Source organism: Anomaloglossus baeobatrachus, chromosome 9 (genome assembly GCF_048569485.1).
Source record: "Anomaloglossus baeobatrachus isolate aAnoBae1 chromosome 9, aAnoBae1.hap1, whole genome shotgun sequence".
Lineage (NCBI taxonomy): Eukaryota > Metazoa > Chordata > Amphibia > Anura > Aromobatidae > Anomaloglossus > Anomaloglossus baeobatrachus.
Window position 1 is genome coordinate 93,844,492 of NC_134361.1, and position 144,179 is coordinate 93,988,670.

A 144,179-nucleotide genomic window follows, 5' to 3' on the forward strand; every position below is an offset into this window, starting at 1 on the left:
CAGGAGTCTTTCCTCTGTTCCCTGCCGGCACTAATTGTCAGTGACACACGCGCGCTCTGACGTTGTCAGTACTGCGCTGCGTGTGTCATTTCAAAAGTTCCCGCCGGGCAGGAGAAGGAGCAGCACAGCAGACGGAATAATTCATCTTCCAGGACCTGCGATGATGTCACGCCCATGTGACTGTGTGGGAGGAGACACAGGATGCCGGGGAGAAAGCAAGACATGCTGAATGCTGAAGGAGATGTGGACACATGATGACTGGTAATGAGAAAAGAGGGGACATGAGGGGGAGGGGGGCTGCAGGGTGAGGGGCATATGAGGGCTGCAGACTGACAGAAGGATGTGAAGGGGTGCACAGTGTTTGAGAGGGGTAAGTTGGTGTACAGGCAGGGTGAGATATGTGGGCATGGTGTGTGACATATGGGGGTGTAGTGTGTGTGATATGGGGGTGTAGGCTAGTGGTGTAGTATATGGGGGTATAGTGATGTAGTATATTACAGGTGTGCTATATGGAGGTGTAGTATATTACAGGTGTGCTCTATGGAGGTGTAGTATATTACAGGTGTGCTATATGGAGGTGTAGTATATTACAGGTGTACTATATGGAGGTGTAGTATATTACAGGTGTGCTATATGGAGATGTAGTATATTACAGGTGTGCTATATGGAGGTGTAGTATATTACAGGTGTACTATATGGAGGTGTAGTATATTACAGATGTGCTATATGGAGGTGTAGTATATTACAGGTGTGCTATATGGAGGTGTAGTATATTACAGGTGTACTATATGGAGGTGTAGTATATTACAGGTGTGCTATATGGAGGTGTAGTATATTACAGATGTGCTATATGGAGGTGTATATTACAGGTGTGCTATATGGAGGTGTAGTATATTACAGATGTGCTATATGGAGGTGTAGTATATTACAGGTGTGCTATATGGAGGTGTAGTATATTACAGGTGTGCTATATGGAGGTGTAGTATATTACAGGTGTGCTATATGGAGGTGTAGTATATTACAGGTGTGCTATATGGAGGTGTAGTATATTACAGGTGTGCTATATGGAGGTGTAGTATATTACAGGTGTGCTATATGGAGGTGTAGTATATTACAGGTGTGCTATATGGAGGTGTAGTATATTACAGGAGTACTATATGGAGGTGTAGTATATTACAGGTGTACTATATGGGAGTGTAGTATATTACAGGTGTACTATATGGAGGTGTAGTATATTACAGGTGTACTATATGGGAGTGTAGTATATTACAGGTGTACTATATAGAGGTGTAGTATATTACAGGTGTGCTATATGGAGGTGTAGTATATTACAGGTGTGCTATATAGGGGTGTAGTATATTACAGGTGTGCTATATGGAGGTGTAGTATATTACAGGTGTACTATATGGAGGTGTAGTATATTACAGGTGTACTATATAGAGGTGTAGTATATTACAGGTGTGCTATATAGGGGTGTAGTGATGTAGTATATTACAGGTGTGCTATATGGAGGTGTAGTATATTACAGGTGTGCTATATGGAGGTGTAGTATATTACAGGTGTGCTATATGGAGGTGTAGTATATTACAGGTGCTATATGGAGGTGTAGTATATTACAGGTGTACTATATGGAGGTGTAGTATATTACAGGTGTGCTATATGGAGGTGTAGTATATTACAGGTGTGCTATATGGAGGTGTAGTATATTACAGGTGTACTATATGGAGGTGTAGTATATTACAGGTGTACTATATGGGAGTGTAGTATATTACAGGTGTACTATATAGAGGTGTAGTATATTACAGGTGTGCTATATGGAGGTGTAGTATATTACAGGTGTGCTATATAGGGGTGTAGTATATTACAGGTGTGCTATATGGAGGTGTAGTATATTACAGGTGTGCTATATGGAGGTGTAGTATATTACAGGTGTGCTATATGGAGGTGTAGTATATTACAGGTGTGCTATATGGAGGTGTAGTATATTACAGGTGTGCTATATGGAGGTGTAGTATATTACAGGTGTGCTATATGGAGGTGTAGTATATTACAGGTGCTATATGGAGGTGTAGTATATTACATGTGCTATATGGAGGTGTAGTATATTACAGGTGTGCTATATGGAGGTGTAGTATATTACAGGTGTGCTATATAGGGGTGTAGTGATGTAGTATATTACAGGTGTGCTATATGGAGGTGTAGTATATTACAGGTGTGCTATATGGAGGTGTAGTATATTACAGGTGCTATATGGAGGTGTAGTATATTACAGGTGCTATATGGAGGTGTAGTATATTACATGTGCTATATGGAGGTGTAGTATATTACAGGTGTACTATATGGGGGTGTACTATATTACAGGTGTAGTATATGGGGTGTAGTGATGTAGTATATTACAGGTGTGCTATATGGAGGTGTAGTATATTACAGGAGTGCTATATGGAGGTGTAGTATATTACAGGTGTGCTATATGGAGGTGTAGTATATTACAGGTGTGCTATATGGAGGTGTAGTATATTACAGGTGTGCTATATGGAGGTGTAGTATATTACAGGAGTGCTATATGGAGGTGTAGTATATTACAGGTGTGCTATATGGAGGTGTAGTATATTACAGGTGTGCTATATGGAGGTGTAGTATATTACAGGAGTGCTATATGGAGGTGTAGTATATTACAGGTGCTATATGGAGGTGTAGTATATTACAGGTGCTATATGGAGGTGTAGTATATTACAGGTGCTATATGGAGGTGTAGTATATTACAGGTGCTATATGGAGGTGTAGTATATTACAGGTGTACTATATGGAGTTGTAGTATATTACAGGTGTGCTATATGGAGGTGTATATTACAGGTGTACTATATGGGGGTGTACTATATTACAGGTGTAGTATATGGGGTGTAGTGATGTAGTATATTACAGGTGTGCTATATGGAGGTGTAGTATATTACAGGTGTACTATATGGAGGTGTAGTATATTACAGGTGTACTATATGGAGGTGTAGTATATTACAGGTGTGCTATATGGAGGTGTATATTACAGGTGTACTATATGGGGGTGTACTATATTGCAGGTGTAGTATATGGGGTGTAGTGATGTAGTATATTACAGGTGTGCTATATGGAGGTGTAGTATATTACAGGTGTACTATATGGAGGTGTAGTATATTACAGGTGTACTATATGGAGGTGTAGTATATTACAGGTGTACTATATGGAGGTGTAGTATATTACAGGTGTGCTATATAGTGGTGTAGTGATGTAGTATATTACAGGTGTGCTATATGGAGGTGTACTACATTACAGGTGTATATAGGGGTGTAGTGATGTAGTATATTACAGGTGTACTATATGGAGCTGTAGTATATTACAGGTGTGCTATATAGTGGTGTAGTGATGTAGTATATTACAGGTGTGCTATATGGAGGTGTACTATATTACAGGTGTAGTATATGGGGTGTAATGATGTAGTATATTGGAGGTGTATTATATAGTGGTGTAGTATAATACAGGTGTATATGGGGGTGTAGTATATTACAGGTATATGGAGGGAGTGTAGTATAATACAGGTGTAGTATATGAGGGTGTAGTGGTGTAGTATATTACAGGTGTAGTATATGGAGGGGGTGTAGTGATGTAGTATATTGGGTAGAATTGAGGTAATTATATTAGTCCGGCCCTCTAAATCAATCCCAATTTCTCATGCGGCCCCATGGGAAAATTAATTGCCCACCCCTGTCCTAGAAGCAGTTCACAAGCCAGCAGGAATTAACTCCTGCTGGTCTGATTACCAGTGAACATAAAACAGCCAACGCCTGACTCTGGCTGAACAACTAAAGGACATAAGGTTGCTTGTCAGACTCTGAAGTGTGCACAGAGTCCGACGCCGCCATGACACCTAGTGAGTGTAGAGCAGAACATCGCATGATACAATATCATCAGAATCTTTTGCTCGAGTTTCCAAAAAATTATGAAAGTGGACTGTAGAAGATTGGAAATGGGTGATTTAGAGTGATGAGAGGAATGTCAATAGAATAGGCCCTAATGGGTGCAAATGGGTCTGGCAGAAAGAAAGGAAAAAGGGGCTAACGGATCAAGAAATTAAAGGAACTGTCAAGTTCGAGAAGGAAGTCTGATGATATTGAGCTGTTTACAGCCAAAGGCATTGGATACTTAACCAGGATAGATGGTGGTCTTAATGCTGAGCTATAAGTGAGTATCCTACAAGACGAGTTACTTCGTACACTCAAGTACTATGGGTATAAATGTGACGACACAGTGTTCCAGCATGGCAGCGACCCAAACCATACATCGATATTGGTGAAAAAATTATTCAATAGCAATGAAGTAGAGGTGCTGCATCGGCCCCCACTGTCCCCAGACTTCAAACCAATTGAACACTTGTGTGTAGAGGTGAAGAAAAAGCTGTATACTTACCCAAGTGAGTTGACCAGTATGCATCAACATTGGGAACGTATACAAGAGACCTGGGATCAGATTTGGGTCGAGATCTGCTTGCATCTGATCTAGAGCATCCCAGAAGGATTCAGGCAGTGTTGAAAGCCAAAAGTGGATTTACAAAATACTATAAAAATAATAAAAATGAAAAGTTAGATTTTTAGGAGCAAAACGGTAAGAATGCAGTGATATGACAAGAATCTGCATAACTAATCATATGCTACATATTTGCAAGTCAAATTTATCTATGAGATATTATAGATGATTGTTTATAAAATGAACGTAGTCTCACACTAAAAGCTGTAGCTCCCAAACATGGGAGAAGAGCCTTGGTAAGAGAGATAAAGAAGAACCCCAAGATCACTGTGGCTGAGCTCCAGAGACGCAGGAGGGAGATGGGGGAAAATTCCACAAAGTCAACTATCACTGCAGATCTCCACCATTTGGGCCTTTATGGCAGAGTGGTCTGACAGAAGCCTTTAAGACACATGAAAGCCCACATAGAGTTTGCAAAAAAAAAACCACACAAAGGACTCTCAGACTATGAGAAATAAGATTCTCTGGTCTGATGAGACGAAGATAGAACTTTTTGGTGATAATTCTAAGCGGTATGTGTGGAGAAAACTAGGCACTGCTCATCACCTGCCCAATACAATCCCAACAGTGAAACATGGTGGTGATGGCATCATGGTATGGGGGTGTTTTTCAGCTGCAGGTACAGCACGACTGGTTGCAATTGAAGGAAAGATGAATGTGGCCAAGTACAGAGATATCCTGGAAGAAAACCTCTTCCTTAATGCTCTGGACCTCAGACTTGGCTGAAGGTTCACCTTCCAACAAGATAATGACCACACAGTTAAAATAACAAAGGAGTGGCTACAAAACAACTCTGTGACCATTCTTGACTGGCCCAGCCAGAGCCCTGACCTAAACCCAATTGAGCATCTCTGGAGAGACCTGAAAATGGCGTCCACCAACGTTCACCATCCAACCTGACGGAACTGGAGAGGATCTGCAAGGAAGAATTGCAGAGGATCCCCAAATCCAGGTGTGAAAAACATGTTGCATAATTCCCAAGAAGACTCATGGCTGTACTAGCTCAAAAGGAGGGGGCTTCTACTCAATACTGAGGAAGGGGTCTGAATACTTATGACCATGTGATATTTCAGTTTTTCTTGTTTAATAAATTTGCAAAAATGTCTATATTTATGGTCTTTTCTGTGAAGATGGGGTGCAGAGTGTACATTAATGAGAACAAAAAAATTAACTTTTTTGAATTTACCAAATGGCTGCAATGAAACAGTGAAAAATTTAAAGAGGTCTGAATACTTTCCGTACCCACTGTATCTCTCACTTCGTCTAAATGTGTCACTCTGTCTATCGCTCTTTCTATATGTCTGTCTATATGTCTGTCGCTCTGTTTGTCACTCTGTCTATATGTGTCGCCCTATCTATATGTCTGTCACTCTTTCTAAATGTCTGTCGCTTTCTATGTCTGTCGCTCTGTCAATATGTGTCACTCTGTCGCTCTTTCTATATGTGGGTCTATATGTCTGTCACTCTGTCTATCACTTTGTCTACTGTATATCTATGTCGCTCTTTCTATATGTCTGTCACTCTGTCGATCTGTCTATATGTCTGTTGCTCTGTCAATATGTCTGACACTAAGGGGCACTTTGCACACAACGACATCGCAAGCCTATGCTTGCGATGCCGAGCACGATAGTCCCTGCCCCCGTCGCAGCAGCGATATCTTGTGATTGCTGGCGTAGCGAACATTATCGCTACAGCAGCTTCACATGGACTCACCTGCCTTGCGACGTCGATCTGGGCGGCGACCCGCCTCCTTATTAAGGGGGCGGGTCGTGCGGTATCATAGCGACGTCACACGGCAGGCAGCCAATAGAAGCGGAGGGGCGGAGATGAGCGGGACGTAAACATCCCGCCCACCTCTGTCATTCCGCATAGCCGGCGTGAGCTGCAGGACGCAGGTAGGAGATGTTCCTCGCTCCTGCGGCTTCACACACAGCGATGTGTGCTGCCGCAGGAACGAGGAACAACATCGTACCTGGCGCAGTCGCGTAATTATGGAACTCCCAGACACTACACCGATGATACGATTACGACGATTTTGCGCTCGTTAATCGTATCATTAGGATTTACACACTACGATGTCGCGTTCGACGCCGGAAGTGCGTCACTTTCGACATGACCCCTCCGACATCGCACCTGCGATGCCGCAATGTGCAAAGTGCCCCTAAGGCACTGTCTATAGCTCTATCAATATGTCTCTCTATCTATTTCTTTAGATCCAACAGAAAAAAAGAGACTCGCTTCTCCAATGATTCATGTAAAAATCCTTTATTGTTATATGAATTCAAAGGGATAAACATATTAACACCATTTAAAAAGAAAAAATAGGACAAAGTGTAGGATGCAAAAAAATACACCCACGGCACAATATAAAACTATTGTCTGAATCAAACCACCACATTGGTTGTAAATATGAGATGTAAGGTATACAGACATAGAATATACAGTTAGGTCCAGAAATATTTGGACAGTGACACAATTTTCGCGAGTTGGGCTCTGCATGCCACCACATTGGATTTGAAATGAAACCTCTACAACAGAATTCAAGTGCAGATTGTAACGTTTAATTTGAAGGTTTGAACAAAAATATCTGATAGAAATTGTAGGAATTGTACACATTTCTTTACAAACACTCCACATTTTAGGAGGTCAAAAGTAATTGGACAAATAAACCAAACCCAAACAAAATATTTTTATTTTCAATATTTTGTTGCGAATCCTTTGGAGGCAATCACTGCCTTAAGTCTGGAACCCATGGACATCACCAAATGCTGGGTTTCCTCCTTCTTAATGCTTTGCCAGGCCTTTACAGCCGCAGCCTTCAGGTCTTGCTTGTTTGTGGGTCTTTCCGTCTTAAGTCTGGATTTGAGCAAGTGAAATGCATGCTCAATTGGGTTAAGATCTGGTGATTGACTTGGCCATTGCAGAATGTTCCACTTTTTTGCACTCATGAACTCCTGGGTAGCTTTGGCTGTATGCTTGGGGTCATTGTTCATCTGTACTATGAAGCGCCGTCCGATCAACTTTGCGGCATTTGGCTGAATCTGGGCTGAAAGTATATCCCGGTACACTTCAGAATTCATCCGGCTACTCTTGTCTGCTGTTATGTCATCAATAAACACAAGTGACCCAGTGCCATTGAAAGCCATGCATGCCCATGCCATCACGTTGCCTCCACCATGTTTTACAGAGGATGTGGTGTGCCTTGGATCATGTGCCGCTCCCTTTCTTCTCCAAACTTTTTTCTTCCCATCATTCTGGTACAGGTTGATCTTTGTCTCATCTGTCCATAGAATACTTTTCCAGAACTGAGCTGGCTTCATGAGGTGTTTTTCAGCAAATTTAACTCTGGCCTGTCTATTTTTGGAATTGATGAATAGTTTGCATCTAGATGTGAACCCTTTGTATTTACTTTCATGGAGTCTTCTCTTTACTGTTGACTTAGAGACAGATACACCTACTTCACTGAGAGTGTTCTGGACTTCAGTTGATGTTGTGAACGGGTTCTTCTTCACCAAAGAAAGTATGCGGTGATCATCCACCACTGTTGTCATCCGTGGACGCCCAGGCCTTTTTGAGTTCCCAAGCTCACCAGTCAATTCCTTTTTTCTCAGAATGTACCCGACTGTTGATTTTGCTACTCCAAGCATGTCTGCTATCTCTCTGATGGATTTTTTCTTTTTTTTCAGCCTCAGGATGTTCTGCTTCACCTCAATTGAGAGTTCCTTAGACTGCATGTTGTCTGGTCACAGCAACAGCTTCCAAATGCAAAACCACACACCTGTAATCAACCCCAGACCTTTTAACTACTTCATTGATTACAGGTTAACGAGGGAGACGCCTTCAGAGTTAATTGCAGCCCTTAGAGTCCCTTGTCCAATTACCTTTGGTCCCTTGAAAAAGAGGAGGCTATGCATTACAGAGCTATCATTCCTAAACCCTTTCTCCGATTTGGATGTGAAAACTCTCATATTGCAGCTGGGAGTGTGCACTTTCAGCCCATATTATATATATAATTGTATTTCTGAACATGTTTTTGTAAACAGCTAAAATAACAAAACTTGTGTCACTGTCCAAATATTTCTGGACCTAACTGTAATTAACATTTAAAGGGAACCTGTCAGGTCCAATATGCACCCAGAACCATAAGCAGTATTTCTAAAGATCTTTTATAATATGCTAATGAGCACGAGGACTAGTCCCCTGGGCGTTAGTTCCCCGGCTAGTCGGCTCCATTAGAATGTTAGTACGCCCCTGTGGGAGTGCTAACATGCTAATGAATGAGCAGCGTCAGAGGATGATCTCAGTCAACTCTCTACCGTCATCGCCCATCGCTGCCAGACACTGGATTTCGTCTCAGAGCGCATGATCCAGGACTTCCGGTTATGCGCACTACATGAGTTTGAAGCCATGACGCATACACCCGGCTTCATAGCGCGCATGACCGAAACTCCAGGGTCATGCGCACTGAGCCGAAATCCAGTGTCGGGCAGTGATGGCGGTGGAGAGGTGAGTGAGATTATCATCTGACGCTGCACATTCATTAGCATGTTAGCACGAACACAGGGGTGTACAAACATGCTAATGGGGGTGACTATGAAGGGAAGCAATGCCCTTGGGACTACTCCCCTCGCTCTTTAGCATACGATAAAAGATCTTTAGAAATACTTTTCTAAAGATCCCTTTATCTATGCTAGTGTATACAGGGACGGTTAGGTAAGGAATAGCAATATGCACCCAGAACTGTACGTGGTTCTGGGAGCATATTGGATCTGACATGTTCCCTTTTGTTGGTATATGCAGATGAGGACTTCTTTGTATGTGTGAAGGAGGACTTTATGCTGATCTAACAGTAGATGGCGATGTTGTGTAAAGTTTCCTTACTCACTGTATTATAAAAAGTCTCTTGTTTTCTTCCTGGTTTTCGCTTTCTCTTCCTGATGCAATGCTGTATAACTGTGCATATCATTACCTCATGTTCTAAGAAGTAAAGAGCTTGTTATCCCATGTAATCTGCTCTGTGAACTTTGTTCTACACCTGTGAAGCTAGAAGCTGTGCAACACCATTAAATAATAGATGTTAGTGTAGGTATCTCAGGTCATGATCCGGCGCCTCCTCTCTTCTTGTGATCACCTCCTCCTTCTTGCTTCCTGTGGATGACGTGTTCTACATCATCCACACAGTGTCCTCCATCGCACTCCTGCACAGGCGCACTTCTCTTCCCTGCCAAGGACAGAGCTAAGTATTATAGTGGGTATGCGCAAGGAAAGGCCAAAGAATGAATGTGCATGCGCTCTACAGTACTTTGCTCTGCCCTTGGTAGGTAAGAAAAGTGCACCTGTGCAGGAGCGCAATGGAGGACACTGTGTGGATTAAGTAGGACACGTCATCCATACAGAGCAGGAGGAGGATGGTGATTACAAGTAGAGAGGAGAAGACAGATCAAGACCTGAGCTGCTCATCAGACTGCCCCATAGATGAGCTATTTTTTGTGCCTTGCAGAGCAGATTGGGAACCTATATAAAGTATTCTAGAATATGTATATAAGAGCCCACTGGTGGTGGCCACAAGTTATAAGGGAAAAACCTGGTGATAAGTTCTCTTTAAGGCTGAGGCCACATGGGGATTAGTGCGAGTCCCCGCATGACACTCGGCTCACGCTCGCAGCACAACAGGAGCCGAATGTCATGCGAGTGTCATGCGACTGTGGTCCGATCATGCAATCAGACCAAAGCTGCGGAGAGGAGGGCCGGTGCTGAGGAGTGGACGGATTTATCTCCCTATCTCCTCCGTTGCTGGCTGATGCAAGAATCGTACTGCTCTTGCGTTACACCGGTGTAAAACGAGAGCAATACGATGTTTCTCTCGACCCATAGACTTGTATGGGTGCGAATGGAACAGGATCGCTTTACACCCGCAGCATGCTGCGACTGTTTTCTTGGTCCGATTAGGGCTGAGAAAACAATCGCTCATGGGAGCGGGCCCATAGAGTAATATAGGTCCGAGTGGAATGCATGTTTTTATCGCAGTCCACTCTCTCCGTATTACTCACCGTGTGTGCTGACCCTAAAATACTTAGTGGTTGCTGTCTTCTGCCATTTCTAGCGCTGCTCCCATCCTCTCCTACATCATGTGATTGCAGTTGTGGCAAGCCGGCTCTCACAGTATTGTGGTGAGGACCAGAAGTCACTTCTCAATGTAAGTCTATAAAGCGGGCTTTACACGCTACGATATATCAAACGATATGTCGTCAGGGTCACGTCGTAAGTGACGCACATCCGGCATCGTTTGACATATCGTAGCGTGTGACAGCTACGAGCGACTGTGAACGAGCAAAAATACTCACATTATCGTTGCTCGTTGACACGTCGCTCATTTTCAAATAATCGAACGTCTGGTTGTTCATTGTTCCTGAGGCAGCACACATCGCTCCGTGTGACACCCCGGGAACGATGAACTGCAGCTTACCTGCGTCCCGCCGGCAATGCGGAAGGAAGGAGGTGGGCGGGATGTTTACGTCCCGCTCATCTCCGCTCCTCCGCTTCTATTAGGCGGCCGCTGTGTGACGTCGCTGTGACGCCGAACGTCCCACCCCTTCAAGAAGTGGATGTTCGCATCCCACAGCAAGGTCATTCGGGAGGTAAGCACGTGTGATGGGGGTTACAGCATTGTGCGACATGAGCAAGAAATTGCCCGTGCCGCACAAACGATGGGGGCGGGTGCGATCGTACATGCGAACGCACGATTAATCGACACGTGGAAGGTACTCCTTAGGCTATGTGCCCACGGGAGAATGTAGCTGCGGATTTTTCGGTATCAAAATCCGCAGCTGTCCCCCGGAATCCGCACCTTAGCATAGGTGCGGATTTGACGCGGATTTGACGCGGATTTCGTTGCGGATTTTGATGCGGATTTTGATGCGGATTTTGTCCATTGTACTCTAAGGCTATGTGTCCACGGCAGAATGTACCTGCGGATTTTTCTGCATGAAAATCCGCGACTTTTGCCTCAAATCCGCACCTTTTTTTTGCCGCGGATTTGCCGCGGATTTTGATGCAGATTTTATTTTTTTTTTTTCCCCATTCTATACCCAAAATCCGCACCAAAATCCGCAACAATAATTGACATGCTGCAGATTTTTCCGGATCAAAATCCGCGGCAAATCCGCCGCGGAAAAATCCGCAGCATGGACACAGCATTTCCAAAATGCCATTGAAATGGCTTGGAAGTGCCGCTGCTGCAGATTTTCGGAAAATCCGCGGCAAATCCGCGGCAAAATCCGCGCAAAATCCACAGCGTGGGCACATAGCCTTAGACTCTGACTAAGGCTATGTGCCCACGCTGCGGAAAATGCGCGGATTTTGCCGCGGATTTCTTACAAAGTATTTCTCTACGTTGGGGTCCCTAGCTTGTGTGTGTGAACTCCACTCTATGTCTGAACTGGGTGCAAAAAACCTAAATTTCACATTTCATTCTTACAAATAGCTATTGAATTTTTCATGTCAGTATTCACACAGCAGTTTCTGCTATTCCATGTATTCCCCTTCCATAGTCACTGGTGTGCATACCTTATCTCCCCATAGTGATGTTTTTTAGGTTTTTTGCACCCAGTTCAGACATAGAATGGAGTTCCAAACGTTATTCCTTAATGTTAGTAGTTTTTCGTTTGTGAACCCTCCCCATACACACCTATTGCCAATCCACATTATACGCATATATAGCCTGGGTCTCAGCGTCCCATACACGGTAAGTTTTTTAACTGCATGAGAGGACACACACAAGCTAGGTACCCCAACGTAGAGAAATACTTTGGCGTAGTGTTGGGGCTCTATTGCATTGATCAATTCAGTAGCTAAATTTCTCTTTATTCATATATTCATGGCAGTAATGCAGGTTCCATTTTTCACATTTCATTCTTACAAATAGCTATTGAATTTTTCATGTCAGTATTCACACAGCAGTTTCTGCTATTCCATGTATTCCCCTTCCATAGTCACTGGTGTGCATACCTTATCTCCCCATAGTGATGTTTTTTAGGTTTTTTGCACCCAGTTCAGACATAGAGTGGAGTTCCAAACGTTATTCCTTAATGCAGGAACGACAAACAACATCGTACCTGCGGTCGACTTGACATTATGAAAATGATCGACGCTACTCAGATCACCGATTTTCGACGCTTTTGCAATCGTTTATCGGCGCATCTAGCATTTACACGCTGCGATGTCGCTACCGGCGCCGGATGTGCGTCACTAACGACGTGACCCCGACAATATTCTGGATGCGATGTCGCAGTGTGTAAAGTACCCATAAAGGGCCTGTTACACGCAGTGATTTATCGTGCGATCGCATGAGTGATCGCACACGCCCCCATCGTTTGTGTATTACAGGCAATTAGTGGCGCACAAAGTCGGTAACCCCCGTCACACGTACTTACCTCCCGAACGACCTCGCTGTGGGCGGCGAACATCCACTTCCTGAAGGGGGAGGGACGTTCGGCGTCACAGCGACGTCACACAGCGGCCAGCCAATAGAAGCGGAGGGGCGGTGATGAGCGGGACGTAACATCCCGCCCACCTGCTTACTTCAGCATCGCTGGCGGGATGCAGGTAAGCTGCAGTTGATCGTTCCCGGGGTGTCACATGGAGCGACATGTGCTGCCTCGGAAACAATGAAGAACCGGCGCGCAGAAGGACGATCGATTATTTGAAAACGAGCGGCGTGTCAACGAGCAACGATAAGGTGAGTATTTTTGCTCGTTCACAGTCGCTCGTAGCTGCCACACGCTACGATATGTCAAAACGATGCTGGATGTGCGTCACTAACGACATGACCCCGACGACATATCGTTAGATATATCGTAGCGTGTAACGGGCCCTTTTCACTACTGCACCGTGACCGCTGGGCCCTGAACCTACTGTGTATATAGCTGTTATCAGTCATTGTGATCCTGTCTGTGTGGATACTGAGACTGCTGAAAAGATTTCTTCGCAGAACATGAAGTGTGAAGAAAAGTGGAATATGGAAAATGACATTTCAGATTTTTTAAAATATTTTTAAAAACTGCATTTTCCATAAAACTTAATTTCAGTAGTCTTCCTCTGATGACAAGTTTCCTTATAAATCACATTCAGATCTTTTTGTCCATTTCTTTTCTAGCTATTAAAAAAAAAAAAAAAAAAACAGCAGCAATTTACAAGGTCAGTAGTCGGTCGGCCGATAATTGAATACGAGCTCTTTCTCGTCCCCTATATCGGGGCTCCTGTATGTGCCATGTGTCTTCTGTCGGTGTGATGCCCCACACCGAGCCCCGCACACCGCCGGCCGGCAGACTGCGGGAGACACTTCCACCTCCCCTCCATAGGTGGCGCTGCGCTTCAGGTTTCGCAGGCCCGGCCGCCCGCCGTTGCTAGGAGACGTGGAGCGGGCGGTGTGTGGGCAGCTGCAGGCAGCGCTGGGGAGCTGGTGCCGCGGGCTCGGGCTGAGGTGGAGGAGGGACGGCGGGAGCTGCAGGGCCCGGACCTGGATGAAGGCCGCTCCCGGCGTGTGCCCACCGCTCCAGGGCTTGGCTGAGGCCTGTCCGCGCCGTGCTGTGCTGCTGGAGGACTACACCGGAGGATACGGCGCCCTCATGTACAGCAGCCTGGCGCCCCGCACTGCCCTCCGCCATCCGGCTACATCGGGGATGAGGAGCAGCGCAGACGGGCCGTGGTGAGTGTCATGGGCCCCTGCGACCCTCCCACAGGCAGTGCCCCCTGTGCCAGTGTGTGACGGGAACGCCCCCACCCCGCTCTGCGGATGGGGCACCCTGGTATTTACTGCCCCAAACATGTCTGTTACCAGCTACTAGTGTTATTACATGGCAGCCTGTGCCAGGAGGAGCTCACTGTGCCAGGAGGAGCTCACTGTGCCAGGAGGAGCTCACTGTGCCAGGAGGAGCTCACTGTGCCAGCAGAGCGGTCCGCAGAGGCCACTCACCTGAACTCTACAGTCAGTGGTGCCCCCATAGCTTACCTGTCTCCCCATATATCCCTCCCCCATATCTCTCCCTATATTATTCCCCCCCCATCGCTCTTCATGTATCAGCCCTGACCGCTAGGATAAGTCACATGGTGAAATCGGTGCCCGGCTGCTCTCATCACATCAGTATAACGTCAGGCCCAGCCCAGCGGGTTGTTCCCGAGTCAGGGGCTGCTCCCGAGTCTGGCGGTCCTCCGCGTCAGGGGCTGCTCCCGAGTCTGGCGGTCCTCCGCGTCAGGGGCTGCTCCCGAGTCTGGCGGTCCTCCGCGTCAGGGGCTGCTCCCGAGTCTGGCGGTCCTCCGCGTCAGGTGCTGCTCCCGAGTCTGGCGGTCCTCCGCGTCAGGGGCTGCTCCCGAGTCTGGCGGTCCTCCGCGTCAGGGGCTGCTCCCGAGTCTGGCGGTCCTCCGCGTCAGGGGCTGCTCCCGAGTCTGGCGGTCCTCCGCGTCAGGGGCTGCTCCCGAGTCTGGCGGTCCTCCGCGTCAGGGGCTGCTCCCGAGTCTGGCGGTCCTCCGCGTCAGGTGCTGCTCCCGAGTCTGGCGGTCCTCCGCGTCAGGTGCTGCTCCCGAGTCTGGCGGTCCTCCGCGTCAGGGGCTGCTCCCGAGTCTGGCGGTCCTCCGCGTCAGGGGCTGCTCCCGAGTCTGGCGGTCCTCCGCGTCAGGGGCTGCTCCCGAGTCTGGCGGTCCTCCGCGTCAGTTAGTCCTCCAAGTGTCCATGTATAGGTGTCCAGCATGTGACCCACACCAAGCAATGATGGCAGTAGTGTGGCACCTTAACTGGCACATGCCGGCCACTAGTTCACGCACACACTGGCACATCTCTCCTGCCAGATCAGAGCGGATATAAGTGTTTCCCGTTTTGTGTTGCAATATTTATGGTGATTTTAGTTTTAGCTTTTTTTTTTTTTTTTTTTTTTTTTTTTTTAAAAGTTTAGGTACCCGATAACTCAGGTGATTGCCAGTGATCGGATTTGAGCCCCTATGCAATGCTGTAACATCCTTGGTATCAAGTCACTGTAACAAAACACTCTAAAATGTACAACTTTTATTAAGATACATTAAAATATCCAATAGACATAACATGTAACAATTACAGACAGAAGACATAATAAATTGAGGGTAGCATCCATATGATATAATGACAGATATGATGCATGTAAAAGAAGAATCCAATATTATCTGTCTGCTGATCTATTAGCCATAGTATATAGGAGTCAATCAGTCCCAAGCCTGATGTCCAACCAATCAAAATGTAGTGATGCTCAGATCTATATCACTATATCGGAGACTAGAGGGAAGTGAGACGTCCATCATTGCTGCTTCTGCCAGATGTGGCCCATTAGCAAATCCCTATAGACTGGTGCTGGTATCTCCACTGTGTTGGTAGGAGACCTCTTTGAAATGTAGGTGTCTATAAGTGACTGGAAGGGTGATCCCATTATCTTATTGTGGTGCCTACCCAATCTGTAGGAGCGGAGAAATGGAAATGAGTGCCATCTGGCCCTGCTGGAATCCTTCTTTTCAAGAATGGCAGACGATATCGTAGCAGATGTCTGCTGCAGCTAATCGGTAAGATCAGCCGTTCTCCAGTCCTGTTGTGACCGTGCGCGCTCGAGATCTGAAGAAGCAAGGGCGCATGCGCCGCCCTCTCAGGCACAAGGCTGGGTAATTGCGGGCTTCAGAACCATGGTGCCGGAGATAAGCGCTATGCGCAGGCGCCAACTCTGACGCCATGTTACTGAATAGAAAAATTTGCATAGAGCCAGAGAGAGGGAGGAACAGACAGCGGGTGGGGGGTGGAGGCGTTAATCCATGTGCATAACCCTCCCGTACATTATCAGCAGAGGTGCAACTGTCAGTTAAAAAGATGATGAATTTTTAAACTTTACAAACTTGGATTTCAAAGACTACACATCCGAGCTGCCCACTAATGGTATGTACACAATGTGCCTGATAGTGCCAGCACTGCACTGGCTGCACCTTATATACCAAAATACTGATGTTCGGTTCCCTTTAATATCAGTGTTTATCCGGCCGTAATGTCCCTCATAACTGAACACTAATAGTCTGTATATGTGTATGCTTGGTTAATAGTAACTATAAATGACCCTGAAGAACCTCTATACAGTGAGGAGAAACGTGTTGGGCAGTCTGATATAATAGGTTTCTAAGGGATATTTTTGCCCTGTATGAAACCAACTGGGTATCTGCTATATTAATATTCTGAAATGATATTGGTGCTGGGGCATGAAGCTGAGCTAGGGTGTTGCATCCAGATAGTAGATATCTGGCATTTATATATATATTTCTTATTCTTTGATTCATACTGATATGACTATAACTTGGTGACGTGAATTTAACCAGCATTATATTTTAGGTCAGTATTACCTTTTGAGATTGACTATGTGAGCTATGATTAGTGATATAGATCTGACCATCACTCTATTTTAATTGGATTGACATCACGTTTGGACTGATCGACTCCTCTATACGATGACCAATAGAACAGCAGACAGATAATACTGGATTCTTCTTTTTCACGCATCATATCTGTGATTATATCATATGGATCCTGCCCCCAATTTATTATATCTTTATGTCTGTATTGCTATGTCCTTTTGTGCACTGGATTGTTACAGGTTATGTCTATTGGATATTTTAATGTATCTTAATAGAAGTTGTAAATTTTAGAGTGGTTTTTTTACGGTGAAAGGATTCTTTTTGACACACTTGATATATATATTTTTTTCGGTGACCTAACATCCTTGTTATAATAATATTTTCAGTTGTAAGCAAAATGCAGGGATCTGGGAGCCACTGGGTGGGGGACACTATGCACCATAACATTGCATAGTGAGGACGCCAGCTCCTGCATATTCACTTAATTTCATAGAATAAGGCTAGTTCACTTGCGTTGGACGGCTTCCATAGCATTGCGTTGTGTGACGGATGCATCGGATGCGTTGCATATAGTGGCACAACGCAATGCTACGGATCGTACAAAATAACGGAAAGCGTTATTTATTTATTTTTTTTCTTCTTTACAGTACCGGCAGCCGACTATTGTGAACGATCAGCTGATCCCTCTTAATAGCCGGCGGCCGAGCGCTCTCACGTGCCGGTGGCCGAGCGCTCAGCTGAGTGCCCTGACATGCCGACGGCCGAGCACTCAGCTGAGTGCCCTGACGTGCCGACGGCCGAGCGCTCAGCTGAGTCCCCCGACATGCCGGCGGCCGAGTGCTGAGCTGAGTGCCCTGACATGCCGGCGGCCGAGCGCTCAGCTGAACGTTCGGCCACCGAGAAATAAAATAAAGTTTGTGATTTAAAAAAAAAAAAAAGAGAGAGCATGCGCAGTGAAAAATAAAGGTTTCCGCTGCTCAAAAAAACGTTACATGCAGCGTTCCATCCGCCCGGCGCAGCGTCAAAATAACGATGCTGCGTCGTCCAGCGGATGCAACGCTGACACTTGCGTTACAGTGCATTGTCCATACAAGTCTATGGAGAATAGCGCAGTGCGTTAACGGACTGCGCTATTCTCCATAGTGACGGACTGCGCTGAATGCAAGTGTGAAAGTAGCCTAAGGCCTCATTCAGACGTCACTTCTTTTCACAGAGGAGAAAAATGGAACAAGTATCAGTGGATTTTATCAGTTTGGTCCGATTTTCTTCAGTTGCTTTTGTATGTGGGGGGAAAAGTTTCTCCACCTTCTCAGGCTATGAGCACACAGTGCATTTTTATCATGTGTTTAGTGCAGTTTGTGCCAGCAAAGTCTATGAGAATTCTGAAGTTTTGATTTTTTTTTCTTTGCAGATTTGTAGCAGAAAATAAACTGCAGCATGTCAATTTCTTCAACTTTCTTGCCAGGGGTTTTCCACCCCAAATGCATTAAAAATGCAGCGTTTTTCCTGCCAGGAGATGCAGATTTAGGTGCAGAAAGTTCTTCAAATACTCATCGTGTGCACATAGCCCTACAGATCATGAAAATCTGCTCTCGGATGGCATCTAAGTGCTGCATGTTTTTTTCTTTTTTTTTCTATGACTCATTCGCCTTCTTTACCAATTTTGATCCAACACTTGGATTAATATTGAGCATCTCCACAATTTTGCACCAATCGCTCTGTGGACGGAAAGTCATGAACATGTGAACAGCCCTGTTCATTATTCTAGGTACAAATCTGATCAATCAAAAGCATGGAGCACTCATACACATTAAAGGGAATCCGTCACCAGGTTTTTCCCTTAGGGTACGCTCACACGAGCGTATAACTCGCATGAGTATCGGACCGCATCACTCGGTGTGGCCGCACACTCTCCGGACAGGAGCATGTCAGCCGCATAGAAATACATGCAGCTGAGCCGCTCCTGTCAGCAGAGAAGCTAGGCGCGCCGGGTGATGCGGTCCGATACTCATGCGAGTTATACGCTCGTGTGAGCGTACCCTTAGGCCGCTTTCCCATTGCATTTTTACCTACATTCACTGGTCTCATCAGGGCATCCATCCGAACCCCCCCTCCCCCACCCCGCAAAACGTGTTTTGCGACGCATACACCGACGGGACAATTGACTATAATGGAGCAGACGAGTCAGCGTGTGCTCTGTCTTGCACTATTTTTGGGCATATACGTTTTCTGCAGGCGGACACCCAGACGTAGTAGACTACATTTGGGTGTCCGCCTGCAGAAAATGTATATGCCTGAAAATGGCGCAAGATTGAGCATATGCTGACTCTGTCTGCTCCATTATAGTCAGTGGCCCGTTGGCGTATGCGTCCAAAACACGTTTTGCGGGGCGAAGTGAGGTTCAGACGGATGTCCCGACCGGACCAGTGAACATAGGTAAAATGGCAATGTGAAAGCGGCCCTATAATCTGTAGGCAGCACCAGTCAGCCCTTATATACAGCATTCTAGAATACTGTATATAAGAGCCCAGGCTGCTCTGTATAACTTAAAAAACCTCTTTACTGCAGGGAGGTCCAGTACAATGGGCGTCACTGCTCTCGGTCCAGCACTTCCTCCATCTTGTGTGATTGCTGTCCTTCTACTCAGCCCCGTATGGATGATGCACTATGAAGCCGGGTGTACGCGTCTCGGATTCAGAGAGAGTACACATGACCGGAAGTGTGACGGACTTCTGACCACACGCACACTTAGCCTAAAGCCAGAGTCATCAGCGGTGCAACAGACACAGGTACGCGTGACCGCTAATGACGCTGGACATTGAATAGCATGTTAGCAAGCTCCTGTGGGCGTACTAAGAAGGCGGAATGAGTGCAGAAACTAACACCCTTGGGACTAGTTCCTGCGCTCATTAGCATATTAAAAAGGTTCTTTAGAAATAAGTGTTCTGCAGATATCTTTATCTATGCTGCTAGATGCTGGGACAGTTAGGTCCTGTGCGCACGCTGCGTATTTACCGCGGAATTGCTGCAGAAAATGTGTCTAACATTGCTGCAGTCATTCCCCAGCAAATCCTATGGGTTTAAAAAAATGCTGTGCGCACACTGTTTTTTTTTTTTTTTTTTTTCTACCCTCGGAATTAATGAGCATGTCACTTCTTTTCCGCAGGTACCTGCGGTTTTTGCCACAGATAATGTTAAAAAAATGCGGGGACCAACTTGTGGAAAATCCGTGAAAAATCGCGTCAAAAACGTGGGTGCGGGATTCATTCCGAGGGTCCGACTTTTTCTTAAGAAAAAGTCACTTTCTAGTGCGCACATAGCCTTAGGCAGGCATTAGCAATATGTACCCAGAACTGCTTTTGGTTCTGGGTGCATATTGCACCTGACAGGTTCCCTTTAAGGCCACGTTCACACGTTGAGTATTTGGTGAGGTGTTTACCTAATTTTTTGTAGCCAAAACCAGGAGAGGAACAATCGGAGGAAAAGTATAATAGAAACACTGCACCACTTCTGTATTATTCACCCACTCCTGGTTTTGACTTACAAATACAGAGGTAAAACCTCACCAAATACTCCACGTGTGCAAGTGGCCTTATACAGATGCCCCGTGATGCCTTCCTCTTGTTTATACTACACCTGTCCCTTAAGACGTCACCTGATGATTACTCCTCACCATTTGCATTTCTCTGCTGAGTGTCCGTCCTCTGTAGAATAGTGGCTTATCTTGGTTCTCGGCTCTCTCTGCTGAGTGTCCGTCCTCTGTAGAATAGTGGCTTATCTTGGTTCTCGGCTCTTTCTCTGCTGAGTGTCCGTCCTCTGTAGAATAGTGGCTTATCTTGGTTCTCGGCTCTCTCTGCTGAGTGTCCGTCCTCTGTAGAATAGTGGCTTATCTTGGTTCTCGGTTCTTTCTCTGCTGAGTGTCCGTCCTCTGTAGAATAGTGGCTTATCTTGGTTCTCGGCTTTCTCTGCTGAGTGTCCGTCCTCTGTAGAATAGTGGCTTATCTTGGTTCTCTGCTCTTTCTCTGCTGAGTGTCCGTCCTCTGTAGAATAGTGGCTTATCTTGGTTCTCGGCTCTTTCTCTGCTGAGTGTCCGTCCTCTGTAGAATAGTGGCTTATCTTGGTTCTCGGCTCTTTCTCTGCTGAGTGTCCGTCCTCTGTAGAATAGTGGCTTATCTTGGTTCTCGGCTCTTTCTCTGCTGAGTGTCCGTCCTCTGTAGAATAGTGGCTTATCTTGGTTCTCGGCTCTTTCTCTGCTGAGTGTCCGTCCTCTGTAGAATAGTGGCTTATCTTGGTTCTCGGCTCTTTCTCTGCTGAGTGTCCATCCTCTGTAGAATAGTGGCTTATCTTGGTTCTCGGCTCTTTCTCTGCTGAGTGTCCGTCCTCTGTAGAATAGTTTCTTATCTTGGTTCTCTGCTCTTTCTCTGCTGAGTGTCCGTCCTCTGTAGAATAGTGGCTTATCTTGGTTCTCGGCTCTTTCTCTGCTGAGTGTCCGTCCTCTGTAGAATAGTGGCTTATCTTGGGTCTCGGCTCTTTCTCTGCTGAGTGTCCGTCCTCTGTAGAATAGTGGCTTATCTTGGGTCTCGGCTCTTTCTCTGCTGAGTGTCCGTCCTCTGTAGAATAGTGGCTTATCTTGGTTCTCTGCTCTTTCTCTGCTGAGTGTCCGTCCTCTGTAGAATAGTGGCTTATCTTGGTTCTCGGCTCTCTCTGCTGAGTGTCCGTCCTCTGTAGAATAGTGGCTTATCTTGGTTCTCGGCTCTCTCTGCTGAGTGTCCGTCCTCTGTAGAATAGTGGCTTATCTTGGTTCTCGGCTCTTTCTCTGCTGAGTGTCCGTCCTCTGTAGAATAGTGGCTTATCTTGGTTCTCGGCTCTCTCTGCTGAGTGTCCGTCCTCTGTAGAATAGTGGCTTATCTTGGGTCTCGGCTCTTTCTCTGCTGAGTGTCCGTACTCTGTAGAATAGTGGCTTATCTTGGTTCTCGGCTCTCTCTGCTGAGTGTTCGTCCTCTGTAGAATAGTGGCTTATCTTGGTTCTCGGCTCTTTCTCTGCTGAGTGTCCGTCCTCTGTAGAATAGTGGCTTATCTTGGTTCTCGGCTCTCTCTGCTGAGTGTCCGTCCTCTGTAGAATAGTGGCTTATCTTGGTTCTCGGCTCTCTCTGCTGAGTGTCCGTCCTCTGTAGAATAGTGGCTTATCTTGGTTCTCGGCTCTTTCTCTGCTGAGTGTCCGTCCTCTGTAGAATAGTGGCTTATCTTGGTTCTCGGCTCTTTCTCTGCTGAGTGTCCGTCCTCTGTAGAATAGTGGCTTATCTTGGTTCTCGGCTCTCTCTGCTGAGTGTCCGTCCTCTGTAGAATAGTGGCTTATCTTGGGTCTCGGCTCTTTCTCTGCTGAGTGTCCGTACTCTGTAGAATAGTGGCTTATCTTGGTTCTCGGCTCTCTCTGCTGAGTGTCCGTCCTCTGTAGAATAGTGGCTTATCTTGGTTCTCGGCTCTCTCTGCTGAGTGTCCGTCCTCTGTAGAATAGTGGCTTATCTTGGTTCTCGGCTCTTTCTCTGCTGAGTGTCCGTCCTCTGTAGAATAGTGGCTTATCTTGGTTCTCGGCTCTCTCTGCTGAGTGTCCGTCCTCTGTAGAATAGTGGCTTATCTTGGTTCTCGGCTCTCTCTGCTGAGTGTCCGTCTTCTGTAGAATAGTGGCTTATCTTGGTTCTCGGCTCTTTCTCTGCTGAGTGTCTGTCCTCTGTAGAACAGTGGCTTATCTTGGTTCTCGGCTCTCTCTGCTGAGTGTCCGTCCTCTGTAGAATAGTGGCTTATCTTGGTTCTCGGCTCTCTCTGCTGAGTGTCCGTCCTCTGTAGAATAGTGGCTTATCTTGGTTCTCGGCTCTTTCTCTGCTGAGTGTCCGTCCTCTGTAGAACAGTGGCTTATCTTGGGTCTCGGCTCTCTCTGCTGAGTGTCCGTCCTCTGTAGAATAGTGGCTTATCTTGGTTCTCGGCTCTTTCTCTGCTGAGTGTCCGTCCTCTGTAGAATAGTGGCTTATCTTGGTTCTCGGCTCTCTCTGCTGAGTGTCCGTCCTCTGTAGAATAGTGGCTTATCTTGGTTCTCTGCTCTTTCTCTGCTGAGTGTCCGTCCTCTGTAGAATAGTGGCTTATCTTGGTTCTCGGCTCTCTCTGCTGAGTGTCCGTCCTCTGTAGAATAGTGGCTTATCTTGGTTCTCTGCTCAGAGCCATTGACGCCCCTTGTCTTCATTGCTATCCTGTGCTTTTCTCCATTTCTTTACCGCTTCGCCTCTGCTCATGTGACTAATGTTTCTCCTGTGTCCTTGTGGCAGTTCTCTAGCATTAATACTGTGAATACCAGGTTCATCTGACGCACGCCATTTTTCCATCCCCAGTGCTGTGGTTGCTTGTGTTCATGGTAATAGCCAGATGTGTTTCACTGTATTTGGTCACAGGGCAGCTACCTTAGACTAACAACCCCTAAATATGTCCCTAATGAAGTCCAACGTTTTTTATAGAGGCAGAGTCCACAAGATTCACAGTACGTCATCTAAAAACTGCATCCTATGTGAATATAGGGCGCTCTTTGGATTCTGCAGATGATTAGATCTCTAGATGGATTCTCCATCCCTGTGACACTATGCTCTTTAGGGTGGATTTACTTTAGGCCCGTTTCACACGTCAGTGAAAAACACTGACGTTTTTCACTGGCGTGTAAAACACGCACATGTCCCTCCGTGTGCCGTGAATCACGGCACATGTGGGTTGTCTAAGTGCAATCCAGGCTCCGTTCTCCGTGGTCCGTGATTGCACTTAGAGATTAACTCACCTGTGCGCGCTCCCGCTCTCCATGGTGCTGATCGCTCCCGCGGTGCAGCTTCCGGCCGGCGCTGACCCCCGCAGCAGCTGCTTCCGGGTCGGCTGTGTCGTGCATCATGAATATGCGCGACAGTAATGAGCCGGCTCAGAAGCAGCAGGGAGAACGGGCTGCAGAGGACATCGCTGCACGCCGGGTGAGTTAAAATGATTTTTATTTTAAAAGCACGTTTTTTTCTGGCACGTGTCTCACGGATCACACCACTGCGTGGTCCGTGGAATATCAGTGATGCCAGAAAAAAATGGACATGTCTCCGTGCGGCAATCACGGACACGCGGGTACGCCGCACGGAGACACGTGCAGTGAAAAATCACTGACGTGTGAGCAGACCCATTCATTATAATGGGTCTGCGTATGTCAGTGATTCTGGTACGTTTAAAAAAAAGTACAAACGTCCCAGAATCACTGACGTGTGAAACAGGCCTTAAGGTGTAAACCACACATAATTTATCGCAGTGGCTCATATTTGGAGCTTCTTTAGACCCATCTAACTGAGCACCACATTCTGACTAGCTTACATTTTACACTAACGTTTTGTGCACATTGGAGCATATTAAGACACACCTCCCTTACAGATAGACCACTCCCCCACATTGAATCGTAGATGGTGTTTTAATCACGTAATAAATAGGACTAAAACTAAAAATGTCAATTTGCACCAAAATGTGTTTTGCTTTTGAGGTGCACTTGCACTAATAAATCTGCCCCAATGTGCGCTGAAAAATAAAGCCTTATCTATAGCAGGAAGAAAACATCCCTCAATGGTTTTTGTTGTTACACTGTCTAAATGCATTAACTTTGTTGGTGTGCACAAGTCCACTACATCTTGCTTCCTGCCTCAGTTGCATGTGTATATATAGCAAATAATAATGATGTATGACAGAGCACACCGTGATCTTGTGTATACATCACATAGGAGACGCTGAGTCTGCTATAGGCATCGCATAGGAGACACTGAATCTGCTGTATGAATCACATAGGAAACGCTGAGTCTGCATCATATAGGAGACACTGCTGCGTCTGCTGTTTGCATCACATAGGAGACACTGTTGCGTCTGCTGTATGCATCACATAGGAGACACTGTTGCGTCTGCTGTATGCATCACATAGGAGACACTGTTGCGTCTGCTGTATGCATCACATAGGAGACACTGCTGCGTCTGCTGTATGCATCACATAAGAGACACTGCTGCGTCTGCTGTATGCATCGCATAGGAGACACTGCTGCGTCTGCTGTTTGCATCGCATAGGAGACACTGCTGCGTCTGCTGTTTGCATCGCATAGGAGACATTGCTGCGTCTGCTGTTTGCATCGCATAGGAGACACTGCTGCGTCTGCTGTTTGCATCGCATAGGAGACACTGCTGAGTCTGCTGTTTGCATCGCATAGGAGACACTGCTGCGTCTGCTGTTTGCATCGCATAGGAGACACTGCTGAGTCTGCTGTATGCATCACATAGACACTGCTGCGTCTGCTGTTTGCATCACATAGGAGACACTGCTGAGTCTGCTGTATGCATCACAGTGATTCTGCTGTATACATCAGAAGATACACTGTAATATTGTATACATCAAAGATGATACACAGACACTGCTGTATACATCACAGAGGAGGATACACTGAGTCTGCTGTATATACATCACAGAGGGTACACGGACTGCAGTCTACATCCCAGAGCATACACGGAGTCTACTGTATACATTACAGAGGATACACGGTGAGACTGCTGTATACACTAGGAGACAGAAGCTATATGTCACTGATCTATCACATGCTGCCATTATAGATGTGCTATTTGATGAGACTTTGGCATCATAGCTAATTAGGAGAACATTTTCAGAAGGGAAGACGGACTCAAGATGGCAACCCAGACATGGCACTTGAGCTAACGCAGATAAACACAAGAACCTCTACCCGCACCTCCACTGCCTGTGTGCCCATCTTGCTCTTACACATAATAGAAGCATGTGTGCACTGGAGACTGAATCATAGTCACGCTCATTGCATATGTTACCCAATTGTGCGAAGTCACAGATTCTTGTCCTCTTACAACTTATGTGGGTGGTAGGAAGAGGAGGAAGCAGACAGAAAGAGAAAGCGGAGATAAGCTGCACAGACTTGAGACCCAGGATGAGACGATTAACTCATTAATTCCTTGAAGGTCAAGCTGCTTTGGAGAAAATGGTCCTAAAGATGACCAGCAACTTTATTGTTCTGAGTTATTACAAGCTGCAAATTTATTGCTCTCAATTGGAGAAATTAAATATTTTCAAGGGGTGAACTGACATAAAAAAATATATATTAGGTGGCAAGGTTTCACAGCGACTTGGGTCTCTCTTTTATCAGGCATGGTATAATAAAGTAGCCAAGGTGACACACGTTATTTAGTCAGTGTCATTCTCATATTTCTAAGGCTACATTCACACTTCCGTTGTTTTGCATCAGTCACAATCTGTCGCCTTGATGAATCCGTTTTTTCCCCATAGACTTGTATTAACAACTGATGGCCATGCGTTGCATCCGCTATGCGACGGATCAGTCGTGGAATGACTGACCGTCGGGCGGTATGAACCCACAATGTAAAGTTTTTTGGAGCGGCAAAAAATGCACTCCGCAGGATTCCGTCACAATCCGTCAAGAGCTATAATGGCTATCTATGGTGCTGGATTCCGCCGTAATCTGTCACACGACGGAATCCAGTGCTGGATTCTGTCATGCTCTACTGAGCATGCACAGCATGTTTGGCACATCCATTGGGCTGTGCCAAACACAAACGGATCACGACGGATCCGTCGTAAAATGGAAGCACAACGGATGTAACGAACGCGACGGATCAGTTTTTTTCCACAGGATTCCTGAGAACGGAATCCTGTGAAATAACACATCTGTTATGTCAGTTGACATCTCAAAAACGATGGATCCGACGGATTTAAAACAACGGAAGTGTGAATGTAGCCTAATACTTGCTTTCTACCCTGGAGCTAAGTACTGGAAGTGACTTTCAGAGTGTGGGGATGCTGGTGTACTTACATTTCCAAGATGCCTTAGGCCATGTGCACACGTAGCGTTCAGTAACTTGCAGAAATGAACGCATCCTCTGGCAGAATTTGTCATTGTCAAATTTGGTTTTGACCACATAAACACAGGAAATACGCAAGTGTTTTGGCCGCGTTTTACATGCATTTTCAGTGCTTAAATTGAAATGTGTTTTCATTACAAATACACAACTAAATAAAGTTTGAACATTCAAACATGAAAAAAATGGAAAAAAAAAATAAACTTGAAATCAAACACTATAATGATATTTTACCGAAAATGATTAATGATATTTAATAATTATGTTCAAAATAAAGTAATAGTATTGTTTAACTCATTTTTTAAAGTCGTAATAGATGTGAGGGCAAATGGAAACCTCTTGACCTCACTATAATGCCAAAATGATGCTTTGATTTTGTCAAAAAAGCATGCAAAACGCTAGAAATTTCTTTTAGGATGCGTTTTGATAATTCTCATTGACTCTAATGTTAACAAAACGCTACCAAAATGGCAAAAACAATTGACATGTTGCTGCTTCGAACGCAGAGATTTTGCCACCAAAAACGGTGCATTTATAAAAGCATCATGTGCACAAGAAATCCCTATTTTCCATAGACTTTGTCTGGAATTCAAAACACATGTAATTTAGCATTAAAACGCTGCAGCTCAAAACGCTGCGGAAACGCATGAAAAAATGCAACGCGCGCACACAGCCTTAGGGTACGTTCCTAAGATCCGTGTCAGCAGCGTTTTGGATGCAGCCTATTTTTGACCAGTACAAGCACAGCGGATGAGATTTATAGAAATCTCCTGCCCACTGTGCTTGTTTTCTATGCAGAGTAAACTGACATGCGGCGCGGTTTCCCATGCTGCAGCATGACAATTTATTCTTGCAGAAACACTAGTGTTATCAGTGGAAGAAAACGGACGCTGGCTGCTCCCTCGGGGAAAACTTGCATTCCACCAGAGAAATGACACTGCATCTACAGCGCAGGAATTCCTGATCATGGGAATGTATCCTTAAAGGCTATGTCCAACAATAAAATTTCACCTTCGGGCAGAAAAATGCAGCTTATGCCAGAAAACGCAACAAAAAAACGTGTTTTTGCCACTTTTTTTTTTTTAGTGAAATCAGTAACTGTAAGGACTAAAAAACTCAGGAGAAAAACGCACAAAGAATTGACATGCAGTTGTTTTTGTCACAAAAAGTGCAGATAAAATAAAAAGCAACGTGTGCACAGCAAATCTGATTTGTCATAGACTTTGCTGGAGAAGGAAAGACATGCAGTGTTTTATACAATCTGCACCAAAAAAGGCAAAAACCACAGTGTGTGCATGGGGCCTAAGGCTATGTGCGCACGTCGCGTAAAAACATGCAGTTACGCTGCGCTTTGTAGCGCAGCGTAACTGCATGCGTCCTGCGTCCCCTGCACAGTCTATGGAGACTGTGCAGGGGCCGTGCGCACGTGGCGTTTAAGAGCGCAGCGCTTCGGCTACTGGCGAAGCGCTGCGCAAAAAGAAGTGACATGTCACTTCTTTCCTGCGCTTTGCCGGCAGCTCCTGCTCTGTCTATGGCAGGAGCTGCAGGCAGAGCGCATGGAATCGGCGCTCACTACGGACATTTCTGCAGCGATCTAAAGCGCACATGTGCTCTTCAGATCGCTGCAGAAATTTCTGCAGGGCTTGTACGCAACGTGCGCACATAGCCTAACACTGATGCTGAAAGAGGCCGAGTCAATTATCACCTAGCTGCTTGGAAAATTGGACAAATAGTGGAGGATAGTGATGAGCGATCACTACCCTACTCGGGTGCTTCATACCGCTAAGGAGCAGTCTGACGCTCTGACAGGCTCGACTCGTCTACAGAGTATATGGAACTCAATGGGGAACCAAGCATTTTTGTGCGTTTTTAGCGGGCAAAAATGCAGCGTCAAAAAAAGCATAAAAACGCGCAAAAAACACACCGGTAAAAACGCATGCGTTTTTGGCTGCGTTTTCCCAATGCATTGCATGGGGGGAAAACGCAGAAAAACGCAGGAAAGAATTGACATGTCGGGGTTGTTTTTTTAAGCTAAAAAACGCAGCTTAAAAAAAAATTGTGTGCGGACAGCAAAAATGAAAACTCATAGACTTTGCTGGGGAAGCAATATCATGCAGTTTTGAGCCCAAAAACGCATCCGAAAAACGCACTGTGCGCACATAGCCTTATACAGTGGTGTGAGGGAGCCCTTAAGGGGTCTGGAAAAGGGTGCATGGCTAAGACCCTGTGCGTCTTAGAAAATGGATTTGTCTTAAGAAAATTCCGGACCCTCTGAAAGATTACCGCACCTACTGTAAAAAAAAATGCAGCAAACCGCATGCGGTTTTCCCCCTGGTTGTTCACTGCGGTTTTTGACCATTATCTATGGCAAAAACTGCAGGTACCTGCGGAAAAGAAGTGACGTGCAATTCCTTTTGCTGCAGAAAACATGCAGCAAACCTGTTGGTGAAGAAAACTGCAGTGTGCGCACAGCATTATTTTTTTTTTGCCATAGGTTTTGCTGGGGAATGACTGCAGTAAGGTTCTGAACATTTTATGCAGCAAAACCACAATAAAAACCGCAGCGTGCGTACAGGGCCTAAGGGTTCTGTAAAATGCAACTATTTTGCCAAAGATGTGCTCCGGTTTTTTGGTTGAAAGAGTGATCTAAAACAAGCCAACTAAGGCTGCTTTCACACATCCAGCTGTAGCAGTGCGGCACAATCCGGCGCTCTGCTGAAAAAACGAAACCGTTTTGTTTTTTTTGTTGCCGGTTTTGTTTTTTCCAGCATTGACTTGCATTGGCGCCGCATTGTGCCGCATGCGGCTTGCGTTCCGTCCAGTTTTTGCCGCATGCGGCAGATTTAGTCCGGTTTGGTCGCTGCGGCCCATTTTTCAATGCATGCCTATGGACGCCGGATGCGGCAAAAACCGCATCCGGCCGCCGCATGCGGTTTCTTCCACTGCGCATGCTCAGTAGCGTGCCGCAACCGGAAAAAGACGGACGGGCCGCATGGAAAAACGTATGCAAAGGATGCGGTGTTTTCGCCACATCCGTTGCATAGGTTTCACAGCCGGATTGAGCCGCAGTGCTCAAACCGGTTGTGTGAAAGTAGCCTTAGGCTGCTTTCACGCTACGTTTTAAACATGCGTCATGAACGTTTTTTTTTAACGCAAAAACGGATCCAGTGCAAATGCGTTTTCATTTCAATGCATTTGCAATGGACTCGCGTCAACATGCGTTTGCGTGCGTTATAGTGAGGATCCAGCGACTTGCAGTTTTTTAACTTTTTTCAAAAACGCTACTTGTAGCGTTTTTGAGCTGCATCCAAATACTGTTTTTCACTGGATTTTGACTATACTGCACACAAATGCATGTGAACGCTGGCATGCTGATAGACAGGATCCTACTTGCTCTACTGAGCATGCCCAAAAACCAGCCTGGCGTGACCCTCCTCTCTCTCTCCCCCGCCTGAGAGCGGCGGACGCTCGTAACCAAGGTAAATATCAGGTAACCAAGCAAAGTGCTTTACTTAGTTACCCGATGTTTACCTTGGTTACGTGTGCAGGGAGCAGGCAGCCTGGCTCCTAGCAGCTACGGACGCTCGTAACCAAGGTAAATATCGGGTATCCAAGCAAAGCATTTCGCTTAGTTACCCGATGTTTACCTTGGTTACCAGCGTCTGCAGCTGTCAGATGCCGACTCCCAGTCTATCACATTCAGTTCCCCTCACTCCCGATCACATGACTTCAATGCCCGCCCATAAACCTCAAGTGACAGGATCCTGCAAAATAACACATGCGTTTTTCTTTGTAAAAACAGGATCCACTTTTACAGCAAAAAACGTTCATGACGCACGTTAAAAAAACGTAGTGTGAAAGCAGCCTAATAGGTGGTGTAAATTTACACTAGACAGTCTGAAAGCTGCGCAAGACTTATCCTGCAACATGAGTCACTGTGATTAAGGTGGTATTTTGCCACTGAATATTCCCCATCCCCCATGTAAACAGGTGACGTGCTGCTGATAACACTATTATTGTATGTTCACAAAACCATCATCAGCCGTGTACAAGGCACAAAACCACCACCTTTTACTTGTGCTATTACATCGGCAGATCTTCATAGGATTAGTAAATCTGCCCCAATCTGTGGACAGGCGTGGCACTGTCTTTTTGACAAATAAAAAAAAAAGCAAGATATATTTCCATAAGACTTTTTTGACAACTTTTTTTACATGCTTTACCTGTAAATACCGTGTGCCTAAAATCACATTGCAAAACTAGAGTGGCTACATTTTATTTGATTCATTTTTTAACTACAGCATTGACCGCGCAATCAAAAGGTATGCCCTGGTTAAGGGCTATGAGACCCCTGTGTATCACACATGGGCTGTCCCAGTAAGCTATAGGGCAGCTTTTTGGCAAATTACGCTGCTGAAATATATTTAAAAAAAAAAAGTTTGGCCGACTGCATACTAACAATTAGGCTAGGGCTATGTGGTGACTTTGCCCGAACACTATTGTAGAATAAGTGGCCAGACGCAGTGCACACTAATCCTGGGGCCTCCTTCACACATCCATGTCTCCGGTACGTGTGACGTCCGTTTTCACACGTGCGTGTTTTCCCATGTGTGGAGCATACGTGTGTTCGGGTGTTCCACACGTAGACATGTCCGTTTTTCTCCAGCAGCACGGGTGTCACACGGACCGCACGAATGTGCTCCGTGTGACATGTACCGGAAAAAACACACGTGTCTGTGAAATAAAATGATTTTCTCTACTCACCTGTCTCTACCGCTGATGTCTCCAGCACTGCTGACACTTGCTTCTGACCCCCGCTCATTATACTCATCGCATATGCAAGCACAGAGGACCGGAAGCAGCAGCAGCGGGGAGTCGGTAGGGCCGGAGACCGCAGAGCGGAAGACATCAGCACCACGGACAGCAACACTAGGGAAAGGTGAGCAGAAAGTTCCTGTTCTCTGTGTGTTATCATGGATAGCACACAGTGAGCACACGTGTGCCAAAATCACGGCACACGGAGGGCCATACGCACCTTTTACACGTCCATGCAAAATGTGTGTGGTTTTCACGGATGTGTGATAGAGACCTAAGTCTGCATTCACACGATGCGCTTTTGGTGAGGTTTTGATGTTGCAGAATTTCTGCCTTTTTTATGTAAATTAGGATACTTGCATTTTTGTCTGCGTTATTTAAACATGCGTTATCGTGTTTTGATGCTGTGGTTTTTGTCTTTTTTGGTATGTCATGCTTTAAATAAAGCTCCTTTGTTTTGATACTTTTTGGTATTTGGCTTAGAGAAATCTCTGATATACTTATGTGCAGATTACATGTAATTTTGATGCATTTCCACAGAGAAAATGCACTAAAAATGCATATGCGTTTTATACCTGTAGATTTTTCGCATCTAATACAAGTCCATGAGGAAAATCTGCACATAAGGGTACGCTCACACTAGCGTGAAAAACGGACAAGTGCAATGCGAGAAAATCTCATATTGCACTCTGACCAATACTAGTCAATGAGAGAGAACAGTTGGTCAGTTTTTCACATGCTGTGATTTTCTGCTACAGCCATATCCCTCGCACCCATTCAAGTGAATGGGTGCGAGAGATACATTGGACTGCACTCGGTTGTTATCCCAGTGCAGTGCGATATACACACAGGCTGACAATGGAGAAGATGGGATTAACCCCTCCCTCTCCTCCGCAGTGCTCTCCCTCCGCTTCACAGCTGTGACCTGATTGCAGGATCGGGTCACAGTCGCATGACACTCGGCTCACACTTGCAGCAGAGCCTGAGCCGGGGGTCATTAGCATATTGCATCCTATGCTCTCGCATCGGATGCCATACATTAGTGTGAGTCCAGCCTAAAGCTCGGCATACCCACAACATATTGACATGTTACAGATTTGACACCTGCAGGTCAGTCTACGCTGAGGAAACGCATTGGGAAGTAGATTTCTATAAATCCCAAACACTTAAGACTATGTTCACACTGCGTTTTTGCTGCGCTTTTTTCTTTGCAGCAAAACCTGATCTCTTGGCACTTAAAAAAAAAAACTACGTTTTTGAAGGGTTTTTTTTGTATCATTTGTCTACTATTGTGAATTGTCATTCACCAAAAATAACGCAAAAATGCAGCTGGGTTTTTAACTCTCGTTGCTTTCAATGGGCAAAAAAGCAGTAAAGACGCTAAAAGAATTGACATGCTGATTCTTTCAAAAACAACAGTTTGCCTTTTCAGTAAAGGCTGCTTTACACACAACGATATCATTAGCGATGTGACACGCCCAGATCGTAGTTACTATTTGCCGAGATCGCTCATAGGTCGTTTTGTAGCGGTCACACGTACACATCTCACAAACAACGCTACATCATTCAGCGATATATTGTTTGACCAAGGCGGTCGTGTGGATGTTGTTCGTCGTTGGCAGGGTGTCAAACGTTCCAATATGTCTGCTGCGTTCCAAACGACAAACAATATTTTGAAACTGAACGACGTCTCAACGATTTTCACCCTATTTGCGATCATTCGGAGTCGCACTTAGGTGTCACATGCAACGACGTCGCTAACGATGCTGGATGTGCGTCACGAAAACCGTGACCCCGATGACATATCGTCAGATAAATCATAGCGTGTAAAACGGCCTTTAGGCTGAGGCCACACAGGAATTAATGCGAGTGGTTGCATGACACTCAGCTCACACTCGCAGCACAGCGGGAACTGAGTGTCATGCAAGTGTGTTCTGATCGTGCGATCAGACCACAGCTGCGGAGGGGAGGGATTTATCTCTTCTGTTGCCGGCTGATGCGAGAATCGCACTGCTACGTGTGACTCCGCAGGAGCGACGAACATCTCCTTACCTCTATCCACCGGCAATGAGGAAGGAAGAAGGTGGGCGGCATGTTCTGGCCGCTCATCTCCGCCCCTCCTCTATTGGACGGCTGCCTTGTGACATCACTGTGACGCCGCACGAACCGCCCCCTTACAAAGGAGGCAGTTCGCCGGCCAGAGCAACGTCGCAGGGAAGGTAAGTCCGTGTGACAAGTGTTAGCGATGTTGTGCGCCACAGGCAGCGATTTGCCGGTGACTCACAACCGACGGGGGAGGGTATGCTCACTAGCGATATCGATACCGAAATCGCAGCGTGTAAAGTGCCCTTAAGGGGCAAAAAAAAAGTAAGTGTGTGCATGAGATTTCTGGAATCTCGTAGATTTTGCTGGTATGAAAAAAACAGCTTTTTATTAGCATGTACTTTCATAAAAGCAATAAAAAAATGCAAAAACACCCTGTGTCAATATAGCCTAAGACACTGCATTTTTGCTGCAGTGAAAATACTCAGAGTCAATGTGGCAATGTAACCTTACATGTCTTGTTAGTTGATTCAAACTTACTCTATTTTTATTTGTTTCTTTATCATTTTCGACATAGATTTTGCTACGGATATGTATTACTAAGTTTTCTTTCATTAGTGAGTACTTTGATGATTGACTTTTTATGTATTTATGTTTTCTTTAGCCCTCAGTGGTGGGGAGGGGGAAGCTTTTGGCAAATTGTCACTGGATTATAAAAGCAGTATGTACAGTGCCTTGAAAAAGTATTCATACCCGTAAATGTTTCTACATTTCTTTCATGTTATACCCACAAACATAAATGTATTTTATTTGGATTTTATGTAATTTACCAACACAAAATCGGAGGTTTTGTAAAAGAAATGGTACATGGATTTCTAATGGTTTTAAGAATATAAATCTGAGAATTCTGATGTGCGTTTCTATTCAGCCCCCCTGAGTCAATACTTTGTAGGACCACCTTTTGCTGCAGTTACTGCTCCTAGTCTTTTGGGGGATGTCTCTACCAGTTTTGCACATCTAGAGGATATAATTTTTGTTTATTCTTCTTTGCCCAATATCTCTAGCTCAGTGAGATTGGATGGAGATGTCTGTAAACGGCAATTTTCAAGTCTTGCCTCAGATTCTCAATGGGATTTAGGTCTGGACTGTGACTCAGGGGCTGAATATAAATGCATGTGACAATCTGCAGATTTTTATTTTTAAATTAGAAAACCATGTATCATTTCCTTGATACTTTGGGTTGGCATATCACATAAAATCCCAATAAAATTATATTTGTTTGTGGGGGTAACGGGAGAAAAGGTGGCAAAGTTCATGAGGTGTGAGTACTTTCACAGGTCACTGTATCTGATAGAGGATAACCTTAGCATTGTATATTGTTTCCTCACTTGTCACAACAAGATCAGCGGTCAGTTCTGTAGGTGCTTTATCTGTATTTGCATCTGAACCTTTTCTATGTGTTGGGGTCAGCCGAGAGAAAAAATGGGGCACTTGTGCCAATACACAGTGCGATCCATGTAATGTATTTATAATGCAGGGGCTCCCATGCACTTTTTTTTTTTTCTTTTGTAGCTCGTCTGCCAAATCCACATCCGCAAATTCCATCTTGGGAGATTACCTAAAATAGCATTTACTTCTTTGGTGAGAGGTGGAAATGTGCTGCTCAGCAGTGAAAGGGTGTAAACCTTTGAAAAACTCATTTTAGATTTTACATATGAACATAAGAAAGCGAAAATCTCTGTAGTAATTGTGTTTGCAGTCCCCGGTCTGCGTGGTAATGGCGCCTGTTGGCCTGGACATGACTATGGACTGTCTATTTTCCTAACCTTACATTATTGCTGGGTATTTTGTGTTGTTGAAGAAGAGCAGCAAATAGATCCGCAGCACCCCACACACACAGAAATCTCCCAGCATGCAGATAATAGCGTGAGTCATCCCTATGCCGCTCCTTACTACCTGACAGATGACTCATTTCTGCACTGGAGCTCAGGTGGCCGCGTTTTCTGGCACAGTGGATATTTTACATGTGTTACCTCCGATGTATAGTGCATGGGTGTGACTCCTCCCTAAGCACGTGTTCTTTGTTATAAGATGCCGTAAATTCACCTAGCCCTTCGTTCTTAGTGACCGTCCTTTTTAAAAATATAATGTGACAGTAAGTTTACTCCAAATGCTGATTGTTGTTCAGTGTTGTTCTTTTTGTTGTTCTAAGAAAATGTCTCTCAAGCCAAATAAGCCAGATAGGGTGTAACTTGCCTAAAATATAGGGGGAGTAGATATTTTCTATCAATAGTCTGATGGCTGATTCAAGGAGGAATAGAAAAATGGAGAGTTCAGATTCCCAGCTATTACTCTGCCGTCAGTGAAGATGCTCATTGTGCTGTGATTGAACGACAATGCACTAGTCTGTACCATCTGTATCTAAAGGCCACTTTACACGTTGCGATATCGGTACCGATATCGCTAGCGTGGGTACCCGCCCCCATCGGTTGTGCGACACAGGCAAATCGCTGCCCGTGGCGCACAACATCGCCCGGACCCGTCACACTACTTACCTGCCCGGCGACGTCGCTGTGACTGGCGAACCGCCTCCTTTCTATGGGGGCGATCCGTGCGGCGTCACAGCGACGTCACTAAGTGGCCGCCCAATCAAAGCGGAGGGGCGGAGATGAGCGGGACGTAACATCCCGCCCACCTCCTTCCTTCCGCATTGCGGGCGGCGGCAGGTAAGGTGAGGTTCCTCGTTCCTGTGGTGTCACACGGAGCGATGTGTGCTGCCGCAGGAACGACGAACTACATCGTACACACTGCAGCAGCGATATTTGAGAAGGAACCCCCATGTCATCGATGAGCGATTTTGAACGTTTTTGCGACGATTCAAAATCACTCATAGGTGTCACACGCAACGACATCGCTAACGCGGCCGGATGTGCGTCACAAATTCCGTGACCCCAACAACTTCGCATTAGCGATGTCATAGCATGTAAAGCGGCCTTAAGCCATGGAAGTTACAAGATTTAGGGCTCATTTACTCCTCAATTTTTCACATACAAGTCCGATCGGATTTTTGTTTTTGTGAATAGAACTCATTACTGTGATAGTCTATGGAGCTGTTCACATGTCCAATGCAAAATCCCGGACACATGTCCGATATTGATCCAAGTGCCGGATTAAAAATGTGCTGTACATTGTTTACTGATAGATAGGATAAAAGGTTTTGGGGTTTTTTGTTTTTTTTTTAATAGTGAAAGAAAACTGATGAAAATCATCCTTCTCCTACGTGAAAAAACTGATGTGTGCATGAGACCTTAGGCTGGGATCACACAACCGTATTTTCTCCAAATGAGAAAACTGGGCCGATAATGCTGATCAGAGTGGGGTCCATTTTTCTCAGAAGTAGAGAAGACTTAAAAAAACCCAAAAACTATGCTGTCAGTATGTGAACATTGCACCACACTCAATGTCATCCAAGTGCAGTACAATTTTTTTCACTGACCCTTAGAGGCACTTTGCACACTACAACATCGCAGGTGCGATGTCGGTGGGGTCATGTTGAAAGTGACGCACTTCCGGCGTCGCTCTCGACATCGTAGTGTGTAAATCCTAGATGATGCGATTAACGAGCGCAAAATCGCCGTAATCGTATCATCGGTGTAGTGTCGGGGAATTCCATAATTACGCTGCTGCGACGGTACGATGTTGTTCCTCGCTCCTGCGGCAGCACACATCGCTGTGTGTGAAGCCGTTGGAGCAAGGAACATCACCTTACCTGCTAACCGCAGCTCATGCCGACTATGCTGAAAGAAGAAGGTGGGCGGGATGTTTAAGTCCCACTCTGCTCCGCCCCTTCGCTGCTATTTGCCGCCTGCCGTGTGACGTCGCAGTGCCGCCGCACGAGACCCGCCCCCTTAATAAGGAGGCGGTTCGCCGGCCAGAGCGACGTCGCAGGGCAGGTGAGTGCATGTGAAGCTGCCGTAGCGATAATGTTCACTACGGCAGCTATCACAATGATATCGCAGCTGCGACGGGGGCGGGGACTATCGCACTCGGCATCGGCTTGCGATGTCGTAGTCTGCAAAGTGCCCCTTAGACTTGAACTGCAAAGTGTGGTACGATTTGCAGAGCTTTTTTCATTTTTTTTGTCCTCCATACCACTCTGTCCAAGGAAAAAAATCCGACACATGCACTTCCTCATTGAATAACACTGATCCGAGTATGATCTAGTGTTTTGTAGAATAGTACGCAGACCCAAAATATAATCCTTTGCATGATCCCTCTCAATGAGTCAGAAAAATTAGTTTTGTGACGCTGCTTTCAGCCACATGGGCAATGCCACAACAGGGACTAGTCCTGGTCTGCTCATTGTTGGCATATCCATCAGGTCTGGCACATGTTCACGTGCCAGACAGACATCCATTAAGGCTCAGTTGGCGTGCCAGTCTCCACAAATTGGAGGGAGTGCTGTGCAGTTGTTTTCAACATAATTTGTATAAGTTAATTAGGTAAAAATTAATTAGACAAAATTTTCGGGCCTCCTTGAGACTCCGCCCAATAATATCTCTCACACTGCCTGCCCCTATGTATAATATCCCCCCACACACTGCCCCTCTGTATAATCCCTCTCTCGCACTGCTCCTATGTATAATATCCCCATCATACAGTTCCATATTCTTACTAAAAAGTGTATATATATATATATATTATATCTATCTTCCCTTCTCAGCAACATGAGGAGCAGTGAGAAAAGAGAACTGATATGTGGGGAAACTAATAATTTTTATTATGTTTTGTGGTTCATGCTTCCTTCACATGCATGACAGCCTCTAGGTTGCGCCTACCATATGGCTACCTACTGTAAGAGCATTTCATTGTTTCCTCAAGGTAGTCTGTCCAGTATATACACTTTTTTTTTTCTCTAAATCCAAATATTCCTAATCGTTCGTCTGACCTGGCAGATTCTATTTGTATGCCCAGCTGTACAGTAGGTACGGAAAGTATTCAGACCCCTTTACATTTTTCACTCTTTCATTGCAGCCATTTGGTAAATTCAAAAAAGTTATTTTTTTCTCATTAATGTACACTCTGCACCCCATCTTGACAGAAAAAAAACAAATGTAGAACATTTTGCAAATTTATTAAACAAGAAGAACTGAAATATCACATGGTCCTAAGTATTCAGATCCTTTGCTGAGACACTCATATGTAAGTGACATGCTGTCCATTTCCTTGTGATCCTCCTTGAGATGGTTCTACTCCTTCATTGGAGTCCAGCTGTGTTTAATTAAACTGATAGGACTTGATTTGGAAAGGCGCACACCTGTCTATATAAGACCTCACAGTGCATTTCAGACCAAATGAAAATCATGAGGTCAAAGGAACTGCCCAAGGAGCTCAGAGACAGAATTGTGGCAAGGCACAGATCTTGCCAAGGTTACAAAAGAATTTCTGCAGTACTCAAGGTCCCAGAAGCACAGTGGCCTCCATAATCTTTAAATGGAAGAAATGTGAGACCACCAGAACTCTTGAATTTCCCAAATGGCTGCAATGAAACAAAGAGTGAAAAATTTAAAGGGGTCTGAATACTTTCCATACCCACTGTAAATTTAGAGTATTTAACCTTCAGTTAGTACCACCAAAATACTTACACTGTTAGTCACATGGTGTCGCTGTGACACGTGTAGTTGACGCCATGTCTCGCGATGCACTGAGGAGCAAGAAGCACTTAGCTGGGAAGATACCAAACCAGACAGTTACCTACCTTTCATAATTATGAAAATATGACTAAAACAAATTTGCTTGGGGTCTAATGGACCCCAACTAATTAAAGGTTAATGAGGATTAAATTGTTGATATCAGGGGCAGACGTCTCATTAGTACAACCTCTGCAGCTGGGGACCCAAGAGGTAAGGGGGGCAACTTCCACCTCCAAAAAGCAACTTCTTTCACGGACATGTAAAGGGATCATTTAGGATTTGCTACTGGACTGCAAAGGACCATGTACTGTTCTTGCCCTCGTCTGTCTGTGGTCACCCTTGGTGGATAAATATTAGGAAATCTGAAGTAAGGGCAAAAATGTGTTTTATTTAACAGCCTTCAACTTGATCTCGAGCCAAGGCAACTTGATGGATGAAGGATCTGTAGGAAGGTCAATCTTGTGCAACCTAGATAGGTCCACCAGGGTCTTCTCCGCTGTTATCTTGATAGTATCAAGCCATCGTGTTGCTGGTTTTCCTCTTTGCCTTGTTGAACTTAATCTACTGGAAGTCTTGTCTTCTCTATTGCCATGATGATCCTAATGTGACAGGAGGGGTTCAGATAATCATTATACAGGGTGAACCAAAAGTAAGTGGACAGACCTTGATTCATTAGAAGTTCGAGATACTTATCACTTGTGACTGACTGTTCCATCAAAAAAGTTGGTCCTAAAACCCCAGAACTTGAATTACCGCCCCAAATAGTGACACTGCCGGGCTGGTTAAGTTGTTGCTCTAATGCTGAATGCATGTTCTCACAATTCTGCCTGTTAATATGACCGGATAATTTGAAAGAAATTTCATCCATACGCATTGTCATTTCATTCAGCATGATGCCAATAAATTGCACCCTCCTGGCTGGGTCATCCTCCAATAAGCCATGAATTAAAACAACCCCTCACACAAACCCTATTCCACCTACTTTTGGTTCACTTTGTATATTAGGGAACTCTAATAAATGAAATTCCCAAATGTATAAGAGAGGGTTCAGCTAAGGTATTTTTCCTATGATTGCCCCCAGAATGTATTGTATACCCTTAGGGGTACTTTGCACGTTGCGACATCGCTACTGCGATATCGCCGGGGTCATATCGAAAGTGACGCACATCTGGCGCCGGTAACGACGTTGCAACGTGTAAAGCCTAGAAGCGCCGATAAACGATCGCAAAAGCGTCATAAATCGGTGATCTGTGTAGTGTCGGTCATTTTCATATCGCTGCAGCGACAGGTACGATGTTGTTCCTCGTTCCTGCGGCAGCACATATCGCTGTGTATGAAGCCGCAGGCGCGAGGAACTTCTCCTTACCTGCCTCCACTGGCTATGCGGAAGGAAGGAGGTGGACGGGATGTTTACTTCCCACTCATCTCCGCCCCCTCCGCTTCTATTGGCCTCCTGCCATGTGACGTCGCTGTGATGCTGCACGACCCGCCCCCTTAGGAAGGAGGCGGGTCGCAGGGCAGGTAAGTACGTGTGAAGCTGCTGTAGCGATAATGTTCGCTACGGCAGCTATCACAAGATATCGCATGTGCGACGGGGGCGGGGACTATCACGCTTGGCATCGCTATCATCGGCTAGCGATGTATGTAGCAGCGTGCAAAGTGCCCCTTAGATTACAACAGCAACCGAATAAGGCCTCAGACATCAGGATATTTTCTTATAAGCAAAAAATGTACCAATTCATTCCAGGTTTTTTACATCAGCGTTTCATCAGGTTTTCTCATATGCAAGGCTGAAGGCTTCTAAAAGGGAAGGTGTCGTCAAAAAAAAAATAAATAAATCAATACCTGAAAAAATGTGAAGTATTAATGTTTTATTGTTTTGTTTAAATATTATTTGTTTTTAATTGAGAAAAATAAAAAAAATAATTTAAAGTTTGATATTTTCCACTCTTAAGCACTAGGGGGAGCAGCTGCTGAAATCCGACTGTAGAACTAGCTCACATTACAGCTGCAGTAAAAGTGGGCAGAATTTGTTTGCATGTGTGTGATGTCACAGCTCCCCCTCCTGTTCTGGGGGTTTCCAAAAGGATAAGGGAAGATGACGTTTAGGATCACTGCAGAGCCATTTTGTTGGAGCCTGCAAAGTGATCCTGATATGTCTAAAGTGTCACCAAGGACGATTGGCTAGTGCTCCACTGTATACTCTGCCCCACTGTATACTCTGCCCCCATATTCCTGTGCCCTTATATACTGTGCCCCAATATTCTTGTGCCCCATATACTATGCCCCAATATTCCTGTGACCCCATATACTTTGCGCTGATATTCCTGTGATCCCATATACTGTGCCCCACTGTATTCTGCCCCCATATACTGTGCTTTGAGCGCTGAGAGGAGGAACTTCTGAGACACCAGGCTGGCAAGGGTAGCTGCCGGCCAGGATCGGAGGTCTGAGGTGACATGCGGCGAGAAGGGGGAATCTGCAGCCTGAGCCCGGCACTGCACTACAGATGTCACGCGGCTATCACCGCACCCAGCCGCAAGCACTCACCTCAGACCTATAGCCCCGGCAGCCTGTCCTGTCAGCCTAGTGTCTGTTCCTCCCATCAGGGATCACAGCACATGCGAGTGAGGAGCTGCTAGGAGCCCGAGATGAGCACACGCGCGGGGGGGGAGCGGCTCACAGCAAGGGGCTCTCAGTGTTAGAGAATAAGGTTGGAGTCTGACTATCACACCCAATGCACTGGGACCTGCCATACGTTAGGTAACTGTCATTACTCCAAAATGGCGCCCCCAGTGTTTCAGTAAAAATAGAATGAAATAAAAACTAAACAGTGAATTTAACTTTGTATTAAAAATAATTGATTCTATAATCACTATTATTATTACAAAAATTAAAAAAAGCGACCCCCTACCTTTACACTTCTGTGGTTTTCACAGGTTGGAACAGCTCCATGTTCTATCTCTAGGGTCGTTCACATGTCTGGTTTTTTTGTGGACAGTGTGTGCAAAAAAGTCGCAAAGAAATGTCTTTTTTTTTATTCATGTTACTCATGGGCACGTGATAATCACTGTCAGCTCATCGAAGGTGTCCATGTGTTGTCCGTGGTTAACATTACAACAGGTAACAGTAGCTTTGCAACTTATTTATTTTTCCATATGTGAAAATCGCTCTTAGTAAAAGCTAAAACAGTGACGAAAAAATATTTTTTGCCTATATACAAAAAAAAAATTCACTGATGTCTGAATGAGGCTTTTCTAAACTTAATAGGGTGTGGCCGTGAGAAAAAGGATAAACGCCTTGTTTTTATCCTTCTAATTGCATTTTTTGGTAGGTGAGACGACAACAAAACCCTCTGCAGTTTTGGCGTTTCAAATTGTTTTCTCTTTAGGTTGTTTACCGTATGGGTTAATCCCATATATTGATAACCAGACTTTTACTGACACGGCAATGCCAAACATGTTTATCTTTTTCCCTTTATCTTAAAAACTTAGTGATTTGAAGTTTTCTATTTGAAAAATATTAATATTTTTTTTTTGTCCTCTTAGACTATGTTCACACGTTGCATTTCTGCCTTTTTCAGTACCAGCAAAATCTGAGATTTCAGAAATCTCACGCACACAAATGTTTTTTGTTTTTTTCCTGACTGAGTTGGAAAACTGCTGCTTATTTGATAACTGCAGCATGTGAAGCCTTTCAGCGTTTTTGCAGTGGTTTTTTTAGCATAGAAAGCACTGAGAAAATGAAAAAAAAAACAAAAAACGCTACATCCTTGCATCTTTGCTGCTTTTTTTTTTTTATGAAACTAACTTTATTAAACATGTACTGTAGATAAATAACACACATCTGCAGCAAAAATACGTTTTTGTGAGTTGCTGTTTTATTTCAAGAGAGCAGATTTTGCCTGCAGAGAAAAAGCCAACTAAAAGCAACATGTGATCATAGCCTTAGGGGACTCTTAGGGGTGCTTTACACGCTGCGACATCGCTGACGATATATCGTCGGGGTCACGTCGTTAGTGACGCACATCCGGCGCCGGTAGCAACATCGCAGCGTGTGACACAAATGAGCAACAATCAACGAGCGCAAAAACGTGCAAAATCGTTGCTCGTTGACACGTCGTTCATTTCCATATCATCGGTGCTGCTGCAGGTACAATGTTGTTTGTCGTTCCTGCGGCAGCATCGCTGTGTGTGACGCCTCTGGAACGACAAACATCTCCTTGGAGGTGGGTGGCATGTTCTGGCTGCTCATCCTTGCTCCTCCTTTTCTATTGGGCGGCGGCTCAGTGACGCTGCTGTGATGTTGCTGTGACGCTGAACGAACCGCCCCCTTAGAAAGGAGGCGGTTCGCCGGTCACAGCGACGTCGCAGAGCAGGTATGTGCGTGTGACACTGCTGTAGCGATAATGTTCGCTACGGCAGCGATCACCACATATCGGCCGTATAACGGGGGCGGGTGCTATCGCGCTCGGCATCGCTAGCAAATGCTAGCGATGTCGCAGCGTGTAAAGTACCCCTAACTTGCAATCATTTGATCACTTATACTACGGTATATAGTACTATGCCACACTTCAGTCTGCAACTGAGCTTCGTAGGAGTACCAAGATGGCAGCCAAGGGGGCCCTCAGCAGTCTGCCATGGTAATCTATTGGTCCTTGTGATTGCATTTCAGAGGCCTGAAGTGAGCCAAAGCATGGCAGCAGTAGTGCACATACCATTGGAATGCCACTTTCACAGATTTACAGCATTAACTAAGTGGTTAATGGCAGCATCCTGTGGATTGCAATGGATGTGCTGTTTTGCAGCTGAAACAGTAGGTTACTGGCAAGATAAAGCGACTATACAGGGGAACAGTAAAATGCCCACAGCTGCTATGGTAAAAATATGCAGCATAACTAGTTAATGTGAACAAAGCCTAAACGTAAACCCCTGCCTTTCACTAGGTCTCTGTTGTGGTGCGTTTTGTCTAAAGAAAATGATCGTGGCCTGGAAATGTAAATATTCCTAGACATTTGTTTTTGCTTGTTATGTATTATGAAAGGACCCTTTGACATATGATTAATATTTGATATTTTACTTTTCTCACTGACCATGACCTAGGACTACATTCTTTGCTTTCTATGAAGAATTTAGTATACATGTTGTGTGATTGCAGTCATTTCTACCAGGTAAAACAAGTGATCCGATGACACCAGGAATGTGATCGCTGTAATGATGAGTAATAACCACAAGGTTGTGCTTCAGGATCACTCCTCTGTAGGGCCGCGCTCCGACGAGGAAATCACAGTAGCCGTCTCTTAGCAGTGAGCGCCTATACAGTATACACAGTATATGTGATAGGTGGCATGCCTCTATTTCCATCATTTGCGGAAACGACAACCTTTTCTCCAGATCAGAGCATCATAATAATAAGTAATGATTTTATGTACAGTGCTCTACATAAATGAGTACACCCCCTTTTGAAAAGGAAGATTTTAATTAATATCTCACTGAACACAAGAACAATTTACAAAATGTTGAGAAGACGGAGTTTCATGGAACATTTTTTTTTTTAACCCATAAAATAAAAGTAAGGTTAATAATACAGCTTTTATTACAAAATCTTCAGTTTTACTCAATTTGGTTGACTGAAAAATGAGTACACCCCACACCCAAAAATACTACATCTGGTATTTTGTATGACCGCCATGATTTTAAAGGACACCAATTCTTATAGGAAAGGAATGAATATGTTGGTGACATTGATACATCTATCTATCTAACGTTTTTTTTTTTAGTTTTTTTTTATTCCTCAAGAATGAGCTCGCTTACGACCTGGATGTTGGATGGAGAGTGTATGACAACTTGTCTTTTCAGTAATCCCCATAGGTGTTCAATTGTGTTCAGAGCAGGAGACACAGCCACTGAATCACTTTCACCCTGTTACTCATAATTGCAACAGTGGCCTAGATGTGTGTTTAGGAGAGGCCTCCTTCGTGGATAACACCCATACATGCTATTCCTCTGCAGTGTATACCATACTGTGCCACGGGAAACACTCACCCCCATTTGGCTTTCTACTTTACCTAACTGCAGTGAACTTGCATGTTGATTTTCCTCGAGACTCTCATCAGAAGATGCTCTCATTTAGTTAAATTTCGTGGTCGGCCTTTACACCTCTTAGGCATGGTTATAAATCCATCTTTGTTACATTTTTGCATCACTTTTGCTCCATATTCTGATTGACAAGTAAAGCTTTGCTGATCTTCTTGTAGATCTATCCTTTCTTGTATATTATATATATATATATATATATATATATATATATATATTTTATACACACACAGTACAGACCAAAAGTTTGGACACACCTTCTCATTCAAAGAGTTTCCTTTATTTTCATGACTGAGAATAGATTCACATTGAAGGCATCAAAACTATGAATTAACACTTGTGGAATGAAATACTTAACAAAAAAGTGTGAAACAACTGAAAATATGTCTTATATTCTAGGTTCTTCAAAGTAGCCACCTTTTGCTTTGATTACTGCTTTGCACACTCTTGGCATTCTCTTGATGAGCTTCAAGAGGTAGACACCGGAAATGGTCTTCCAACAGTCTTGAAGGAGTTCCCAGAGATGCGTAGCCCTAGTTGCCCCTTTTGCCTTCACTCTGCGGTCCAGCTCACCCGAAACCATCTCTATTGGGTTCAGATCTGGTGACTGTGGAGGCCAGGTCATCTGGCGTAGCACCCCATCACTCTCCTTCTTAGGCCGGGGCTACACGGGGCACTAGTGCGATGCTCGCATGACACTTTGCTCACGCTGGCAGCACAGCAGGAGCCGAGTGTCATGCTAGTATCCCTGCGTCTGAGGTATGACTGTGAGAGCGGACCTCAGCTCCGGGGGGCGGGCCGGCACTGAGGAGGGGAGGGAGGGATTTCTCGCCCTCTCTCCTCCGTAGCCGGCTATTGCGATTCTCGCACTGCATTCGCGGTACACCGGTGTACCACGAGTGCAGTGCGATTTTTCTCTCTCCCCATTCACTTGAATGGGTGCGAGAGAAAAGAGTCTCGCATTACAATTGCAGCATGCTGCGATTGTTTTCCCCGTCCGATTTAGGGCTGAGAAAATAATCGCTCATGTGCGCTGACACACAGGCTAGAATTGGTCTGAGTGGAATGTGATGTTTTATCACACTCCACTCACACCGATTTTCTCGCCGTGTGGCTTAGGCCTTAGTCAAATAGCCCTTACACAGCCTGGAGGTGTGTTTGGGGTCATTGTCCTGTTGAAAAATAAATGATGGTCCAACTAAACGCAAACCGGATGGAATAGCACGCAGCTGCAAGATGCTGTGGTAGCCATGCTGGTTCACTATGCCTTCAATTTTGAATAAATCCCCAACAGTTTCACCAGGAAAGCACCTCCACACCGTCACACCTCCTCCTCCATGCTTCACGGTGGGAGCCAGGCATGTAGAGTCCATCCGTTCACCTTTTCTGCGTCGCACAAAGACACGGTGGTTGGATCCAAAGATCTCAAATTTGTACTCATCAGACCAAAGCACAGATTTTCACTGGTCTAATGTCTATTCCTTGGATTCTTTAGCCCAAACAAGTCTCTTCTGCTTGTTGCCTGTCCTTAGCAGTGGTTTCCTAGCAGCTATTTTACCATAAAGGCCTGCTGCACAAAGTCTCCTCTTAACAGTTGTTTTAGAGATGTGTCTGCTGCTAGAACTCTGTGTGGCATTGACCTGGTCTCTAATCTGAGCTGCTGTTAACCTGCGATTTCTGAGGCTGGTGACCCGGATAAACTTATCCTCCGCAGCAGAGGTGACTCTTGGTCTTCCTTTCCTGGGGCGGTCCTCATGTGAGCCAGTTTCTTTGTAGCGTTTGGTTTTTGCCACTGCACTTGGGGACACTTTCAAAGTTTTCCCAATTTTTCGGACTGACTGACCTTCATTTCCTTAAGTAATGATGGCCACTCGTTTGTCTTTACTTAGCTGCTTTTTTCTTGCCATAATACAAATTCTAACAGTCTATTCAGTAGGACTATCAGCTGTGTATCCACCAGACTTCTGCACAACCCAACTGATGGTCCGAACCCCATTTATAAGGCAAGAAATCCCACTTATTAAACCTGACAGGGCACACCTGTGAAGTGAAAACCATTTCCGGTGACTACCTCTTGAAGCTCATCAAGAGAATGCCAAGAGTGTGCAAAGCAGTAATCAAAGCAAAAGGTGGCTACTTTGAAGAACCTAGAATATAAGACATAGTTTCTGTTGTTTCACACTTTTTTGTTAAGTATTTCATTCCACATGTGTTAATTCATAGTTTTGATGCCTTCAATGTGAATCTACAATTTTCAGAGTCGTGAAAATAAAGAAAACTTTTTGAATGAGAAGGTGTGTGAGGCGATCTGTAGCTCAGTAACCTGAGGTTGTCATGGGACTACCTAGGGTTACCATGGCAGCGATCGGGTCCCTGTAATCGCATTTCAGGGAACCGATCGCCAGGGAGAGGTAAGCAATTCCTCTCCCTATCTCCTGAATGCTACGATTACAATTAATCGCAGCATTTAGGTGGTCAAACTGCCAGGAGCAGCACAAGCACCGTTACTTGCCGTGAGTGCCGGGTCTCAGCTGTAAAATCAGCCCGAGACCTGGCAGTGATGACAGGGGTACTGCACAGGAATACCCACGATTGCCATAATCTTAAAAACTCAGCAAAAAAGGCAATAAAAACATGTTTTTTCTGCTGCATTTTTGCTGCCAACATATGCAGTTTTGTGTGCATAAAGTCTGCACACAAATCTGCTCCGTGGGCACATACCCATAATCCTCGCCACATGTCAAGTTCTGCGCTGTAATACCCTACTGTAATATTCTGCGCATCTTCTGCCTGCTCATTGGACATAAAACCTGCTTGTTTACATACCCTAAGGCCCCTTTCAATTAACAGTTTTTTGCCAACATTCACAATCCGTCGAATTTTGGAAAAAAAACGGATCCGGTGACCGATGCCGCTGAATCCAATTTTTCTCATCGACTTGTATTAGCAACAAATGGCCTCACGTTTCATCTGTCGTTTCAACAGAGCCATCGAAAAATGTTTGTCCATCGGACGGAGGCGACTGCCAAAGTAACGTTTTTTTTGTGTACGTCTAAAAAATGGACAGCGACAAGTCCGTGGTTTGGTAGAATGGAAGCCTATGGGCGCAGGATCCATAGGCATCCGTCATATGACGGAATTTGGTGACGGATTCCGTTTTTTTTTTAAAGTGAGCATGCTCCAATTATTATTTAGCCTCCAGCTAGTCGGATCCGTCTGTTTAGCCACAATCTGCGATGGATCCGTTCAGAAAACGGATTGTGACTGATGGCAAAAAACTGATGTGTGAAAGGGACCTAACACATAAACACTATTGGGCACACAAAGGTTCTGTGTATCTGTGACTACAGGGTGTTATGTTACCACAGTTTCACTGTAGCTCTTGCAGAAATTATACTCTAAATATTCAATGCCTTCACGTTTCTGCTCTTAACAGCCAATATTCTAATGTAAGATGCTGTGCTCAATTACATTATGTCAATAACGCCGACAAAATTTACATATTGGGAAAAAAAATAGGATAGAGCAAGAAAATCCTTTACAGACTATATTGATCCCATCAATTATTAACCACAAATTCCTTGAGAGTTGTCAACACATTTAAATGTGCACAATTTATTGCCAAGTCTTGAAGAATCGGATTACGTCCCTACACTGGAGCTCAATAGTCATGCTGTATGGATCCGTGTTCATTCTAATCCATGGCCAAGAACATGAAAACACTTCACTGGTTTAGCAGCCTGTAAATTATAGCCGCAAACCAAGGCCAGAGGACAGGGATTACCAGTGTATTATTTTCCTTTTAAGATTCATTGGACATAAAGAGGTCAGTAAAATAAACATATTGATCCACATTTATACAAAATGGTGTAATGTGTGCAAAGTCTGTAGTGAACCCACTTCAGCTCTACCACTCTTGCACAAAATTTAGAGTTCGACTACATTGATAAACGTCCCATAGATAGGCAATACAAGTCAGCGTTCCGTGTTTGGAACAGAAAATCAGAATTTGCAAACCTTCACCACTGCATATAATGAAGGTGTGCTTTAGCTTTACCAAACTGATGGTCAGTGCTTTTACGGGTTTATTTATTATTATAGCGCCAGTAATTCCAAGGAGCTTTATATGTGAAAAGGGGTGCACATAATAGGGACAAGTACAATATTCATGAACAATACAAGGCACAGACTGGTACAGGAGGAGAGAGGACCCTGCCCACGAGGGCTCACAGTCTACAAGGGGTTCATTCAGACATCTGTTTTTCTTGCACGAGTGTTGTTCTTCATGGATAGCACTCGTACCTATCAGTCTATGGGCTATTCACTCATCTGCCTTTTCCTCGGACCAAGTGGTTTGCACAAGATCATGGAATCGTGTCCAATCTTGATGCAAGTGTCTGATCAAACTCACCAATGCAAATAAGGGATCAATGAATAAAATCAGACATCACTTGGAGGCCACTCATGTGCTGACCAATTTTTCTGGACTGTTTGTCATCAGAAGCTTTTAAAAACTGACATTGACTAAACACTGATGAAAATCTTGATAAAAACACTGAGATTGTTTTTTGCGTGCGAGGAAAGTCACTGACCTGTAAAGAGAACCTGTAACCTACTCACCTGTGGGGAATTCTGGTCCGTTGGGCCTCATTGGTCTTGCCCCGGCGCCTCCTCTATCCTTGGCGATCGCCGTCTTCATGTGCTTTTTTTTTTTTTTTTAGAGCAGAAACTCGCTTGATCTGCTAAACTGGCACATGCAAAAACTGCCTTATCCAACAATCACTATAAGGGTGCAGTCAGACAGCCTAAGGATCGCATCACAATGCTCTGTCCGCAGCTCTCCTTTCCAGAGCGCAATAGCATATATTTGCGTGCAGCTGTCAAGCTGCGGTAAGGAGAGCTGCAAGGCATTGCAATGCGAACCTCTGCCGAGGCATACAGCCATCTGACTGCACCCTAATAAATCTGCCGCAGACCTCTGGTTTAAAAAAAAAAACCCCACAAAACCTAAAATGCCAGAAAACAGAACAAAATAGACTGTCACTCCAGCCTGTCTGCCTCGCACTCCGACGCGCGTTTTGTTGTGTCATTTCCTCGGAGCAATGAAGTAACGCAGCAAAACGTGCGTCGGCGCGCAAGGCAGACAGGCTGCAGTGACAGTGCTTGAGCTGAGTGGTATGTCTCTCACTGTGCTTTAGGTGCGCATTATAGTAGTATAGATGCACTAGATTTTTTGGAGGCAGGGCATCATCTCATATGGGTCATCCCAAAAAACTGTGTTTCATCTTAATGTTATTAATTATACAATTGCATGGGTTGGTGCAATAATATATATGGGTATGTAGCTTACTGGCTTTAGTATCTATCGCATATATCATGTAGGTGTTTGAGCCTATCTATAATGCAATATATATCCAAATTCTGGATTGCATAAAATGTACCTTTTATTTAAGTCCATCTTTAAAAAACTTGTTTTAGTTCATATTCGGCAATAAAAATACAAGGGTGGAGGTATAAGCACAATGGCACAGACCACGCGTTTCAGCGATTGGTGTTTACCTTCATCATGGTCCATAAGTTTTAAGAGCGGTGCCAAGGAATTTAAAAACATTCAGTCCAACAGCACAAATCACATGCGGTGCAATCAATCAATCAATTAAAACAAGATGCTGAGAACATAGATACAGTTATTTGAAAGTACAAAGCACAGAAAATGTGGAAAAACCACATCACTCCACAAGGACTCAGAACATGGAAAATTATCAATTTACTGTATATGCAAGACACATTTTTAAAGTTAATGATATACAATATATTGCAAGATTGTCAACTTATTCCTCTGATTCGTCAGGGGTCTTTTTGATTTCATTGCTGCAAAAGAATGCCAACGTTTTCTTCACTTTTGTACGGATATCAAAAAAACAACCAAAAATATTGTAGAAAAAAACTCTTTAGGTTTACAACACTTCAGTGAAGAGGAGAGTTTTATTTTGCTCGAAAAATGGCCATTTTTGACCACCAGGAAAGGACGCAGTGTGAACATACTCTAATTGTTTATATTCAGGGCCCTTTACACTGGCCACTCATCAGCCGAATGAATATATCAACATGCCTGGAAATCAGCCGACAAACGAGCAAACACTGGTTTGTCATCTGATAGCATCCTTCATGTGGGCATAAAAATCATCTGCTGTCAGCAGCACATTGCTCATGTAAATAGGGATCTTCTACCAACAATGATGCTAACTGTGCTGGGATAAACAAGCGTAATACTGATAGCTTGTCTTCTTACAGCGCATTGCTGATGATTACATCTTGTGAAACAAGGGTTGATCGACTCGAGGTATTGACCAGGGCTGTGGAGTCGGAGTCGGAGTCGTGGAGTCGGAGTCGGAGCTCATTTTGGTGGAGTCGGAGTCGGAGTCGGTATAAAATGCACCGACTCCGACTCTTAAAATATATAATAAATTGGGGACAGTAGTGCAATGCAGAATGTGCTGAATATTTTACTAAATAATAACATTTAGTATAATGCTTATATTTAAGTGAAAATTTTATTGTAGTACAATGTGAACATCAGACATTTAATTGTTTTTATGATACAATAATCAAGATATTTGGATAGAACATAAAATATTTATTGGATACAACTTTAGAACACAAAAAACTAATAAATTGTAAATATGTAATATATATATATATATACACAAAGTATTTACACACACAAGATATATATGTAATCTACTGTATATTACATAGTGTATTACATATTTACAATTTATTACAGTTTTTTGTGTTCTAAAGTTGTATTCCAATAAATATATTTTATGTTCTATCCAAATATCTTGATTATCGTATCATAAAAATTATTAAATGTCTGATGTTCACATACACATATTCATGTACTACAATAAATTTTTCACCTAACTAAGCAATATATGTAGGAGTCGGAGCCGGAGTCGGAGCCGGAGTCGGTGCAAGAGAATTTGAGGAGTCGGAGTCGGAGTTGAAGGTTTGGCTTACCGACTCCACAGCCCTGGTATTGACGATCATCACTTATCAGCGGTCATGCTGTGGCTTTAGGCTATGTTCACACAGTAAAAAACCAAAGAGAAGAATTGTATGAAAAATACCCTGAATAATAATAAATAAAATGCAAGTGCTTAATAGCAGGGTACTTAGTATATACATTTTTGCAAAAAGGTAAGAAGCCATCCCACCTCGTCACGGTGTACCCATCTGGGACGGTCCCTAACCAACTGAAGTTAAAAACATTTTCTATACCTGACTAGTGTCATATCAAAACTCCAATGTGAATGGTAGCGAGTGGTCAGCTGGGTCCCAGATTAAATAGCGCAGTGGGAAGCAAATTAATTGTTCAGCCTCAGTAAAGGGAAGGCTGCGCCCCCAACTTGCACTAAAGCTTACTGATTTTTTGTTACAGCTCAGTTTTCTTTTTGTTTTTTTTTTGCTTTAGTGCAAGTTGGGGGCACAGCCTTCCCTTTACTGAGGCTGAACAATTCATTTTCTTACCACTTCGCTGTGTATTTAATCTGGGACCCAGATGACCACTCGCTACCATTCACATTGGAGTTTTGACATGACACAAGTCAGGTATAGAAAATGTTTTTAACTTCAGTTGGTTAGGGACCGTCCCAGATGGGTACACCGTAACGAGGTGGGATGGCTTCTTACCTTTTTGCAAAAATATATATACTAAGTACCCTGTTATTAAGCACTGCATTTTATTTACAGTGGAACCTCGCTTAACGAGTAACCCAGTTAACGAGAATTTCGCTTAACAAGCAAAGCTTTCTGTAAATTTGTAACAATGTGTACGAGAAAGCTTTGCTGTACGAGCAAAATCCTCACCGCACACACTTCCGGTTCCGTACATCCACCGCACTCTAACCCACACTTGCAGTCCACACAAACACGCACAAAATACACACAAACAAACACGCATGCACACACCTACAGTATTATGCTCACCTCACCTTCCGTTCCATCGCCGGCCTCATGGTTCTTGTAGTTCGCCGGCTCATCACGACGAGTGAGGAATCCTTGCGGCGAACTACAAGACCCAGGAGGCCGGCGATGCAACGGAAGGTAAGGTGAGCATAATATGTGTACCTTCAGTTCCATCGCCGGCCTCCTGGGTCCTGTAGTTCGCCGCTCCAGGATGTGTATCGGCAAGCATCGCGACGAGACAGGGACTTCGGCTGTCAGACGCTACTCAAAGACAGCGCGCTGACCAATCAGAGGCAAGCGGCTCCTGCCTTTGATGTCAGCGCTCTGGCAGAGGAAGTTCCTCCGTCGTCGTGATGGTTACCCAATACACAGCCTGTACCAGAGAACAGCAAGTCCCAGGAGGCCGGCGAGGGAACGGAAGGTAAGGTGAGCATAATAGGTGTGAGTTTGTGCGTGTTTGGAATGGCACAATAGGGGACCAGGATGGGACATTTAACAAGTTGTGGAATGAATTGTCTGCATTGCAATGATTTCCTATGGGAAATCTTTCTTTGCTGAACGAGTAACTTGGTTAACAAGCACAGTCCCAGAACGGATTGTTCTCGTTAACCAAGGTTCCACTGTATTATTATTAAGGGTATTTTTCATACAATTTTTCTCTTTGTGTTTTTCTGTCTAGAGGCTGCCATTTACATGTTTGTAATGTTGCATGGTTACTGAGTTTTTGTTACAGCTCACTCAGTATTTTGTATGTTCACACACTGCATCGTTTATTGCGTTTTTGGTGCGTTTTTGAGGTTACAAAGATGCACCAAAATGCATGAATTTCCTTCCCCCAGCAAAGTCTATGAGATTTCAGTTTTGCTGTCCACACAGTGCATCTCTTTTTGGTTGCATTTTTGAAGATGCAGCATGTCAATTCTTTTTGCACTTTTCCAGCGTTTTTGCGCCCTTTCAGTCAATAGATTTGACTTAAAAAAAACACATTTTTCAAAATACAGTAGAAATGTGGTAAAAAACGCATGCGTTTTTTGATAAGTTTTGCCGCGGGTGCGTATTTTGGGGACAAAACCGCTGCAACTTAAGATGCACTGTGTGAACATAGCCTTACTCCTCAGAAGACCCATGCTGCTGTGGTCAAATAATTCCCTACAAAATGAAGTATGAGTGCAGAGAAATAGTGGATAGACAACAGGAACACAGGGCTTCTGTGGTTTACATACATCATGACCTCTGTGTGCACCTAAAAGAAGCCTTGCAGCCCAATTACAGAGGTCACATCAGCAGCAAGCGCCAATTGACCCTATTCTGGTAGATTGGCACTGATTTACTGGGCTGTTTACACAGGTCCAGGAGCAGTGATTGGGACAGATTGCTATTAGGACTGTTCTGTCCACATATACAGTACGTCCTCAGTAGCACATACCAGTTTACACCAGAAATGAGTTGCCAATAACGAGCATTTTTATGCCGGCTTGAAAATCAAATGCAAATTGAAAATAGCTTTATTGACAGGACCAAGTTCATATTGGCATTGCCAAAGCAAGTGGTAAAAATGGATATTGGGACAGAGGCTTGTCAAGGGTGGGGAATAGAGGCTCATCCAGGGTGCGGTGTAGAGGCTCATCCAGGGTGCGGTGTAGAGGCTCATCCAGGGTGGGGGACAGAGGCTCATCCAGGGTGGGGGATAGAGGCTCATCCAGGGTTGGGTGACAGTTGCTCATCCAGGGTGGGGAATAGAGGCTCATCCAGGGTGGGGGACAGAGGCTCATCCAGGGTGGGGGACAGAGGCTCATCCAGGGTGGGGGACAGAGGCTCATCCAGGGTGGGGAATAGAGGCTCATCCAGGGTGGGGGACAGAGGCTCATCCAGGGTGGGGAATATAAGTCCATGATATGTCAGTCTCCTCTGTGACAGGTAGTGACATATTGCGCTGCTATAGCCGCTGCACTGTCCTCTTCCCCTAGCTGTATCCGCAGTTTCTCTTCTTCTTCCATGTAGTTGAAGTCTGGGAAGAGATCAGTCACCTGAAGTGAGTGCCCCTCAATGCGGATTATTTGGGGCACCTCAGTAAGAAGTGGGCCTCATCCTCCATGGCCTCCTGTGGACACTGTTGGCACGGTCTGTTCCCTCGGGCTCGTAGTTCTGTTGGTGCCGCCCGGATTTGATGAGTAGACTGTGGGCGCTCAGTCTGTACCGGCTCAGGATCTGTCACTCTCTGGGGTTACTAATTTTACCCAAAAGATCAAATCACCCAACAAACAACTGTCTTGTTCATATATTGGATGACTGCCAGCATGTTTAATGGGGCTGATAATCAGGAGAAAGCTTTCTGCACACACTTTTCTGCCGATTATCAGCTGTCACATGGGTCACGCCGCAGCAGTTCTCTGATAAGTCGCACACAGACATCTGTACCCTCTGTTTGTCGATGGACTGTTTTGGAGCTCAGATGTTGCTGTGAATAATACCGCCAAGTTGCAGACAGGTCCTATGTCGCATATAACTTGCCTAGAATTCTAAGGCAAATGATGTGCTAGAGACCAGCGACACAAATCCAATTCCCTTCTAATCCTGGGTGGAGAGCGCCCAGTGCCATAATCCATTACTAGATGTGATGCTGTAATGTAACACTTGTCACCGCGGGGCCCCATCCTCAGACGGGCACAGAAGTAATGGGTCTGATATCAGCACCAGGTCAAGAGGGGGACAGTCAGCGTCTTATCATAAATGAGTGCATCTGTCCCCTCAGCCCAGCAATGGATGTTTCATTTATTTATTTGGGGGTTTTTTTTTCCCTCTATTTTTCTGTAATGTGCAATATTTTAGCAATATCATTTTTGTGGCCCCTGATGGTAGAAATCTGTTTTCCCCCTTCCCAGTTGCAAATTATGTTATGAAGTGGATAAAGGCTTGTGGCTTTTATTGATGTAAACTTTGGACTATAGTGAGAAAAAATTGATGTACTCTGCATGATGTTATCTGTCCTAGGAGTCAGTCGTGACTCTCATGAAAAGAAGTATTTAGGTAGAAAGGTTTGGTTGCTAAGCGCTGGGCATCGGTGGCTCCCCCTCCCTGCGCCCAGCTCCGAGTGTCTATTATTGAGACAACGCTACCTTCCCGGAGATGGCGAGCAGCCGGCTTCACCATAGAAGTACCATACCTCCATTTTCTGCTAAATGATATTTAGTTGTTTTCTCTTAGAATCGCTGTGTTTGCATACGTCACTATTGCGTTCCTGGCTATAGATGTTGACCTTTTTAAATTCAATAATTAAGATTGCAATTTTTAGTGCTTGTTGTTGTTACGCTTCAACATATAAGAAAATCATTATATTACATCATATGAATAAAATGCAAAAACTCCTCATAATGACAAATTAAACACTTTTTGCATACTTCATGTATTAGTTGTCCTAAATATGGCATTGTTATATCTGGTGTAAATGCTGCTGTTCACCTTAATTTGGCCTGATATCTCTGCACCTCACCGTTCCTATATATTGTACGTCTTGTTGTTTGAGCCAACTGGGTGTGAGCCTCAAGAAGACTCCCATACAGAAGTACCAAGGACCACTTGTCTCTAAAGCAGGGGTGGGGAACCTTTTTTCTGCTAGAGTGCAGGGGGCCGTTTGGAAATTTCTACACACCTTTTGGGGGGCTGCACAAAATTATCAACTTGAAATTTTACTCTGCTATATTTGGTCAAACAATTAACTCACCTCTGCTGTACTGGCTGGAGCTTCTTTGGTGCGGCTGTGATGTTCGGTGATATTGATCATGTTGCTTCTCTAATCTGCTTTTCAGGTTTGTCTCAGTCTGGAGCACAGTCATCTCTTTGTGATAAGATTGATAATTCATATACATCACATAGGAGACACTGGGGACACATACATCACATAGGAGCCGCTGGGGACACATACATCACAAGAGGGGCTGGGGGTATGTACAATGTGTCCACCCATATCCTGTCCACCGCTATTAACTTGAGAATGGCGGCAGCTATAGACATAGAAGTGGTGTCTTGGTATAGTAAAGTAGCCATGCGCTACGCAATGAAACCACCTATAGCGCCACCTGGTGGAAAACAACGGAATTTTCAAGATAAAAATGCTAACTCCGTTGTTTTCCACCAGGTGGCGCTATAGGTGGTTTCATTGTGTAGTGCATGGATACTTTACTATACCTAGACACCACTTCTATGCCTTTAGCTGCCGCCATTCTCAACTTAATGGTGGTGGACACACTGTATACATCATAGGAGGGGCTGAGGACATATACATCACAGGATCGGCTGAGGACATATATACATCACACACAGGAGGGGCTGGGTTACCTACACAAGAGACGCTGAGGGCATATACATCATAGACTGGCTGTGGCACGGGTAGCACTGGGGGGGCAAGGACAGGACTGGAAGAGCATAGCATCATTAGGGGGGCACGGGCACAACTGGGAGGCACAGGTGGCGCACACAGCATTAGGAGAGCAAGGACAGCACTGGGGGGGTGGCGGCACCTGGCACTGAGTGGGGCGGCACCTGGCACTGAGTGGGGCGGCACACGGCACTGGGGGGTACACAGCACTGGGTAATGGACGCACAGCACTGGGGGGAAGGGGGTCACACAACACCAGACCAGGAAACAGGTACAGCAGGGAGGCCGGTAAAGCTACTGCTCCTCTTCTGTGATGGGAGTGCATCTCGCGCTGCTTACCCCACCCACAAAGTAAGCCCTTAGCGTGAGGACCTCACTACTGAACGCTGCGTGCGTGTCCACGCATTGCACATCAGGATTTAAAGACTGCCACCCAAGCACTGTGGTCCTCGGGAATGTGCCCGGAGGCCACATATAAAGTCTTCACGGGCCAGAGGTTCCCCATCCCTGCTCTAAAGACTATATTTCCAGAGAACAGGAGACCATATCTCAGGGATCGAGTGTTGCATGAGCAAGCTAAAAACGTTCGATTCAAAAGAACAGAATTTACACCTGGTAAAAAAAAAAACAATAAAAAAAACTACATATGAAAGGCGAGTGACAGGTAACCCAGTAATGGAAATGAAAATCAATAGAATATTCCTGAAATAACACTATAATAATAGCAGACAGTTTGGGCCCGATTCATCAAAGCTTTTATGACAGAATTCTGATGTAAAAAGCTTTGAAAAATTGCAAAATCTTGGCACAAAGTGATGCTGTGCTAAAGTGTTGTCATTTTTGATAGTCTCGCAAGATTTTCACCCAGCTCCGACAAAGTGGACATAGATGGGACGGGGCAAAGTAACCCCAACTTGTCAAATCATGACAAGTGGTAGCACTCATTACCCCATAAATCTTATTCCTGTCCCCAACTGGAGTAAGACTTGTGGCCTCTTATTGAATTAGGGGCATTACACTCCAGCACAGCCCACCACGAACAACACTGATCTTGATGAATCGGGGCCAGTGTATAGAAATGTGAAGCTGAGCAGGCAATTTATAAATTATTCTTTGCATGTACAGCAAGATTATTACAAGTACTGACAGTAAGTGAAATTCCAAGTGATCCTGGTGCCTTTCAGTCTTTTTACTTTTGACATTTTAAAGGGATTTTCCAGTTGCACTACTGACCTCTTTTAGCAAATTTACATAGGAACCATGTTATGTTACACTGCATTAATCTTGAAACTCGGTAACAAAAAATGTAACGTGACGATGAGACAATTAGGCCTCGTGCGCACTAGCCGTTTTTTCCCACGGATTTGCTGCATGTTTCGCTGTAGAAAATGTTCATAACATCTCTGCAGTGATTCAGCAGCAAATCCTATGGGAAAAAAAAATGCTGTGCGCACTAAGCGGATTTTGACAGCTGCATGTTTTGCTGCGGAATTCCCGCAGCAAAAACAATTGCATGTCACTTCTTTTCCGCAGATAGCTGCGGGATTTCCCTCCATTGACTGTAATGTAATCATGACATCCCGTAGAGAATAACGCAGGTAGCAAATTCTGTGTTGTTCATTGCATTTTCCTGCGTTATTCCCTGCGGTATTTCGCGTTTTCGGGACATAATGTTCATCACTGCCCTGCATTTTGCGGAGCAGAGAGTAAACACACACACACATATCATACTCACACACAGACATATCATACTCACACACAGACATATAGAATACACATACAAATCAAACGTACATATAAAAATAAACGTGGGCTCCGCCGTATTTTTACCGTCCAGCCGAGGTAAACACACAGTGGCGGCCCAGTATTCTCAGGCTGGGGAGAGCGAGGGCCTGGGTTAATGCCCCCCCCCCCCTCCCGCAGCCGAGAATATCAGCCCACAGCTGCCCCGGGACTCTCGCATCTATTATGCGACAGTCCCGGTGTGTCCCCGGCTCTTCCAGATTGCCGTGATGTGGTGGCAATCCAGGTAATAAGGAGTTAAATGGCAGCGGATCGTTGCCATTTAAGTCCAGGCTTAATCATGGCAGCATCTATGAGACAGCTTTCATGATTAACCCGTAAGTAAAGTGAATAAACACACACACCGAAAAATCCTTTATTTTAAATAAAACACAAAAAAGACCCCTCTTTCACCCCTTTATTAACCCTTCCCAACACGCAGGTCCCACGATGCTTGCAGACTGATCCAGCCGCGTCTAACACACTGTACTTTAATGCAGCCTCGTAATGAGGATGCAGGAGTAACCACAGGTCATTTCTCACGGTCGGTAATATGAACACATTACCGCTCGTGAGAACTGCAGTGTGTCCTCACAAGGACTCTATCTATTGATTGATTGATCTGTCCTCTATCTATTGATTATCTATTCATCTATCTATCCATCTATCTATCTATCTATCCATCCATTATGTATCTGTCTATCCATTATCTATCTCTCTATCTCAGAAGGAAATTACCTTTTTTTTTGTTTTTTTTTGTTGATTTCAATGTGCTTTATTGCATTGAATGTAGTAAAACACATGTACCAACCCGCGGAAAAAAACGCACCAAAACCGCAATAAAATGCATGCGGATTTCGGTGCGTTTTGTTTTGCGTTTTTTTCCCGCGGGTGCGGAAATCTTTCAGAGCCTGCGGAATTTTCTTAAGAAAATTCCATTTTCTAGTGCGCACAGGGCCTTAATGCGGCCGAGTCACCTGCCCTATAACAAGAAATAAAATTATACCTATCTTGTAGTAATCCGAAGTGTAAGTGCTGAGAAATTGAGCTTTAAAACCATATGTAAATTAGCCTGAAAGTATACTGGGGCGATTCACTGCCACAATGCACGTCTGTGTGGTGGAGACTGCGACATATCCCTTTTTGTGCCGGCAGCACAGGTGTCACACGGACCGAATACCAATGTGATCCGTGTGACACGTACTGTAGAAAACACAGATCACATAAAAATAAAGAATTTTTACACTTGCCTGTCTCCGGCTTTTGTTGCTTCCGGGTCCTGCTCATTGCATATTCACTGCACTCAACGCAGACCCAGAAGTGACAGCAGCGCAGGGGACAGATAAGTACACCAGCTCATGCTGTCCGGATATCACAGGGATAGCACATGGACAGCACACGGAGAACATATACACTAAGGCCTGTTTCACATGTCAGTGATTCTGGTACGTATATGTAAGTTTTTATACGTACCAGAATCATACAAATACACAGACCCATTATAATCAATGGGTCTGCGCACACATCAATGGTTTTTTATTGACCGTGTCTCTATGCGGCGTACACGCATGTCTGTGTTCTCCGCACGGAGACATGTCAATTTTTTTCTGGCATCACTGATGTCTCACGGACCACACTATGGTTTGATCCGTGAAACACGTACCAGAAAAAAAAACGTACATTGAAAATAAAAAGCATTTTCAACTCTCCCGCCTCCAGCGACGCTGTATTCGGCAGCTGCTCTCAGCTTCTTCCTGACTGGCTCATTACTGGCATGCATATTTATGTATGCAGCCAGAGCCGACCCGGAAGTAGCTGCAGAGGCAAAGACCATGGCGGCCGGATGCTGCAGAGCCAGAGACTTCAGCCCCACAGACAGCAGGTGCGGGGACAGGTAAGTTTGCAGATGTGTGGAGTAGGCCCAGGAAATGCGGTGATAGCTGTACTACACAGCTGGCACCTGCCTCTAACCGCATTTACCAGAGCTCATATCGGTCACTCCCTCACAATGCCAAAGTGTACATTTCACTGTGCTCCAATATAAAGGTATCACAGTATATGATATAAATGATCACAGGTTCAATTCTCCTAGGTCTAAAAAAAAATCTAAACCGTATATAAAATCTATCTATATATGAAAAAAGGGGAAAAAATAAAAGCATAAAAAAGTAGGCATATTTTGCATGGCTGTGTCCGTAAAAATTTGATCTGCCAAAATCTAAAGTTAATTAACCCATACAGTAAATACCATAAAAAATAAATAAAATGAAACAAGAGCTGTTGTTTGCATCTTCCGCAAGAAAGGCAAAAAAATACTAATACAAATTCCATATTTGCAAACAAAAATCAGTGGCCAGCATGCTAAAAACAAGGCATTGTATTGCTCTTTCGACGGAATAAAAATTGGCAGTTCTCAAATATTGACAGCACAAAAACCAAAATAGTTTGTGGAGGGATTTTTTTTTTTTTTTTTTTAAGATCCAAAACAATTAAATGCAATAAAGCTGTGTGCCCACAAGATGGGTTTAATGAGCGTTTGACGCTCTTTGATAAGTTACAGCAAAGTGGATGGGATTTATAGAAATCTGTGGCCACTGGGCTTCTTTTCTACTCAGTGGAAAGTGAAATGTGGCGCAGGTTCCCGAGGCAGAGAACCAGGCGCATGGTGGCTGCACATTCTCTGGTGATTGCTTTGTGCTTCTTACCATTAAGGGCAGATCTATCGTGAATGTTATATTTTTGTTTCACCTGTCACCGTCTAAATATACACATGTGTGTGTCACCGCTAAGAGAAAAGGTCTTGAAAATTCCCAGAATTTCATGACCACGATGCTTGTTGTGATGTTTGCAGGGAAGCACGTGACACTTTCACTTTCATTGACAGAGCAAAAGATTAGGGGGAAGTTCTCTTTCGAAAACCCAGAAATGAATCACTAGGCCCTAAAGAGAAGATCTATTGCTAAAGGTATCATTCTTTCTCATTCAGTGCCATCCATACAGTGCTAGACATTTTTTCTCAGGTGGCATATAGGCTGTGTGCGCACGTTGTGTTTTTCCCGCGTTAACACGTTCTGCTTCCCCAGCTAAGTCTATGAGAAGTCCGAAAATTCAATGCGCACGTTGCGTTTGTAAATGCAGCATTTTGGATGCCAAAAATCACTGCCGAAAGAAAAAGCAGCATGTCACTTCTTTTGTGCGTTGTAGCTGCATTCTCCACCCATTGAAGTCAATGATGTGGGTCAAAACGCAACCAAAATGCACTTGGACTGCATTTTTGTTTCGTTCCATATGCTTTTTTGACAAACAAAACGCAGGTCTTTCAGTCTCTCTCTGTCGATGTCGGTCAATCTCTCTATCGGTCGGTCTCTTTCTCTGTCAGTTGGTCTCTCTCTCTGTCCTTTGGTCGGTCTCTCCCCCTCTTTCATACTCACTGTTCACCGGCGCTGCACAGTTGTCACAAAGCTCCGCCGGCTTTTCCTCTTTTGAAAATGCCGGCCGCTCATTATTCCATCTCGTATTCACTGCTTTCCCCGCCCACCGGCGCCTATGATTGGTTGCAGTCACACACCCCCACGCTGAGTGACAGCTGTCTCACTGCAACCAATCACAGCCTCCGGTGGGCGGGTCTATATTGTGCAGTAAAATAAATAATTAACAAATAACGACGTGCGGTCCTCCCCAATTTTGATACCAGCCAAGATAAAGCCACACGGCTGAAGGCTGGTATTCTTAGGATGGGGAGCCCCACGTTATGGGGAGTCCCCCAGCCTAACAAAATCAGCCAGCAGCCGCCCGGAATTGCCGCATCCATTAGATGCGACAGTCCGGCGACTCTACCCGGCTCATCCCAAATTGCCCTGGTGCTGTGGCAATCGGGGTAATAAGGAGTTAATGGCAGCTCATAGCTGCCACTAAGTCATAGGTTAATCATGGCAGGCATCTCCCCGAGATACCTTACATGATGAACCTGTAAGTTAAAGAAAATAAACACACACATCCAAAAAATCCTTTATATGGAATAAAAGGCAAAGAAAAACCACCCTGTTCACCACTTTATTAATCCCCAAACAGCCATCCAGGTCCGACGTAATCCACACGAGGTCCCACGACGCTTTCAGCTCTGCTAAATGAAGTTGACAGGACCGGCCACAGACCACGACCGCTCTGTCAGCTCCACGCAGCAACTGAAGTGAGCCGTGCGATCAGCGATGACGTCACTCAGGTTACCCGCGGCTACCGCTGGATCCTCCAACTGTGACAGCAAGTAACCTGAGTGACTGAAGTGAGCTGTGCGATCAGCGGTGACGTCACTCAGGTTACCCGGGTATCAGCGGTGACGGCACGGCTGATCGTGCTGCTCACGTCAGTCACTCAGGGGATTTGCGGTCACCGGTGAGTCTTTCACGGGTGACCGCTAATCAGGACGTGACACACACAGAGCCGCGGGATGACAATGAAGTTGGGTTGGGTAAAGTTCATCTGAGTTCATTTTCATCGCGCGACTCTGTCTGTGTCTGCTGTCAGCGGGCATGTAGTAGAGCTGAATTGCCGAGGGACTGCACTCTCAAAAAATGCATGAAAAATGCATGCATTTTGGATGCATTTTTTGACAAATGTAGTGTGTACAGTTGTCTAGTCTGCCAGAGGGTGAGTTCTTTTCTGCACTTGACAGAATGCAGTGTGCGCACATACCCATAATCCACATAAGCTTACCTAGAGGGAACATCCGTCTAAAAATATATTTTTTCTTTTTTTTTTTTTTTTTTTACATGTACATCATTAGCCAAGTCCCTTCCTTTGATGTCGGCTCACACACTGAGCCCGCATCTTTCCTGGCACTTGTCAGTTGATTTAATCAGTCACTGAGTGCCTCTAACAGCCAGGAATGGATCGGAAATCTATTGTCGATCGCCAACAACAGCATTTAACACACGGTGAAAGGAAGCGCGTCACTAATCCCCTGATCCTCCCATTCCAGTTTGGGATGCTTTCTCTGCCAACTTGGTTTTAATTGATTTTATATGATGTGTTGGATTTTTCTGTGTGTGTTGGTTAATAAACATATTTGCATTTGATAGATTTATATTATTCATGGCTTGTGGTGATCCCTTTATTATAGCACACCTCTTTTTCTTGGTGTATTACTAATCCCACCCATAGGTGCCCCATCATGTGATCGCTGGGCACGATGGGTTATGACATCTGGGGGTCAGCTTATGACCCTCCGTGTCTGTCGTCACAATCCTCTGTAAACGCCAGCTACGAGGAACATTCACAGGAGATTGTGACTTCTGACGCCGTGCCCTGTACAGCACAAGTGATCAGACAATCGCAGCTTCAAGTCTCTTGAGAGGACTATTAAATACTGTATAAATTAAAAACTTAAAAAAAAACAAAACACAAGTTCAAATCACCCCCCCCCCTTTTTGCCCCATTAAAAATTAAACAATAAAAAAAATACACATATTTGGTATTGCCACGATCGGAAATGCCCGATCTATAAAATTAATCTAATGGTAAATGTGGGGAGATGAGGATTAAGAAGCTTCAATTGAAACTCCTGACACTTTTGTTCTCTAGGGGAGAAGAAGCTGCTGGAGCCGCCTAGCGGTGACTTTCTCCTCTCCACTTAAGACATGGAAATGATTGCTTGAGTATGGGGGAATCGGGAAAGACAACTATCGTAGTCAGCCGTAGGATGCATTCAGACCACGTATAAATCAGACCGCTATGTCCAGACTGTCCGTGGCTATCCAGCTTCATGTATTTCTATTGGGCTATGACGCTCAGGTCGTGAGAGTCTGTGGATTGCTGTCAAGGGTGCTTTACATGCTGCGACATCACTAGCGATAGCACCCGCCCCCATCGTTTGTGCGACAATTGGTGCTCGCTGCCGTAGCGAACATTATCGCTACGGCAGCGTCACACGCACATACCTGATCAGCGACGTCGCTGTGACCGCCGAACAATCCCTCCTTCAAGGGGGAGGTGCGTTTGGCGTCATAGCGGCATCACTAAGCGGCCGCCCAATAGCAGACGAGAGGCGGAGATGAGTGGCCGGAACATCCTGCCCACCTCCTTCCTTCCTCATTGACGGTGGACGCAGGTAAGGAGTTGTTTGTCGTTCCTGCGGTGTCACACACAGCGATGTGTGATGCTGCAGGAACGACGAACAACCAGCGGCATGCACCACCAACGATATTATGAAAAGGAGCGACGTGTCAACGATCAACAATTTTTGACGTTTTTGCGATCGTTGATCGTCGCTCCTAGGTGTCACACCCTGCGATGTCGCTAACGACGTGACCCCGACAACATATCGTTACCGATGTCGCAGCGTATAAAGCACCCTTTAGAGATCGCACTGATTTCCACAGACATCTACATGTGTACATCTATAGTGTGTTCTTACATATGGCAGCATTCTGATGGGTTTTCTGCCACTGTTGGTATAGAATTACAAGAAGAAACTTGCATGTTTTTAACTAATGGGTTTTATAATTTGTGTTGTAATTTTAATTGTAGCAGATGCCACAGCTGTGCCTTTGTTTCTGCTGTATATCTGCTACGTGTGAATCACCCTAATGATGGATATTAATTGTCCTGTTAGTGTTATTACCAGGAGAATCAATAAGAGCTTTATGCTATACCTGATTGCCTTCCATATACACATATATATTATTCAGAGTTACTTGTATATTATATAGGTTTAACTTTTTAAGATGAAAATGAGAGTAGTGGCCTTAATATTTTTTTCTGTACTTTATTTGTGGGGTAAAACATACGTGTGTGTGTGTGTGTGTGTGTGTGTGTGTGTGTGTATATATCTATGTATGTATATATTATATACCATAATTTTTATATATATATATATATATATATATATATATATATATATATATATATATATATATATATATATATATATATATATATATATATATATATATATATATATATATATATATATATATATATATATATATATATATATATATATATATAGAGAGAGAGATAGAGAGAGATAGATAGATATATATATAGAGATATATATATATATATATATTAGAGATAGATGTATATACAGTTAGGTCCAGAAATATTTGGACAGTGACACAATTTTCGCGAGTTGGGCTCTGCATGCCACCACATTGGATTTGAAATGAAACCTCTACAACAGAATTCAAGTGCAGATTGTAACGTTTAATTTGAAGGTTTGAACAAAAATATCTGATAGAAATTGTAGGAATTGTACACATTTCTTTACAAACACTCCACATTTTAGGAGGTCAAAAGTAATTGGACAAATAAACCAAACCCAAACAAAATATTTTTATTTTCAATATTTTGTTGCGAATCCTTTGGAGGCAATCACTGCCTTAGGTCTGGAACCCATGGACATCACCAAACGCTGGGTTTCCTCCTTCTTAATGCTTTGCCAGGCCTTTACAGCCGCAGCCTTCAGGTCTTGTTTGTGGGTCTTTCCGTCTTAAGTCTGGATTTGAGCAAGTGAAATGCATGCTCAATTGGGTTAAGATCTGGTGATTGACTTGGCCATTGCAGAATGTTCAACTTTTTTGCACTCATGAACTCCTGGGTAGCTTTGGCTGTATGCTTGGGGTCATTGTCCATCTGTACTATGAAGCGCCGTCTGATCAACTTTGCGGCATTTGGCTGAATCTGGGCTGAAAGTATATCCCGGTACACTTCAGAATTCATCCGGCTACTCTTGTCTGCTGTAATGTCATCAATAAACACAAGTGACCCAGTGCCATTGAAAGCCATGCATGCCCATGCCATCACGTTGCCTCCACCATGTTTTACAGAGGATGTGGTGTGCCTTGGATCATATGCCGTTCCCTTTCTTCTCCAAACTTTTTTCTTCCCATCATTCTGGTACAGGTTGATCTTGGTCTCATCTGTCCATAGAATACTTTTCCAGAACTGAGCTGGCTTCATGAGGTGTTTTTCAGCAAATTTAACTCTGGCCTGTCTATTTTTGGAATTGATGAATGGTTTGCATCTAGATGTGAACCCTTTGTATTTACTTTCATGGAGTCTTCTCATTACTGTTGACTTAGAGACAGATACACCTACTTCACTGAGAGTGTTCTGGACTTCAGTTGATGTTGTGAACGGGTTCTTCTTCACCAAAGAAAGTATGCGGCGATCATCCACCACTGTTGTCATCCGTGGACGCCCAGGCCTTTTTGAGTTCCCAAGCTCACCAGTCAATTCCTTTTTTCTCAGAATGTACCCGACTGTTGATTTTGCTACTCCAAGCATGTCTGCTATCTCTCTGATGGATTTTTTCTTTTTTTTCAGCCTCAGGATGTTCTGCTTCACCTCAATTGAGAGTTCCTTAGACCGCATGTTGTCTGGTCACAGCAACAGCTTCCAAATGCAAAACCACACACCTGTAATCAACCCCAGACCTTTTAACTACTTCATTGATTACAGGTTAATGAGGGAGACGCCTTCAGAGTTAATTGCAGCCCTTAGCGTCCCTTGTCCAATTACTTTTGGTCCCTTTAAAAAGATATATACATACATACACACATATTTTATATATATATATATATATACACATACATACACACATATTTTATATATATATATATATATATATACACATACATACACACATATTTTATATATATATATATATATATATACATACATATATATATATATATATATATATATATATATATATATATATAATATTGTTATGGTATATAAGATTATAGATGTTGCTAAATCCGCCCATGGTTTGCAAGTTACACCATCCATTGATGTAATGCTTCTCTGTTTAGTGGTGGTTACTATGCAGATTTGGGGATTACAGTTGCTAGCTCTACAGGCACAATCAGAACTTTTTTCATTGACATACATACGGTAGTTATTTTGTTTGAATCTAACATTATTACACTTGATTTTCGGGTCAGTGATCTTGGGTTTGTGGTATAAACTGCCCCTTCAAATATAACAGGACACCTAGTCATCGATGAAGTTTTTTTTATTTATTTTGACTATTGTCAGCTTAAAGATAGTTAGGCTACATTCACACGACTGTTCCGTTTTTGAGGTCCGCAAAAAACGGTCATGTTTTTCCACTGATGCATTCGTGTGACAACCGCATCCGTTCCGTAGACGGTCCGTGTGCCATCCGTGTGACATTCATTTTTTTGCGGCCCGCTAAAAACGGAAGGAAAATTACACGCAGTCCAGGGTATCTGGCCAGATGCTGGTCCCCATATAAGGTCTATGGGGAACAGAATCTGGCGCACAGGGATAGAAGCAAGCGCTACATACTCACCGATCACCGGGCGGCTGTCACACTGCTCCCGCCGCAGCTCTTTGTTCTTCCAAAGCCAGCCGCTCATTAGGCTCATTTCATATTCACTGCTTACCGGTGTCTGTGATTGGTTGCAGTCAGACACGCCCCACGCTGAGTGACAGTAGTCTGACTGCAACCAATCGCAGCCACCGGTGGGAGGGTCTATCTCGTACAGTACAATAAATAAATCATTTAAAAAAAAAACACACAGCGTGCAGTCCCCCCTTATTTTTTTTCCAGCCAAGATAAAGCCTCACAGCTGCTGGCTGGTATTCTCAGGCTGGGGATACTCATGTTATTGGGAGCCTCCCAGCCTAAAAATATCACCCAGCAGCCGCCCGCAATTGCCATTAGATGCGACAGTCCCGGAACGTTACACAGCTCATCCCGATTGCCCTAGTGCGGTGGCAATCGGGGTAATATATGGGGTTGATACCAGCTGTGTAATGTCACCTGGCATCAAGCCCTGGGGTTAATGATGTCACAGTGTCTATCAGATACCTGACATCACTAACCCAGTCAGTAATAAAAAATAAATAAACGACATTATTATTTGAAAAAACACTCCCCAAAACATTCCCTCTTTCACCAATTTATTAGAAAGAAAAAACAAATTCGGGTTCGGCATAATCCAATAAGAGGGTCCCATCATGATCCATACTCACTGTCCCAGTCAATGAAGAACAGAATGTTCCCCTTTGGCTGGGAGAGCAGTGACCTGAGCTAACATCTTTAAATCAGCCCAGGCCACTGCAGAGCATGACCAGCGCTGACTTCAGGAGGTTCGCTAGCTACATTACTTGCGGTGATGGAAGCTGCTGCACTCCTGACGTCAGCGCTCGTCACTGACTTCCATTATCCGTCGCGTTCACAAGCAAAGTATCGCGAGCGGCCTGTGACATCACCACTAGTCACAGTCTCGGGCCACTCGCGAGACTTGATCTGAGAATGCGACGGGCATAGAAGTCAGTGACAAGTGCAGACATCAGGAGTGCAGGACTTCATCACCACAGGTGTATTGAACTTTGCTAACCTCCTAATGTTGGCGCTCGTCATCCCCATGGCTGCTGACACACTGCAATGTGAGCAGCTGCGACGCTGGCGCGGGAGCGGGACACAGACTGCAGGGGCACTCGAGGGAAGTCACAGGGAAGTGCTTCCGTGCGGCTTCCGGGGAGTTTACAGACCCGTTGACTTGTATTGAGTTACGGTCCGTTATTACGGAACAGAATAGGACATGTTCCATAATAACGGAATGGACATACGGCATCGGATGTGGTTTTTTTTTTGTAGGAACTGATGCACACAAAAGTGCTTCCATGTGCCATTCGATCCTACACAAAAGACATTGAAAAGATGGTCCTGTCAGTAGGTCCTCAAAAAATTAAGAAGTGACCAGGACAGACGGAACGGTTGTCTGAATGAGCCCTTTATAATAATGTTTATTTCTATAGCGCCAACATATTCTGCAGCACTTTGCAATTCAGAAGGGACTTGTACAGACAATAAAGACATTACAGAGTAACACATAATTCAACAGACACCAAGAGGAGTGAGGTCCTGCTCGTAAGCTTGCCATTTATGAGGAAATAGGGGAGGCACAAAAGGTGAATGGTAAAAAGTGCTTGTGTTGTATGGGCCGGCCATCAATATAAAATATAGGGTATTCTTATTACGCTGCATGAACTGGACATCAGCCAGTTGTGTACACGTACAAAGAGCTATTAAGTGCATGGAGGGTGGGTAAACAAATGCTACTAGGGACCTGATTTGGAAGAAAATGTTGTAAGGGCAAAACTTGAATAGTTACATAAGTGAGGCGATGGGTCAGTCTAAAAACTGTGGGTATTGGGAATTAATCAAATTGTCCTAGGTAGTGCGTTCCAGTGAACTGGTGTAGCTTGCGATAAGTCTTGGAGACTGGAGTGGGAGGTTTGTATTATTGAGGATGTCAGTCTTGGGTCATTAGCAGAATGGAGGGCACAGGTGATTTACAGAGATGAGTGAGGAGATGTGCAGATCTGTGGAGAGCTTTATGGGTGAGAGTGATAGGTTATATTATACTTCGTAGCAGATGGGTAACCAGTGCAATGACTGGCACAGGGCAGAGGCATCGGTGTAGCGGTTGGAAAGGAATATCATCCTGGCTGCTGCATTCAGGATTGATTGGACAGGGAGAATTTAGTAAGAGAGATGGTTACTCCAATCTCTGTTTGTTTCTAAGCTCACAAATCTAAAGTGTATGTTCATGTATATTTATGGAGGATGGAGAAGTAGCAATTACAAGTGGACCATAGACTGCCCAGCCACATAGTGTTTCCAGAGGGGTACGGCCTGACTGGGTTCAGCCTGCCATATTGGAAATCAGACCAGTTACATTCGCCAATTGTAGATTGTGTGCTCATGATGTTCTGAAAAAACAAAGCAATGTGCACTGGCTATAGAGTCCCTGTGAGCCACGTATTCGCAGCACAGGGACCGATTATACTCTGGTCTGAACTAGGCCTTATACTATAAGTAGTGTTGAGTGAGTAGTTGACTATTTGTACTGGCTTTGCTGTTGGCGAGTACTGTCTGCTACTCGCATATTTGTTACGAGTAGCGGGCGCAATGTAAGTCAAAGGGAAATACTCGCTAAGTAGCGAGTAACCCGAAATCCGTACTATTCATGCAAGTAGCGAATAGTACGGATTTCGGGTTACTCACTACTTAGTATTTCCCATTGACTTACATTGCTCCCGCTACTCGTAACGAATATTTGAGTAGCGGACAGTACTCGCTAATAGCATAGCGAGTACAAATCGTCACCTACTCGCTCAGCACTAACTATAAGAGTTAACAAACCAGTGAATCTCCGTTCGTGTCGTGATCGATTTCATGGTGGATTACGGGATGGGTTCTAGTAAGGAATGGGCAATTTCATGGACTGATGTTTCCTTAATTTGTATCAGATGAGGCAGAACTTTTTAATGAGAATGTTGCGTGCGCTAAAGTCTACAGAAACGCTGATCAATATCCCGGTAACTGCAATGTCAATGGCGGCAGACGTGGTGTTAATAGCAGATAGAGGTTTAGGACACGTCCTGCACACCATGGTGCTGTGTCTGTAGACTACATGTGCTGTACCCGATGGTAAAACTTGTGTAGATGATGCTGGAATTAAGCTTTAGTTGTTGCTTGTGGTCTATTGGGTCTGAGAGTTAGTTACCATTTATAAAGTGAATAAACTATGAGATAATAAGCTTCTTTGTGAACTATGTACTATGTGAGCCCAGTCCAATTTTCTAATAGGTGGTAATTTCAAAAGAAAGTCCAATATTAATCAAATCTGTCATAAGATTTCATATGTGGCCATTACTAGAAATAGCACCAGATACAGGCTTCTGTCCCCGCTGTGGTGGCTCTAAGGTCAGACCCGTTCCTTGTCTGTGATCTTCTGCACAGGGATCAGTGGGCACTGACAGCCAATGTGGCCGTGCCCTGCATGTTTTTAGGGTCAGGATTAATGTGTAAAGCACACACCCCATTTACTCTGAACGATGTAATTTGTGATAAGACTTGTAATAATACTACTTGTGATTGTGAAACCCAGAGCCTAGTTCCTTATTGGAGTTCGCTCACGTGTTCTTTACAGTCTAAATTTCCAAAGAGCTGCTCCAGGGTGATACCAATGACGTAGCGCTAGAAAAAAAGTACATCGAAAACTGCAGCTAAAGAGTAACAGTCATTGTAATTGTTCCATAAGTCACTAGTAGACATGAAAATAAGCCGATTTGTAAAGCAGCTTCTTTCTTCTCGACTAGTCTGTCACTCTGTTTATGGGTCAAATGTATAAAATCGGTATTTGGTGAGGACAGATTTCCACACTGCAGAGATAGGAGGTGCGAGTTGCTGCTCATTAGACTCTATGGAGGAGGACAATAATATAAACATTCTGCTGCAAGTTCACCTCAAACTACACTTGCATCCAATTGTTTTTGCATTATCATTTTGTTCCTCCCTTTTTTCAAACAGCCATAACTTTTTTTTTTCCATTCTTTTGCCAATATAGATGTATGTGGACTTGTTTATTGTGGAACGAGTTGTAGTTTTGTGTAAAGATCTGAGGTTGTGTTGTAGTAAAGTGAACCTGTCAGGTGCAATATGTACCCAGAACCATGAGCAGTTCTGGGTGTATATTGCTAATCCCTGCCTAACTGTCCCTGTATACACTAGCATAGATAAAGAGATCTTTAGAAAAAGTATTTCTAAAGATCCTTTATGATATGCTAATGAGGCCAAGGACGTTTATAACCTAAGGGTACCGTCTCACTAAACTGCGTACAAGCAATTCCGACCCGATACGACCTGGTCAGGATCGCTGGTACATCTCTACAGGGTCGCTAGTGAGCTGTCAAACAGTCAGATCTTCCCAACGACGCAGCAACGATACGGCGGTCGCTGGGACCCTGTCACGTAGCACGATTCAAATCTTGATTAGTAACATAGGCGTGCATCTACATTGCCTTTTCCGTGCCCCCTCTGCTCCGATTGGTGGTCGTAACTGCGTTGTAACTGGGCGGCCTTGCCTTTAGAGAAGGCAACATAACAGCGCTTCCATCCTTCTTCATCCTTGTCCATCCTACAGTCCCGATGCAGAATGGACTGCATTACGATCTGCTGCTACACGCGGTCCGGGACGAGTGAATTCAGCCCTCTGAAATGTACTGCGATCTATAAGCCAGAACAGAGGATGGAAGCGGCCAATCCGAACGCAGTAGCGATCACCAATCGGAACAGAGAGGGCGCGGAAAACAACGAAGATGCACGCCTTCGTGAGTCGCGAATGAGGTTGTTGGGTAAGGTGTCAAACACACCGATGTGTGCTGCCCTGCGGGAGCCCGACGATGAAAAAATGAACCAGAACAGTGTATAACGATCAGCGATCTCACAGCAGGGGCCATGTCACTGCTTAGTGTCACACACAGCGAGATCGCTAATGAGGTCACTGGTACGTCACAAAACCTGTGACTCAGCAGCGATCTCACTATGTGAGAAGTACCCCTTAGTCAGTCAGCCCACATAGCATGCTAGCGCGCCCCTGTGGGTGTACTAACATGCTTATGAATACACAGCGACGCCGCACATACCTCACTCTTGATGGCAGCCGGCAGAGGATGGATGTGCATGACCCGGAGTACCCGAAGCTTCCGATCATGCGCACTAAACTGATGCCAGGTGTAAGTTTCCTGGCTTCAGTGAGGTACAGTGCGCATGACCGGAAGTGCTGAGGACTCCAGATCATGCCCAGTGTACATCCATCCTCCGCCGGCCACAGTGCAGAGTGAGGTATGTGCAGAGTCAGATTCATTAGTATGTTAGTATGCCCACAGGGGCCTGCTAGCACGCTATGTGGGCCGACTAGCTAAGGTTAGGACCCACTCACACTTGCGCTATTTTGACACAAACGGAATCCGTCACTAATGTAGTACAGTTCATTTATTTACAGTGGAAGCGCGACATCATGTGGACACAAGCGGGTACTGCATGATACTCACGCGCCATAGTAACGCGCTTCCACTGTAAATAAATGAACTGTACTACATTAGTGACGGATTCAGTTTGCGTCAAAATAGCGCAAGTGTGAAACTAGCCTAAGAAATGCCCTTGGGACTAGTCCCCGCACTCATTATCATAAGATAAAAGGTCTTTAGCAATACTTTTTCTAAAGATCTCTTTATAATGCTAACTTTGCATTGGTGAAGGCATTTTCCTGAGGCCCAGCCTTTTACTTGGGACTGCATGTGAGAACCCCTGTGCTGACAGCTCCACTGGAGCTACAATCAACATCCACATAATGGGACTAATGGCTGGGACAACAACGGTTAATTGAGGCCCCTGTGACACGAGAGTAATGGAATTATTGCTTTACTCTAATTACCAATGTCATGCCTGGCCTTCTGCGTAACCAACACCTTCATCTGGCAATTTTTCGTGTTTTATTTATTCAGCCCCTTCTTCCTAGAGCCCTAACGTTTTTATTTTTCTGTCAATTCAGCTATATGAGGGCTTGTTTTTTGCGGGAAAGTTGTGCTTTTGAATGACACCATTCATTCTGCCACATTTTGTACTAGAAAACGGAGAAAAAATTCCAAATGCGGTGAAAATGTAAAAAAAAAAGGTGCAATTCCAATTGTTTTTTGGGTTTTTTATTTACCATGTTCACTATATGGTAAAACTGACTTGGCATTATGATTCCCCAGGTCAGTATGAGTTCATGGATATCAAACATGTATAGTTTTACTGATAAATACTGAAAAAAATCAGAAATTTGTCAATAAAAAAAATTGCGCTTCTGTTGCCATTTTCCGCAACCCGTAGCGTTCTCATTTTTCAGGATCTAGCGCTCAGTGATGGCTTATTTTTTGCGCCTTGAGCTGGTGTTATAAATCCTACCATTTTGGGGTAGGTACTATCTTTTGATGGCTTGTTATTGCAGTGTTACGCGACTAAACTGTAATTCTGCCGTTTTTGATTTATTTCTTGCTGCGCCCTTTTTTAATTGATTTTATATTTTGATATATTGGGCATTTCTTAACATGGATTTTTTTTTAACCTTTTTTTTATTCATTTTGCTAGCCCTTTAGGGGATTTGGGGCTGATGTAGTGCTATCGAAATGCTGATCTCCTGTAAATGTCGGCGCTCTCCCAGCGTTCACAGGAAGTTCGTCATGACAGTGACAAGGGTCATCACCTGAACCCCCACTGTCATGACGACCCTTCACCGCACCGTGATCTTGTCACCGAGCTGCCGATGCATGCTAGGAATGATTGACAGTGGGATTTATCTAGTTACGTTAGGAAGACACGAGCGTATGGCAGTAGATGCGAGATCGTTGAATGTGATATGCTAATGACCCTCGGCTTCTGCTGTGCTGCAAGCGTGAGCCGAGTGTCATTATACTGTGATCTGATCCTGCGGTCGGATCACAGCTGCAGAGGAGAGGGATGGATTAATCATTATTATTATAGCGCCATCAATTCCATGGCACTTTACATGTGAAAGGGGTGCACATAATAGGGACAAGTACAAGACACAGACAGGTACAGCAGGATAGAGGACCCTGCCCGCGAGGGCTCACAGTCTACAAGCTCACATCTCCTCCATTATTAGCTGATGCGATTATCACACTGCACTCCGGTGTCATCCTAGTGCACTGTGATGTTTCACTCGCACCCATAGACTTGTAAGGGTGCGAATGAATACGGATCGGATTCTGCCCGCTATATGCTGTGATTGTTTTTATCGCATTTCACTTGGCCCATTTTACTTGCTGTGTTCTAGCCCTTAAAGGAAATCTGTCAGCAGGTTTTTGCCACCCTATCTGAGAGCAGTATAACGTAGGGGCAGAGATCCTGATTCCAGCGATGTGTCACTTACTGGGCTGCTTAGTGTAGTTTTGATAAAATCACTGTTTAATCAGCAGTAGATTATCATTACAGGACTTCTTGGCGTGCTGCAGGTAGTCCAGTATATTCATGAGCGCTGTATAACTGCTAGATCTATAGCAGAGAAAACAGTGATTTTATCAAAATGACAGCAAACAGCTCAGTAAGTGACACATCGCTGGAATCAGGGTCTCTGTCTACATTACGTTGCTCTCAGGTGGGGGAGCAAAAACCTGGTGACAGATTCCCTTTAACAGGCGCTGGTGGATTTTTGGGTAATGGCTGGGGCCAGGGGCCACTACTGCTCCCCCGGTGCTGGTGCATTATGGGTCACTGTGGGTCCTGATCCGGGACGGCGGCCGAGGCTCCCCTGTGCACATCACACTGCGGCCTCGGTGCTGCCGGGAATACCGAGCACAGTCCCTCCCCGCCTTCTTCATGTGACGCCGGTAGGCTCCGGGGATCGCGGCTCCGGTCACGTGCATCTGTCCGGTCACATGACGGTGAACTTCCCGGGGGGCGGGGCCGAGCTGTCTACACCGCTGTCAGGAGCAGAGCCTGCCCTCCGCCACTGTCCTCCATCTCCCGGACCGCAGGTAAGGCTGCCCTGTGCTCCCCGGGGCCGGGGTCCTGTGCGGGGGGCGGCCTGGCCTGAGCACGAACCAGGAGAAAAGTGTCCCCTCCGTCCTGCACCTGACGCCTGAGCCCGGACTGTCCCCGGGCAGAGGGGAGCCTGCTCTGGGAATGGGGCGCTCTCAGTGCTGGTAGTACCCCGCTCAGTGAGGTGGAGCTGTGGTGTTGGGGTCCGCACATGGTGAGGGCAGCAGGGCACTGTCCGGGGGAAGCAGGGAGCTTTACTTTGGGGAATATTCTTGCTGCTGTTGGCTGTAGCGATCAGTCTCCATTGCTTTGTGCTGTGTAAGTGTTGGGGGTCCTTTGTGCCTTTTTCCAGCGCAGTCTTTGTTCTTGGCGCTCTGGATGACGAATTTGTGTTATGTTTCATCACTTATAATTGATATTAATGATACAGAGTGTAAAGGTCACATAATTCAGTTTTCAGAGGGGGCTTCATGCTGTAAAGCAATGCTGTTATAAGAATATGCCGCCATGTAGTGACCAGGGCTGTGTCCAGTGGGGGCTGAGTGCCCAGGTACAGATGGGGGGGGGCAGATCCAGGTGTCTGTGGTTATGGAGACAGCGACTCTATTGATGCCCCATTATCTGCTATGTCGCACTGTAAATACTTTGTGTATTATACTTGCTTTCGTGTCCCTTATTACATTATATGTGTGAAACCCCCACAGTAGCGCATATACTGCCTCTGACACATGGTCAGATGAAGCCGAATATGGCAATAATCCGGGCAGGTCTCAGGAGGTCCCAAGGAGCCTTAAAAGCACCACTTCCTCATTGATGCAATGTTGCTTTGTTTGCCTGAGGAGGAATGAGGAATTCCCAGAGAAATGGCACAAGGCCGGTGCCGTCCTGCCTACAGATGCTGCGGGTATTGCCGCACACCAGGCGTGTCCTCATAGGGATTTTCTAATCCAGGCTCTGTATTATTATGACCTAACATGACAGTGTCGCAGTCTTCCATGCTGTGCTCATGACCTCACAGTTTTGTGTTTGGGGAGATATTTGGTCACCTTTTCATCCCAGAAAGGCTTATGTAACAAGGTGTACTGCTTTGGTGTCATAATGAATTTTCGCTGCTGCTTTACAAAGGGATGGAGGTAGTTATAATAGATATCAAAATCTCAAAAGTGCAGTCTATAGCAGATCAAGAAGTAAAACCGATTCTATATATGAGGGCAGCACGGTGGCTCAGTGGTTAGCCTTGCAGCGCTGGGGTCCTTGGGTTCAAATCCCACCAAGGACACCATCTGCAAGGAGTTTGTATGTTCTCCCCGTGTTTGCGTTGGTTTCCTCCGGGTTCTCCGGTTTCCTCCCACACTCCAAAGACATACAGATAGGGACCCTAGATTGTGAGCCCCAATGGGGACAGTGTTGCCAATGTATGTAAAGCGCTGTGGAATTAATAGCGCTATATAAATGAATAAAATAATTATTATTAAATTATTATTATATATAAAATCCATTCCACTGTATGTGACTGAAACACAGAGTCATATGAAAACCCAAATTGATGAGGGACCCTTCCGGATTTGCTCTCAAACACATTTCCTTTATGTGACTTGTATGGTAGAGAGCCAAGAGGCGGATTCCACGATAGTGGCTGATCATATGTAATAATTTCTAATAACAGCTGTTGTGCCATCGCTCACTGGCACCAATCAGGGTTACCAAGTTCATACAGGAGCCTCCAGCAGGAAATGCTTGTGAATGGCATGGCCTCCGTTACAGGGCGATCAGTGCACTGCACCACATATAAACCACATCATGGCCATTATTCCTGTGCGGTCCACAGACCTGTCCTCACAACCTCTTTGGCTTTTTTTCTGCAAATTTCTGCTGTGAGTTATTTAAACTATCCACCTTGGTACGGTATTACCTATGGCAAAACTAGAGCAGCGTGAACAAATCCTGACAGTAAATCTATGGTGGTTTACAGACTGATTACATAAATTTCAATTAGTTTTCCAAGTAAATACTAAATCATACATCCTCAGGGTAGATGATACAGTTATGGAGTATCAGGACATTTTTGTTATTGTTTTTTTCTTTTCTCACTCTTGTTTTGGAGAGGTTTATGCTGCCTTCATCTTTTTTTTAGTTCCTCCATTGTCTAGTTTCCCTAATTTTTCTCTGATTGATTGTTCTTTCACGTCTTGCGTACCTATAAATATGAATTCCCTATATATGTAAATCAGACCTTCAGGCAAAAAAAAAAGGTTTATTTCCTCCTGGGAACTTTCCAAAAAAGATAGATCACTCGTTGATCTGACTTTGTGACTCACATTGGTAAGGAATTGTGATTGTGAACATATACGGTAATCATGTGCTGCTTTGTCAGCGTCTCCATGGCTGATAATGGTTATCCACTTATGTATACCTGCCCGTTGTGCTGACCCACTGTACAGAAAACCTCACTCTACTCTTCTGTTTTATATGTTGGTACAACTTTTTATCAACTATATCAGGACCCTTCTTTTTTTTTTTTTTTTTTTTTTTTTTGTTTAATAACCTTTGCTGGGCAAATAGCTATATATGTACCGTATATCACAAAGTGAGTACATCCCTTCACATTTTGTAAATATTTTCTTTTCATGGGACAGCATGGAAGATGTGACACTTTGATACAATGTACAGTAGTCAATGTACAGCTCGTACAACAGTGTAAATTTGGTGTGCACTGTAAATAACTCAATACACAGCCATTAATGTCTAAACCGCTGGCAACAAAAGTGCGTACACCTCTAAATGAAAATGCCCAAAGTCTCAATATATTGTGTGGCTGCCATTGTTTTCAAGCACTGCCTTAACTCTCTTGAGCATGGAGTTCACTAGAGCTTCACAGGAGCCACTAGATCTTCTTCCATCCTCCATGACAACATCACGGAGCTGGTGGATGTTAGAGACCTTACGCTCCTCCACCTTACGTTTGAGGAGGCCTCACAGATGCTTCATAGGGTTTAGGTCTGTAGACTCTTGGCCAGACCAGCACCTTTACCCTCATTTTTTTTTAGCAAGGCAGTGGTTGTGTGTTTGTGGTCGTTATTGTGTTTGAATACTAAGGGAAGGGGGATCATGCCCTTCTTCAGTATACACAATACATGTTGGCATTCATGGTTCCCTCAATGAACGTCCTCAAAGTCAGCAACCCCAAACCATGACCCTCCACCGCCAAGCTTAAAAGTAGACAGGACTCGCTTGTCTTTTGTACTCCTCACCTGGTTGCCGCCACACACGGTTGACATCACCTGAACCAAATAAGTTTATCCTGGTCTCATCAGACCACAAGACATGACTCCAGTTATCCATGTCCTTAGTCTATTTGTCTTCAGCAAACTGTGGACTTTCTTGTGCATCATCGTTAGAAGAGCCCTCCTTCTGGGACGACAGCCATGCATATAAATTTAATACAGCGTGCAGCGTATTGTCTGAGCACTGACATGCAGACCCCCCACCCCATTAACATCTGCAGCAATGCTGGCAGCACTCATACATCTATTTTAGTGTTTCTCAACTCCAGTCCTCAAGACCCACCAACAAATCATGTTTTCAGGTTTTCCTCGATATTAGACAGGGAATAATTCCATCACCTGTGCAACCTTAAGGAAATCCTGAAAGGCTGCTTGAGGAAAACCTGAAAACATGATCTGTTGGTGGGTCTTGGGGAATGGAGTTGAGAAACACTGGTCTATTTTGAGAAGACTACCTCTGGATAGGACTCTGAGCACGTGCACTCAGCTTCTTTCTTTGGTTGACCATAGTGAGGCCTGTTCTGAGTGGATCCTGTCTTGTTATACCGCTGTATGGTCTTGGCCACCTTTTTGCAGCTCAGTGTCAGGGTATTGGCAATCTTCTTATAGGCTAGGCCGTCTTAATGTAGAGCAACAATTCTATTTTTCAGATTGTCAGAGAATTCTTTGCCATTATATAGTTATAGTGCTGTGAGCTTCTGAAAATTGGAATGAAAAGGAGAAGTCCTTTGCAGGAGACATGCTTTGTTGAAATAATTGCATGATCACGCTACCTATAATATGTACTTTACTGTTTATCAAAGATGTGGCATATACTCAAACTTCTATTATATGACTTTCATGGCTAAACATTTAGATGTATAACTGCGCAGCCCCCCTATCTGATGTGTGCAGCGTCTAGTGCTTCATATCAATCCTTGTAGCAAGGACTAGGAGTGCGACATTGTAGAGTAAGTGGACGTAGGCTGGGGCTGATGTCATGGTGCCTCTGGAAGGGGAGCTGACCTGGCTTTACATCTTATTCTTTGTTTCCCAGACACTTTACCTTGCTTTATTATTGTAATTGTAGTTTTGAAGAGTCCTTTAAGTATTGTAGAGGGACGTTCTTGGGTAAGCGATAATGGATTGTAGGATGTTCTTGCCAAGTGGTTAATGGCCAAGCTGTGCTTCAATAATATCTCTTGTGATGGAGCATGACAACATATGAAGGGTTTTAATGTCTAATTGATGCTAGAAAGGATTGTTCACTAAAAAATGACACACTAAGGGCTCATTCAGACGTCCGTGCACATCGGACTGGCCGCAGGGCTCCTAACTGGTGCTCTCTGTGCATTGCGGTTTAAGATCAGACCGATGTCCTCGGACGTTTGAAGAGAGAAAATCTCATCAATGGGTAGATCTAGTATCTTGTGTTTTTATTATTGTACCATCACGTCCATGTCACTGTCCATGTAATAGTATAATAAATGCACAGAGAGGACCCTGCTCTCATGGGTTTATAATCTACATGGTAAAAGGGTAAGGTGGCTCTAGGTTGGTGGGTTGGAACAGCTCTGGTGGTAGCGGGGTTATTGCAGGTTGCAGGCTTCCTGAAGTGCTGAGTTTTCAGGTTATGCTAGAAGATTTAAGATGTTCTGAGGCTGTGATTTCCAGAGGATGGGGGAAGCTCTGGATAAATCCCTGACTCTTAGGCCTTGTGCGCACGCTGCATTTTTTTGCCGTGTTTTTTGGGTGCAGTTTCGGTCCCAAAACTGCATGCATTTCCTTCCCCAGCAAAGTCTGAGATTTCAGTTTGTCTGTCCGCACCTTGCAGCTTTTTTTTTCTGGCTGCGTCTTTGTGGTGACCACAGCGTGCGCACATAGCCTAAAGAATATACAGGGATAGTGGAAAAAAGAGCTCGTGAAGACCGGAGATTCCGTCTGGGGAAGTATTGGTGGATTAGGTGGGAGATGTTTGGAGGGGATATATTATGGCTTTGGACATCATTATTAGTATTTTAAGCTGAATTCTCTGGATAATGTGGCGTTGGGGAAGCGTTTGGCAGAAGTGGATTCATCAGGCAGCAGAGTTAGGGATAGACTGGGTAGACCACAGAGGAGGAGGTTGCAGTAGTTGAGGCTGGAGATGATGAGGGCATGCGGTAACATTGGTGTTGGGGATTTGGATTTATGGAGATTCAAAATGTTTTCAAAGGAAGTCTTGATTTTGTAAATAGAAAAATTACAACAATCTCCTTAATGTCTGTAGCTCGTATGTAATTGTATGATGGGCACCTAGAGCTATATCACCACACACTGTGAAGGCCAGAAGACTGCACATGCTTTATACAAATAGGTGAAAGGATTGGGATGTCTTTTATCACATTATTGTAATAGAGGGAACAGATCTGTAATATGTGATGGGGCATGACAGCATTTTAGTAGTAGATTCAGTATCTAAATAAATAACTTGGCTTTTATTCTGGATGCTTTTTTTCTTTTTTGTTTTATTTTATTGCAGCTCTGTTTTATTAGCATGGTCTGTGAGCGTCTCTCATTCTGAGCATGTGCAGTGCTAAAAACAGATCTGTTGATGGATGACATAAGCTATCCATCTGTTATGACCCGTTTCCAATAGACTTTAATGTTAATAAACGCCTCCCTTCCCCCCACTTCCCAATCTATCTGCCAATTTTTTTTTACGATGGCAAAATATTCTTTGTTCCATCCAAAAAACGTTAAAGGGAATCTGTCACCAAGTTTTTTCTCCCCCATCTGAGAGCAGCATAATGTAGAGCTAGAGACCCTGATTCCAGTGATGTGTTACTTACTGAGCTGTTTGCTGTCCTTTTGATAAACTCAACGTTTTCTCTGCTGCAGATCTAGCAGTTATACAGAGCTCATGAATATGCCGGACTACCTGCAGCACGCCAAGTAGTCCTGTAATGATAATCTACTGCTGATTAAGCAGTGATTTTATAAAAACTACACTAAGCAGCCCAGTAAGTGACACATCGCTGGAATCAAGGTCTCATTTCCTTCATCATGCTGCTCTCAGATTTGCTGGCAAAAACATGTTTACCGAGTCACTTTAAGTACATGGAACAAGGGCAAATGGAGGAGATTCTTTGCTACTTTTGAACATATTTCCACTTTTATATCCTCCCATGGCCCAGACTTGTGAACAAAGCTCAAGTGAAATAGAGGAACTGCTTTTCTATCGTCACACAAGGCCAATCGAAATTTGACGCTTTTTTTTTGTGTGTGAGTAAGAAGAACTTTGTGTATTTCCTGCCGCTTAAATAGCGGCAGCCTATTCCGGAGCACGGTATGGATATCGCCAGCCTGTAGTCAAAATAACTTTGTACAAGTTTTTGCGTTGCCTGAGGTTATTATTTATTGTCTTACGGTCTTTATTATTCCCGTGTCCCTTGCACTAATCTTGTGTATTCTCTTCTGCAGGGATACATTATTTACCTGTATCACCGAACATACCTTGCAAGACATTACGTCCCTAAGCTGAGGCGGTGCCGCATAGCCAGGAAGATGCCATATATTACACCTGATCGGAAAAGTATTACGTGAAAGAGGGGGAGCTTGAAGATCTCTGGTCGTCCGCTAAACGTGATGACGGCGTGGTCCATGGTCAGAAAACTGGAAATGGAAAAGAAGAGGCCGTCAAAAGAAGAAAGGGCGGCTGCAAATGAGATGGACTACTCACAAGACCTTGGAGACTGCAGTGAATCTGATGAATGGACCAGCTCAGAGAGTGAAGCCGAGCAGGGAGGCCGGAGTGGGATTGGGAGCTATGTTAATACTCTTTTTCAAGGAATAGACATCGCAAGTAAGCCACACAGACAACTTTGTAGATCACCGTGTTTGGACCGTCCCAGCTTTTCACAGAGCAGCATTCAAGTTCTGCCGGAGCACCAAACAAAGCTGGTAGACCCCAAGAGTCACCTGGACAAGGAGTACCAAGCTAAGATGGACTTCGCCCTAAAGTTGGGATACAGTGGAGATCAAATCCAAGCTGTCCTCAACAAGCTGGGAGCCGATGCCCTTATCAATGATATCCTCGCTGAGCTGGTGCGACTGGGAAATAAGGGCGATTCAGAGGCCCAGACCAGTGGTGACATGGTCACTACCAGCCTAGTACCCAGAGGCCATTGCCCCAAAGAGATTGCGAGTCCAGAACTATCTTTAGAAGATGAAGTTGTTGACAACACGGACAACCTCAGACCCATTGTCATCGATGGAAGTAACGTGGCGATGAGGTTGGTTTACAAATATATTTATATATAAAACAGATTTATTTCTTCAGCGGATGGGTCCTATATTGATCACTTGGAAAAATGAAACCTGTTTATCCCAAGTGGTCTGTTCGAGTGAGAAGAATCTTATTTTTTTTTTCGGCCCTACTTCTTCCTAGAGCCATAACTTTTCTGTCAATCTTGCTATATAAGGGCTTGTTTTTTTGCCGCACAAGTTGCACTTTTAAGTGAAACCATAAGTTTTACTATATAGTGTACTGAAAAACAGCAAAAAAAATTCCAAGTGCGGAAAAATTGCAAAAAAAAGTTTGATTGCATGATTGGTTTTGGGATATTTTATTCACCATGTTCACTATATGGTAAAACTGATGTGTGGGTGAGATGCCTCAGGTCGGTATTTGTTCGTAGACACCAAGCATGTATAGGTTTACTTTTATCTAAGGGGTTAAAAAGAAAATCAGACGTTTGTCCAAAAATAGTGGCGTACGTTTTGTGCCATTTTCCACAACCCGTAGCGTTCTCATTTTTCAGAATCTATGGCTCAGTGATGGCTTATTTTTTGCATCCCGAGCTGACGTTTTTACTGGTACCATTTTTGCGCTGATGCTACGTTTTGATCGCCTGTTATTGCATTTTGCGCAAAATTCATGGCAAACAAAAAACATAATTTTGTTTGGAATTTTTTTTTTTGCCGTTATGCCGGTTACCGATCAGATTAATTGATTTTATATTTTGATCGGGCATTTCTGAACGCAGCGATACCAAATATGTTTATTTATTTTATTTTTTAACCCTTTAATTTTCAATGGGGCGAAAGGGGGGGGATTTGAACTTTTAGGTTTTTGGGGTTATTTATTAATTTTTTTTTTTTTATTTTATTTTACTAGTTTGTTCCCCTAGGGGACAATAAGGATCAGCAGTCTGATCGCTCATTCTTTTCTGTTGATCACAGCTGTGATCACCTGAAATACTCACCTCTTGTCACTGGCAGCAGCCGGCCTGGAGAAAGAGAAAGTGAGCTACAGGCGTCATCACATGACCCTGTGCTACCATGACAGCCATCAGCTATCGTCACTGTGATGCCGATGGAGCCCGGTGAGTACAGATTTACCGTGCTGGGGATTTAAATGGCAGTCACATTTTGACAGCGCCATTTAAGGGGTTAACAGGCATGGGCAGAACGTGGATCCTCTCGCGCCTGCGAGACATGCATGTCAGCCGTACAAATCAGCTGACGTGTGTGTATCCCCGCATATAATATAGTATATAAAATAATAATATTGCCCGCGGTCGTTAAGGAATTAATAGAGAGGGATTACTACCTTCTAGTGATAATTTCCTGCAGATGAAACAACAGTTTTGTCAAGACTACAACGAGCAACTGGAATCAGAGTCTCTGTCTCTACATTATGCAGCTCTCAGATTAAGGGGGCAAATACCTGGTGACAGATCCCCTCTGAATTCTTATGCACACATCAGTATTATGACAAATCGGCAATAGCACTCAAATGCCTCTAAATAATTTGAAAAAAAAAATAATCCCTCATTTGATGCCAGTTACTGAGGTATTCTCTCCTACAAGCATTGCATCAAAAAATAACTGTGCAGCAGAGGCAGGTGGACTTTATATACAAGCGTCCATCACCGGAGTTCATATACTCATCAGGGATTGCAATAGCATAAATACACAGGATAGTATTAGGGTATATGTAGTGTTACATAACGCGACCTTGTGATCGTCGTAACAAAAGTGTGTGTGTATGTATGTGTGTAATATATATATATACAGTATATATCACAGCTGCGATGGTTTGTATATACTAATTCCCACCATCTGACTCTCACTCTTATCCTTCTTTGTCTTATGACAGATTCATCAGTGCCAGTAAAGTTCACCCCCAGGCGTCCTCCTACCCAGTCTATCACTGAGCGTGGTGAGACGCAACCGCACGCTGGGTGGCAAGGTTACTATGGCAACTGTATGACGCCCGGCCGCTCCCGTACAATAGGCACATTGATTAGGATAGTGCCTGATTCTTGCTGGGTGTCTCCTCTCCCTGCATAGTGTCAGATTAACCTGCATAAGTGATAATAATAATCTATACATTGTTTTGATTTTATAATGATTTTATAAGGAGGAGTTTGAAATGCAAGCCAAAGAAATAGTCATTTTGAGCTTGCCATACACACACATTAGTCTCCAGCATTCCCATCAACGTTCTGGTCAGTCCAACATATCATTTATTCAATAATAGTATATAACAGCCAAAGTCACTTTATTAATTACATACAAGATACATCCGAACAAATAAATATCACCTATGTTTAATAACAGTAGAATGCTAGCTATAGCCGGGACACTGGTACCACATAATAAAATATAAGTTAGTACCAGGCAGAGGATAATAAAATTCCATAGTATATTAGGATACGGTTCTTGTCCCCATAATGAGTATCTTTTAGTTAAGGATTTACATGTGAAGTATGAATAGTGGAATCAGAGTCTCTGCCGCCCCAACGCACGTTTTATTGAACATCCCCAGGAGATATCGATGTCACTGCAATAGCTAGAAGTCTACTGTTGTTAAACATGGGTAATATTTATTTTTTCTGATCTATGTTATATGTAATTGATAAGTAATTTTGGCTATTATATACTTTTATTGGATAGTCGAACATATATGTAAGTTTTCAATGACGAAAGCCAAGTTCAATCTTCCTGGTCCTTTATCTCCTCCCCCATTATCTCCAGTCTATGGAGTCAGGAGACCCCCATACACATTATATGGTTAGCCGATCCTGCTGCGAATGGGCCAGCCTTCTGACGTTCAATATGCTTGTATCTAACCATGAGTTCAGATACAAACAATGGGCAAATTCTCCTTTTAAAGTGCAAATACACTACAAAAATGAAAATAATTTTGTTTTGTAGAGAAGTGGTTTTCAACAAATTTAACTTTCTTTCTTATGAATACTCAAGAGCATGACTAACAAAATATTTAAAAGAATTTAAGAAAAAAAAAATCGTTTTCATCGCTCATTTCCCCAGCCCATCCCCTACTCACCGCCATTCATTTGGTCCTCACCGCATGATCTGATTGCCGCCGCTTGCGCAGGAATCCACAGAACTTCCAGCTTGAGGCGCAGTAGGGTTCTGTGCCTGCGCACGGAGGGTCACTGCACGTGCATGGGGATCAGAGGGTGTGAGGAGGATCGGCCAGGGCGCAGTGAGTAGCAGAGGGGCTGGAGAGGTCAGCGTTTAGTTGAGTATAAGGAATTTTTTTAACCTTTTGATGGCCCTTTATTGCTCAGAAAATTGTCATCCAGCGGTGTAAGCGAATTACAAAAAATACACATTGTGACAAACGCAGCTCTTTATAAAATTCGAGTGAAATTTATTTCCACTTGAATTTATTTGCTTATTTCTAATTGCAAGTAATGACTTGACTGCTCATTATTGTGGCAGGTATAGAACGATGATAGTGTCATGGTCTGTGCCTTTCTTACCTCTTTTTTGTTTCTCATTTTTTTTAGCCATGGCAATAAAGAAGTCTTCTCTTGTCGAGGAATACAGCTGGCTGTGGAATGGTTTCTCGAGAAAGGACATAAGGATATTACAGTGTTTGTTCCGGCGTGGAGAAAAGAGCAATCCCGACCTGACGCCCCCATCACTGGTATTTCATGTTATTAGAGCTGTGGATATTCGGCACCGCTTTGTCATAGATGTAGTTTCACAATATTAAGCCGGGAATATCCGATTTATACGAAATTCCATAGAAATGCTATTTGTTTGATATTTCTTCTTTTTTATCACCACAACATGAAATGTGACTTGTAATAGCAGATGTAAGGTCGCGTGCCGCAGAGGTATAGGCCTTTTATTATCTAGGAATCGTTGACTGGAAGAGGCCGATATGTCTGTTAGAAGAAAAAAATGCATTGCGTATTCTCACATTACGTAGCAAGATACATTGAGTAGTAGTTACAGTTTATCAGGTTGTTCATATTTCTTTTTGTCTCCTTAGATCAAGAGATTCTTCGCAAACTAGAAAAGGAGAAGATATTGGTCTTTACTCCGTCACGCAGGGTGCAGGGCCGCAGAGTGGTCTGCTATGATGACCGCTTCATCGTTAAGCTGTCTTTTGATTCTGATGGCATCATTGTGTCCAACGACAACTACAGAGACCTCCAGAATGAGAAACCTGAGTGGAAGAAGTTTATTGAAGAAAGGCTTCTTATGTATTCATTTGTCAATGACAAGTAAGTGTGGTATAATTTAATGAAGTGCAATTATTAGCAGTTACATCCTTGCTAATAATTGTTGCTTTTAATACAGAGAAGTGTGCGTATCGGTGTGTTTTATAGTACCGTATTTTCTGGCGTATAAGACTGGGCGTATAAGACGACACCCAACTTTTCCAGTTAAAATATAGAGTTTGGGATATATCGTATATACTCGAGTGTAAGCCAACCCGAGTAATATCCCTATTGATTAGTGAAATCCCCTGCTGTAATGTCCCGTGCAGTAATGAACCCATTGTTTAATAATGCCTTCCTGCTGTAATGTCCTCATTGTATAGTAATGTGTCCTGCTGTAATGTCCCATACAGTAATGAGCTTATTGTTTAATAATGCCCTCTTGCTGCTTCCCTTCTGTCCCCTATCATGCAGTTGTTTACACACAATAAAAGATATACATACAGACCCCTCCGTGATAGCATGAACGGAGGGGCTGCTGCAGGATGTCGTCATGGCTTTACTACAGTGGAATGCCTTACGGCGCCACAAAGCATTCAACTGCAGTAAAGTGCGTCCAATACACAGGGCCGCCGCTGCTGTCAGTGCTTTACTGCAGTTGAATGTTTTCTGGCGACGTAAAGCATTCAACTGTAGTATAGCCATGACGACATCCTGCAGCGGCCGCTCCATACACCGGATGCTATCACGGTGGGGTCTGTGTGCCTGAGGGCTGCAAGAAACAGCTGGAGGCACCGCGGGCACGGAGGAGAGGTGAGAATATCTTTTATTGTGTGTAAAGCCATGACTGCACCGTGCACTGCCGTATAAGACGACCACCGACTTTTGAGAAGATTTTCAGGGGTTAAAAAGTCGTCTTATACGTCGGAAAATACGGTACTCTTTATCACTTTGTAATTTTTTTGTCAACACGGCTGACAGATTATAACTGTTAAAGCAACTGTTATCAGTAAGGCCCGATGTATCGGCCACTCTTTGTTTTTCTGCTCTTTTGTGGTTGGGAAACGACAAGTACTAATTTAATAGCTTTCAATAGGATTGATCCCAATCATCTGGTGCATCGATTGCATTGGACTGGTCCTAAAGCTGAAAGGTTTCATGCAGCGTTTTTTTCATCCAACTATGGACTCTAGAGACACGTTCATAACTAGTCATACGTTGTCTGTAGCATCTGGCTAACCATAATGTCACCAATTTCATCAAAATATGCTAAGAAATTCCACTTTACTGCAAAAAGTTTGTGAATAACGTGTATTGAGTCTACCTAAATGTTTGGAAATTATCTATCGCTTGAGCACATATTTAATCAAATACAAAAAATTCCCCAATGACCTGTTATCACGAGCAAATGCGCTGCATTTTTTTCTGCAGGTATCAGCACCAAAATACACAATGTAACTCTTCTGCTATTGCGTTTTTGCTGCAGGTTTTATAAGCGTTTCTTGGGGGAGATTTTAGCCATTTTTGTTACAGATTTGAAGCTTTTGTTTTTGCTTTTTTGTTTTTTAATGAAAACGCGTAAGTGCTGAATTGATAGGATTCTACTTTTAAAAACGTAACTGTGTTTATACAGGCTCCCGATTAAAAGGGTAAACAAAGGCAATAAAAACAGTTCAACATAGTCTTTAAAGCACCACTTCTTTTTTTTTTTTTAACCACTGGAGAGGTGCTTTAAATCTAAGTTCTGTGTTCTCGGTCGTATACACATCCTCTGGTGTCTTCATTTGTTATCTGCGCAGCTTCGGTTGGTCTTTTCCAGTTTGTGACCTGCCGGCAGCTCCAGTGTCTCATAGAGCTCGCTGGAGGTCACAACTCAATGTAACTCTATGAGAACCATGTTCTGGCTCTCATAGAGTTGTATTGAGATCTTGTGACGTAACTTCTCATTTCCAGCCAGTCAGAGCTTAGTCACAGGATGGTGTGGAGGGACCGGAGTGGCGTTGGCAAAGACTCCTCCGGAGGGTATTGGACCTTAGATTATAAAAGCACCACTCCAGCACTGAAAAAAAACCCCACTAGAGTGGTTCTTTAATTGTACTATGGGAATGAGTTTTCTCAAAATGACATCCACTTTGCTCTTAAATGCAGTCAGTTTTCTCCACAAATAAACTGTGTGTAGGCTACATGGGAACGTGATAAAATGTGTGGTGACTAACTTTCCTTTATTTCCAGGTTTATGCCTCCTGACGATCCTCTAGGAAGACATGGCCCCAGCTTGGAAAATTTCCTGCGTAAAAAGCCCGTTGTACCGGAGCATAAGAAGCAACCTTGCCCGTATGGTAGGTAGTTGTTACAGGGGTGTTTGTTTTCTCATCCGGTGTGATGTATTTGAAGTTGGGAGAATAGAGACTATTAACTGTAGAACAAGAAATATAGAAAATGTAGCATTCACAGTAGGTTAAGCTTGGGCCCAAAAAACAAATACCATTCTGTATTGTCAAGTTGTAAGGTTTGCTTAGTTTTGTATTACTTGGGTGTTTATGGCACGGTGAGATTATGGAAGTATGATATATTCTGTCCTTTACTTGTTTTGGACCTGCAACCATATAGACGAAACCAAAATAAATCAGAATTTTAGTATTTGTATTTTATATATTTAACGATTTCTTTTTTCACTTCAGGAAAAAAATGCACCTATGGGCACAAGTGCAAGTACTATCACCCTGAGCGAGCAAACCAGCCTCTGAGGTCAGTGGCGGACGAGCTACGTATCAGTGCCAAGCTGTCAGCTGTAAAGACAATGAGTGAAGGTGCCCTGGTTAAATGTGGAACTGGCCCATCTATTTCCAAGGCAGATGGGTCCTTTGAAGCTAAACGTATAGCCCCCAAAAGACAGTCTGATCCGAGTATTCGATCTGCAGCGGTTGAACCAGAGCAGAGACTTTCAGCAGCCCGCAAGTCAGAGGCTAACTCTGTTCCATCACTTGTGTCAGCTTTGAGCGTTCCAACTCTGCCGCCTCCCAAAAGCCACGCTGTAAGTGCTTTGAACACTCGCTCAGCAAGTAGTCCTGTACCTGGGTCATCACAGTTTTCTCACCAGAAGTCGTCTCTAGAACACATGGCAAGCGTACACTACCCACCAATTTTGGTGACCAACAGCCATGGCAATTCTGTGAGTTACACAGAGGATTATCCGAAATACGAGTCACTTGGAGACCACGGTTATTACTCAATGCTTAGTGACTTTTCCAACCTAAGTATAAGTAGTATGCACAGCTCGGACTATTACACCTCTGAACAGGACCGAGCAGGTTTTTCCAGGAACTCCAGCCCGTGTCCTGACAGCTGCATGAGCCACACTAGTAGCGATTCTTATTCTTCTTACAGTGACCTTTATTTGGGCATCAGCGACCAAGGCCATGAAGATATGGTAAAGCCTCAAAGACCTCCACAGAGCAGGCTACAACCATTTGTACATGGCTATCATGAAGCACTAACGCGAGTGCAGAGCTATGGGCAGGAAGAGCCCATGCAGACTCATCGTAAACCGTCATCGTCACATTTGGCTCTTCACATACAACATCCTTTGGTTGGAGCAAGGTCCAGTTGTCCAGGGGATTACCCAGCACCGGAGAGTATGCACCCTACTGCCAATGCTCAGCCTGGTAGAGCATTAGTGATGACAAGAATGGATAGCATCTCTGATTCTCGTCTTTATGAAAGCAACCCAATGCGACAAAGGAGGCCGCCGTTGTGCCGTGAACAGCATGCCAGTTGGGATCCTTTACCATGCCCCACAGACTCTTATAGCTACCACTCCTACCCGCTCAGCAATAGTCTGATGCAGCCCTGCTATGAACCCGTGATGGTAAGGAGTATGCCAGAAAAGATGGAGCAGCTCTGGAGGTCGCCACATTGGCCTATAATGAGCAGTGAACCCAGAGAGCAGCACATCATTCCTGAGCATCAGTATCAAACCTACAAGAACTTGTGCAACATCTTTCCTCAAGGGGTGGTGCTCTCGGTCATGGAGAAGAACCCGCACATGACGGATGCACAGCAGCTTGCCGCTGTCATTGTGTCCAAGCTGAGATCAGGTCATCACCACTGTTAATCCCACCTATATTGTCTGGACAATAGTATCTATTGATCAAGTTGCCTGAATAAAACCTGGCGGTGTTCTACACATTTTTGCTTACTTGGATGACCTAGTTATTAGTTTTCTGTCACCAAGTAATCTATGTATGGACACAACAAACTTTTTCCTGTATTTATTATTTTTTAAGCTACACTTTGTGATCTTTACAGCATTCCCGGAGGAGTGCATATTTTATTGTATAGGTATATTTATCCCTGCTAAACCTGCATGACAGGTTAAACCTCAGTTCCTTGGGGGGTAAGGTCACTCGTTCCTATTCTTAATAAGGAGGATGGAAGGGTGGGTTAAGCTCTCTGATGCTGGAGTTCCCAGCAGATCATCAAAGCACATGAGTTGCTTGCATTATGTTGTCTCTTCAGCTGTTCATAGAAGCACCTATTCACATTGTTAGCAATTATATTGCATGCCTAATTGTGTACTTGCAGTTGAATTCAATATAAATGTGTAGATAGATGCCTCGATCTATCTGTGTATAGTTTTATCTAGTGATTTACAGAAAAAGAAAGTCTTTGCTTGACTGTGCAAAGACCCTCTATTCCTGGCCGCTTGGACCTGTTTGTATCTTTCAGAGACCACATATGACATATTTTACAGATTTTAGATGTTTTTTCTTCTTAATCGTCTGTCATACCTCAGTAATAGCCATATGCCTCTAAATGCAATCACTAAACGAGTTGTATTTGTGCCAGTAACCAGAACTACGGCCAAATGCTAATTATTTTGTAAAAAAAATAATGAAATTCTATATGTACTGACTAGGGAACTACAAGTATTAAAAGGTAAAATCCCTACATGCCAGAACACATAAAGATCTTGCTCTATGTCATGACAGTATCCACCAGTGTGGAGCATTATTGTAGATTTTGGATGAGTATTTTAGTAGATGCAGCAGAGTGCGTGTTGTAGATCATGACGTAGACGCTTGTCTCGAGGTTTCCTAATAAATCTATTAGGGCACATGCCCACCATCAGGACCCGCTGTGTCCTGGGCGTGGTGGGTCTTAACCTACAGGGCCGCAAGTCCCCTCTACAGGAGACCGCAGCTGCCCACGATCAGGGTTCAGGGCATTGCGATCTCTCGCTTGCAACTCCGCAGCAAAGAATTTACATGCTTGTGGCTCAGAAAGCCGCACCGCAGGTCATTTGTTGCTGCGGGCCGTACATGCACAGTGGGCAGGAGTTCTCTAGAAATCCCATCCACTGTGCTTGTACTGTACAACGCAGCGTTTTGGACGTAGCAAAAAACTCTGCATCCAAAACACTGCAAACACTGATAATGGGCTTGTAGCCTTAAAGATCAGGAACAGCAGAAGAAATACACATCTAGGAATGTCTCCTCGTAGGACAAGTCCTAAGTTGACGAGGAGCTGTTACGAGTATGTTCCTAAATCTAATTTTGATGTAACTTTCATGTTGAGGTTTCTGAGATTTGTACATGTCCATGATGTTCGGGAGGAGTCACCAGAGAGCAGGTCAGCAGTGCCGTTCAGTGCCGGCCATCAGTACACCACCACCTTTCTATTGCTTAGCATGCAGAAGGTGCCGCTCTCCTTCCCACTTCTTTCCAGCAGGTACTGGATCACTTTGGAGAAATCGGCTTTTCGTTCTCTCGGTGAAGGAGCTTTTGTTTTTATTATGTAGTTATAGGAATAATACTGCAGATAGCGTTACCAGGCCAGACGTTTTCTCGGTTGTCTTTTGCTGCACTCAGGTTGCTGACCCTTAGCACTATCTTATTTAATTTTTTTAAGGAACCCATTGTATAATATTTTAGAGATGTTGAGGCCGCTCACAGCCAGAGTCTTGTGCTCTGGACTTTAGTCGGCTTCAGTTTTTTTCATGAAAGTGTAGAAGGGCCAAGCTTCGAGCCCTTTTGTTTCTTCATGAGAAGGTGATAACTGCCTACATGTTTCTTACTGTGAAACAAACGGAACGTCAGGCTGCCGTCAGGGTTTTCTCTGGCTTTCTGAGGAACGGGTCTTCGGCTGCTTTAATTTCTTTATTCCACTGTTCAGGAGTCCAGGTACTTTCATGCCCACTTTGCACGGCACCATTGAGGAACGTTACAAAGTAGTTATAGTTTATAGCATATTACCAGTCAGGTGACGGCACAGGCTCGTCTTCACTCCAGAAATTGCATCCCAAACGGATCCTAATTCTAAGTAATTGTGTAAAACATCCCCCAGAGAGCTGGCATTACATTAAAGGCCATGTAAATAATTTGTTACTGCTAAGACGGCCTGAAATCCATTGCAAAATCCACGTTACAGTGGTGAAATGTGCATCCTATACAGCAGTCTCTGATCACATCATGTATATGGGGTTCTATGAAACCTGACTTGCATAGATTGCATATTGCAGGTTTTTGTGGCAGAATCCACTATATAATGTAGCTGCTTCTGTCCATCACCAAAGTGAAGAAGTCCCTACCATGCTACCTCTGGTTGTCACTTTTAGTATGTTTTCAGGGTCTGCAGCTCTTGCGGATTTCTGCTGTAATCTCTGAAATTAACCATTAGACATCCAGTCTGGATAAGGAGCAGCGGTGTAAAAGTGGCCAGACACATGAGATAATGGATCGTCTGGTGAGCCATGGTTATGCTGATGCAGCCATACATATCCTAGTCAATATTGGCCATCAGTCCTTCATCTTGGCCATACATGTTCAGTTGTACTGGGGGACGAATGAACGATCTTTACTTTATAAGATTACTATGTTTTATGCGAAGGATCGTTCTTGGTCAAAAGGCCTTTTTGTCAATCCTGCCCCCCAAAAAAGAATCAATCCATTCATTTAATTTTTGCAATTGGACGGCTAAAATGATTGATTCTTCTCGAAGAGTAGCTATAGCTTTAAAAAAAAAATCAAAAAAAAAAATCACATTTTATTGCCCTAATAATGACAACTAGATAGATGATGGTCCAGGTCTTGTATCCACACTGATCACTCCAACCCTCGCTCCCCTACCCAGTTGGCGTGGCACAACTCTACAGACAGGAGAGCACGGCTCCTGCCGGAGTGCGCACACTGTCCGGAGTATGGATTCAGTACAACGCCTATACTCTCTATTTAATACATACCGCCCTCTATGAGCACTATGTGCTCCTGTCCACTGAGCCGTGCTGCACTTCTCGGGCCGGCGGGGCATGGGGTGCAGCAATTATATGGGATCTCAGGACCCGGATCACCACTGATCTGTTTGTAATTATTAGAAACATTTCAGAGCTTTACTTTCTCTTGCGTTTTACCTGATGACTGAACATTTTGGTTGATCTCAACTAAAGTCTGAGGTGTGAGACCTTTACCCGCTGCCTTTATTAGGTCCTTCTGACTCCATTAGACTGCACTCAGCTTTGTATCCGAGCCCCTTACAATGGAGTAATACACTAGCCTGTGTATATAGAGGGCCGCCTCTGGACACCACATTATTTCTGATTGTGAATAGCATTTCCCATATTGATCTAATGCTTTAAAAATCCCAAACCATTGACCAGTCTGATGCCAGATTGGACCGTGGGCAGCCGAAATACCCTCCTCACTAAACCAGAATTGACCTTTTGTTTGTTGATACAAATTGTATCTTTTTTTCTTGATTGTATTAAAAAAAAATGAGGAAAATGTGTGTAAATATATAAATGTACATATATGACCTTCTAAGAAAAAAATAAAAACCTTATATACCGACAGAAGTGTAGAATAGTTACAGCAATGCATTTTCACTGCTATGTCTGTGACACTATGTGTCACGTGTTGTAGTCCATGGTGTGGAAGCCACTTCACTGCCATTGTGCCTGCAGCCCTTTATGCAAAGTACGAGGTGCGAGCAGCAGTGAGGAGGGAGATCCTCCTCTATGACTGGGCAATGTAGTTTATAAAGAAACAAGACCTTTTCAAATTCACTTTATTATAAGTAACTCTGTATCTATAGTATCTCTGTACAGATGATGTGCAGGTACCCTGCGCACACATTACATGACTTGTCTTATTCATAAAGTGTCCTGCTCGCCTGCGCACAGTGGCCGCGTCGCTGTCCTTGTGGACGCAGCTCACTCGTCCCCCTGTTACTGCTGCGTCTTCATGCCGGCCTCCACCGCGGGTAGACGACGGGTACACTTTAAATTGATTTTATGTTCCTAAGTAGGAATCTTAGTATGGGCACTTGGTGTTTTGTAGTATTTTGTATACCGTGCGCTGCAAAGAAAAGCATTACAAAGTCCCACTACAATGCTTCTGTGGCAGTATTTGCTCGTGTTTGTATTGTGAAACGTACAGCGCTTGTCATTTTGGATTTTTCATGTTTGTTGCATGAGATGAAGTAATTTTTGTTACGTACAGTAAGTTACTGGCATTCTGTTCAGCCGCTCCGGGCAGGAGACCCCTGCCGAGAATGGGCGGCTTTAGTAGTTTTACACGTCACACTATATCTTGTCATTTTCTTAGTTGTGAACATTTATTAAACTGGATAGGGATTGAATGGGTCACGTGAAGGATCAAACCAAATATTCATGAATGACCCTCAGGCTTCTACTGGAGCAGCCCATCTGGTTATCAGCCATGAATTTCACAAGGAGATGTATCTCTACGCTTTTATCAGGGCAGGAAAGTCCGTCCATTAGGAATCCCGGAAGCACAGCTGCTTTAACCCTAGAACGCGCAACCATAGAAATCTACCACAGAAAACAAGTAACCTAGCAGGCCTGCCAGGCCCCAGGTATGCGTTCTAGGGTTAAAGGGGATGTCCTGAATTAGGAAAATGGATATATTTATTATTTTTCTCTTGATATGTGTGTCAGTGGTATGTCTCTGATATTGTACTTTACCCCAATTCACCTGATTCTAATAATCAGACACCACAACATTCAGACGTTACTCTATATTTAAGGGAAAAAATGAAATTTCTTTCTTATCCTGGACAACCTCTTTTAATAGTAAAGGTTGTAGGTGGTTCATCATATAGGGGGTTACCAAAGTAAGGAGTTCCTTGAGGACTGGATTTGAGAAACTCCTAAGTGGAGCCAAGAACTAGATCCAACATGGCTCACAAATGTTCATATTTGAAAGGGTTGGTAGTGATTGCTTTAAATGGAACCTGTCACTAGATTTGGCCCCTATAAGCTGCAGCTACCACCAGTGAGCTCTTGTATACAGCATTCTGGAGTACTGTATATAGGAGCCCAGGCCACTCTATATGACGTTAAAAACACTTGTATATTGCTCACCTAAGGAGCGGTCCAGTCCGATGGGTGTCACTGCTCTCCGGTCTGGTGCCTCCTCTCTGTGGTGATCGCCATCCTCCTCCCCAGTCCCGTGTGGTGACGTGTCGTACATCATCCACACAGGCCAGTATTGTGGTCCTGCATAGGCGCATTTTGATCTGCCATGCTTAGGCCAAATCAAAGTATTGTAGTGTGCATGCGCAGGCGGTCTTTAACCTTTCTTTGCGCCTTAGCATTACAGTACTTTGCTCTGCCTCCAGTAGGGCAGATCAAAGTGCGCCACACAATGCTGGCCTGTGTGGATGATGTAGACGCGGCATCCACACAGGGTTCGTTAGAAGGAGGACAGTAATCACTGCAGAGAGGAGGTGCTGGACCAAAGAACAGCAACACCTATTCGATCGGACCGCTCCTTAGGTGAGTATAATAAGTTTTTTACGCTATACAGAGCGGCCTGGGCTCTTATACACAGCATTCCAGAATACTGTATATAAGGACTCACTGGTGGTGGCCGCAGCAAAATCTGGTGACCAGTTCCCTTTTAAGAAAGGATCTGTAATAAGTTTCAACGTGGCACCCGCTTTAATACCAGCTGGTTGGGATTCTCACAAACTGTATCATGCCATTGTCTTGGACATTGTTCAGATTTATGCTAAGTTTTGTTTTCTAACATAAACGTGCCCCATTGGTTGTACACCTGTTTGGCGGATCCCAATCCCTATGGGGTTGGTCCATTGTGGTGTGACCGGGAAGAGAAGCGATCTCCTCAAACCTGATGGAATTTGCAGTAGAGGCTCTAATGCTAATGTGAACATATCCTAAACTATACAGCACTGTTAATAAAGGTATAATAGGGAGGTGGGGGGTGCATAATATGTAAAACTGCATATCATTTTTTTAATAAAAATGTAATTTCAAGCACCCACAAAATGATCTGCTGTATGGAGACTTGATCTTAGGGTGAGGACGCCAACCACAAGGTGAATGTAGAGATTAGGAGTTCAGAAGATGCCTTATAGCTAGAAAAGTCCAGAAAAGAGTTTTGTATGACCACTTTATTTATTGCATCGGATGGCGTGTAAGATATTACTTTATGGCCGAAGCCAAGTTTACATTCAATGGTGTTTAGCATTATTGTATGGGCGTCACTGCAGGGTCCGGCTTACCTGTAATACATACTGTATATGGGGTCAGTGCCACTGAGGGCCGCAGTTATTTTACGTGTTCTGTGAGACTGGCATTGCCCACCACCACAATGCAGAAGATGTAACACATTATACGTTTTATGCAGAATACTTTTATATTTTATTTTTTTAATATTCTTGTGTTTAATCTGCGGCCTTCTCCTGGATGGGTTATCGGCGGCTTCACAGCCTGGATTAGTGGAGCAGCCCATACACTGCTATAGTTCCTACACCAGTCCTCTACGTAAACTATTACCAGGGCTTTTAGCGCAGCCAAATATTTGTTCCTATGGAAAAGTGTGATTTATATCGGGTTTTTATCGGTCCCTTTCTTCCCATGATATACCTTTTCAACATATGTGCTTTTAATTTAGCTAAGTATGCTGATTTTAGAGCATGTCCACTTATCTGTAAATCTCCAGTGTAAGATATTTTGCAATGTGTATTGTTCCTATGCTTTGTAAATGGCTTATTGCTTTATTTAATTCTGTATATTCTTTGTTTTTGACCATTTTTGATCACGGTTTCCTGTGTTGACGTGCCTGATGGGATGGGTGTGTTGACACATATTTACCTGTGTATGTGATCGTATGTGTGTACAATAATATGAAGTCTACACTAAGCCTGTACACTGCTGCTCTGAACCGTTGGCCTTTGCCAGCTACTCTGTTCGGTAGCCATAATAATGTTTCCTTTAACTTCAGGCTTGTTTGATGTATCTGCATTTTTAGTAAAGAATTTTTTTTCGTATTACAGATTTGTTTCTGTCATGTTACAGATGAAAATGATGTGATTGCAAATACCCTGAATGGTTTTGCGCCCACCTAAAAAGCTGTGGATCTGCTATCCTACTATACCTCCCATTATCATTTGCCTCCCTGTTGGGAGCCGCATAGTATGGAGACAGGGCCACTTTGATATTAGCCCATCATAAATGATATTGTCCTGTTTGACCGATAGAGCCTATATGGTCCAGTCACACATTTTTACGTTCTCACGTTCTCTGCAGTTACGGGAGATAATCATTTGATACTCTCTCTGGTGAGAGAATGCTTGTAGTGCATGGAAGTGCAGTCAACTTGACTAAACAGACCAGTAAACGACCATCGATCTGCTTTTTTATAGCAGATCAGTGGTTATTTATGTCCTGGATGGGTCCTTGTAATAGGGGCATAACGGAGAGCAATAAGGAAAGCTCTCTTCCCACCTACACCTATCCTTTTTTGCTTGTGGTCGATGGCTGTTGTCTTTATTTGCAGAGAACACGACAACCAGCGATCATTGGTGAAAGAAAAAGAGGTCACTACAACAGAACTGTAATTATAGATCCTCTGTAGTCTTTGGCTATGTGCGCACTTACCGGATTTTTCGCGGATTTTGCCGCGGATTTGCTGCATGTTTCGCTGCAGAAAATGTTCATAACATCTCTGCAGTGAATCACCAGCAAATCCTATGGAGAAAAAAAATCCTGTGCGCACTGGGCGGAATTTGACAGCTGCGTGTTTTGCTGCGGGAATCCCGCAGCAAAAACAAGTGCATGTCACTTCTTTTCCGCACGTCGCTGCGGGATTTCTCTCCATTGACTCAATGTTAATCAAGAAATCCCGCAGGGAATAACGCAGGCAGCAAATTCTGTGCGGTTCACTGCGTTTTCCTGCGTTATTCCCTGCGGTATTTCGCGGTTTACCTCCGGTAATGTGCATCGCTTGTCTGCGGTTTTGCAGGGAAGTGATGTCATTACAGGAAGAGGAAGCGGAGCAGAGTAAACACACACACAGATCACACACACACACATCACAGACATAGAACACATAGACACAGAACACATAGAACACACATAGAAAGAAAACGGAAATATAGGAAAAAAAGAACGTGGGCTCCGCTGCATATTTACCTTCCAGCCGAGGTAAGCACACAGCGGCGGCCCGGTATTCTCAGGCTGGGGAGGGAGAGGGGCAGGGTAATGTCCCCCGCCTCACTCCCCCTCCGGCAGCCGAGAATATCAGCCGCAGCTGCCCCGGCACTGTCGCATGCAATATGCGACAATACCGGCGTGTCCTCGGCTCTTCTTGCCACCGTGTAGCAGTGGTGGCAAGGTAATACAAGGGGTTAATGATGGTGGGGGACCACCGCCATTAACCCCAGGCTTGATCATGGCAGCGTCTATGTGACAGCTGACATGATCAACCCGTAAGTAAAGTGAAGAAAACACACACACCGAAAAATCCGTTATTTTAAATAAAACAAACAAGCCTCGTTCACCATTTTATTAACCCCTCCCGCACCAAAGCTCCGGCGTAATCCAGGTCCGACGTCCAGCGCTGCTTCCATCCAGCCGCGACTGTCACAGAGACAGGCTGAATGAAAGCAGCAGAGGTAATTACCGGTCATTTCCCACGGCCGGTAATGTGAACTCACTGCCGACCGTGGGAAATGCAGCGATCTGTCATCTATCTCTCTATCTATCTATCCCTCTGTCTGTCTATCTATCTATCCCTCTATCTATTCTTCTGTCTATCTACTCTCAGAATTAAATGACTTTTTTTTTTTTTTTTTTTTTTTTTTTCTTCAATGTGCTTTATTGCATTGAAAGCAATAAAGCACATCCCAACCCGCACGCGGCAAAACCGCGGCGATACCGCGAATAATACCGCGGTAAAACCGCAGCAAACCGCATGCGGTTTTCGGGTGCGGTTTCCCGCGGTTTTTTACCGCGGGTGCGGTAATCTTTGAGGGCATGCGGAATTTTCTCAAGAAAATTCCACTTCCCAGTGCGCACAGAGCCTTTATTAGGCTTTATTGGCTAATTGACATACCTACCCAGGGCAAGCAAAGTACAGGATTCAATCCATTCTTAAAGAATATGTTAAACACCGTTGTAGTTCATAGTAACCTGTCCATACAATGTACTACGGCCCCAGAGCAGCATTCATAATGCTGCAGGTGCCTACTGATAACCATCAACAAGCTTGTTAACCTAAATGTTTACATACAAGGACTGATTTTTCCAGACTGCAATTCTCCAGCACAAACTCCATGTAAACGATATGCCGTAAGGAGTTCTGCTTTGAAACTTTACAATGGCAAATACATTGGATTGTAATAAAGGCTGTGATTTAGGAAAAATATAAAAAACAAAATCCTGTAAAACGTTTCTGCATGTAAAATGGCAATCAGAGGTAGACCTTTGCTTTAATAGTGCGTCTCCTGTAAAAAGAGACTAAATAAGGAGTAACTCCACTTTTGCTAACCCAGTTTTAGTGCTTAAAAATGCAATTGTGTGCCCGATGGGTCATCGTGTTCCCCCAACTCTGGTAGTCATCCAGGAAGACACTTATCAATCCACATGGACAGTCCTTAATTTTAATTATTGGGCCCTTTTGTATGTGATGGGCGCAGCACATTGTGCATTACTAGATTACATACATTCATTTAGATATTCTTGATGGAACGTGTGTACTTATATCCACGTCATAATGTATCAGTAATTGTAGACCTTTAGTGACCAACATGGCCATCGCCTAGCTTTTCTATAGACATTCTCTGAGAATCAATTTTGTCAAATCGCATCACCTGTTCTTACACAATATAAGCAGCACAGAATGACTTATATAGGTGTCAGTAGAAATAATTGTATCTGAAAATGATTGTAATCCCAATCAAATATCAATTCTGGAGCAACCTATTAAAATTTTAGGAATACATATAACTGGGTGTCAATAGATAACAAAAATAAAAAAATTAGAAATTAATAATCTTGCTATCTTCACACTGGCCATTGGAGCTTTTGTAGATTAATACTTCCTGTCCTTTCAAGAAGTGTTTTCAGCTGACTCCTTTTCATCAGAGGCAGGATGACAATGACCAGTAACACCTCTACTCATAATAGGCGATGTCACAACTGACCCAGCCCACCTCTCTCGCCCATCACAATGAACTTTGTAGAGTAAAGATCTGACCATAGTGACTATGTACATGTGTTGTTTCCTGAAACAACAGAAAGTTAGTCTACAAAAATCCCCAGTGGCTCACATGAAAATTCCAAGATTTCTCATTTGTATTTTTAATAAAGATTGTGACCTGGAGAAAAAAAAACTGCCAAAAATGTCAAATACCCATTTAGCACAAAAAAAAAATAATTTAAATAGGTTATTTTGTGATTGCACATTTCTTGAAAGGTGCCGAAAGTCAATAGCGACTCTATACTGAGTAAAGGACAACATTGGTTGACTAATCATATCATCTTATTGACTTGTTACCCACACAGTGCATGGGTATATACAGTACAGACCAAACGTTTGGACACACCTTCTCATCTCTAGAACAACTATTAAGAGGAGACTTTGTGCAGCAGGCCTTCATGGTAAAATAGCTGCTAGGAAACCATTGCTAAGGACAGGCAACAAGCAGAAGAGACTTGTTTGGGATAAGGAACACAAGGAATGGACATTAGACCAGTGGAAATCTGTGCTTTGGTCTGATGAGTCCAAATTTGAGATCTTTGGATCCAACCAACGTGTCTTTGTAGAAAAGGTGAACGGATGGACTCTACATGCCTGGTTCCCACCGTGAAGCATGTGGAGAAGGAGGTGCCTTGCTGCTGACACTGTTGGGGATTTATTCAAAATTGAAGACATACAGAACCAGCATGCCTACCACAGCATCTTGCAGTGGCATGCTATTCCATCCGTTTTGCACTTAGTTGAACCTTAATTTATTTTTCAACAGGACATTGACCCCAAACACACATCCAGGCTGTGTAAGGGCTATTTGACTAAGAAGGAGAGTGATGGGGTGCTACGCCAGATGACCTGGCCTCCAGTCACCAGACCTGAACCCAATGGAGATGGTTTGGGGTGAGCTGGACCGCAGAGTGAAGGCAAAAGGGCCAACAAGTGCTAAGCATCTCTGGGAACTCCTTCAAGACTGTTGGAAAACCATTTCCGGTGACTACCTCTAGAAGCTCATCAAGAGTGTGCAAAGTAGTAATGAAAGCAAAAGGTCGCTACTTTGAAGAACCTAGAATATAAGACATATTTTCAGTTGTTTCACACTTTAAGTATTTCATTCCACATGTTTTAATTCACAGTTGTGATGCCTTCATATGAATCTACAATTTTTAGAGTCATGAAAATAAAGAAAACTTTGAATGAGGAGGTGTGTCTAAACTTTTGGTCTGTACTGTAGGTGTAGATGCCCATGATGGGATAATTCTTCAGGGTAAGTATTAAATACTTATATTAATCAGGAGGATTTGTTTTGACTGTGTATGGACACAATCCTTTGACCAAGGTGGATGGTAGGACCCAGATTTCAGTGTATACATGTCTAGCAGGAATGACCGTTGAGTAGCACAATGCAGTGTTATGTAAAAGAGGTGTATGGTAGAGATGGGTGGATCGATTCTCGGGACTCTAGTCCATTGGCGAGGTCAGTAGTCTCTGGCCTCTGGACAGAAGGGTCACAAATCTTACTTTCCGAAATTCCCGTCCCACTGCAAGTATGATGCCACGTCAGGGAAGGTAAAATTCATAAGCTTTCCCTGCAACAGTCAGAGACTTCTGACCTAAGCAATAGACCAGAGTCCCAAAAATCGATTCACCCATCTCTTCTATATAGGTATTTAGTAAAACAGACAGAGCCGAATGTTGTTTTGGGTTTTTTTTTTGTTTTTTTTTTAAAAAATGCTAGACTGGGTATGGTAAACTAGATAAATTTATACTCACCTGGAAAAATCCCATGCTGCTCTGGTGGTATAGCGAGTCTAATTTTTCAGAAATTCTGTACCAACCATGACGTGACTGCAGCAGTGAACCACAGGCCTCCACACCGGCACATACAGCATGTGAATAATGATGAGTGAGTGTGCTCAGCATTGCTTGTACTCAAGCATCGGGGTGCTTGAGTACTCACGGTGCTTGGCCGAGTATTGCGGGTGCTCAAGTGTTTCATCCGTGAAACAACCACCACAACGCACAGGCTTGCTTCACTGCATGATGTGTGCAGGCACCTCAGGGAGAGCTAGTCGTAGTCTCTGAATGGCTCTCCCTGGGGTTGCAGCAACATTTTTGAATTTAGTTGACAAAAGAAAGAGAACTGCCAATCATTGGCTTTCATTATACTTGTTAGTCGAGTTGAGCACTTTCAGAGGGTGTGACCTGCCCGACTCAAGGACCGAGCATTGTAGCGCTCGCACACCTGTAAGGTCAGTGAGTGGTGGGCACTCATTATTGGGGGATAAGTCAACAAGCCCAGCGAGACCACTGTAGCAGAGGGAGTTCGCCTGGTGAATATTAGTTTTGTTGTTTTATACATATTTTTTTTATAACCATATTCTCAGTCTCTTAGATTTTGGTGTTTTCTACTTAATATCCTAGACCCTTTTAAGTGTGACTGAGTGCTTCTATCACAAAGCACAGACCATTAGATCTGCCCTTTTGTCTTTCTAGACTGGCTTATAAAAAGCCAGCCGTAATAAACGTGGGCTTTTGTTTCTTCCTGGTTTTGATCAGTGATACTTTCACAGCTCTGCAACCTATAGCAATCGCATATTTGTACATCACATAGCTGAAGGGGGGTGGGGAGGTATGACATATTGCGGAGCTGAGCAGGAGCGGTCTGGCAAATTACATTGATAGCATAATTGGTGGCAGAGTGGTGTCTGACAAATAGGCTGCATTCACCCATGAATTGTACGTGTGGTGTCTGAAGTTTTTATCAGACAGCACACTGACCCAAGATCTATTGAAGTGTCTATGAAAATCACAGATCCAAGTGTGAGAGCTGAGAAACTCCGAGCAGGTCCTGATCAGTATTTGTGGACCAATCTCTGTTTATAAAAATGAATAGTGATCCAAGAAACACAGATGCAAAGCACAAGGTTTCCGATTTGCTTGAATTTTGCTTATCAGAAATCTGTTGCTTAATGATAAAGTTGATTAAAAGTGTGATCTTCCAGAGATCTGGTTATTGGAAGCAAACCTACCTCACCAATGAAAAAAACAGAGGTAGCTAGGAGGACACCTGAGAAGAAATAGTTTCTCTCAGATGATGACACCCTCTTGGATGTGTGATTGCAGCCTACAGCTGAGGGAGGAGATGTAGCATGTATACCAATACTCAAGACGGGAACGTGCTTCCGTTTGTGGTTGTGATGCTGCCCGCTCCCAAAGCTCAGCGGTTGGTGCATGGTTTGGTTCAATAACTAGTAAATCTAAAGCCTGAAAGTCCTCTTCTCAGGAAAATAGTGTCTTATGTATCTTACTAGCAAATCAAAATTTTGTAGAATAAAGTCTTGTGTCCATCGAGAAAAAGGAGAAATACCTACAAATAAAAACCTAAAATGCAACACAAGCAATCCCTTCAGATGGCGCTACATGAAGCGGGCAGTATATAGAACTCTCCTTATAGCGCAGTGCAACAGCGGTAAAACCAAAAATCTTCTGAATATGAAGACTATGCCTTTATTGCAATGAATGTGACAGGTAGAAACATTTCATTCATAGCCCAGGATGGAGAAGATGATGACGTTCTTCATGTTACGTTGCCTAATGTATGTACAGCTGCCACTAGTCTTATATCATGTATTGCTGATGGTGTCGAAGGACTGAAGTAATGCAGGCAAATGGGTTTGGAAATTAGTATTTGATTGTTAGTCAAAGGTTCAAATATCTACATTAATCCTTGGACGTCGGTAACATTGGGGAGTAGCTGGGTTACAGGCAAACACGCGTACCTTGCCATGTCTACAATGACTTACAGTATGCCGATATCTGTAGACTGGGCTAGCCCTTAAAAGAATATGAATTTGGCTTTGATATGTGATGTCTCCGTATCCTGCAATTTTTTAATCTAAGCTCACCCCACAGCTGCCATTATGTATAGAAGGTACACGTGGGTGATGGGTCCTAACCCGAGGACAAGTATGGCGTGTAGACCACTCCGTGTCATTGTCGCGGATGATACAGCACCAGAGTGGTTTTCCTCACCTACCTTATATCATGCTGCTCCTATATATTAATGTCATTGATGTGTTAATCTGCACAGTTATGACGTTTCTGTACTATGGTCATAACTCCTGTTTTCCTTTAGGATGAAATGTTACAGCGTAATTGTAAGTTCAATTTTTTAAAACCTCTTTGGGTTTGGTTTTGTGAACCCAAACATAATGTAAGTCGTAATGACAAACATGGACGTTAATAAATAAGAAAAACAAAATTCTGTGGCATCTGAGTGTTTTCTTTGTCATTCTGCGGTTCAGCACTGAAGTAAAGTGAGCCGCTCATGGGGTTCTGGTTGTCAGGGTGTTTAGTTTGTAAAAGTTTCTTTTTCTCTTTATAATAATTTTTGGTGGGGGGAGACATGACTGCATTCACACCATTATTTAACGCTATACCCTGGCATGGAGAGAAGAAAGTGAAAATCTACAATACAATGAGAGCACTGTATCCCTTCCCAAATCAAAGAGCATTGCTTTTAAGAGAATCCCAGAAATGGCTTTTGACTTCTCATAAAATTGGGATCACAGTATGTTCTATAAAACAAACTAGAAGGCCTCAAACTGGAATGGCTAACAGTGGTTCCATCATTTGGGAATTAGCTGTTGAAAAACACAGCATTCGTGCTCATTAAGACTCCAGTATTTTTCACCATACGAGAAAAGCAGTTTCCATTTGATCGATGGTTTTGATCAGTCTCATCAGATTTTCATCCGAGTTTTTCTGAGTTTCATCTGTTTTTGTCACATGAGAAAAAAAAGGTTTTTTTACCTTCTCCCATCAAGCAGTCCATGATGGCATTCGAGTGCTGTCTTGATTTTTTTTTCTTTGTCGCTCCTAATTGGGAGACCCAGACAATTGGGTGTATAGCTACTGCCTCCGGAGGCCACACAAAGTACTACACTTAAAAGTGTAAGGCCCCTCCCCTTCTGGCTATACACCCCCCCGTGGGATCACGGGCTCCTCAGTTTTATGCTTTGTGCGAAGGAGGCCAGACATCCACGCATAGCTCCACTGTTTAGTCAGCAGCAGCTGCTGACTATGTCGGATGGAAGAAAAGAGGGCCCATACTAGGGCCCCCAGCATGCTCCCTTCTCACCCCACTTTCTGTCGGCGGTGTTTGTTAAGGTTGAGGTACCCATTGCGGGTACGGAGGCTGGAGCCCACATGCTGATTCCTTCCCCATCCCCATTAGGGCTCTGGGTGAAGTGGGACTTTACCGGTCTCCGGGCACTGAGGCCGTGCTCCATCCACAGCCCCTGGAGGATCTGCTGGATACGGAGCGGAGTTTTCTCAGGGACAGGACCCTGCTCCATCAAGGTACTCCGTGTCCCCGTGCTTATCGCACGCACACTGCAGCATTGCTGGGTGTGTTAGTGCGCCGGGGTAAACAGCGCTGCTGCGCTGGTGCCGTTACTCACTACAGCTCTGCTGAGTGAGGTGACTTTGTACGATCGGCCGATCCGGCCGCTGGGGTCAGTGTTTACTGGTCGCGGCTGGGATTTGTGGTGCGCCGGGGACTTCCGTGCTGGCCGTGCATATATGACGGCCGCGCTAGATTACTACAGTCCCCGGCTTTTGCGGCCTAGTTCGTATCGTTCCCGCCCCCGGACCTGCCAGTCAGGAGGAGGGCGGGACGCTGTACAGTCCTGCAGCGTTAAGAGCTGGAGTCTGTTTTTACATACTCCAGCCCTCACACTAGGCACAGGGGGACGCAGTTTCCCGCTCTTTTTTGTTTGGGACGCCCACGGTCCGCCCCTCTTCACAGGACGCCGGCAGCCATTCCTGCCTGCACGCTGAACTGCGGAGGGGAGGCTGGGAGACCCAGACAAGGGATTCTACGATCTCACACCCGCTTTTCAGCGGGCGGTAAGCAGCCCTCAAGGGCTCTCCCCCACTTGTGCCATAGTGTACTTTGTATTTTGTGCTGGCAATACTTTGCACTGTACAGTCGCTGGTGGTTTTCTGCTATATACCCTCCTTAGATTTCTCAAGGAGATAACAGCATGTCGTCCGCAAAAAGCAAAAGTGCCAAGGCACGGACTTTATATGCTGCTTGTACCGCATGTGGGGCTACTCTACCGGCAGGTTCCACTGACCCCCATTGTGTGCAGTGCTCGGCCCCTGTGGCAATTGCTCAGCCGGGGCCGCTGCTAGAGGTGACCCAGGGAGAACCACCTGTAAATGCTGTCCAGGTGACAGGGACGGAGTTTGCAGCTTTTGCTGACAGATTGTCTATGACTATGTCTAAAATTCTTGAAACATTGCAGTCTAGACCAGTAACTCAGACCATGGGCACTGTTGATCCATTGCCCCCTGGTCCCCCTCAGCTGGACCACTTCCTAGCTCCGGGGGTGTCATATGCACCCCAGGGTGACGGCTCTGACTCGGACGACAGTCCCAGATAACCTAAGCGGGCTCGCTATGAGCGACCCTCAACTTCATCACACTGGTCAGGGTCCCAGCGGGACGACTCTCTGTGTGATGAGGCGGATGTAACTGATCAGGAGTCTGAGGCTGGGGCCGCTCTCAATCTAGATACCCCGGATGGTGACGCCATAGTGAATGATCTTATAGCGTCCATCAATAGGATGTTAGACATTTCTCCACCAGCTCCTCTTGCGGAGGAGGCAGCTTCACAGCAGGAGAAATTCCATTTCAGGTATCCCAAGCGTAAATTAAGCACGTTTCTGGACCACTCTGACTTTAGAGACGCAATCCAGAAACACCACGCTTATCCAGATAAGCGTTTTTCCAAACGGCTTAAAGATACACGCTATCCTTTTCCCCCTGACGTGGTCAAGGGCTGGACACAGTGTCCCAAGGTGGACCCTCCAATCTCCAGGCTTGCAGCCAGATCTCTAGTTGCAGTGGAAGATGGGGCGGCACTTAAAGATGCCACTGACAGACAGATGGAGCTCTGGTTAAAATCTATCTATGAAGCTATTGGAGCGTCGTTGGTGCCAGCATTCGCAGCCGTATGGGCACTCCAAGCTATTTCAGCTGGGCTTACACAGGTCGACACGGTCACACGTACATCTGCTCCGCAGGTGGCACCCTTGACCTCTCAAATGTCTGCATTCGCGTCTTACGCGATTAATGCTGTCCTAGACTCTACGAGCCGTACGACGGTGGCGTCAGCCAACTCTGTGGTTTTACGCAGAGCCCTGTGGTTGAGAGAATGGAAGGCAGATTCTTCTTCCAAGAAGTGCTTAACCAGTTTGCCTTTTTCTCGTGACCGATTGTTTGGCGAGCGTTTGGATGAAATCATTAAACACTCAAAGGGTAAGGATTCATCCTTACCTCAGCCCAGACAAAACAAACCTCAACAGAGGAGGGGACAGTCTGGTTTTCGGTCCTTTCGAGGCTCAGGCAGGTCCCAATTCTACTCGTCCAAAAGGACTCAAAAGGATCAGAGGGGCTCAGATTCGTGGCGGACTCAATCACGCCCAAAAAAGCCAGCCGGAAGAACCGTTACCAAGACGGCTTCCTCATGACTCTCAGCCTCCTCTCTCCGCATCCTCGGTCGGTGGCAGGCTCTCCCGCTTTGGCGACATTTGGTTGTCACAGGTCAAAGACCGTTGGATGAGAGACTTTCTGTCTCACGGGTACAGGATAGAGTTCTGCTCTCGTCCTCCAACTCGCTTCTTCAGAACTTCCCCACCGCCCGACCGAGCCGATGCTCTGCTGCAAGCGGTGTCCGCTCTAAAGGCGGAAGGAGTGGTGACTTCTGTTCCTCTTCAGGAACAAGGTCACGGTTTTTACTCCAATTTGTTTGTGGTGCCAAAGAAAGACGGGTCGTTCCGTCCCGTCCTGGATCTAAAGCTGCTCAACAAACACGTAAAAACCAGGAGGTTCAGGATGGAATCTCTCCGCTCCGTTATCGCCTCAATGTCTCAAGGAGATTTCCTAGCATCAATAGACATCAAGGATGCTTATCTCCACGTGCCAATTGCGCCAGAGCATCAGCGTTTTCTACGCTTCGTTATAGGAAGCGAACACCTGCAGTTCGTAGCTCTACCTTTCGGGCTGGCGACAGCCCCTCGGGTCTTCACCAAGGTCATGGCAGCAGTAGTAGCAGTCCTGCACTCGCAAGGTCACTCCGTGATCCCGTATTTGGACGATCTACTTATCAAGGCACCCTCTCAAGAGGCATGCCAACACAGCCTGAACGTGGCACTGAAGACTCTCCAGAGTTTCGGGTGGATTATCAACTTTTCAAAGTCAAATCTAACCCCGACCCAATCACTAACATATCGTGGCATGGAGTTTCATACTCTCTCAGCGATAGTGAAACTTCCACTGGACAAACAGTGCTCGCTACAGATAGGGGTGCAATCTCTCCTTCAGGGCCAGTCGCACCCCTTGAGGCGCCTCATGCACTTCCTAGGGAAGATGGTAGCAGCAATGGAAGCAGTTCCTTTTGCGCAGTTTCATCTGCGTCCACTACAATGGGACATTCTCCGCCAATGGGACGGGAAGTCGACGTCCCTCGACAGGGAGGTCTCCCTCTCTCAGGCAGCCAAGGAATCTCTCCGGTGGTGGCTTCTTCCCACCTCATTGTCAAAAGGAAAGTCGTTCCTACCCCCATCCTGGGCGGTGGTCACGACAGATGCGAGTCTATCAGGGTGGGGAGCAGTGTTTCTCCACCACAGGGCTCAGGGTACGTGGACTCGGAAAGAGTCCACCCTTCAGATCAATGTTCTGGAGATCAGAGCAGTCTATCTTGCCCTACAAGCCTTCCAACAGTGGCTGGAAGGCAAGCAGATCCGAATTCAGTCGGACAACTCCACAGCGGTGGCATACATCAACCACCAAGGGGGAACACGCAGTCGGCAAGCCTTCCAGGAAGTCCGGCGGATTCTGACGTGGGTGGAAGACACGGCATCCACCATATCCGCCGTTCACATCCCAGGCGTAGAAAACTGGGAAGCAGACTTTCTCAGTCGCCAGGGCATGGACGCAGGGGAATGGTCCCTTCACCCGGACGTGTTTCAGGAGATCTGTCGCCGCTGGGGGATGCCGGACGTCGACCTGATGGCGTCACGGCACAACAACAAGGTCCCGGTTTTCATGGCACGGTCTCACGATCACCGAGCTCTGGCGGCAGACGCCTTAGTTCAAGATTGGTCGCAGTTCCGGCTACCGTATGTGTTCCCACCTCTGGCATTGTTGCCCAGAGTGCTCCGCAAAATCAGGTCCGACTGCCGCCGCGCCATTCTCGTCGCTCCAGACTGGCCAAGGAGGTCGTGGTACCCGGATCTGTGGCACCTCACGGTAGGCCATCCGTGGGCACTACCAGACCGTCCAGACTTGCTGTCTCAAGGGCCGTTTTTCCATCTGAATTCTGCGGCCCTGAACCTGACTGTGTGGCCATTGAGTCCTGGATCCTAGCGGCCTCAGGTTTATCTCATGAAGTGGTTGCCACCATGAGACAGGCTAGGAAACCATCCTCCGCCAAGATCTACCACAGGACGTGGAGGATATTCCTATCTTGGTGCTCGGCTCAGGGAGTTTCTCCCTGGCCTTTTGCATTGCCTACTTTTCTTTCCTTCCTGCAGTCTGGGTTGGAAAAAGGTTTGTCGCTTGGCTCCCTTAAGGGTCAAGTCTCCGCGCTATCCGTATTTTTTCAGAAACGCCTGGCGCAACTTCCTCAGGTACGCACGTTCCTGCAAGGGGTTTGTCATATCGTCCCCCCTTACAAGCGGCCATTGGAGCCCTGGGACCTGAACAAGGTTCTAATTGCTCTCCAAAAGCCGCCTTTCGAGCCTATGAAGGAGGTTTCCCTTTCTCGTCTTTCACAGAAAGTGGCCTTTCTAGTGGCGGTCACGTCTCTTCGGAGAGTGTCCGAGCTGGCGGCGTTATCATGCAGATCTCCATTCCTGGTGTTTCACCAGGACAAGGTAGTTCTGCGTCCAATTCCAGAATTTCTTCCCAAGGTGGTATCTTCCTTTCATCTCAATCAAGATATCACTTTACCGTCTTTGTGTCCGCATCCAGTTCACCAATTTGAAAAAGGTTTGCATTTATTGGATCTGGTGAGAGCACTCAGGATCTACATTTCCCGCACGGCGCCTCTGCGCCGCTCGGATGCACTCTTTGTCCTTGTCGCTGGTCAGCGTAAAGGGTCGCAAGCTTCCAAATCCACCCTTGCGCGTTGGATCAAGGAACCAATTCTTCACACCTACCGTTCTGCTGGGCTTCCGATTCCATCAGGACTGAAAGCCCATTCTACCAGAGCCGTGGGTGCGTCCTGGGCATTACGGCACCAGGCTACGGCTCAGCAGGTGTGCCAGGCGGCTACCTGGTCGAGTCTGCACTCTTTTACCAAGCATTATCAGGTGCATACCTACGCTTCGGCGGATGCCGGCTTAGGTAGACAAGTCCTTCAGGCGGCGGTGGCTCACCTGTAGGAAAGGGCTGTTTGACGGCCCTATCACGAGGTATTCTTTTACCCACCCAGGGACTGCTTTTGGACGTCCCAATTGTCTGGGTCTCCCAATTAGGAGCGACAAAGAAGAAGGGAATTTTGTTTACTTACCGTAAATTCCTTTTCTTCTAGCTCCAATTGGGAGACCCAGCACCCGCCCTGTTTTTCTTAGGAAATTTGTTTTTTTCGGGTGCACATGTTGTTCATGTTGAACAGTTCAGTTCTCCGAGGTTGTTTCTCGGGTTGAATTTGTATTTAAAACAGTTATTGGCTTTCCTCCTTCTTGCTTTTGCACTAAAACTGAGGAGCCCGTGATCCCACGGGGGGGTGTATAGCCAGAAGGGGAGGGGCCTTACACTTTTAAGTGTAGTACTTTGTGTGGCCTCCGGAGGCAGTAGCTATACACCCAATTGTCTGGGTCTCCCAATTGGAGCTAGAAGAAAAGGAATTTACGGTAAGTAAACAAAATTCCCTTCTTTCCACTGATCGATAGACTTAGGCGGGCTTTACACGTGCAACATCGCTAGCGATGTCGCGAGTGATAGCACCCGCCCACGTCGGTGGTGCATCACGGGGTGATCGCTGCCATAGCGAACAATATCGCTACGGCAGCGTCACACGCAATTACCTGTTCACCGACGTCACTGTGGCCGCCAAACAATCCCTCCTTTAAGGGGGAGGTTCGTGCGGCGTCACTAAGCAGCCGCCCAATAGAAACGGAGGGGCGGAGATGAGCGGCCGGAACATCCCGCCCACCCCCTTCCTCATTGCTGGCGGCCGCAGGTACGACAAACAACCTGCGTTCCAAACGAGGAAAGATATTTTTTTAAAAATGAACGACGTGTACATGACGAATGATTTGATACCTTTTTGCGATAGTTACTGATCGCAAAAAGGTGTCACAAACAACGACATCGCTATCGAGGCCAGATGTGCGTCAGCAACACCGTGACCCCGACGATATCTCGTTAGCGATATCGTTGTGTGTAAATGGGCCTTTAGTTATATAGACGTGTCTTCACCGCCCGGTCCACCCAAAAGAAATCAAACTTAAACAGCCCCATGGCTTATACAACGTACAAGTTCTAGGCTTGAAAAGCACAGGAGTCTTACAACAAATCAGGCGTCTGAATGAGCCCTCGGGTTGCAACAATTAACACAGTCCTCTTATACATCATATAAATAAGAAAGCCGCGGAGACACCATCACGTGTTTCTCAACGCTGGCAGGAAACTAGCCAGGTCTTTCACCGGGAAGGAACAACCACGGGAAGGGCAGTCTCCAGTCAAGGAGACCACCTATACCAAACATGGTATCCATCCACAGACAGCCGTTTCGGGGTATTTGCCCCTCATCAGTGTGGCGTAGGAATCTGGCTAGTGGGGGCAATGCCTAGTATAAGACTACTTAAGCAAGCATTGTTGACCTTAGGGAGATCAACATATCCACTGCGGAGACACCATCACGTGTTTCTCAACGCAGTGATTCTAGAGCATTGCCCCCTGGGAAGTATGCAAATAAGAAAGCCGCGGAGACACCATCACGTGTTTCTCAACGCTGGCAGGAAACTGCATACTTCCCAGGGGGCAATGCTCTAGAATCACTGCGTTGAGAAACACGTGATGGTGTCTCCGCAGTGGATATGTTGATCTCCCTAAGGTCAACAATGCTTGCTTAAGTAGTCTTATACTAGGCATTGCCCCCACTAGCCAGATTCCTACTCCACACTGATGAGGGGCAAATACCCCGAAACGGCTGTCTGTGGATGGATACCATGTTTGGTATAGGTGGTCTCCTTGACTGGAGACTGCCCTTCCCGTGGTTGTTCCTTCCCGGTGAAAGACCTGGCTAGTTTCCTGCCAGCGTTGAGAAACACGTGATGGTGTCTCCGCGGCTTTCTTATTTGCATACTTCCCAGGGGGCAATGCTCTAGAATCACTGCGTTGAGAAACACGTGATGGTGTCTCCGCAGTGGATATGTTGATCTCCCTAAGGTCAACAATGCTTGCTTAAGTACTCTTATACATCATATTCTGAAGATACGTCCATTATTAGGAAGAATAAAAAAATATATATTTACTATATTAAAGGGAACCTGTCAGGTCAAAAAAGCGTTCTGACCTACAAGCAAGAGCCTGTGTGAGCTGCTAACCCCTTCCTACCCATCCCTGTGTTATATTGTGTAATATGAAAATAATAAAATACGTTTTAAAAAAAATTACTTGGGTCCCTCCAATTTTCATATCAAGCACAGGAACAGCAGCAACTGTGGGCTGCAACCCTCAGCTCTCTGCTGTACCTTGGCTGATTATTAAAAATAGAGGGGATGCAACGCTTAGTATTTCAATTTTTTGTTTAAAAAAAAAATAATTATGTGGGGTCCCCTCCATTTTACTAAAACCAGCCAAGGTACAGCAGACAACTGGGGGCTGATATTATTAGGCTGGGAAGGGTCATGGTTCTTTGGCCCTTTCCAGCCTAACAATAGCAGTCCACAGCCACACCAGAAATGGTGCATCCATTAGATGTGCCAACTCTGGTGCTGGACCCGGCTCTTCCCGTTGCCATGGTGCGGTAGCAAACGTAACATTTGTGGGGTTGATGCCAGCTCCAGCTGGCATCAAGCCCTTTTATTAGTAATGGGTGGCGTCTAGCAGACACCCCCATTACTAATCCAGTAGTTGAAAGGAGAATAAAAGTTTATTTGAATAAAAATCCCCCCGACTCCAGCCCTCGTTCACCAATTTATTTGTTTTATAAAAAAAAAATAAAAATACAAAAGGTCCGCCTTAATACATTGTGAGGTCCTACGACGTTCCCCAAGAATGAACCTGAAAGACATAAATAGAGAAAATTATTCAATAAATAAAAACAAGAGACATCCTCTTTTCCAATTTATCTCCCTGTCAAAGCTCTAATCCTGGTCCGCCGTAATCCAATTTGGGGGGGTCCACATTGATCCCATACCGCTGGCACCTTCAATGGAGAACCGAACGTTCCCCATTAATTGTGAGAGCAGCCCGTTTTTATAATATATATTTATATATATATTATATATATATATATATATATATATACATACACACACACACACTACTGTGTGTGCTTCCCTGCGGTGAGACCTGGACCTCATAAGGTCAGCCCAGGTCACCCTCAGCAGTGTGTGTGTACGGCCACGGCAGTGACGTCACGGGTTCCTCGGAGTATCCAATGAACTCGGATGACCTTCAGACGACACCCCAGCAACACCTGCGCTACCGTGGGTGTCACGGCAGTAACGTCACGGGTTCATCGGCATTCACAATAAACTCTGATGAACCCCTGAAGTTACTGTCACGACCACCCGCGGTATCGCGGGTGTCACCAAAAGGTCATCAGAGTTCATTGGATACTCTGATGACCTCCTGACGTCACTGCGCACACACTGCTGGATACTCACCTGTCCCTGATGCTCAGGTCTCCGGTGATGCTGCTGCTTCCAGGTCCGTGGTGCAGTGAATATGCAATGAGCATAATAAGCAGGGGTCGTAAGCAAGTGGCAGCAGCACCGAAGACTGCAGTGCTGGAGACAGATGAGTATAGAAAATTATTTTATTTCAAAGACACGTGTTTTCTCCAGTACGTGTCACACTAATCACATCAGTGTGCGATCCGTGTGACACCCGTGCTGTCAGAGAAAAGCGGACATGTCTCCATGTGTACGTGCGGGGCCACATCGTCCGTGTGAAAACACAGACATGTGAGTAACAGCATAGAATAACATGGGGGTGTGTGTGGCATCCATGTTAAAAACAGATGTCATATGTACCTGAAACACGGACGTCTGAAAGGGGCCTTAAGCGTGTACAGTCTTCCCTTTAGGAAACATCGCGTCTGGTTCTTTGCACACTACAATATTCTTTTAATGTCAATACAGTTTATTTCTCAATATTTTTAAAGAAGAAAACAATTTCGTAAGATCTGTGGACATATAGAAAATGTAAGTTGCGTCAGTCTAACTAATTTTGGTCTGTTTTATGTATTTAGTTATGAAAATGTAGTGAAATTGAAGCAATGTTTCCTCATGGTGTTTCTCTAAAGCTTCAATGTGGTTTCTCTACTTCTCCTTTTGGAAACATTTATGTATTTTCTACTTACAAATTGGGATTTAAATAGTACGCCGGGTATGTCATGTGCTTTACACCATCACGAAAAAGGACATGTGAAGTTGCTTCTCATTGGTACAAAAAAAAGGAACGTGCTAAATCACTAGCTGTTGAGCTGTGATCTATTTATATGGGTTTTTCCATTTAGTCATTGTTTAGTGAAGTTTTGTACAAGTTCATGATACTTGTATAATTAGCACACAGATTAGGAACTCTACCAGCTCTCCCCAAATGGAGTGAGATTTATTTCCCATCTCTAGTCTTGATCTGTTGTGCCCCAAAAATTCACATCTCATAATAGGGTTTTTACCAAGTTTTTGTTACCCTTTAGCTATAGCAGAGGAAATGCTTAGGCCGGTTTCACACATCCGGCTTTTCGCCGGTTTGCCGGATCCGGCGCTCTCCCATACAGTGACTACAGTACAGTGACAGCGCAACAAGCGCCGGTCACATGCTGTCATGTGACCGGCGCATGTGACCCGGAAGTTACAGCGCTGTCACTGTACCGTATTGTCTGTACGGGAGAGCGCCGGATGTGTGAAACCGGCCTTATTGATTGCTTGGGGGTTTAATTTCTAAGACTCTCCTGAGATTCCTGGAGTGGGACTCCACAGATGACTGTAAATGTAGCAGAGGTCTACCATGCGCACTTCTGCTCCTTTTTATGGGACTGTAGAAGATAACCAAGCACAACACTAAGGGCCGCTTTACACGCAACGACATCGCTAAAGAGATGTCGTTGGGGGTCACGGAATTCGTGACGCACATCTGACCTTGTTAGCGACGTCGTTGCGTGTGACACCGCAGGAGTGACCATTAATGAGCGATAATACCATATCGTTGCTCGTTGAGACGCTGTCCAGTACCCAAATATCGTTGCTGTTGCAGGATACAGGTTGTTAGCGATGTGTGCTGCCGCAGGAACGACTATGTGTGACACAGCAGGAATGAGGAACCTCACCGTACCTGCGGCCGCCTGCAATGAGATAGGAAGAAGGTTGGCGGGATGTTCGGGATGTTCGTCCCGCTCATCTCCGCCCCCTCCGCTTCTATTGGGCGGCCGCTTAGTGACGTCGCTGTGACGCCGAACGAACCTCCCCCTTAGGAGGCGGTTCGCCGGTCACAGCGACGTCGCAGGGCAGGTAAGTAGTGTGACGGGTGTAAGCGATGTTGTGCGCCACGGGCAGCGATTTGCCCGTGACGCACAACCGATGGGGGCTGGAATGCACGCTAGCGATATCTGTAACAATATCGCAGCGTGTAAAGCGGCCTTTAGTCCGGTAGCACAATAGAGAGTAAAAAGATCAGTGGTGCCCATGCCTGTTCTCCACTCCATTGAAATAGGGCTCCATGCTCAGTATCTCTATCTTAGGCCGATTTCAGACGTCCTTGTTTCAGGTACATGTGACATCCGTTTTTATCACGGATGCCACACATACCCATGTTATTCTATGCTGTGCTCACGGTAATGTTTCACACGGACAATGTGACGCCTCATGGCCCTGCAAGCACACACGGAGACATGTTAGTTTTTTTTCTCCGGCAGCACGGGTGTCACACGGATCGCACACTGATGTGATCTGTGTGACATGTACCGGAGAAAACACGGGTCTTTTAGATAAAAAGATTTTCTATATTTACCTGTATCTAGCGGTGCGGTCTTCGGCTCTGCTGCTTCCCGCTTTTGCCCCCCACTCATTATGCTCATTGATTATTCACTGCACTGAGGAGTTGGAAGCCGGAGCATCGCTGGGGACGTCAGTGCCAAGGACAACATCGCTGGGGACAGGGGAGTATCCAGCTGTGTGAGTGAGCACGCAGTGAGGACCTGGAAGCCGACGCATCGTGGCACCAGGATCACCAAGGACATGTGAGTATTCAGCAAGCAAGCAGTGTGTGCAGTGACGTCCAGGAGGTCATCAGAGTTCCCAATGAACTCTGATGTATCCGTGAAGTCACCGTCCTGATACCCGCTGTAGCGGGGGTGTCATCAGAGTTCATTGGGAACTCCAATGACCACCTGGACGTCTCTGCACACACTGCTTGCTGAATACTCACCTGTCCCCGCGATGCTGTCCTTGACGGTGCTCCAGCTTCCAGCTCCTCAGTGCAGTGATCAATGAATATGAGCGCCGGTCAGAAGCAGGAGGCAGCAGAGCAGATGAAAACAGCGCTAGATACAGGTGAATATAGAAAATATTTTTATTTCAAAGACCCGTGTTTTCTCCGGTATGTGTCACGCGTATACAAACACATGTCACACGTGTGACACAGCATGACACACACATGACCATAACCATTCGTGTGGCTTGTACCTGATTAAACATGGACATCTAAAACTGGCCTTAGACTTGGTAAAACTCCTTTAATCCTTTCAGAACGGAGTCATATTTTTCTTTAGCATATTATTCCTTATTCAGTTTTTCAGGTGTAATTAATATGACTCGCCCACCCCAGAGCTTTGGGTGACCCAGTGTCAGGCCGGACTAGTCCAGGGTTGTCAGCGGTGGCGGGGCCCGACTCCGTGACCCTGCTGGGGGTCAATTAATATGGCGGCTGTGGGGGTGATAATCAATAATAAAGTTTGTGGAAATGGGGCCAGAATGCAGCCAGATCCCTCCACCCGATCTTCCTGTGGAACAGGCCACGAGCAAATATGCCCTTCCGTGGCCCTGGGATCCTCTCTTCTCTGTCTGTGGTGTCATCTGGGCCTAGCTGGGCCCCAGGATCTCCACCAGAAACCTTCTCTCTTCACTGTCTCAGCTCACTCTCTCCCGACTACCACTCTCCTCCTCTGCCTCACGCAGACTACTCCCCTAGACCGCACTTGAACTTCCTGTTTCTATTCTCACTTTCCTTGTTGCCAGGCCCCCATCCCATGGGATGAGAGATGGGTCTTATGGCCCCCCTGACTACAGCACGGGGGTAGCTGCCACTATCTCTGGTCCCTGGTATGTGCCTAGCAATGAGTGTTTGTGCAGACTTGCCTGTGAACCGGTATGTACCCTTGTCCTTACCTAGGATGGGACATCACACCTCCGGCTGAGGTGCAATGTCTCTGTGGCGACGGAAGCCTCAGGGGTGCCACAAATACCTATGTACCTCAAAATATCAATAAAAACAAATTTTATTTTTTTTTGGGGGGGGTGAAAGAGAGGAAGGGGATTGTAGGGTTTTTTTTGTTTTTGGTTTTTTAACATAAAGCAGTGTGAATAAAAGTGTTATTTTGTGCGTATGATTACTGCAGTCCCATTTTTATTTTGAGCACTTTTCCTGAATATAAGCATGTTTTATTAAAAAAAGAAAAATGAATCTCCACCCATACAAGGATTTTTCTTTCTTTATCGTTCCTTTATGGGAGACCCAGACCATGGGTGTATAGCTAGCGACCTCCGGAGGACACACAAAGCACTACACTCAAACGTGTAGCTCCTCCCTCCGGGCTATATACACCCCCTGGATGACAATCTACCCAGTTCAACGCTTTGTGTTTCAGGAGGATACACACACTTTTATTTCCTCATATTTTTTTTCAATTTTATTTTAATTTTTTAAAGATTTGGAAGAAAAGCGGGTCCAGTCTGGACTCCCGGCATGTCCCTTCACGCTCCACTCTGCGGGGTGCTGTTAAGGTTGATCTTAATAAGGCTGGAGCCTTCACATGCCGTGCTCCTTCGCATCCTCTGTCGAGGCTCTGTTTGAAGTGGGAGCCATCACGGTCCTCTCTGCTTGCAGGAGGCCGGCTCCATCCACAGCCCTGTCTGGTCCCTGCTGGAAGGAGCGTTAACCCCCACTCAGGGACATGGCCCTGCGTCTCAAAGCTAAGTATTGAGACGTTTTTTCAGGGGTCCCGGGTGCTTTTATTATGGGGGCAGTATGTGCTTTAGCGTTACTGTTAATTTCGGCCGGTTCTGGGAATTTCCCATGAGAACCGCGCCGACGGTGCCTGCTCGCCGGCCGCACTTTAAAATCTAGGCCCCGGCTTCAGTTTGGGCCTAGTTTCGTTTTTGGCTTCTGCTGTATGTTTTGCATACAGCGCCGCCCACCGCCCGGCCAGCAGAGGGGAGGGCACTCCTCTCTAAGGAGATGTCCCCTCCCCTGTCTACCCCTCTGTATCTCTGTGCCCTCTGTTTTTCCCGCTCCTGGGCTTATACACGCCCCCCCTCCTTCTCCCAGCGCCATTTTCTCAGCGTTTTTCTAACACTGAGAAGCGCTGGATGCTACTGCTGCATACTTTTTGGAAAGCTGTCACTTTACAGGGGAGCGGTGAAATCCGGAGGACACACAGAGAACAGGGCTGGTAAGCCACAACCTATGGTTGTGGATTTTTATACACTCAGGCTTTCTACAGGAGTGTGTTTTGGCTGCAGAGCTTCCTCCACAGCAGCATGTCTGTCACTAGGAGCAAGGCTGCAAACATGTATGCTATATGCACTGCTTGCAAGCTAATTCTGCCAGAGCCTAGCACGTACCCACATTGTGATAACTGTGCTAATATGGTTGTGTCTCAGCCTGGAGCCTCCTCAGGGGTCCCTCCGGCTGCTTCGGTCCCGGTGGCTGAACCCCCGGCTTGGATAGCATCCTTTTCACAGGCTCTTTCCAAGTCGTTTGCCGATTCCATGGGGCAGCTGTCCCAGACGCTGCTGTCTATGCATCAGCCTCCCTCTCAGGGTGTCTCTGCGGCTCTGAGCTCTGCAGAGCCCTCAGAGCATGTCCTAGGACCCCGTCCCCTTCTCCTTCCTCGTCCCACGGCTCTGATTCACAAGCCGAGGTGCGGGGCGAGGATGATTCACTTACTGTGGGCTCAGACTCTGCCTCTATGTACCCCATTGACTTGTCTGAGGGCGATGCGGACGTTAGTGACTTGATTGCGTCCATTAACTCCGTACTGAACCTCAACCCACAGGAGTCAGAGGATCAACCCTCTCTGGTAGAGGTACACCAGTTTACCTCTCCTAAGAAACCTAGGAGTATGTTTTTTAACCACTCCAGCTTTCAGACCACTGTTAACAAGCCTAGGGCCTGTCCTGACAAACGTTTTCCGAAACGTAGTTCAGATGACCGTTTCCCGTTTCCACCGGAGGTGGTTAAGGACTGGGCCCAGTCCCCAAAGGTAGACCCTCCAGTGTCCAGAATCTCAGCCCGCACAGTAGTTGCGGTGGCCGACGGCACTTCTCTTAAGGATCCCACTGACCGCCAGGTTGACCTTCTGGCCAAGTCTGTATTTGAGGCGGCAGGAGCCTCCTTCTCTCCGTCTTTTGCGGCGGTGTGGGCTCTTAAGGCTATCTCTGCCTCTCTGGCGGAGATTCATTCCCTCTCCAGGGACTCTATTCCTGAGATGGATGCCTTAACTTCCCGAGCTTCGGCTTTTGCATCCTACGCCATGGCTGCCGTCCTGGAGGCTTCTCACCGCACGGCAGTGGCCTCCGCTAACTCCCTCGCGGTCCGCAGGATCTTGTGGCTTCGAGAGTGGAAAGCGGACGCTTCCTCTAAGAAGTACCTTGCGAGTCTCCCTTTTACTGGGTCACGGCTGTTTGGGGAACAGCTGGATGACATAATTAAGGAAGCTACTGGCGGGAAGAGTACTTCCTTGCCACAAGCTAAAGCCAAGAAACCTACCCAGGGCAGGAACCAATCGAGGTTTCGTTCCTTTCGTTCCTCTAACTGGTCATCCTCTAAGCCCACAGTCTCGTCACTCTCGCCACTCTAGTCCAATTCGGGTGGCTTGTCAACCTCCCCAAGTCGACTCTGACCCCGACCCAGGTACTTTTGTACCTCGGGATGCAATTCGAGACTCTGCCGGCACTTGTCAAGTTGCCCTTAGTCAAACAGCAGTCCCTTCGTCTGGCGGTGCGCTCTCTGCTGAGGCACCGCCGTCATTCCATCAGACACCTCATGCAGGTGCTGGGTCAGATGGTGGCGTCCATGGAAGCGGTTCCCTTTGCCCAGTTCCATCTGCGTCCCTTGCAGCTGGACATTCTCCGCTGTTGGGACAAGCGGATCTCTTCTTTGGACAGGCTGGTGGCTCTGTCATCACAGGCCAGGAACTCCCTTCAGTGGTGGCTTCAGCCCCTCTCCCTTTCACAGGGACGGTCCTTCCTGACTCCGTCCTGGGTGATCCTCACCACGGATGCCAGTCTCTCCGGCTGGGGAGCGGTGTTTCTCCATCACCGAGCACAGGGCACTTGGACTCCGTCCGAATCAGCCCTCCCGATCAATGTGCTGGAGATCAGAGCTGTGTTTCTAGCTCTCCTAGACTTTCACCACCTATTGGCGGGCAAGCACATTCGGGTTCAGTCGGACAACGCGACAGCGGTTGCCTACATCAATCACCAGGGCGGAACTCACAGCCGTCTGGCGATGTTGGAGGTTCAACGAATCCTCCAGTGGACGGAGGACTCAAAGTCCACCATATCCGCAGTCCACATCCCAGGCGTGGAAAACTGGGAGGCCGATTATCTCAGCCGTCAAACCGTGGACGGCGGCGAGTGGGCCCTGCATCCGTCAGTGTTCAGATCAATCTGCCGCAAGTGGGGCACTCCGGAAGTAGATCTAATGGCTTCCCGGCACAACAACAAGGTTCCGGTTTACGTGGCTCGCTCCCACGATCCTCAAGCCTTCGCAGCAGACGCACTGGTTCAGGATTGGTCTCAGTTCAGTCTGGCCTATGTGTTTCCCCCTCTAGCGCTCTTGCCCAGGGTTCTGCGCAAGATCCGAATGGAGGGCCGTCGAGTCATACTCATTGCTCCGGACTGGCCCAGGCGAGCCTGGTACCCAGACCTGCTCCGCCTGTCCGTAGGGATGCCGTGGCATCTCCCGGACCGCCCAGACCTTCTCTCTCAAGGTCCGTTCTTCCGCCAGAATTCTGCGGCTCTCAGATTGACGGCGTGGCTCTTGAGTCCTGGATCCTGACGGCTTCAGGCATTCCCTCTGAGGTCATCTCCACCATGACTCAGGCTCGGAAGTCTTCCTCGGCTAAGATTTACCACAGGACTTGGAGAATTTTCCTGTCCTGGTGTCGCTCTTCCGGCCATGCTCCTTGGCCGTTCGCCTTGCCGACCATCCTGTCTTTTCTACAGTCGGGTCTACAGTTGGGTCTGTCCCTCAATTCACTTAAGGGACAGGTGTCGGCTTTGTCGGTATTGTTCCAGCGGCGTATCGCCCGACTGGCTCAGGTGCGCACCTTCATGCAGGGCGCATCTCACATCATTCCTCCTTACCGACGACCCTTGGATCCCTGGGACCTTAATTTGGTCCTCACGGCCTTACAGAAACCCCCTTTTGAGCCTCTCAGGGAGGTTCCTTTGTCTAGACTTTCACAGAAAGTTGTCTTTCTAGTAGCCATAACTTCTCTCAGGAGAGTTTCTGATTTGGCTGCGCTTTCTTCGGAATCCCCCTTTTTGGTGTTTCACCAAGACAAGGTGGTTCTTCGTCCGACTCCGGACTTTCTCCCTAAGGTGGTGTCTTCCTTCCACCTTAACCAGGACATTTCATTGCCCTCTTTTTGTCCGGCCCCTGTGCATCGCTTTGAGAAGGCGTTGCACACCTTGGATTTGGTGCGGGCGCTCCGAATCTATGTGTCTCGCACCGCCGTTTTTCGGCGGTGCACCTCACTTTTTGTGCTAACCACGGGTCAGCGCAAGGGCCTCTCGGCGTCTAAACCGACCTTGGCTCGTTGGGTTAGGTCGGCTATCGCCGATGCCTACCAATCTTCTCAGGTGCCTCCCCCGTCGGGGATTAAGGCGCACTCGACCAGAGCTGTCGGTGCCTCCTGGGCTTTCAGGCACCAGGCTACGGCTCAGCAGGTGTGTCAGGCTGCCACTTGGTCCAGTCTGCACACTTTTTCTAAGCACTACCAAGTGCATGCTCATGTTTCGGCAGATGCGAGCTTGGGCAGACGCATCCTTCAGGCGGCTGTCGCCCATTTGTGAAGTTAGGTTCTGCCTACTTCTCCGTTTAGTTTATTTCCCACCCATGGACTGCTTTGGAACGTCCCATGGTCTGGGTCTCCCATAAAGGAACGATAAAGAAAAAGAGAATTTTGTTTACTTACCGTAAATTCTTTTTCTTATAGTTCCGACATGGGAGACCCAGCTCCCTCCCTGTTGCCTGTTGGCAGTTTTTTTGTTCCGTGTGCTTCACGGCTGTTGTTAGTAGACAGAGTTCTGGTTTTGCCGAGTTTTACTCTATCTCTACTTATGGGTGGATGTCCTCCTTCAGCTTTTGCACTGAACTGGGTAGATTGTCATCCAGGGGGTGTATATAGCCCGGAGGGAGGAGCTACACGTTTGAGTGTAGTGCTTTGTGTGTCCTCCGGAGGTCGCTAGCTATACACCCATGGTCTGGGTCTCCCATGTCGGAACTATAAGAAAAAGAATTTACGGTAAGTAAACAAAATTCTCTTTTTTCTTTTCATGTTTTCCACCATTTTACTATAAGGAATAATGAAAGTAAAGTTCCTCTAGACCAGGGGTGGGCAGTTAATTTTCCAGAGGGGCCACATGAGAAACAGTGACTGTTGTGGAGAGATCAACCAATAGGCTAAAATTAATTTATTACAATTATTAATATATAATATCACTTAATATTGAGCAGAATTAAGTATGTAGACATCCCCAATTGAACATATGACCCACATATAGCCTCTTGTATACACTGAGTACCCACACAGCCCCCTTATACAGTATCAGCCTTCACACAGCTCCTTTATATGCAGCATGATCCAACACATAGCACCTATTTACACATAGCCTCTCTATATACAGTATGAGCCCTCACACAGCCCTTCTATATACAGTATGAGCATTGACATAGCTCCCTATATACTGTATGAGTCATCACATAGTCCCTCTATGTATGAGCCCCTCATAGCCCCTATATACAGTATAAGCCCCCCACATAGTCCCCTTTATACAGTATGAGCTCCACATAGTCCTCCTATATTCTGTATGAGCCCTCACATAGCCCTTATACAGTATGAGCAGAGGCATAACTAGGGGTTCAGAGCAAGGGGTGAAACATAAGTGAGCCCCTAACCAGGTAACCCCGATTACAACTACGGTGGTGCAGCCTAATTGTGAGTATAAGGGAACCTCAGCAGATGACCGCGCTGTGACTGAAAATCATTATACATAGATGAACATCGATATTACCACCATATGGTAACCGTATAGTGGTAGATACCAGTCCTGTAGTACATGTAAGAGCTGCTCCACATCCTACGTCATCAGTGATTCTTCCTGCTGCCTGACTGTACCTGCGATCTACAGAACGCAGAGCGGCAGGTTGAAATTTGGCACTTTTATTTTTTTTAATGCTTTGCGCAATACAGATTGTGGTTATATATTTTCTTATAATGGTCATTAAAATTGCAGTAGTGGGCACTTGCACATACCCTACTACAACCCCTGGCAAAAATTATGGACTCACCTGGCTCTGAGGATGTTCATTCAGTAGCTTACTTTTGTTTATAATAATAAAAAAAAAGCAGATCACAGACATGGCACAACACTAAGTCATTTCAAATGTCAACTTTCTGGCTTTAAGAAACACTAAAAAAAAAAATCATGAAAACATAATGTGCTAGCCAGTAACGGTTACTTTTCAAGACCAAACGGGGAAAAATTATGGAATCACCCGGTAAATTTTCATTCCCAAAACTAACACTTGCATCAAATAAGATCTGCTCGTTAGTCTGCATCTAAAAGAGTGATCACACCTTGGAGAGCTGTTGCACCAAGTGGACTGACATGACTCATGGCTCCAACATGAGAGATGTCAATTGAAACAAAGGAGAAGATTATCAAACTCTTAAAGAGGGTAAATCATCACGCAATGTTGCAAAAGATATTAGTTTTTCACAGTCAGCTGTGTCTAAAATCTGTACCAAATACAAACAACATGGGAAGGTTGTTAAATCCAAACATACTGGTAGACCAAGGAAGACCTCAAAGCGTCAAGACAGGAAACTTAAAGCAATATGTCTCCAAAACAGGAAATGCACACCAAAACAAATGAGGAAGCAATGGGAGGAAACTGGAGTCAGGCTAGGACCGAACTGTAAGAAATCGCCTAAAGGTGTTGTTCCAATAAGATTTATAAAGAGGACTGCCTGAAGAGAACATGTAAATTTCCACAGTCATTGAAAGAAAGTTGCCATTTGAAATGACTTAAGTTTTGTGCCATGTCTATGATCTGCTTTTTTTAAACAAAAGTAAACAACTGAGTGAACATCCTCAGAGTCAGGTGAGTGCATAATTTTTGCCAGGGGTTGCATTTTCCTCAGGGCTAACCTTTCCCCGTCTCCATCCCTGTTATTCCTTTAGCTGCCAATAACGCCTTCGGAAAGGAAATAATCTCCTGGCTCTATTCCTCCATTAATAATTCCACCAGACCTAGTTAAATTGCCCTATGTGACACAATGGGAAAATGACCTGTCTATCACTCTCTCTGGAAAGATGGCATCATTGCTGTACCACAATCACTAAGGGTAGCCATCAATCTTACATCACAGAAAGTCCAGTTAAACTACTCCACAGAACATACTATGTCCCGGCTAGACTCAAGCTCCTGTACTCACATGTCTCAGACCAGTGCTTCAGAGGTTACAACATGGTAGGTAATATAAAACATATGGTGGGACAGCCCCAGAGCTCAAACCTTGTGGAATAACGTAAAGCAACTCATTCATAATACCTTGGGAGGGAAGCAATGTCACCCTTAGCCCGTCTACCCTACTACTGGGAGATAAGCCAGTGGAGCTGACTAACAAATCATTTCGGCTCCTAAGTTACATTACTATGATGGCGAAAATTCACCTTGCCTCTGAATGGAAAACCCCCCACTTATCAATCCAAGCGTTAAGGGATAGACTTGATAAGATAATGTTATCAACAGGGTATTGATGCAACACGGGCAGATAACTTGGAAAACTTTCTTGCCACATGGACCTGTTAGGACGATTCCCATCAAGACTGTGGCAACGACCTCTCTCAGGTTCTGCTCTTCTCTCCATGACTATCCTTGCCTCGAGAGGCTGATTGCCATGTGGATTTAAGCTTGGTGAAACGGAATAGGTACAAGGCGACTCCGCCCCCCCCCTTTTCTATATTCTAGTTATATCCTTTTCTGCGTTCATTAGTTTATACTTGTTTTTTCTTTTATACTTGATTTCTTCTATGATGCCGAAGTCACACTTGCGCGAGTCTCGCATCCATTACCCGTCACGGCCGCACATTCTCCTGTCCGGAGAGCAGCAGGCTGTACCGGGTGATGCAATGCGAGCCATTCGCAAGTGTGACTCCGGCCTAAACAGCTGTATAGAACAAGCAATTGGATGACCACAGCTTCAAGTCCCAAGGGCACTAGTAAATACAATAAAAAAAAAATGGAAAAAGAAAAGTTTTGGAAAAAAACAAGTTCAAATCACCCCCCCCTACTTTTGCCTCATTGAAAATAAAACAAACAAAAAAATACACATTTGGTATCGCTGAATTCAGAAATGTCTGATCAAAATGTAAAAAAGGGAATTTTGTTTACTTACCGTAAATTCCTTTTCTTCTAGCTCCTATTGGGAGACCCAGACAATTGGGTGTATAGCTTCTGCCTCTGGAGGCCACACAAAGTATTACACTTTAAAAAGTGTAACCCCTCCCCTCTGCCTATACACCCTCCCGTGGACCACGGGCTCCTCAGTTTTGGTGCAAAAGCAGGAAGGAGAAAACTTATAAATTGGTCTAGGGTAAATTCAATCCGAAGGATGTTCGGAGAACTGAAGACCATGAACCAAAAGAGCAATTCAACATCAACAACATGTGTACACAGAAGAACAACCAGCCCGAAGGGCACAGGGGTGGGTGCTGGGTCTCCCAATAGGAGCTAGAAGAAAAGGAATTTACGGTAAGTAAACAAAATTCCCTTTTTCTTTTTTTTTTTAAATTCTTTATTTTAAAGCCAAACTCGTATCAAACAATACATCTCCTGCTCCCAACTGGGACGCAGGTATTATTACAGAAATGACGGTAGAATATATACAAACAATAAGCACACATATGCAATTCCCATCCCCGCTACTACTCAAGTCTGGCCCAGTTTACATATTTTATAAGCCGACCCAACCTAATGTAAGTAGGGAGAAGAGCGAAGAAAAGGAAATCAAGCCTGAAAAAAGATTGAAGGATTGTAGAGAAAGAAAGAAATAAAGAGAGGGGTAGGAGAAGAGAGCAGGAGAGAAGATCAGGGAGTAGTGTAGAGAGGAAGAAAGAGAGGGGGAGAAAGAATGCGAGAAAAAAAAAAAAAAAAAAAAAAAAAGGGGGGGTGGAGGAGGAAAAATCACGAATCCTGAGGTTCAGAGAACAAGTCCGCGTACTCCGCCGAGTAGGTGAACTCCATCCATGGGAACCATGTCCTATAAAAGTCTTCCTGGCGATCATTAATAGAGGATGTCAAATCCTCCATATACATCAGATCGTTAATCCGCGAAACCCACTGTGTCACCTTGGGGGGGGTATTAGACTTCCAACCAAGCGGAATGCAAGACCTGGCAGACATGACCAGAAATCTAAGCAAAGATCTCCTATATTTAGAGACCGGGAGTTCGGATAGCTGTAGAATGAATAGCTCCGGACCCATTTTTTCAGTAGTACCGGTCACTCGTCTGATTACCTCCCCCACTTCTGACCAAAACCGCTGCAGAGAAGGGCAAGACCAAAAAATGTGCACAAAATCACCCTCCCCCTGACCGCATCTCCAACAAACCGGGTCAACTGAGGGAAACATTCTATGTAGTCTGGTCGGGACCCTGTACCACCTGGCCAACAATTTGTAATTAGCTTCCAACAGTCTGGAACTGATCGAAGTTCTATGTGCTAGCTGGAGGATGTTGTTTCTTTGTGAGTCGGATAAGCTAATCCCCAGGTCCCTCTCCCACTGCAAAAGGTAAGCCGGGGGGGGCAAATCCCCCGGATCTGATAACATGTTGTATACCAAGGATAGAGAGTGCCGCAAGACTCCCTCTCCCAGGCACAACTTTTCAAATCCCGTAGGAGGTCCGGCATATCGACTGAAGTGAGGGAGGGAGTGCATGTAGTGCCTCATCTGCATAGCCCTCCAATCCCCCAAGGGGCCCGGAGGCAAGACGCCCCGAATATCCGCTAGTGAAAACCAATCCCCCTCTCTACCCAGATGACAAGCTCTGAATTTGCCCCCCTGAACCCACCCCCTGAAGACCGGGTCCAAGAGACCAGGACGGAATTCCGGGTCGCCTAACACGGGTGTCATAGGGGAAGGCACTGGCAAAAGGAGTCGTCTGACCTCCCTTCTCGAACAACATTCAACAGTGGCGCCGATGGTAGGATGAGATCTCAGAGCAGGCAGGGAGAGGTTCAAAAGCCAGGGGATGGCCGGGAGATGTATTTCCGAGAAGCTCTGTTCTAGGGCCACCCAAGGCTTTGTGCTGGAATGGCGGCACCAGTCCAATACCCTAACCATATGCGTGGCCAAATAGTACTTTTTAAGGTCTGGGATACCCAGGCCACCCCTAATCTTAGGTCTGCACAAAAGAGACCGGGAGAGTCTCGCCGGTTTGTTGGCCCAGATAAATTTGATCTGTAAAGAGGCCAGTTCCTTGAAGAAAGAGCTAGGGATCCTAATCGGCAAGGATTGAAAGAGGTATAAGAGACGTGGCAGGATATTCATCTTCAGTATTGCACATCTCCCGAACCATGTGAAGTAGCCCTTCCCCCAGTTAGCGCAGTCTTTTCTAATTGATTGCAGGAGCGGGTGAAAATTCAACTTGTAAATTTGACTAGAGTCCGCAGCCAACTGGACGCCCAAATACTTCAAGGACTGGCTAGCCCACCTAAACTCGAACGCGGATTGTAGCGATGTGACTTGCTCAGGAGGAAGAGATATATTTAGGGCCTCCGATTTTGACATATTAATTCTAAAGTTAGATAGAGAGGAGTATGTTTCCAACTCTCTCAGAAGATTAGGGAGGGAAACCCGAGGGTTGGTAATGAAAAAAAGCAAATCGTCCGCATAAGCCGCGATTTTATAAGTAGAACCAGAGATGTTAGGGCCCGAAATGTTAATGTTGCCTCTGATCCGACTGAGCAGGGGTTCCAGAGTCAATATGAAAATCAAGGGCGAGAGAGGACAACCCTGTCTTGTTCCATTGCGAATGGGGAATCTCTCTGAAAGGAGACCGTTCACTCTGACTGCTGCCGAAGGGATGCTGTACAGGGAACATATCCAAGCAAGCATCCTACTCCCCAACCCCACAGCCCGCAGGACCTCCTCCATAAAAATCCAGTTAACTCTGTCGAACGCTTTTTCTGCGTCGGTCGACAGAAGCATCAAAGGCAGCCCATCGGATTTAGCCTTGTGTATTATGTTCAACGCCTTACTCGTGTTGTCCCTTGCTTCCCTACCCGTCATGAACCCGGCCTGGTCAGGGTGAACAATCTCCCCAAGCAAAGGGGTGAGTCTATCCGAAAGAATCCTAGTGAAGAGCTTCAGGTCTGTGTTGAGGAGGGAAATGGGTCGGTAACTAGAGCACAACGAAGGATCTTTGCCCTCTTTAGGGATGACAACTATATTAGCAGCTAGGGTATCCCTTGGCAAGGGAGCAGCTCCAGAATGTGGGCCATGGTTGAATGCTGAGAGAAATGGGGAAATCAAAATGGAATCCAACTTTTTGTAATAGAGCAGAGGGAAACCATCCGGGCCAGGAGCCTTGCCTGTGGGGGATTTTTTAAGTGCAGACCAGTATTCCTCCTCCGAGATGGGTCTTTCCAGATCGGCCGCAGCCTCCGGCTTGAGATGTCCCAAGCCGGAGTCCGCGATGTACATCCGTATACGGCTACGCAACTCCGTCCTGGCCCTCTCAGACCGCCCCTCATCAATTGCATAGAGGGCAGTAAAGAAATCTTTAAAAGCGGAGGCAATGTCTTTCGGCAAAGTAGCCCACCTATCTCCCGCGATGTGCACCTGAGAGACATATCCTCTCGCTCTCTGACTCCTCAGAGCTCTAGCCAGGGTCCTGCCACTCTTATTGCCAAATTCATAGAAATGCCGTCTACACCTAGCCAATGTTCCCCTAGCTTTACAGCATAGTAGGGTCCTCAGTTCCTCCCTCTTCTTGACCAAAATGGCCCCCACATCCCCTCCCAGAGACCCCTTGTGAATTGCCTCCAACTCTCTAATGTCTGCCAAAAGGGATGTAGCCCTAGCTTCTCTTTCTCTCTTCAAGCGTGCCCCATGTTTGATAAACAGACCCCTCACCACACATTTGTGTGCCTCCCAGACTATGCCCGGGGACACCTCCCCCCCCCCACTGCCACTGAAATATTCCCTCAAGGCTTCCCTTATTTCCTGCATTGTCACCGGTTCATCGAGTAGCGAAGTGTTCAGGGTCCATTGACTCTGCCTACCGATGGGGTAGCCGAGGGATAGAGTTATTGTGATCAAGGCGTGATCAGAGAATGATATGCACTCGATTGAGGAAGCCACCAGAGAATGTAGATCCCCATGTTTAAGGAAAATGAGGTCTAACCTGGAGTAGCAATCATGCGCTGCCGAGTAAAATGAAAAATCTTTGTCTGATGGGTGCATCAATCGCCAAGTGTCTATTAGTTGATGATCATGTAAACCCCGTCGCAAGCGACGTAGTGCCGAATGTGGCACACTGGACACCCCTTTGGAGCTATCCCTCGGCGGCTCCAACACAACATTAAAGTCACCCCCAAAGACCAGAGTACCCTCAGAGAATTCCTCTATCTGCTCAAGGTAACGCAGCAATGTAGGGCATTGACTCGAATTTGGCAAGTAGACCGCCACAAAAGTGAAAGTCTGTGTAGCAATGCGTCCCTTAAGCATCAGAAGCCTTCCCTGATCATCCGATCGAGAGTCCAACAGTTCCCATGGGAGCGTACTGGACATTAAGATGCTCGTGCCCCTGGATCTAGAGTCAGGGGAGGGTGAATGATGCACTACAGGATACCTTCTATCAGCAAGTTTGTATGGTTTTGCCTCACAGTAGTGTGTTTCTTGGAGGAAAGCGACCTGAATTCTGTTTTTCCATAGTAGGTTCAGGAGAATAGACCGTTTCTCCGGGCTGTGAAGACCCTTAACATTCAGTGAGCCCACCCGAAGCTCGGCTTGTTTCTGCTTCGTCATACTCCGTCACTGACCTCTGGAAAAACAAACAACAAATTACACCCCAGAAAAAAAAAAAAAACCGGGGGGAAGGAAAGGAGGGGGGAAACGGATGAGTGGAAGAGGGAGAGTAGAGAGGATGTAGATAAGCGAAAGCAGAGACCCTTTAGCAGGGGAAAGAGAAAGAAGTAGAAGAGCAAAAAGTGGAAAGGCAGAGAGTGGAAAAGCAGCAGTTTTGCCGCCCGCAGTACCAGGGACCAGCCCAGAAACTGCTTAGGGATAGTTAGGGACAAGAACTGACATGTGGCCAGAGCTCCAACCCGCGCCTCACTTATGTATGCTTAGTGACCCGGACCCCGATCAAACGAGGAGGGTCTGTCAACTTAACCTCCCGCGGTCCCACCCACCCAAGACGGAAATGCAAACACCCCCCCCCCACAAACGACCCAACGTCAACAGATTAAAGTTACATTGAACGTAAGTCAGTACGCTGTGGTCTGTTGGGCCCATCGAACGGCCAGAACCCTTGCCAGCGGAGCAAGGAGGTCAGGGGGCACCCCCAGGCAACCCCCAACCATACTCCTCTCCCGACCACCCAGCCATCACTTTGGTCACTTCCCCGACCCATCAACAACCGAGAGATTTCATGACCCTCCAAGATCATCACAGTGGGAGGATTGGACGTCATCCCTCCTCCTTCGCCGTCCAGTTGGGGCCTGAGGTTCCCACTCCATCCAGTCCGGGATTGAGCAGTCTGGTATTCCAAGAAAGTCATACAACTTTGAAAGCTCAGAGTGCCTCCTCAATGGGAACACGGTGTCCCCCTTGCGGACAATTAGATGAAAGGGGTGGCCCCATCTGTACGAGGCGCCTGCCTCTTTGATTTTGAGCAAAAGGGGGTGAAGCAAACGTCTCATATATAGTGTGCGGCCAGAGACATCCGGGAATAGCTTCACCACAGCCCCATCTACTTCCACAGAGCCACGCGACCAGGCTCCCTGAAGAATCCTCTCTCTGTCCCCATAGTAATGCAAGCGACATAATACGTCTCTGGGGAAGGAAGCAGATCTGGGGCCGGGCCTTGCGACCCTATTAATTCTGTCAAAGAGATAGGCGGCCTCAGGTGGGCGATCAGTGACTTGATTGAATATAGATAAGACTTTGGTGCGCAGCATATCTTGGGGCCAGTCCTCCGGAATTCCCTTCAGCCTTATATTATTTCTTCTGCCCCTATTTTCTTGATCGTCCAATAGCAGAGCAAGCTCCCTAATGCGGGCATTAGAAGACTCACAGTCCCGTTCAATCCTTTCCATTCTAACCTCCAGGGACTCCTGTGCTTGCTCTGTTGCCTCTATTCTATCTTCCAGCACCACCATTTCCTCTCTCAGGGTAGTCAGCGCCACCTGCTGGGAGGATTCTATTCTGGCCACCACATCCTCCAGATCTTTTTTGCTGGGGAGGGCCAATATAAGCTCTCTCAAAGCCTGCAAGTCATCCCGAGAGGGGCCAGGGGGCTGGTCGCCTGTCATCAAGGGGTCTTCTGCTTGCCCCAGAGAAGGGGGTGTACCTGGGGTGCAGAGGGACAAAGGGAATCCCAGCACTGGTGATCCCTCGGATGTCGAGGCCTACTCTGTCTCCTCAGTGACAAGCTGTGTGGCCGGGCCTGTGGGTCCCCCCCTCCTCCACGCCTCTATACCTTGTTCTGCAGCCGCCGGTCTCACTACTGTGGCGTTCGCTCGTTTCTCCCCTTCACCAGACGCCCGAGCTGCAGAGGCTGTGGGCGGGCGCCGGGACGCACCAGGGGAATCCCCAGCCGGGGAACGCTGCAGAGACGCCGGCGCCATCTTGTCCTGGGCCGCCGGCGGGAGCTCCCGGCCCGGCCCCGCCAGGTATCTGGAGAGGCTCCCCTGGAACTTCTGGCTCCCTCCGGGGGATGCGGAGGTGGGGGCACCACCCGGTCTTTTCTTGGGGGCCATCCTGGATGCGGAGGGACCGCGGTAATCTGTAGAATTAAGCTGTGGGCGCAGGAGCTCTGGAGGTAAGCTTCCTCACGCCACCATGTCTAGGACACGCCCCCATTCCCTTTTTCTTTGTCGCTCCATTGGGAGACCCAGACAATTGGGACGTCCAAGAGCAGTCCCTGGGTGGGTAAAAGAATACCTCAATAAAAAGAGCCGAAAATGGCCCCCTCTTACAGGTGGGCAACCGCCGCCTGAAGGACTCGCCTACCTAAACTGGCGTCTGCCGAAGCATAGGCATGCACTTGATAGTGCGTCGTGAAAGTGTGCAGACTAGACCACGTAGCTGCCTGACACACCTGCTGAGCCGTCGCCCGGTGCCGCAATGCCCAGGACGCACCTACGGCTCTGGTAGAATGGGCTTTCAGCCCTGAAGGGAGTGGAAGCCCAGAAGAACGGTAGGCCTCGAGAATCGGTTCCTTGATCCACCGAGCCAAGGTTGACTTGGAGGCCTGAGAGCCCTTACGCTGGCCAGCGACAAGGACAAAGAGCGCATCTGAACGGCGCAGGGGCGCCGTGCGAGACACGTAGAACCAGAGTGCTCTCACTAGATCCAAAGAGTGCAAATCCTTTTCACACTGGTGAATTGGATTAGGGCAAAAGGAAGGCAAGGAGATATCCTGATTTAGATGAAAAGGGGATACCACCTTAGGGAGAAATTCCGGGACAGGACGCAGAACCACCTTATCCTGGTGGAAAACCAGGAAGGGAGCTTTGCATGACAGCGCTGCAAGCTCAGACACTCTCCGAAGTGATGTGACTGCAACAAGGAAGGCCACCTTCTGAGAAAGACGGGAGAGAGAGACATCCCGCAGCAGCTCAAAAGGCGGTTTTTGAAGAGCCGTGAGAACCCTGTTAAGATCCCAAGGTTCCAACGGACGTTTGTAAGGTGGGACCAAGTGGCAAACCCCCTGCAGGAACGTGCGGACCTGCGGAAGCCTGGCTAGACGCTTTTGAAAAAACACGGAGAGCGCCGACACCTGGCCCTTGAGAGAGCCGAGGGACAAACCCTTGTCCATTCCAGATTGTAGGAATGAAAGAAATGTGGGTAAAGCAAACGGCCATGGAGGAAGACCGTTATCAGAGCACCAGGATAAGAAGATTTGCCAAGACCTGTAATAGATCTTGGCGGACGTTGGCTTCCTGGCTTGTCTCATGGTGTCAATGACATCCTGAGATAACCCTGAAGACGCTAGGAGCCAGGACTCAATGGCCACACAGTCAGGTTGAGGGCCACAGAATTCAGATGGAAAAACGGCCCTTGTGACAGCAAGTCTGGGCGGTCTGGAAGTGCCCACGGTTGACCCACCGTGAGATGCCACAGATCCGGATACCACGACCGCCTCGGCCAGTCTGGAGCAACGAGAATGGCGCGACTGCAGTCGGACCGGATCTTGCGTAGTACCCTGGGCAGCATCGCCAGAGGGGGAAAAACATATGACAGTCGAAACTGCGACCAATCCTGGACCAGAGCGTCCGCTGCCAGAGCTCTGTGATCCTGAGACATTGCCATGAAGGCCGGGACCTTGTTGTGTCGTGACGCCATGAGATCGACGTCCGGCGTTCCCCAGCGGCGACAGATCTCTCGAAACACGTCTTGGTGAAGGGACCATTCCCCCGCGTCCATGCCCTGACGACTGAGAAAATCTGCTTCCCAGTTTTCCACGCCCGGGATGTGAACTGCAGAGATGGTGGAGCCTGTGGCTTCCACCCACTGCAGAATCCGCCCGACTTCCTGGAAGACTTGACGACTGCGAGTGCCGCCTTGGTGGTTGATGTAGGCGACGGCAGTGGCGTTGTCCGACTGGATTCGGATCTGTCTGCCCTCCAGCCACCGATGGAAAGCCAATAGGGCTAGATATACTGCCCTTATCTCCAGAATATTGATCTGAAGGGACGATTCCATTGGAGTCCAGGTTCCTTGAGCTCTGTGGTGGAGAAAAACCGCTCCCCAACCTGACAGGCTCGCGTCCGTGGTGACCACGGCCCAGGTTGGGGGGGAGGAAGGATTTTCCCCGAGACAGAGATGTGGGTAGGAGCCACCACTGAAGTGATGTTTTGGTTGCAAGTGAAAGGGAGATGTTCTTGTCGAGGGAAGCCGAACTCTTGTCCCATTTGCGAAGAATGTCCCATTGGAGTGGCCGTAGATGGAATTGCGCGAACGGCACTGCCTCCATAGCTGCAACCATCTTCCCCAGGAAGTGCATGAGGCGCCTTAAGGGGTGTGACTGACTCCGAAGAAGTGACTGCACCCCCGCCTGCAGAGAAAGCTGTTTGTCCCGCGGTAGCTTGACTAACGCTGGCTGGGTATGAAACTCCATCCCGAGGTAAGTCAGTGATTGGGTCGGCGTCAACTTGGATTTCGGGAAATTGACGATCCATCCGAACTGCTGGAGAGTCGCCAGAGTGACGGTAAGACTTCGTTGACACGCCACCTGAGAAGGGGCCCTGACTAGGAGATCGTCCAAGTAGGGGATCACCGAGTGGCCCTGAGAGTGCAGGACCGCCACGACGGATGCCATGACTTTGGTGAAAACCCGTGGGGCTGTCGCCAGGCCGAAGGGCAATGCGACGAACTGGAGGTGTTAGTCCCCGATGGCGAACCGCAGGAAACGTTGATGTTCAGGTGCGATCGGCACATGGAGATAAGCATCCTTGATGTTGATCGATGCTAGGAAGTCTCCTTGTGACATCGAAGCGATGACTGAGCGGAGAGATTCCATCCGAAACCGTCTGGTTCTCACATGTCTGTTGAGCAGCTTAAGGTCCAGAACGGGACGGAATGACCCGTCCTTTTTTGGCACCACGAACAAGTTGGAGTAAAATCCGCGACCACGTTCCTGAAAGGGAACGGGAATCACAACTCCTTCCATCTTCAGAGCGTCCACTGCCTGAAAAAGAGCGTCGGCCTGTGCAGGTGGTGGGGAGGTTCTGAAGAAACGAGCCGCAGGACGAGAGCTGAACTCTATCCTGTAACCATGAGACAGAATGTCTCTCACCCAACGGTCTTGAACATGTGGCCACCAGGCGTCGCCAAAGCGGGAGAGCCTGCCACCGACCGAGGATGTGGGTTGGTGAGGCCGAGAGTCATGAGGAGGCCGTCTTGGAGGCAGTGCCTCCTGCGGCCTTTTGGGGGCGTGACTTGGACCGCCACGCATAGGAGTTCCTCTGGCCTTTCTCCGGCCGGTTGGACGAAGAGGCTTGGGGCTTGGCGGAGGGACGAAAGGACCGAAACCTCGATTGGATCTTTCTCTGCTGAGGTCTCTTAGGTTTGGACTGTGGTAAGGAGGAGTCCTTTCCCGAGGATTCCTTAATAATCTCATCCAGCCGTTCGCCAAATAAACGTTCGCCAGAAAAAGGCAAACCAGTTAAGAACCTTTTGGAAGCAGAGTCTGCTTTCCATTCGCGCAGCCACATGGCCCTGCGGACCGCTACGGAGTTAGCGGATGCCACGGCCATATGGCTAGCGGAGTCCAGGACGGCGTTCATGGCGTAGGATGAAAAAGCTGATGCCTGAGAGGTCAAGGAAGAAACATGCGGAGCAGAATTCCGCGTGACAGCATTAATCTCAGACAGACATGCCGAGATTGCTTGGAGAGCCCACACGGCCGCAAAGGCCGGGGCGAACGATGCGCCCGTGGCCTCATAAATAGACTTCACCAAGAGCTCTGTCTGTCAGTGGCATCCTTCAGGGATGAGCCATCGGCAACAGACACAACGGACCTAGCAGCCAATCTAGAGACTGGCGGATCCACCTTGGGTGAGTGTGCCCAGCCCTTAATGACTTCAGGTGGAAAGGGATAACGTGTGTCAGAGTGCCTTTTAGCAAAACGCTTGTCTGGGACCGCTCTGGGCTTCTGGACAGCGTCCCTGAAGTTAGAGTGATCAAAGAACGTATTGCGTGTACGTTTGGGGAATCGAAATTGGTGTTTCTCCTGCTGAGAAGCCGACTCCTCTACAGGTGGAGGCGGGGGAGAGAGATCCAACACCTGGTTGATGGACGAGATAAGATAATTTACTAAGGCGTCCCCCTCAGGGGTATCAAGGTTGAGAGCGAAGTCAGGGTCAGAGCCCTGAGCTCCCACGTCCGCCTCGTCATCCTGAGAGTCCTCAAGCTGAGATCCAGAGCAGCGTGAGGAGACCGGGGAAGAGTCCCAGCGAGGCCGCTTCGCCGGTCTGGGACTGCGATCCGGGCAGGAGTCCTCCGCCTGGGACGTAGGGGCTATCCTGGGAGCGCGCTGCGGTGCGGACCTAGAAGGCCCTGGAGGAGACAAACTAACAGGGGCCGGGGCCTGTAAAGAGCCCGGTCTGGACTGCAATGCCTCAAGGAGCTTAGATGACCATTTGTCCATAGACTGTGCAATGGATTGAGAAAGTGACTGAGAGAGTTTCTCAGCGAAAGAGGCCAATGACAGTGACTCTGTCCCTGCAGCCTGCTCAGGGGGAGCAGGGGGATCTACATGAGCCGAGGGGCCCACAAGTGCCCTAGGCTCCGGCTGAGCAAGCGTGGCAGGAGTCGAGCATTGCTCACAGTGAGGGTAGGTGGATCCCGCAGGAAACATAGCCCCACAAGAGGTACAGGCTGCGAAAAAAACCTGTGCCTTAGGAAATTTGCTCCTTGTGGACGACATGCTGCAAGCAATAAGTGTCCCTTAGGAGAGCGACCACTGAGGGTATATGGGAAAAGGTTCTACAGCCGTTCCGACTATATATAATATGTATATATATATATATATATATATATATATATCACGGCACCCTAGGGGAACCAGCACCGGGTGACCGGTGTGGCTTACCAACCGCTGGTGTCCTCCAGATTCCCTGTCGTGGGTCCCCCGGAGCTGTAGAGCTGTGCTGCTGCAGCATACACCGGCAGAATGCCAAACATGGCCGCCGGAGCTCTCAAGGGGGGAGTGAAGCCATGGGCGGCGCCGGTAAAAGGCAGGAATCTGGAGGCCCCATAGTGGTCCATGAGAGGGGAAGGGAGACATGCAAAGATGCCCCAGCCCTCTGTCGGTAATCCCGCCCTTATACCTGACAGGCAGGCCCGGGATTTTTCGCGACTAGGCCGCGATGAAGCCGGGGACTAAATTTAAGGCCGTGCCCGACAAGCAGGCACGGTCGGCACGGAAGTCCGATGAAAAAAACAACGGACGGCGCTACTGGGGAGAAAGGCGACCTCTCTCCCCGTACCGTCCCCACATGGGGACCAGAGTACCTTCAAGGTTGCAGGGCCCGGTCCCTGGGGATGAAAACGCTCCGGTCCAGCAGGTTCCACCAGGGGCTGCGGATGGATCACGGTCTCAGCAGGTGAATGACCGGTGAGGCTCCCACTTCTCCCAGAGCCGCATAAGGGATGGTGAAGGAGACGGCATGTGGCTCCAGCCTTTGTACCCGCCATGGGTACCTCAACCTTAACAACACCGCCGACATAGTGGGGTGAAAAGGGAGCATGCCGGGGACCCCATAGGGGACCTCTTTTCTTCCATCCGTCATACTATGTATGAGAAGAAGGGAATTTTGTTTACTTACCGTAAATTCCTTTTCTTCTAGCTCCTATTGGGAGACCCAGACAATTGGGTGTATAGCTTCTGCCTCCGGAGGCCACACAAAGTATTACACTTTAAAAAGTGTAACCCCTCCCCTCTGCCTATACACCCCCCCCCGTGCATCACGGGCTCCTCAGTTTTGGTGCAAAAGCAGGAAGGAGGAAACTTATAAATTGGTCTAAGGTACATTCAATCCGAAGGATGTTCGGAGAACTTAAAACCATGAACCAAAAGAACAATTCAACATGAACAACATGTGTACACAAAAGAACAACAGCCCGAAGGGAACAGGGGCGGGTGCTGGGTCTCCCAATAGGAGCTAGAAGAAAAGGAATTTACGGTAAGTAAACAAAATTCCCTTCTTCTTTGTCGCTCCATTGGGAGACCCAGACAATTGGGACGTCCAAAAGCAGTCCCTGGGTGGGTAAAAGAATACCCTGATAAAAAGAGCCAACAACGGCCCTCCTCTTACAGGTGGGCAACCGCCGCCTGAAGGACTAGCCTACCTAGACTGGCATCCGCCGAAGCATAGGTATGCACCTGATAGTGTTTCGTGAAAGTGTGCAGACTAGACCAGGTAGCTGCCTGACACACCTGCTGAGCCGTCGCCCGGTGCCGCAATGCCCAGGACGCACCCACGGCTCTGGTAGAATGGGCTTTCAGCCCTGAAGGAATCGGAAGCCCAGAAGAACGGTAGGCTTCAAAAATCGGTTCCTTGATCCACCGAGCCAAGGTTGACTTGGAAGCCTGCGACCCCTTTCGCTGGCCAGCGACAAGGACAAAGAGCGCATCAGAACGGCGCAGTGGCGCCGTGTGAGACACGTAGATCCGGAGTGCTCTCACTAGATCTAACAAATGCAAATCCTTTTCACATTGGTGAATTGGATGAGGGCAAAATGAAGGTAAGGAGATATCCTGATTGAGATGAAAAGGGGACACCACTTTGGGGAGAAAGTCCGGTACCGGACGCGGAACCACCTTATCCTGGTGAAATACCAGGAAGGGGGCTTTGCATGACAGCGCTGCAAGCTCTGACACTCTTCGGAGTGATGTGACTGCCACTAGAAATGCCACCTTCTGCGAAAGACGTGATAGAGAGACATCGCGCAGCGGCTCAAAAGGCGGTTTCTGAAGAGCCCGTAGAACCCTGTTGAGATCCCAGGGTTCCAGCGGACGCTTGTAAGGTGGAACTATGTGGCAAGCTCCCTGCAGGAACGTGCGGACCTGCGGAAGCCTGGCTAGACGCTTTTGAAAAAACACGGAGAGCGCCGAGACTTGTCCCTTGAGAGAGCCGAGAGACAAACCCTTGTCCATTCCGGATTGAAGGAAGGAAAGAAACGTGGGTAAGGCAAACGGCCAGGGGGTAAACCCCTTATCAGAGCACCCGGCTAAGAAGATCCTCCAAGCCCTGTGATAGATCTTGGCTGACGTTGGTTTCCTGGCCTGTCTCATAGTGGCAATGACCTCTTGAGATAACCCTGAGGACGCTAGGAGCCAGGACTCAATGGCCACACAGTCAGGTTGAGGGCTGCAGAATTCAGATGGAAAAATGGCCCTTGCGACAGCAAGTCTGGTCGGTCTGGGAGCGCCCACGGTTGACCCACCGTGAGGTGCCACAGGTCCGGGTACCACGACCTCCTCGGCCAGTTTGGAGCGACGAGGATGGCGCGGCGGCAGTCGGACCTGATGTTGCGCAACACTCTGGGCAGCATTGCCAGAGGAGGGAATACATAAGGTAGTCGAAACTGCGACCAATCCTGAACTAAGGCGTCCGCCGCCAGAGCTCTGTGATCCTGAGACCGTGCCATGAATGCCGGGACTTTGTTGTTGTGCCGAGACGCCATGAGATCGACGTCCGGCATTCCCCAGCGGCAACAGATCTCTTGAAACACGTCTGGGTGAAGAGACCATTCCCCTGCGTCCCTGCCCTGGCGACTGAGAAAGTCTGCTTCCCAGTTTTCTACGCCTGGGATGTGAACCGCGGAGATGGTGGAGGCTGTGGCCTCCGCCCACAGCAGAATCCGCCGAACTTCTTGGAAGACTTGACGACTGCGAGTGCCGCCCTGGTGGTTGATGTACGCGACCGCCATGGCGTTGTCCGACTGTATGCGGATCTGCCTGCCCTCCAGCCACCGATGGAACGCTTTTAGGGCTAGATACACTGCCCTTATCTCCAGAACATTGATCTGAAGGGAGGACTCTGTCGGAGACCAGGTTCCCTGAGCCTTGTGGTGGAGAAAAACCGCTCCCCACCCTGACAGACTCGCGTCCGTCGTGACCACAGCCCAGGATGGGGGCAGGAAAGATTTTCCCTTCGACAGGGAAGTGGGAAGAAGCCACCACTGAAGAGAGGTCTTGGCTGCCAGAGAAAGAGAGACGTTCCTGTCTAAGGACGTCGACCTCTTGTCCCATTTGCGGAGAATGTCCCATTGGAGTGGACGCAGATGAAACTGCGCAAAGGGAACTGCCTCCATTGCTGCCACCATCTTCCCCAGGAAGTGCATGAGGCGCCTCAAGGGGTGTGACTGGGCCCGAAGGAGAGATTGCA

At 45.9% G+C, this 144,179-nt stretch overlaps 1 protein-coding gene across 2 annotated transcripts; it reads left to right on the plus strand.

Annotated features, from left to right (window-relative positions):
- The first annotated feature begins 13,929 nt into the window (after positions 1 to 13,929).
- ZC3H12B (zinc finger CCCH-type containing 12B) lies at positions 13,930 to 98,070 on the plus strand. Of its 2 annotated transcripts, none has more exons than XM_075323894.1 (6): positions 13,930 to 14,260; positions 83,772 to 84,583; positions 88,115 to 88,254; positions 88,606 to 88,840; positions 91,010 to 91,116; positions 91,459 to 98,070. In XM_075323894.1, the coding sequence occupies exons 2-6, from the start codon at positions 83,937 to 83,939 to the stop codon at positions 92,889 to 92,891; spliced, it is 2,562 nt and encodes an 853-aa protein (XP_075180009.1). In that variant the 5' UTR covers positions 13,930 to 14,260; positions 83,772 to 83,936; the 3' UTR covers positions 92,892 to 98,070. The 2 variants fall into 2 exon arrangements, with proteins under 2 accessions (XP_075180009.1, XP_075180010.1); XM_075323895.1 differs by lacking the exon at positions 13,930 to 14,260 and adding an exon at positions 76,992 to 77,042.
- Positions 98,071 to 144,179: the final 46,109 nt, after the last annotated feature.

Bases quoted from the DNA above. Each gene is read 5' to 3' on its own strand.
- ZC3H12B (XM_075323894.1), top strand. From the start codon at position 83,937: ATGACGGCGTGGTCCATGGTCAGAAAACTGGAAATGGAAAAGAAGAGG. The intron at 84,584-88,114 runs GTTGGTTTACAA...CATTTTTTTTAG, and splicing joins GGAAGTAACGTGGCGATGAG to CCATGGCAATAAAGAAGTCT. The intron at 91,117-91,458 runs GTAGGTAGTTGT...TTTTCACTTCAG, and splicing joins GAAGCAACCTTGCCCGTATG to GAAAAAAATGCACCTATGGG.